We start from the raw sequence: 131,808 nt of genomic DNA on the forward strand, positions 1-131,808 counted from the left end.
GCACTTTCGGCTTCAATCTCTTTACCAATAAGGAGGACGTCTTCCTCAACATCCGCTTGATAACCACGGCACCAATTTTGGGTGGTAACCAATGCCTCAACATTCTTTGGCAAAAGTTTACCCCTATATTTGTTCAAAATACGACCACCCAAACTAAAAGAAGATTCAGAGGCCACCGATGTAATAGGAATGGCCAAAACATCCCTTGCCATATTAGCTAAAATAGGAAGAGAAGAAGCTTGAGATTCCCAATACTTGAGAACATCAAAATGTTCCCCTTGAATTAATCGCGAACGAGGTCCATTCAAATATGCCTCAAGATCAGCCAGAGGGCATCTAGTTGAATCATCACATTCGTCATCAACCTCACGCAACTGAAACAGATTTTTTATTATAAAAGTTAAATTATGACATTACAAATAAAAATAGAAGACTACCATTAATATTGAGTATATTGTATAACAAAAATACCGTGAAAATATTTTGAGATCTCAACGTGCGATTAGAATTTTCAGATTGAGCTGTGTTTGAAGAGGCAGGATTTCTGCAGCTTGTATTAGATGCAGTAGAATAAAATTTATAAAGGTCATAAAAAGCTTCCTTAATCATCATAATCTTTTCGTCGCATGCCTCATCATTATACAACGAGTTCAACATATGTCTCACTCGAAACAACTTATAACGAGGATCAAGAGCAATAGCAACTGAAAGTATCAAACTATAATCCTCCCAATAACTCTCAAACTTCTCAAGCATAACTGCTGCCATGGGTGCAAGTTAGGGTCTTTAAAGGCTTGAGTAATAGCGTACTCAAATTTTAAAACACTAACAAAATACAAATTAGAAGTGGGATATTCGGTACCAGAAAATAACACAGTTATATCATTAAATGGCTGAAGGAAATCACAAATTTTTTGAATGGTATCCCATTCATCAGCATCAAGTCTATAAGAAATACCCAAAAACCTACTAGTATATAGAATCAAGGCATCCTTAGCTTCTAAGGCTTTTCGGAGCATTGTATAAGTGGCATTCCAACGAGTCACAACATCAAGACATAACTTGCCATTAAAAACAGAGTCTAACTCAGACAAAGCATTCTCAAATTGAGTTAATCTAGAATCAGAAGCATCAATATATTTAACAACCTCACGCAATTTTTCAACACTTTCATGAACTTCTTTTAAACCTCTTTGAACAATAAGATTTAAAACATGAGCTGAACATCGAACATGAAAGAATTTCCCATTACAAGGAAGAGGAGAGCATTGCATTAATTCTTTTTTCAAATATTCAACCATAACATCCATAGAACGAGCATTATCAACGGTCATTGAAAAAGCCTTACCTTCAAGGTTCCACTCTTTAATCAGTTTAAACACAAACTTTCCAACCTCAACACCAGTATGGGGAGGGCCACAATATCTAAAATTTAAAATTTTAGACCTAAGAGACCAACTGTTATCAACATAATGAGCAGTCAAAGTGAGATAGCCTCGGTTAGTACATGCAGTCCACAAGTCACATGTAAAGCTAACTCTACCAGAAACATTAGCCAAAGACTCATGCAACAAGGATTTATATTTATCATGCTCAGCAATAACATACTTTAACATAGTTTTTCTACAAACATGCTGCACCTTAGGATTCAAATATGCATGAAGTTCCCTAAGATATTCATGCTCTACAATATTTAAAGGATATGCATGGCAGATTATAGCTTTAGCAAACTTTTGTAAATAAGTTTTTTAATCAAATTGTGATTCGTTACCGGACTGGACACCATGCTTTTCCAAACATGCATTAATATGAGCTCTACAAGTTGAAGTACCCGCTCTACCAGGTGCTTTATATTCTTTGCCACACAAATTACAACGAGCATAATCTACCTTTTCATTACCTATCGTCTTTTCAAAAAAAGTGTAATGCTTCCATATACCTGCGGTTCTTTGACGTTTATTAACAGAAGGATTGATAGTGCCGGTATTACTAGCATCATCAAGCGGGACAGAGGCAGCTTGAGAGCTAACAGTATCAAAATTTGATTGCCTCTCATAGTCAAATTCATCATACTCTCGAGACATGACTGAAACAAAAAAAAATAGCATTTATAAGTACCAAATTAAGTGACAGATTCTACTAATAGTGAGCAATTAAGCATGCATTGTCTCATGTGACTAACATATGAGTACATTTTAAGTACTAACTTTAAGCCCAACTAAAAGAATTCTTGACATAAACATTCCATTCTTATCAAAGCAGTCAAAAATGAATTCTTGACATAAACATTCCAGGCAAGCTCGGTGAAGTGAACAAGGAATGCATAAGTTAACTAGACTTTCTCGCACAGTTTGACTAGGTATCCAGTTACTGAAGATTCTATCATTCTTCACCAATCATATATCCACAAGATAGCCAAAATACAGACCATCAAAAGTCCACCCTTGCTTTCTGAAACTCAGATAAGAAACATGCAAGTGCTTTTAGACAACATCAGGACAGACCCCCACTGATCCAAGTAATTGTACAGATCAGCTGCTATAAGAAGATAGCTAGCTTGGAGTGTGAAAACAAACGGCTTAATGTCTCATTGCAAGCAAGATGCATGTTGCATACATGAAAATGCTGTACATTATTGGTTCTAGATACCTGCAGCTTATAACTGCTATTGACTCTCTACAAGAAAACAGAAAAAAGAAAGGTCTCAAACACTTTGGGACCTTAGACAATCAAATGAATTTGACACCACAGACAAGCAAATAAGAGAGGCAAACAATGGCTTTAGCTAGTTCTCATAGAAGATATAAAGCAAAGGAAATATGCAATCTCTATGAAGATTTATAAGAAGTAAACTCAAACATAGACTAGAACAACAACAACAATAATCAAATACAAAAACAGAAAAACTGTATTAAAAAAAACGAAAAGGAAAAAGTAATTACCTTTGAGTAGTCTTTGACGGCTTGAAGGAGATTTGAAGATGGAGAACTGCCTGAACTGGAGATCAAAAGAAAAAATCAAGAACTTGAAGTAAAAAAAAAACCGAAACGAAAACGAAAAAAATCGAAAAAATTAACAACAAAATTACCTTGAGGTTTGACGGCTTGAAGGAGAGGAAGAATTGAAAAAAAAAAACGAGAATGGAAAAGTCAGAAATAAGAAGTTTAGATCCAAAACAAAAATGAAACGAAAATAAAAACCCTAAATAAAAAAAAGTAAAAAATCGAAACGAAAACGAAAAAAATCAAAACGAAAACAACAAAAATTAACAAAAAATTACCTTGAGGTTTGACGGCTTGAAGGAGAGGAAGACAAAAACAAAAAAACGACAATGAAAAAGTCAGAAATTAGAACTTAGATCCAAAACAAAAATGAAACGAAAACAAAAACCCTAAATAAACAAACCGAAACAAAAACGAAAAAAATCAAAACGAAAACAACAAAAATTAACAAAAAATTACCTTGAGTTTTGAACTTTTGACGGCTTGAAGCCTTCAAATTGAAGGAGAGGAAGATTTGAAAAAACAAAAAAACGAGAATGTAAAGCGAGAAATCAGAAATGTAGATCCAAAACACAAATGAAACGAAAACAAAAACCCTAATTAGGATTTTTAAAAGTTGAGAAGTTGAGCTTGAGATTCTTGAGAATTTCAGAACGAATGAGTGAGATGAGAACTGAGAAACTGAGAAGTTAGAGAGAGAAACTGAGGGTGAGTAAAACGGCTGAATGGCTGATAGAGTGGGCTTGAGATTCTAGGTTTAGGTTTTACTTGTTCATTTGATCAACCGTCCATATTCAATCTCAAGGATTCTCAACATCTAACCGTTCATTTTTTTTTTTTTTTTTGTAGATTCCAGAATTTTCATCTAGATCTAACGGCCTAGATTTTTCTTTGTGCTTTTCTAGGTCTTTTTGACCGTTTTTTTTAATTATTTATTATTATTATTATTTTGAAAGATTATTATTATTATTATTGTTAGTATAATTATTTGTTAATATTATTATTATTACTAGTTTACTACTACAGTACTACTATTATAGTATTATTATAATATTATTATAATTATTATTATTATTACTATTATTATTATTATTATTAGTTTATTACTTATAAGTTATAAATTGTAAGAAACGCAAATGTTTCAAAATTGAAATTGATTCAATACGACATAGTTAATGACTTAATGAGTTAATGCACATCAATATCTGACATCTCTATATGTATATTATATATATCTGTGAGTCTGTGACTGTATATCAGTATATATAATAAACTAATAATAACTTAATAAGTAATAACTAATAAAGTAATGAAAATCTAACCATTGTTTTTCATGGGCATTCAATCTAACCGTTGTATATTTGACTATTCGTACATTAGTATTGCATAATGATTTCATCACCACTTTAATTAGTGATTTCGTGATTTCGTCCATTTAACTTATTAAGTTATTTGAGTTAGTAATCTAAATAAAGTAACAAACTAAATAACGAATCCATTTAATCTCGTGTAAGTTATAATTTATAAGAAATGCAATGTTTGGAAATGGAAATTGATTCAATACGATATTGTTAATGTATATGTAATTATAGATTAATTATTATGTATATCATATCGTACGAATGTACGGTTGGTATCATTATCATACTATCATAAGTATCATTGCCTCACTGAATTATTGGTATGTACTATAATCGATAAACATATTTACATATCTGATCATTATAACTTAAAAGTTTAAAACACTTGTTGATCAATCTAATTGAATACTTGTACATTCTTAATTATCGATTTATCGTATTATAAGTATCAACTCATTAAATCATGGTCATGATTTCGTGATTTCGTCCATTTAACTTATTAAGTTGTTTGAGTTAGTAATCTAAATAAAGTAACAAACTAAATAACGAATCCATTTAATCTCGTGTAAGTTATAATTTATAAGAAATGCAATGTTTGGAAATGGAAATTGATTCAATATAATATTGTTAATGTATATGTAATTATAGATTAATTATTATGTATATCATATCGTACGAATGTACGGTTGGTATCATTATCATACTATCATAAGTATCATTGCCTCATTGAATTATTGGTATGTACTACAATCGATAAACATATTTACATATCTGATTATTAAAACTTAAAAGTTTAAAACACTTGTTGATCAATCTAATTGAATACTTGTACATTCTTAATTATCGATTTATCGTATTATAAGTATCAACTCATTAAATCATGGTCATGACGCGATCTTTAAAACAATCATGAATTCATGACCCAAACCGCTTATAAACCGAACCGACATGATCCAAACCGTTCATAAACCGAACCAATTGAACTATGTAAACCCTCCACTAAACCGGCCAATTTCAAACTGAACCGACATGATTCGCACCGTTTATAAACCGAACCGATATTGACCCGGGTAAACCCGCCCCTAAACCGACCCATATCAAACCAAACCGACTTGATCCAAACCGTTTGTAAACCGAACTGACATTGACCCGGGTAAACCCGCCCCCTAAACCGACCCGTATCAAACCGAACCGACATAATCCGAATCGTTTATAAACCGACCCGCTTATGACCCAAACCGAATTTGAACCGCAAAGAAATAAACCGAAACCAAACCGAGCCGTGACTAACCCAAACCAAACCAAACCGACCCGCCAGCTAAACTAAACCGTTTCAATCCGAACCGCTCCAAACCGAAACCGACTCAAACCGAGGTCAAACCGAACCGCCAGACCGAAGTCCCACCCCTAGTTTGTAGTGTTCCCTAGAATATCAAAATGATGGTTGGTGATTTGAGGTGGGTTCGGCTTAAGGTGAATGGTGGTGGTGGGTGGGTTCGGTGGTTGGTGATTTGCGGTGGGTTCGGCTTAAGGTAGAGGTGGTGATGGGTGGGCTCGGTGGACGACTGGACGGTGGGGTCGGTGGGGTGGCGTGAGGATTTGTGACTGATTTGAGAAAGAAAGAGAGGAAGAGGGGGAAAGATGAGAGAGAAGGAAATGAAATAAACCCCATTCTCATTTAAAACAAGAGAAAAAAAGATTGGAAGAGGGGGAATGAGGAAAGAGAAGTAAATGAAAACATTGTAGGTTAGTTTTATTAGCCAACAAATAACGCATAACGCATATCAGTCATTAAAATGAACATATCAGCCAATTGATTTATGATATCAGTAAATATTAGGGACATATTAAACATTAATAAAAATGTATCAGCCAACAAAAGAAATATATCAGCCAACAAAAGATACATATTAGCCAACAAGAGGAATATATCTGCCAATAAAAGGTACTTATCAACCAAAAGAAGAAACATATCAACCACAAAATGAAGTATATCAGCTAACAAAAGAATGAAATCAACAAATAAAAGCAACAGGTAAGCCAACAAAGTAAACATACCAGTCAACAAAATGAAACATATAAGCCAACAATCAAAATATACATATCAACGAACAAAATAAAGATATCAGCTAAAACTAAAGAAACATATTAGCCAACTGATGTCTGTTAGCATCCAACAAAAGGAACATATCAAAAAAAAAATTATATTAGCAACAAAAGAAATATATTAGCCAACACAAAAATCATATCAGCCAACACATGAAACATATCAGTCAACACATGAAACATATTAGCCAACAAGTAAATGTATCAGCTAAGCCTGCTGCACGCAAATTTTCGTGCGTAGTCCGTACACAATACCTTCTCTAAATCTTTTAAATTATCTAATATAAAACTGAAATTATTTAAAATATCATTTCAGAGTAAAGCCTAAATCACACACTAGTTTAGGAGCTTAAATCAAGTACAGTATGAGAAGTACTTGAGAAAAAGCCTTGCTATCTTTTCGTTTAAAAAAAGATAATAAAATCTCTACTATCTTTTCTTCTTAAAAAAAATGAAAAGAAAAGGGTATGTGGTATTAAAATATTATCAACCAAAATCTTTGGCGGTCCTTCCACATTTTTGAACTTCCAGAGAGAAAATAACAGAGTAAAATGGAGGATGATGGCAGAAATAATTCAGACTTGACAGCGCCACATGCTGTGCCAAAGCTGCTCTGCTACTTCCTCCCTCCAAACTTGCATCTGAACTCCGAAGCCAGGTTTCTCCTTTTTCCTCTTTTTCTCTCTAATACAAAGTATCTGAAACAAGAACGAAAATGATTGATTTAGGAGATTACTATCATCATAAGATGGTCTTTAAAGGCCAATTGGGAAATATCAGACACCAAATGAATATATATGTGGTTTCTTTAGGATATCGCGATTGTTCTAAGATAACAAGTCCATCAATTGGCCAGTGGAGAGCACCACTAAAGCCTTCCATGTTTAGTGGAGAAACACATATAATAATAATACAATCATAACACAGTTTCTATGATAGAAATCTTTACTACTTTATCTGTTTTTTTAAGTTGTATCAATTGTAAAACATGGATTCTCAAGTGATTTTTGGAGATGAGGAAATAAAGAGTTAGAAATAAAAAACACGTGATGCGAAAATATAAAAAAGAAAGTGATGCATCTAATTTTAAACTTCCACTTTTCAAAAGTGATGTATCTGCAACTACAAAGAAACAGAAGAAGTAGATGTTATAATGCAGTTTTATTCACCAGGGTACATAATATTTTTTGACATACCATCATATGAACCATGAAATACGCAACTTCACCATAATACGGTTTTGTGATTCGAAAACTTCCCATGAGTGCAATATGATCTGACGACCACAAATTGGAGGGAAGCGCTATACCCATACTCTCAAAGTCAGGGAGGTCCAAGAGCCAGTCAACTTCCATACTATCTTCTGTAAGAACAAAATACGAGTATAGAATTAACTAAAACTATTTTTTAAAGCTGAAGTAAATGCAATCTGATGAATAAATCAGCCAGCAATGGCAATTAATTACAGTTTATATCATGGTGACTTAATTACAATAGGTAGGATAGCACATGGCACACCTCTGGTAGGGTGAGATTAATAACATATACTCCCTCTGTCCCAAAATCAAGTGCTCGTTTCTAAAATTTTGCGGTTTTTAAGGTAATTGAATAAAGCAAGTTATGATTCTTGAGGAAGATAACAATATGTACCATCAATCCATTGGATAAGGCTCGTGAACAGGAAGATTTGCAGGGTCTGGGAGTTTAGGAACCACGACACTACCTTACCCCTTCGAAGAATCAAGAAAAGATGACTTTGTAAATAGCAAGAAGGGGGACACAACAGAGAAATTACAGACCTTGAGTCCTTGACAAACAATACGACAAAGGCAGAATCTGAAAGAATACCTGTGTAAAAGATATAATCCAAAGTGGTAAGAGGCTCCACCCCTATTACAGAATAAGCACTTGCCTGCAATGAAGAAACTCACTGTAACAAAATATAATCATAGGTGAAAATATTTTGGGATAAAAGAGAAATGCAGCAGCTAATCAGTAGCATCAGACGCAACATAATTACAACAAGAATGCCGTACATACAAGAGTTGAAGTCATAAAAAATATAAGAATTTCAAATCTGAAGTTACCAATTGCATTGAATGGTGAAGTTTGAGATGCTGAAATATACGTAGTGGATCAGGAGCCTGTGCACGTGCAATATCCACTGCACGCTCTGTGAGCAGAACGTAAGGATCACTGCAACAACAGATCATTTGTAAGAAACAGATCATGAGAAGCTATATATTCATGACTGATATAAATAGATTTTAATGGATCTTTTTCTACTCAATTTGAAGTTGTAATAAGTGGAGAGCATGAGCTAATTACCTCAGTCAACAATAATTATCACTCCCATATTACAAAAGTAAACAGCAATTAGCCTGTCAAAATTTTGCTAAATACAGAGCAGTGACAATTCACAAACAGTCACTGTAACTAAGCTCTTTTTTCTTCTTTTGGACTTGAACCATCAGAATAAGTCATCGAGGTCTCGTCACAACTAACAACTAATTCTGCAAGTTAATTCATCAGTTAAGGACTGAAAGATAGGAGGAAGGGCAACTTTATAAGGCATGCAAGCAAGAAGTTCAATAGAATCCACTTCAAATTTGGAAGCAAGAAATACAGTAGAAACTCACTCATGCAACAGCAGCTCATTTTATCTAATAATAAGTTTTGAGTAGCAGATTAACAGTATCATACAAGCATTTTTCAAGAACAATGGAAATTAAGGTTTAGTGCAGAGGATCATTGAAAGCATGGATCAAATAAGCCGAGATCAGCATTAGCAAATGCTGGAATGGGCGCAATCAGATATATTTACAAGTACTGTCAGCTAATACTCATGTAAAAAAAAATGAAATCCCATTATTCACCATGAAATCCATGTCAGAAAAATTCAAAATCTCATCCTCATGCTGAATTTAGGTGTCTCACCTTCCAGGATGAGAGTTCATATCCCCACAGATAAAGAGTGGCATTCTTGGGTCAATAGTCTTCTCTATCTCATTGACAAGATTAGAAACCTTTGCATACAAAACATCCTCAAGTCAATGTTGGATGCCAACATCAAAATATAGAGATAATACCAAAATCCTAACATACCTGGAGTAACTTCACATCTGGGAATCCCCTACCAGCATATATGTGAGTATTAACCTGTGCATTAAGAAAGTAATTTGTTGAAAATGAAAAACACATGGTCATTAACCTTAAAATTGAGCATCTAATAAAAAAAAGTGTCAGAAATTCAGGCAGCACCACACAGAATTTTGAAGAAGATGCAGCACTCTGAGCAGAGTTGCCCACCACCTCCAATATGACAGCAAGAGCTACATTGTCCTGCATACGAAAGTTTCTGATTACCAGGAATCCAAAAATCCAATTCTACACCATTTCATGAACAAACAAAAGAAGATTATAGACCTTAACCAATCGAATTGTAGCCTGTTTCCTCAAGCTCGGTTCCAACTTTTCCATCAGTGACAATGCAGGCATCCCATACTCAAGCTATAACCAAGGGGAAAAAGATCATAAACATGATGTATCACCATCCTTATAAGTCCACCAAATCCCCTGGAAAGAGTTGATGTTACCTGATAAGATTCGACTTCATTAAATTTGTCATTGCGGTAAAACGTGGCACATCCATCAATGGTATAACCGCTACCTGTGTAAAACTGGGTAAATACAAAACAAAAGGCATGAGAATAGCCTAAGAGCCCCTGAACACTAACTCTTAAGAAGATAAGTCAAATTATATCCTAATGCAGCCAGCCAGAAGCAGAAAAGATCAGTCTTTAGCACAACAATAAGGAAAAGTGACAAATTTGGAAAAATACCATGTTATTCTTGCTCTTGTAGCAGAATAGCCAAAACTTTCTAGCTTTGGCTTGAAGAATTTCACAAAGTGATCAATCTGAACCTGCCAAAAACACAATATACGACATGTTGCAGATATGACTAACAGGTAAGTCAAGCTTAAACAAGTAGGATGGCAAATTCATGAAAAATCTGAGTCATTACCTCTTGAAGGCACAAAATATCGGCGTCATATTGTATCAATTCATGAAGCAGATTTTCCCCGCGGTATTTCCATTCTAGAAACTCTTTAGGACAGTGAGGATAGTTGTGCGGATAGACATAGATTTCGGACAACATATTATAAAAGTTAGAACAGTAATATTGCCAACCTCAGTAATATCAGTATTCAGTGAATCTGGAATCCAACAAAGAGAAGGAGACAGCAAGTTTTGGCTCTGAATGACAGGGTCTGTCACGAAGGTCTCATCTGCATACACTGCAGTTTCAAATTGTCGCTTAATAAACTCTTCTACAATTTTATCAGGCCTTAAAACCATATCAGCAGGTGACCAAAAATCAAATCTATTCAGAATTCCCCTTGCTTCAGCATCCTCGTTGCAAGAATTGCTAACAATTTCATTACGATGATCCAAACAATGGTTCTTCCATGCATCTTGGAAGCACTTGTTTGAGCAGTAGTAGCTGTTTTTGACAGGCAATCCGTTTTTCACACATTCTATACACTGCACAGTCGCTACATCATTGATGTGTATAGAACAATAACGTATGTCAGCATTATCAACACCTTGTTCTGGAAACCTGTGTAAACTTAATGGTATTGACAATAACAATCAGATATCAGAAAATTAATGATGTTATCGATGAAATTAATTTGAGTCTAACTATGTTATCGATTCACAGCAGTTCAAAAGTAGAAACAAAGATCATTTAAACTAACCGATGTAAGAAAATACAAGTAGCTTCTTTAGAACCATCAAAACCAGAAAAAATTGGTGTCGATTCACAGTGGATATTTTGTAAAGTTTGATGATGCATTTTGATGATTTTGTTTGCAAAAACAATAAAGACTTGGTGTTGTTTACTTGTTTGATCACTTAAAAACCTGTTTTTAGTAAAAAGTTGCAAATTGCAATTGTTTAATATTTGGCGGGGGGAAATGATGTCATGATAATGAATAGAATGCCCAGTTGACTACGAGATTGATTGTTGACTATTTTCTGTTTTTTATGTTAATTTATCAATAAATTTAATACAATGTTATTGACTTGGTTCGTTGCCTTCCATTGTTTAGAGATGATAATCCAATGATTTGGCAGGTCTGAATATATGTCTGATAACCAAATCCCCCTATATATTAAAACATACAGTACTATTTTTTATTTATTTTCTTATTTTTCTTAGCCTTCAAGGAAACACACCATTTCGTTATTAGTTCTTATATAGAACGCGCTCTCCCCTTTTTCTTTCATTTCCAATCATAAATTTTTGGGAAGTAATTAAACAAATTTCTTTCTTCAAAATAAATAAATAAATAAATAAATTTAAAAAATAAAAATAAAAATAAAAACAAAATCCTTGCAATTTTATGGTATCTCGTTTTGTATTTTTAATATTTTATTTAGCTACCGCTTGCTTTAACACAACCACATTATACATTTATGCTTACTTGCTTAGGTATTCAATTATTACCAGCGATTGTTGATTAAGAAGGTAAGAATAATGAGAGAGTATATTTATAAACAAAATCTAATGATCAACGTAGTAGTGTGTTAAAGGCATAAAATTTAAGAAAAAAAAGTCTGAAATTTTGGATTAATGAAGTATGACATCAATTTGCATTATTTATTATTAGTTGCACCCGATAAGCTAAGAGCAACAAAATGTGCACATCATAAAGTTATGTTGGAAATGGGAGACAAAACTATGTAAAATAAAAATTAGAAAACCTATGTAGATTCTTGAAATAAAAGGAATTATTACTTTAACAATCATCTCATTTACTCCATATACAAAATACGGAGTAATATATACTCCCTTCGTTTTTAAATACTTGCTCCATTTCTCCATGCACGGAGTTTTAGGAGAAATTAGAGAAAGTAATAAAATATGGAGGTAGTGGAGTTGGTGGAAGAATAAAAAATTATAGAAAACAAAAGTAGTAGAGAGAATTGGAGGAGAGGGAATATATGTCGGGACCATTAGATGAGAGAAATTGATTAAATAGTGTAAAAACTTTCCAAATAAGGAAATGGAGCAAGTATTTAAAAACGGCCGCAAATAAAAAGTGGAGCAAGTATTTAAAAACGGATGGAGTACTCTGTAAACTATAAAGTACTTTATTATTATTAGTTAAACTATAAAGTAGATAAGGAGTAAGTTGATTGAATTGAGCCAATTGACACCTCTAAAAACTGCAATCAGACTTTTTAAATTAAATTCAACAAAACTTTGAAGGAAGTTGCATCATAAGTTCATAACACAAACACAAAACGAAAATGTTTCACCAATCCGAAATTTCATACTCGCCTTCAACACCATTTCATTAATTAGCATTGTATAATAACGTGTGCTCTCCTCATTCTCGCCTTTCCCAATTAAATAAACTTACGCGGTCCTTCGAAAGATGATGGTGGAAGAAATTCAGACTCTCACAACACCATTCGCTGTGCCAAAGCTGCTATGGCTGCTATCTTGACACAAGTTTACTTCTTCTTCTCTTTCTCTTTCTCTTTCTCTCTCTAAACAGTCTCTGAAAATGATTAAGAGCTCTATCATCTTAGATATCTAGATTTCATGAGATGATCTTTAAAGAACCAATTGGGAAACATCAGACACCAGATGAATATGTAGTTACTTTAGGATATATACGCCGATGTTCTAAGATCATAAGTCCATCATTTGGCTAGCGGACAACACTACTAAAGCCTTCAATGTTCAATGTGAAACACATGTAATAAAAAAATACATTCATATGGAATCATAACACAACTTTCATAATGTATTTTTAACTAGATGTTTAAGTGCAACTTTACGAGCTACTAAACATACCATCATGTGCACCTTCCTATTTCACCCAAGAAATGGTCTTGTAATTCGAAAACTTCCCATGAGCGCAATATGGTCTGATGACCAAAAAGGGGAGGGAAGCGCTCTACCCACACTCTCAAATTCAGGGAGCTCCAAGAGGCCTTCGACTTCCAAGCTATCCACTGTAAGAACAAAATATAGAATTAACTAAAACTATTTTATAAAGCAGAAGTAAATGCAAGTTGATGAATATATCAGACAGCAGCAATTAATCAAAGTTTAATGCATGGTGACTTAATGTTATAAATGAAGTTAAAAAATAATGTAGGTTGGTTAGCACATGGCACATCTTTGGTAGAGTGAGTTTAGAAACCGATGAATAACTAGCGACAGACAGGTCAATAAAATCATTCAGCAGCAAATTCTTTGACTAGCAACGTACCAGTCAGTATTACTGCATAGCAACAACGTTCCTGATGTAAAAAATTATGATTATGTGCTCCCAAATGAAAACGTGTACAGTCTAAAGAAAGGTGATGTTTATCATAAAGTGGATTATGAGGTTGGGAAAAGTTATGACTCTTGAAGAAGATAACAATCTATACCATCAATCCATTGGATAAGGCTCCTGAAAAGAAGATGGCAGGGTCTGGAAGTTTAGGAATCACACAACCTTACCCCTTCCAAGAATCAAGAAAAGATGACTTCGTAAATAGCAGGAAGGGGAACAAAACAAATTTAGACCTTGGCAAACAATGAGACAAAGGTATAATATGAAAGAATACCTGTGTAAAAGATATAATCCAAGGTGCTACCATAAAAAGGTGTCAAACTGGTGAAAAGAGGCTCCCCTGTTTTAGAATGCTTCATTTTCATCCTTCTTCTTTTGATATCATTGAGAGGCTTGAGAAATGCTGACGCATATGCACTGGCCTGCAATGAAGTACTCACTGTAACAAAATATATTCATAGGTGAATTTTTTTTTGGGATAAAGAGAAATGCAGCAGCTAATCAGTACCATCAGGCACAACATAGGTACTACAAAAACGGCATACATACAAGAATTGAGGTATAGTGTCAAAAGTCATAAAAAGATACAAGAATATCAATCTGAAGTTACCAATTTCATTGAATGGTGAAGTTTGAGATGCTGAAATATACATAGTGGATCAGGTGCCTCTGCACATGCAATATCCACCTCATGCTTTGTGAGCAGAACATAAGGATCACTGCAACAACAGATCTTTTTCTAAGAAACAGATCATGAGAAACTATATATTCATGATTGATATAAATAGATTTTGAATGGATCTTTTTCTGATCAATTTAAAATAGTTGTAATAGGTGGAGAGCATGGTAAGTGGCTAATTTGCTAACAGCCTAACATCTGATGAGAACTCCAGTTCACAGATAATCTTTCTTTCGTTTTTTTTTTGGTCCACTTATGCAGTCTTTAAAAAGCTACCAACAAATCATCAAGGTACCATCACAACTTACAACTTCTGCAAGTTAAGTCATCAGTTGAAGACTGACAGATAGCAGGAAGGGCAACTTTATAGGTTTGCAAGCATAAAGTTCAATAACAATCCACTTCATAATTGGAAGCAAGTTGTTCAGTAAAAAGGCACTCATGCAACAGCAGCTCATTACTATCTCATAATCAGGTAGGGGTAGCAAACTAGTAGTATCATACAAGCATTTTACAAGCACAATGGAAATTAACTAATTAAGGTTTAGAACAGAAGATGTTTAGAGTTTTAGACCATTGAAAGGTATGAAAGCATGGATCAAATAATAAGTAGATCAGTATTAGCAACTGCTGGAATGGGCACAGTCAAATATATTAACAAGTACTGTCAGCTAAGACTTTTATACAAACAAGAAAGCCCATTATTCACCATGAAATCCATGTCAGTAAAATTCAATTCGTCCTCATGTTGAATGTAGTTGTCTCACCTTCCAGGAAAAGAGTTCATATCCCCACAGATAAAGAGAGGCATCTTTGAGTCAATAGTCTTTTCTATTTCATTGACAAGATCAGAAACCTTTGCGTACAAAAACATCCTCAAGTCAAGGTTCTGTAAGACAACATCGAATTATAGAGATAATACCAAAATCTAAACATACCTGGAGTAACTTCACATCTGGGAATCCCTTACCAGCATATATGTGAGTATTAACCTGCGTATTAAGAAAGAAATATCTTGGAAATGCAAAAAATATGGTCATTAACCTAAAATTGAGCATCTAATAATCAAACTGTATCCAACACAATCAATAAATAACAGAAATTTGAGCAGCACCACACAGAGTCTGGAAAAAGATGCAGCACTATCAGCAAAATTGCCCACCACCTCCAATATGACAGCAAGAGCTATGTTGTCCTGAAAACAAAAAATTCTAATTTTTAAGGAAAAAAAATCCAAATCAACACGATTTCACGAACAGACAAAATAAGAATATAGACCTTTATCAGTCGAACTCTAGCATAATCCCTCAAGCCTGGTTCCAGTTTTTCCATAAGTGACAATGCAGACTTACTGTACTCAAGCTATAACCAAGGGCGGAAAGATCATAAACATAGCATCCTTACAAGTCCACAAAATCCCCTAGAAAAGGTCAACATTACCTCATAGGACATGACCTCCTTAAATATGTCATTGCGGTAAAACGTGGCACATCCATCAATTGTATAACCATTACCTGTGTAAACCTGGGTAAAATAAATAAAATAAAAGACATAAGAATAGCCTAAGGGCCACTCAACACTAACTCTTAAAAAGATGTTATTGACCAGTAGATTCATTGATCATCCCCAGAGTCTAGACATATATTCTTATTCAAACTCAAGAATGCATTTTAGCACACAAGAGTCTAAGAGTAGTCCAATAATATCCTAATGCAGCCAGCCAGAAGCAGAAAAGATCAGTCTTTACCATAACAAGAAGTAAAAACAACGAAAAATACCTCTTTAGTCTTTTTCTTGTAGGCAACAGAATAGCCAAAACTTTCTAGCTCTGGCTTGAAGAAATTCTCAAAGTGATCACTCTGAACCTGCATAAGACACAATATATATGATAACAATTTTAACCCTTTCCAAGTACTGCATACAAGTAAAGATATTATTCACTTCATACAGTATGACAAATTTTGCAGACATGACTAACACTCTTATCAGTATCAAGCATAAACAAGTAGGATAGCAAATGTCCATGAAAATCTGAGTCATTACCTCTTGAAGGCACAAAATATCTGCATTATACTTAATCAATTCACGAAGCAGATTTTTTCGGCGGTATTCCCATGTTAGAGCCCATTCAGGACAGTAAGGATATTTGTCCACATAAACATAGATGTCAGACAATATATTATAAGTTAGAACATTGAAATTGCCAGCTTTAGAAACCTTTTTAGTCAGGTCATGCTTCTCAGTTTTCGGTGAATCTGGTAACCAAATAAGAGAACGAGACGACAAATTTAGCCTCTGAACGGTAGGGTCTGTCACAGCAAAGGTCTCATCTGCACACACTGCAGCTTCAGATTGGAGCTTAAAACTAAATCCAACACCATCAGCTGATGGTATTAAAGCATTTGAAGGGCCCAACTTATTAACCCACATCCTCCCTGTTGGTATAACCACTTCTATCTTTTCATCAAACCATGACACCATATCACCAGGTGGCCAAGAATTACATCTATTTAGAGTTCCCCGTGTTTCATTATCCTCGATACAAGCATTGCTAACATTTGCACTATGATGATGCAAAATATGGTTCTTCCATGCATCTCGAAAACACTTGTTTGAGCAGTGATAACTGTGTTTGACAGGCAATCCATTATTGACACATTCTATACACTGTACAGTTGCAACATCATTGCTGTGTATAGAACAATAACTTATGTCAGCGTGGTCAACGGAATCAGTACCTTGTTCTGGAAACCTGTGTATAGTTAATCGCAGCTTTAGTGACAGTAATAATTTAGCTTTCAAGAAATATACTATGTCCGTTTCATATTATTTGCAACGATCTGACATAAAGTAGAGAGGAAAAATGTCTGATCGTTGCAAATAATATGTAACGGAGGCAAAATTCTTTTCAAGTTTTGAGAAACTCTGTAGTTAGTAAACATCTGCTAACTGTGAAAAATACTTTGTACTACGTACAAAATCATAGGGTATTTGAATTGTAGTTGCTAATGTAGTAAATGAAAGTAATACATTGCTAATGTAATCACAGTACTTCATAAAACATAAATTTGAACTACAATTCAAATACCCTAATTCCCAATTTACAAATTAAAACTTTAGACTCAAATTCTGTAAGCATATACCACAAAATTTCATCCAATTTACAAAAAAAAAAAATTACATCATACAATAATAAACTGATCAAAATTGTTCAATAAAAAGGAAATGAAGATTATTTAAACTAACCGATGAAAGAAAAGAGCATTTCTGGGAGCATCAGAACCAGAAGAAATTGGAATCGATTCACAGCGGATCTCTTGTAAAGTTTGAAAATCCTCCATTTTGATGAAATTGGCAACATTAAAATCCAAGAAAAAAGTAGAAATTTTTTTGGCGAAATTAAAATTGTTGCAGAGAAATTTATAGTTGATAACAACATAGAAAGAATTAGGGGTTTTTGATCAAGAAACAAGTTTTGGTGGAAAGTTGCAAATTGCAATTGTTTATAGTTTGGCGGGGAAATGAGGATGAATAGAATGAGAAGTTGAGGACGAGACTGGATTGTTTATTGACAAAGTTGAATTAATCTCACTATTTTTTTATTTTTTTTGACTTAATCAAATAAATACAATTGATATTGACTTGGTTCGAAAACAATTGTTCAGAGTTTATAATCAATTTATTTACTAGTATTAGATTTGTAGAAATCATTAATGGGATTTGTTTGGGGTAAAAATACCCTAAACACGTGGCCCAATGGCCTAGTGACACGTGGCATCCAGCCGTTGGTCAGCAGGGCTCCAATCCTCTGCTGACACGTGTCCTCTAAACCCTAAAAGGGAAACCATCCCTTCCCCACTATAAATAGTGGAAGGACCCTCATTAATGGGGGGCTGGAACATTTGTTGTTCACATTGAATACTCCTCAAAAAGAAAAACACTTACCCCGAGCAACGTTAATTGCAGAATTCTCCCATTACGCGAGAAGTAACTTCTACATTACGTGCATTCTACCTCCCGTATCTTTACTAACTTGATCGTCGGAGGCGGAGCTCCTACCCCCAGGAGTCTTCGTGATTTTGCAGGCACAGGCGTCGAAGGGCATTCTTGGAATTGTAACTCTCCCGCAGGACACATCAAAAAACCCCGAAACAGGATTGGTTGTATGGACTTTGTTTTTAAGAAAGCGAATTGAACATATGCTAATTGGATGGATAAAACATACTTTTACTTATTGCTAGTAGTAAAATTATAATTGGTCTATATTAGATTTCAAAATTATCTATGTCCTCTTTTACATGTAGTTTTGATTTTGATTTTTGTTTGGTTCAATTGGCAGTGAGGAGAAATGAGGTCTTAATCGACAAAACTTAATTAATGATACCGAAAACAAGTCCATATTGAAGATTAGTAAACAAAAATAAACTCAAACAACAATCAAATCATAACATGAGATAAATAAAAACACAAACACATAAAATGAATCAAACAAGATCGTTTGAAATTAGCCAATTAATGAGAATACTTAAATAATAGCATAGAAATCAAAACCGCAAAAACAAAAGGACATAAATAATATAATCATTGTATAATTATTTGTCATTATACAAAGATCTACATATCTTGTATCTTATCTTTTTGGCTTGATAATAATCTTTAAAGATGGTTGAGAGTTATGTCAAGTTATTTCCCGTGTCAAGTGCACATGACTCAGAGCTAGCTAGACCTATACCACTAGCAACATGGTAACCCAACACAATCTAAGTCTACATATTATAAAAATGGTTAGCCAACACAATCTAAGGGCATGTTCCCATTGACTGAACTGAGTTGAACTGAACTGAACTTATTAGAGCTGAGCTAAACTGAACTGAACTTATTAGAGCTGAACTGAACTGAACTGAACTTATTAGAGCTAAACTGAACTGAGCTGAAAATAATCGTATGTGAAAATGCCCTATATCACAACACAAAAAAGTGTAAAGATTTTCATATACTCTGTACTATAGTTTGTTTCACGTAATTAAGTTAGTATCACAAGTTCCAAGTTTCCAAGAGTTTACAAGTTCCTAATTGTTCTTGAGTTTCTACGTACTAGAGTTTAATCTAATATTGAGTTGTGTAATTTATAAAAAGGTTGAATTATCTTTTGTTGAGACTTAGAAATGAGTCTTGAGTTTTCAAGCTTCGGGGTTGAAGCTGCAAAGAGCATTTGGGGTAGATTGAGGTTCTAATGGAACTTAAATTCTTGTTGAGTTCCAATAGGTTGTAATAGTACTGCCTATGTAGTGAAGTCGATTTAGAAAATCCCAAGTGGCCATAGTTTTCCTTCTTGTTGGTTGTTGGGCACAAGAAGTTTCACGTACAAATCTCTCTTGCACTTTTATTTGTTCCATAGCATTAAACGTTTTTAATTTCCACAAAACTTTGAAACTCTAGTTCCTACACAATTCACCCCCCTTTTGTCTGCTCCATCTAAATAACAATATATATGTGCAGATGTGATCATTTCAAATTAAAAGTTGAAAAATACTTTCAATTGTCCATTATCTTGATAACAATGACAAAGCTCATCTTACTTTAGAAAAAGAGAGGATAAAAGCATGTCTTCGGGATCTTTCCAAGGGTAGAGAAATTTTGATCTAAACTCTCAGACATGTGAAATAACACGTCTAAGAATTCAAGCACTCCATCTCCACTGCAAAGCAACCAAAACCGGAGTTAATTTTGACATATAATCTCATACACTATGAAATTTTGCAAAACAATACGATTTATCTATTCAAAAATGTAATTTTACATTAATAATCTTACACAAAATGCTTTCATTGAAAATTTTAAATAAATACTTCATCCGTTTCAAAATTAAATGCTTGTTACATTTGCTTTTTGTAGCGTTTTCAATGCACATTATTAATCGTAAATATCTTCCACTATACTCCATAAAAAAATTATACAAAGTTCATATTTAAAAACTATCGCTTTTAGACAAATCTAAGAAGATATTATATGAATATGTTTTGTTCTTGTGTATAATGAAGATTTTTCATGATTTAAGTTTATCTCCTTGCACCAAATATTCCAAACGTAACAAACATTTTGAAATGGAACAACTAGTAAACAATATTTCGGACTAGTACACCAGGTTGCACCGTGTGCAAGGTGTTAGGGATTTTGTATTTACAAGGGTCACAAAGAAAAGCAAACGAAAATAAACTTAAAAATTTTCGAGACGTGAACGGAATCACTTTCCCAAAAGTATAATTCCGACCCTATACTACAATCGGGTATCACGGAAATTTACTTAGGAGATACAACTAAGAACAATTGCAATCACAAGTAGGATGATTACAATACAATGTAGATAAGTGTATGTGATTTGTGATGATGATAATTGAATAACCTTTGCAAAACCAAGAGAATGAAAATGGAAGTTACTGTCACTTTGATACCCATTTATTCTCTTTCTTCCATCATATATACGAGTATATATATATATAGTGCATAATTATAGAGCAAAAACCACCGATAATAACCGTCAAGCATAGCAGCCCCAAACCAGAAAATGGTCGGGACCGATCGGGATAACAGCCGCCCAATCAGGCGAATATAATATACTGAAATCGCAAGCACTCGAACCCGATTGAGCGGCGACTGCCCAATCGAACCACAAGGCTGCCAATTTTCAGTTGAATTTCATCGCGTTGCGATAACGGCTGTATGATAGAAATCTTACGGAGTCCATCTTCTAATTTTTTTTTTTTAAACCCCTCTCAAAGGGAACTAGATTATAAGATCATCGGAAGCCAAAGAAAAAATATTATCCGGAACATCGTTTACCCATACTCTTTGACCAACTCCCAAGGTTGGAAGTGAGCTAAAGTATACGCTATCCGGTCACCACTACGCTTAACAAAATACCAAGAAAAAGACTCAAAACTAGAATATAAAACAAGAATATCTTCTAAAAGAAGATGAAAAGTGCTCTGCCTTCTTGAACCATCACGCATAAACCTGCTTACAACACTAACGGCATGCGCAATATCCGGCCTAGTACAGACCATAGCATACATCAAACAACCAACCGCATTTGCATATGGAACTCTAGACATATAAGACAACTCCTCCTCTGATTGAGGTGACATAGACAAAGACAACTTACAACTAACAGTAGTTGGCGTACTTATAGGCTTCGATTTTTCCATCCCAAAACGAGACAGAATCTTTTCAATGTAGCTTTTCTGAGTCAAGAAAAGCTTACCTCTAGCCCGATCCCTGTAGATCTCCATACCCAAAATCTTCCTAGCTGCACCCAAGTCTTTCATGTCAAACTCCGAGTTAAGCATCTCCTTTAATCTAGCAATATCAGATTTATTCTTTGTGGCAACCAACATGTCATCAACATATAACAAAAGATAAATCATGGAACCATTATCCAGCTTACTATGATACACACAGCAATCATATGAATTCCTGTCAAAACCTTGTGAAACCATAAAAGAATCAAACCTTTTGTACCACTGTCGGGGGGATTGCTTAAGTCCATACAATGACTTTAGCAATCTGCAGGCATAGTGTTCCCTTCCAGGAACTTCGAATCCTTCGGGCTGCTTCATCAGAATCTCCTCCTCCAAATCGCCATGAAGGAAAGCCGTTTTAACATCCAACTGCTCCAGCTCAAGATCAAAATGTGCTACAATTGACAATAACACACGGATAGAAGTATGTCGAACCACAGGTGAGAATATCTCAACAAAATCAACCCCTTCTACCTGACTGAACCCCTTAGCAACTAGCCTAGCCTTAAAACGTATTTGCTCAGTTTCCGACAACCCTTCTTTCTTCTTGTAAATCCATTTACAACCCACAAGCTTCCTCCCTTCCGGTACCTTTACCAGTTCCCACACTCTGTTCTTGTAAAGGGACTGCATCTCTTCACCCATTGCGGCAAGCCATTGCGCAGACTCACTACAACTAATTGCTTGTTTATATGTGGCAGGTTCAAATGACTCTACATCATCAGCTACACTCAATGCATAACCTGTCATCGCATCAACACAGCAATTTCTTCCCTCCATCTCTTCAATCAATCTAACAGGCTTCTTGATAACTCGTTTAGGCATCTCAAGAATGGTGTCAGGTTGACTAGATGACCCCTGATTAGATTGCTCCACCTCATCCCCAGAGTTAGAATGAGTAGGAGTAATCTCAGGTTCAGGAGTACCCGGCACTGGAATATCAGCATCATCATCAATATATTGTACCCGAGGTAAATCAGCAATGGTAGACTGATGTACCTCAAGTACCCCATCTGTCTGTAATAAATTGTCTCCTTCCCTTCTCAAATCTGAAATCTCTGCATTTTTAATTGAATACATGGTGTTTTCATCGAAAGTAACATCCCTACTAAGAATGACCCGACCCTCCGAAGGTGAAAAAATTCTAAACCCCTTCACACCATCCCCGTACCCAACAAAACACCCCTTCTTGGCTCGTGGATCCAGCTTACCCTCAATAACATGATAATAAGCAACACAACCAAAAATCTTCAAATTCGAAAAATTAGGCAACTTACCACTCCAGATCTCAAACGGAATTTTGGAATCAATTCCAGAATGAGGACCCCTATTAATGACATAACAAGCTGTTAACACAGCTTCACTCCAGTACCTCCTCCCAAGCCCTGCATTAGAGAGCATGCATCGGACTCTCTCTAGCAGTGTCTGATTAACCCGTTCTGCTACACCGTTCTGCTGTGGTGTCTTCCTGACAGTATGATGCCGACCTATACCCTCATCTGCACAGAACTGATTAAACTCGTCTTTGCAAAACTCTAGCCCATTGTCCGTTCGTAGCTTCTTGATCTTCCTTCCTTGTCGATTTTCCACCAAAGCTTTCCATTGCTTGAAAACTTTGAAGGCCTCATCCTTTGACTTAAGCAACCTAAGCCATGTGTATCGGGACTTGTCATCAACAAATGACACAAAATAGTGGTAACCTCCCATACCTTCAACTCTAGATGGACCCCAGCAATCTGAATGGATGTAATCGAGCACTGCATCAGTAATGTGAGCACCCTTGCTGAACTTTGACCTGTGTTTCTTACCAAACACACAATGCTCACAAAATTCAAGGTTGGCAACCTTGACCCCGGATAGAAGACCCCTCTTGGACAATAGCTGCATCCCCTTCTCCCCCATATGACCAAGCCTCATGTGCCAAATCTTAGTCATCTCCTGGTGAGATACAGATGCGCAAACCGCAGAACTAGGCAGTGTAACACCCTCAAAAACATAGAGGGTGTTCCTTTTGATACCCTTAAGTACCAACTCCGAACCTCTGAAAATACACAACTCCCCATCTGAAAACACACCATTGTACCCCAAGTCATCCAGGGTACCCAATGAAATCAGATTCTTTCCTAAAGCAGGAACATGCCGTACATTAGTCAAAGTTAACCTCCGCCCATCAACAGTCCTCAACCTCATGGAACCAATACCTGTGACCTTACATGGAGCATTGTTACCGACTATAACCATGCCCCCATTGCGAGGTTCATATGTATCAAACCAATCTCGACGTGGACACATATGGAACGAACACCCTGAATCTAGAACCCAGTTATCAGATAAATCATCAGACCTAGCAGAACTGACTAATGCTAAATCTTCCTCTGAATTATAGCTCTCATTCGGTTTCTCTTCAACTACAGCAGCCTGGGACTTGTTTTTCCTCACCGGACAATTATTCCTAAAGTGACCCGGTTCTTTACAGTAATAACATGTTTTAGTAGTAGTTTTACTAGATCCATCCTTGCCGTTTCCAGCACCCGACCCAGCATTGTTCCCCTTGTTAAACCCCTTATTCTTTTTAGACTTTCCGGACTTAACAAACAACCCACTACCATTATCCCCATTATCACTCGTAGCTTTCATTCTGAGTTCCCTAGTATGAAGTGCTGCCTTCACTTCTTCTAAGGTTATAGAATCCTTACCAACAACAAAAGACTCTACAAAATTCTCAAAGCTAGACGGTAGAGATACAAGTAAAATCAACGCAGCATCCTCATCATCAATTTTAACATCTAAATTACGTAAATCAAGCAAAATAGAGTTAAGTTTTTCTAGATGTTCCCGTAAGGAAGTACCTGACTGCATCCGGAGGCTAAACAACCGCTGTTTCAGTAATAATTTGTTGGTCAACGACTTAGTCATATACAATGACTCCAGCTTCAGCCACAATCCAGCCGCCGTTTCCTGATCAGCAACCTCCGTGATGATTTGATCATCAAGACTAAGTAATATGGTAGAGTGTGCCTTCTCTTCCATAACTTCTAACTGCGAGTCAGTCGGTCCGTCTCCTGACTCCGAAGTAGTACTCTTTGGAGCCAACGGACGCCATATCTGCTGTTGTTTTAACAGAGCCTTCATCTTAATTTGCCATAGCCCGAAACTATTTTTCCCGGTAAACTTCTCAATTCTTATTGTTGAATCTCCTGCCATTGTTATCTTCAAGAAACTCTCCAAGGATTGAACCTGGCTCTGATACCAATTGTTGTGCGACAGCGGAAGCAAAGGTCGTAAACAAACAAGAAAACAATAAAGAAATTCAATGCAAACAATAAGAACAACACCAAGAATTTACGTGGTTCACTATCGATGTGATAGCTACGTCCACGGGCACCGAGATCGAATGATTTCACTATAAACTGGCAAAGATTACAAAGATTACAATGAAGAACTTAATCACTCAAAGTATTCTCTCTCTTGTGTTTCTCTCTCCGTTACCCTAATAATGATAATAGGAAGTTTATATAGTAGTGATTCCTAATTAAGATATACTTAGGTTACAATATCACAATATGATAAATATTAAATTCGTAATCGCTGAAAAAACCCAGATCGCCCGGTCGGGCGAAGGCCCGCCCGATCGGGCGCGAGAACACGTCTTTTCCAACAACCGAAGTACTCCAAGAAACCCCTTCCGCCCGGTCAGACCGGGCAATGTCCGCCCGGTCGGGCGAAGGCTCGCCCGGTCGGGCGAAAGCTCGCCCGATCGGGCGCGCGAGAGCAGCTTCTTCAACGAATTTGCCAGGCACCTCTTCTTCTTCCGCCCGGTCAGACCGGGCAATGTCCGCCCGATCGGGCGGACAAAGCTACGAAGTACGAGTCACCTAATATACTTATCAACAGCTTGCACCAGCATCAAACAATCGCTCTGTATCCCATCTCAATTGCCCAGCTTAATCCCCATGAAAGAGCCTTTGCCTCTGCAATTTTCGCTTCTCATACTTCATTGCAATGATACGAAGCACAACCCAGCACCTGCCCATCACAATCACGCGCAATAACACCAAAGCCCGAGCCAATATCCCCCAACAGACCAGCATCCACGTTCAATTTGATGCTTCCCACCGCAGGCTTAGACCAGGACACGGGATGACAAGCAGTTTGTTGCCCAGTTTTGACCCAGCATCATTACCCTCCTCTCTCACTTTCCCACTGATCTTCAAGGCATAGCTGATTATGCTTGTAGGGTGCGGTTGCTCACCTTCCAATTGAATTTGGTTAAGTAATGTCCATATTTATCTTTTATTAAATCAGATTTAATCCTTTTAAAACCTTTGTTTTATTCCAAATAAAATCCTTTATCTTTTGAAAAATAAGATAATTAACAAATTAGGTAAAAGTTATCCGTAAAACTTTTTCGTGAATTAACAAATAAAAGTGAATGACAACAAGAAGAAAAAAAGAAAAAAAAGGTAGATGCAATAGTCGCGCACAAGCAAACACGATAGTTGACACTTCTTAATTGGTTAGATTGTCGTATCGTAACAAGGGGAAAAAAATGAAGTTTAGACTTCAAATGTCTCACTTGGTGAAAGGTCAAATTGGGAAGATTTTGAAAGCTAAGGAAAAACCAAAATTGGAGGGTTTGCTTTTAGTTGAACTTCTAGAAAATGATAGAAGACGTGAATGGGAGCAAGTTATCGGATTTTCAAATCTTGTGACTTTTGTCGTTGATGCATGTTGTCACGTGACATCCTGCGCATACGAGTTGCTGAGGCTTATTAAAGAGAAAAAAGATCAATTAGTGTTGTTTTTAACAAAATAGATCTTCTAGAACAATCAATAGATGTTACTTAGGTGTCTTACATGCATCTTTTTGCTCTGATAATTTTGTTGTAAATTTTTACTTTATTTATTTGAAAACTGAAATGCTTAGTTTTGTATTTTGTTACATAGCTAGACAGTTTAAGAAAGAAGGGTTGATTGAATCTTCAAAGATTGTAATTGTGAGCGCGGTCAGGGATGAGGTTTTACTTGTTGCTAAACTATGTAGTGATATAACTCTATTACCTAAAATAAAAACAAGCACTTGTACAATTGTATTATATAATAGTCTATATTCCATTATCTCCTATTTCTTTATTTGGTATAATGCATGATCTGTGCACGAGGGCGCACCATGCACATGGTGCACCCGCTTAAATAAAAAGACATACAGAACCTTCAATTGTTTGAAAAAGAACATGTTTATGTTTGACAAAAAAAACATGCATTACTAAAGAACATGAAGATATTACTAAAAGAATATGATAAAAACTTATTAAAATTTCATGAAAAATTACACATTAATGAAAAAATCTTTACCAAAGATAATATTTCTCCAAAAGTAGTTTTCTCTCTCCAAAAATTCAATTTTCCATAATAATTTTAGTTTTCTCTCTCTAAAATTATTTTCAACTAAAAATAATTGAAGATTTTATTTTCAAATTGAATTTCAAAATAACATATGTTAAATGAACATAAGTTATAATGTACATAATATATATAATTGGTAGAGGGAATAATCGGTCGTTGGACAATCACCCTAAAACCAAACAATAATTCTACCTAAACCCACCTAAGACAAGTCTAGGGTAAGTAGAGGATCGTATCCACAGGGAATGAGTAAGTACACCGAGAGTATGAAACGGTTGCAATCTAGTTCGGTCACAAATTGGTGGTTTTGATTAGGTAACTACTATGGAGACAAACACTAGGGGGAAATAGGGATCGACTCCAACCAAACCAACGGATCAAAACAATAGGCAAGCATGAACACAAATTGGGTGATAGAGAGGGCACTCAACATTGCCTTCTTTCGAAGCCACAACACTAAGCATTCCTAAACCAAACTCAATTAACAAGATAGGCCAATCAAGTCTTAACAATGAGAAGTAGACTACTAACTTGGGTTTGTCTTTCGATCGGTCCAAGAAAGCATGCATTAAGGCACAAGAAATTGGGATTTCTCACCTAATTGTTGCAACTAATACTACCACATCATTCAAACAAGGAACCATAATCAAGAGGAATTTAGCATAATCATATAAGAAAAGGCTCGCAACTAGACTCCATCTCTCAATGCAAGCATAAAAGTGAATACATGAGCAATAAGTGGCCATCCAATTACACATGCAATTAACCAATTCTTTAACAATCAGTCATCAACCCAAAATGAACATGCAAGCACAAACATCAATCAACCCATGGCTTGGTTGGGTCTTCACCCAACCCCTAGCTAATTAACTACTCACTAAACATGGTGAAGGACATCAAAACAACAAGTTCTAATTCAAACATTAAATTAACAAGTTGAGAGGAGTAGTAGGAATAAGGTAGATTGGACATGCAACAACAATTAAGCAAGATCGAGAGAGGAATTTAACAATTCAAAATAAATAAAAACTGAAATTAAAGAGTAAGAGATAGAGGAAAGAGATTACTTAAAATGCTTCAAAGTTGAGAAATTGTTGAATTCAAGAGAACAATCTTCAATTAATCTACTACAATGATTGAGTTTGAGAAGATCTAAGCTAATTAATGAGGGTTGAGAGAAACTAAGGGCCTAAGAAAACTAAAGGGAAAGAAGATTCCAAAATCTGAAGTCAAGCGTCCTATTTATATGCCCAAAATTACATCGTAAAATCCGTCAAAATCGGGCTTCAGAACAGGAGGAGCGCCCACTCCAGTAAGTAGGAGCGCCCGCTCCTGGGCTCTCTGCATGCCCTACCCTCTTGCAGCAATTTGGGGCAGAAAGTAGGAAAACAGGGAGGAGCGCCCGCTCCTATTTAGGTGCACGCCCGCTCCTCTATGTGCAGGGGGAGGCAGATTGTGGCAGTTCAGGTAGGAGCGCCCGCTCCTTATAGGCTGCACGCCCGCTCCTGCTTTCCATTGCTTCCAAAAGGTATTTCTTCATGCTTATGATATTTAACCCATTTTTTATTGCACCTACAAACATGAGCACACACATAAAAAGAAACGGGGAAGCCAAAAGATGCAAATTAGCACAAGAGGAGTTAGAAAAGGGGATTAAAGTAGGGAAAAGAGTACAAAATTGTGTTTAGAAAGCCATGATAAGTGGACAAATAAAACACTTATCAATAATTCATATCCAGAGAATACACGCACTCATCACATGGCATTCCAGCTTATAGGGGACTAGTCGGCCCCTCTTTTAGCCAGGTCACGAGGCAACGACACTTGGCATTTTAGCTTTTCGCCAATGCCAAGTGTCGCGCCACCTTGGATAGATTTAAATAGTTTTCATAAGATGAAAAAGTTAGTTAAAAATTCTTTCAAATTTGGATAGAATTTTAGAATAAGATGGTTAATTTATAGTTTTATTTTCGATAAAATACCAAATAATAAACTTATAATTAGGCCACAAGACAACATCGTATAGCATTTTAACTTTTCCCCAAGTGTCGTACCACATTGGATAAATATAGATAGACTTTGTAGCAAAAAATGTTAATTTAGAATTCTATTTTCAATCAATTAAAATGAATTATAATATAAATTTTATCTTATAATTCCATAAACAACCCATATGTATATGTATATATATATATATATATATATATATATGTATACGGGGAGGTTCCGCTAAAAACAGAGCTTATGGTGAAAACTAAAAACAAGCAATCTTAGCCATTGAATGTTCACTAGATAATCTGATGGTGTGAAACAACCCAGAGGTGACTATATACAAAAATAAGGTAATTATATCAATTTATAATAATTTTGATGACATTTACATCGAGATCACTATATATAGAAATAAGGTAATTATATCAATTTTTACAATATTTAGTTAGAGGTCACTATATACAAAAATAGGGTAATTATATCAATTTTGACCACATTTACATAAAGGTCACTATATACAAAAATAAGGTGACTATATCAATTTTGACCACATTTATACAAAGGTCACTATATATAAAAATAACGAAAGTCACTATATATAAAAATAAGGTAATTATATCAATTTTGACAACATTGACCACATTTATATGTATGCCTATCACTCAAGTAGCTCCACCTCCAGCCGCACAACCAGCTACTGTCGGACCACCCTATAACCAGCAGCTCGCCACCGTACCAAATCTCGTCCGCAGCACCGCTCACCAAACACCAATTCGAGCAGATGCAACTCCCGAACCACACCACGAGCAGCCGCCTAAGCAAACACCATCAATCGTAGCAACAAATAGCAAAAGAATATCAATTGCAAAACCAAGAAATCAAATCTGATGCATAAATAGCAAAATTATAACTATTTTAATGCAAATTAAGTGTTAGCACTACATACCAACAATGATATACAAATTTTAATGCAAGGAAAGCTATAATTTTTCAATAACTTATTTTGATGTCCTACGTAAAACAATAACTATTTTACACAACTCTACCAATTTATTTTGCCGTCTAGCAATGATCCAGCTGATCAATTTTGTAGTTTGAGCATCAATTGTATACCAAGCATCATTGAATAAAACTTTGAAAGAGTATTATGACAACATTGGACTTCAACACATTAGTTGTTCTTAGTTTCCTCATATAATCAGTAATACAATATCTAGCAACTAATCTCATCAGTAAAATTAGTCAACCCACACAAAAATAATTATAGGCTTAGTTTGTCTATTCATTACTGCCTAAAGTAACAGGGCATCATAATAGCTATGTTTTAACAGTACATAATCTACCAAACCTAGGTCTGTTAATCTCTCTCCTCCTATACTCTATGCAATATAAAGATTTCGAGGAATTTTTGGTGCTCTAATATCACTAATTAATAATACTATCCAATTTTACTCAAATCAAGCTAAAATCAAACAAAAATCAAGCTAAAATCACACATAAAAACCCAATTTACACAAATTAAGAAAAAAAATATACAAATGAATCTCAAATAATACCATACAAAAAAATTAAGTTGAATTTGAACATAATTTCCCAAACCTAGGCCTGCTAATCTCTCTCCTCCTCCTATACTCAACAGAACACAAAACCATATGCAAAATACTAGTGTTCACAAACACTTTGATACAACAGATAAATCCAATTATAAACATGATATCAATTCAAAACAAGCTAGAAACATAATCATATGAGAGAGAAAATCAGATTAACACTCGCACTTGAATTCGGAATCAGAATAAAATCGAGTAACATAAGCGGTTAACAACTAAAACCTGATAAATATTATCTTAAATCGATTAGAATTTTAAAAACCAGCAATTATCCAAGTTCTTAAATCAAAGATGCAAAATCAAGCTAAAAATCAAAACCCTAAGTGAGCGAAAATCAAAGTAACAATAATTAACTGCAGTTTACGAAAGCAAGAGAGAAAAATGCTCTAAAAAACATATTTTACAAGCTCGTATCAGCGTTCTTCAACAAAATCATCAGATTCGTACAAATTCTAAGATACAAAAATATACACAAATGTAGATCAAAGAATGCCATATAAAGAAATTAAGTCAAATTTTAACATAATTACACTCTTATGAAACGCGAATAAGCATGAAAAAGCTCAAATAAAGCGTAATTACTGCTACATACAACTCACAATTGAATTCGTGACAAAAGAAAATCGACCAAAAATTACACAAAAAAACCTAATCTACTAAAATCAAGCAAAATCACACAAATGCAGCTCACAACTACACCACAAAACTGATTCAAATCAAAACTCAAGAAAATCTAATCGAAAAATCAGTTTGATTTCCAAAAAAAAAAAACCATAGAATATACCAAATTAAACAAAATCATAAACTAAAAACTCACTTTTTTGAAGCTAACGACGAAATTGATGAAGATTGAAACAAATTCTAATGGCGATTTTGATGAAATTGAAGCAAATTCTTCTGTGTTTAGTAATTCACTTTTTTGGGAGAAGGAGAAAGAAAGAGTGAGATGGAGAACGTGAGAAGGAGGAGAGAGAAAAAAATAGAGTAAATAATAGAGGAGAGAGAAAGGATTATCAGATATCAAGAAACAAAACCCAGCTTAAGATTATCAGATATCACGCAGATATAATCTCATCCGTCGATTAAAATTCAATGGTCTAGATTATCTGTTTTTAGTTTTCACCTTTAGACTTGTTTTTACATGATCCATTCCCTATATGTATATATATATATATATGTATATATATATATATGTATATATATATATATATATATGTATATTGCGTACGGTTGGTTTCCGCAGCACACTTTCAGATCGTCTGTTTGTCCGTTGGCTGGTGGAGCCTTTTACTCCTCTAAACACTTGAATATCCTAGTGGTTTTGTTCGCTGTCCTTTGGGCAATTTGGCTCACGAAGAATAATTGTCGGTTCTGTCAGCATGATATGTCTCCTTCGGACATCTTGGGTCTTGCTTCTCATTAGGAGGCCAGATACCATTCGGCTCAAGACTTCCTTGTTTTCACCACTCGCATAGCCCCTCAGTGTTCTTCTGTTCCCCTTTAAATCCTCGCACTAGCTTATAGGGGACTCGTCGGCCCCTCTTGAGATTTGCTTGATCCTTGATGGTTCTTGGTCGACTAAAGATCGGATAATACGGCTGGTATAGGATGGTTTTTCCAGCCTCTAGATTCCCCCATTGTCTATGGGGGGGGGGGGGGCTTGTGCTTCCTCGGCCATTCATGCAGAATTATTGGCTTACTATTGGGGACTGCAAATTGCGACCAGAAGAGGTTACCGAAGGATTCTTCTTTACACGAACTGTGCTACCATATGTCTTCTGCTTGCAAAGGAATGTTGGGCAGATATCTCACTAATCTGGTTACTGCGGGATCTTCACTCCTTATTGGGTTCATTTGAGGCATGCAGGATTGAGAAGGTGCCTAGACTTTGGGTCTCTCCAACGCACTGGTTGGCTGGGAAGGCTAGGTGTCGTGAATTTCTTTGTTGGTCTTTCTAGTTTGTTTGTTTTTCTTGTTTATTAGTTCTCACTGTCAAAAAATAAATAAATAAATAAAAAATAATGAGAGTGAGGGATAAGTGGTTAGAGCTTCTTTCCCGGTTTTAGGATTCTGGGATCGATTTTCACCCCGCCCATGTGGGCTTGTGGCTTTCTAAACACCAAAAAAAAAAAAACTGTTAATTAAACAAGTTAATACAAACTTTTTTTTAGAGAGGACAATAGAGCATCAAATTATTTTTTAGGTCATTTCATGCAAACGCACCAAGATATTGATTCTTTTTTAGATAATAAATTTTCTTTTTTTTATAACTTCACACGGGTTGGGTTATAGTCTTTTTTATATCAATTCTCATGGGAATATGACAATAATAAACAAAAAACTAAGGGCTTGTTTGACATTATTTTTGGTTTTCAGTTTCCTAAAAACCAAAAACAGGAAACAAGAAAAAAGTTTTTCCACTTTTCTGTTGTCAGTTTTCAAAATTATTATGATTTTAATTAGTCTAAATAATTTTTGATTCATTATGTAACATATATAATATACTTTTAAAAAACAAAAAACCAAAAAATAGAAAACCACATCGATGCCAAATGAACCCTAAAATACCAACATATAAAACATATAACAATTTTTTTTAGGATTTTTTTGTGAAAAACTACTACCTTTTATATACAACTTTTTGTGAAAAACTACCTTTTAAAAAAATTATTGTTAATGACTACTTCTTCAAAAAAAATATTGTAAGGGACTACCACTTGCCGGAATTTGGCCGTTGACTCACTTTTCCGGCATTAACCACCACTACAATTGTTTTTAATTTATTTTTGAGTTAGCCTTGAAGAGTCAAGACATGAACACACCGTTTCGTTAATTAGCACTCTTATATAAACGTGCTCTCCCTTCATTTCCCCTTCTCAATGAAAACATTTGGCGGTCATTTACTTTTTCAAACTTTAAACAGAGAAGAGGAGAGAGAAAATAACATCAATGGAGAAGGAAGATGGCGGAACCAATTCAACCTCTCACAACGCCATTCGCTGCGCTAAAGCTGCTATGCTGCTCTCCTCACTCGGCAATCGCATCCAACACCAGGTTTCTTCTTCTTCTTCTTCTCCTTCTCTCTCTACTTTCTCTCTCTAAAACAGAGTATCTCAAACAAAAAATTGAAAACGATTGATTTAGGAAAAGGAGATGATGAAGCAAACGATCGAACAATTGAAGATGGAGGTTGTTCAAGAGCGTTTCAAGAGGAAGAAATTCAACTTCTGTAATCTTCTGGAGTTTACGGTTCAGATCGTCTTGCTGTTCTCTTTGCTCACTTTCTTTGTCTTGCGTGCCTTCGATTTCAGGATGAATTGAGCATCAGTGTTGGAGTTTAATTTCTCTTTTATGTCTTTCTTCAATTGAAGAAGAAAAAATCAATTGATCTTGTCGATCAGTTTGATTATGTTGAAATGAATGCTTGTTTTCAATTGTAATAAATTCTAGTTCAAATCTTCTTAATATCAAGTATTCAAGTAATCAAACAAATTTCTTGCAATTATATGGTATTGGTCTCGTTTTGTATTATGTTTTCAATTTATTATCTCTCGTGTCTTTTGCTTAACCACAATCACATTATGCTTATGTTAAAGTAAAGTCCAAAAATACAGTCCGAAATTTCGGATTAGTGGAGTATGTCATCTTGGAGCAGCAGTTTAGCACCTTGCTCTCATTCTTACTAGAAAAAATAATAAGATCTTAATAAACTACAGCAAAAAATAATACAGTAAGATCTTAATTCTACTGATACAAATGTTACGTATATATAGGACTATAACAGAATAGATTCACAGAATCACAGGTAATCCTTCATAGGATCATCATGGTGGATCTTCTTCATTCTGAAAGCTTCGATCTCTTCTGGTGTCACGTCGTTATCATATGTCATGTTATACTTCCGTTTCCTTTCTGTACACCAAGTAGGCAGCCTTTTCTCCTCAGTCAACTCCGGTTTTTCTTCTGAAGTCTCTTTGAGAGCAATGTTAGCTTTCATCAGCTCTCCCATTGCTTCTGCAGCCTCAATCCCGGCAGCACCTGTACAATAGCTGTTTCGAATTGCCTGCTTGCAGCATTTGTAGCCCCATTGGAAATCACTCCACCATGACCCCCAAACAGCTGTGTGATTATTAGTGTACACGACGTCTTCTTCATATTTACTCTTGGGGACAGCCATCTCCTGCCCCTTGATTATCCGGCCAGAGCGATCATATTCAACTTGTCTATCACTTTGGCCAAGTAGAAGTTCCCGTGGCATCTCCTCTTCTGCTGCAGCATTGCCATACTTCTCCATTATGGTATCCTTCACCTGAGTTTTCAACTTCTCTTTATTGACCTTAAAGTTCTTGTGAAGCAACTCGACTTGTGTAGGAGCTGCTTGCATATGCACATCCTGTCCCTTATCAAATGCCTCAAAAGCATGTAAATTGAGCAGCTTCAACTCCAAAGCTTGACCACTCAGTCGATTTTGATTGTCACCAGCATAAAACTTCTCATTCGGATCAGCATCAGGAAGAGGATCCTCACGCATGGACCGGGTTTTAGGATCATAGTAGGCCGAATCAACATCAAGGTTCAATAAGTATTTGGCTGTATCTTCTCGGATACGCAAGTTTCTTACAGTTCCAGTATTTCCTCCACCAGTTGTACGTACACGTTTTTCAACCTTTGCAAAATCCATTTGTTTACTCTCATCAACCTTCAAAGCATCTTCCTTGCCCTCACCTTCTTCACAGGTGTTACTTTTCTCCTCGAGCTTTTTCAACTGTTGTTCCTTCTTGTGTTTATCTATTGCTTCCTCCATTATCTCAAATTTATGAACAACATAGACATAACTTGCAGAATCAAAACCATTATATCTGTCATGTTTCCCATCGTAATCCAGCTTAATTTCCTCTATTATTTCATCAGGTGCAATGTTCTTCCCTGTTCACTTTGCTCCAACTCTTCGAGGTCTGTCCGTGCAAGACTTTGCATCATGGGTCTTAGCACCACAACTACAGAAAACACAATAAACTTTAATCACATGTTCAATGTTTAAGACACCAATGAAGATAATTATTCAAGAAAAAGCTCTTCATCTAAGAAATACAGTGAGCATGAAAGAAACTTTTAAGGGCTCCAAGAAATTGTAAGTGTACTCATCCCATAATTTGGAAAGCATGTTGGATAAAGCCATGGCCTCTAAGGCCCTGTTTGGTTTAATGTAAAACATTTTCAATGGAAAATTAGTTTTCATGGAAAACATATTTTCAAGGAAAAACACAATTGCAAATTAGTTTTCCTTTGTTTAGTTGCATACATGAAAAGTCCAAGAAAAATAAAAAATAAGAGTAGAAATGTAAGGATGAATGAGAGGGAAGTAAAAAAAGAGGTAAGGAGGAGAGAGGAAAATGTGGCTTCCCTTGTTTTTGGAAGGAAAATATTTTCCATCATTAAGAATGGAATTTTCTACCCTTAAAAAATTGTTTTCCACTCCTTAACAAACCAAACAAAGGAAAATGGGAAAAAAATGGAAAATTCATTTTCCATGAAAACCTTTTACATCAAACCAAACAGGGCCTAAATGTAAATAATTTTCTGAAAAAATTCTAACAAACACTCTACCCTCTGAACGATTTGAGATGGTTATAAAAAATTATGAGAAAAACCAAGTAGTTCACAGAGATTGTATAAAATATTGAATAATCCATTTAATTCCACACTTACACTTAATCATCCTCCTTAACTAATAGTGTCAAGTTCTAAGAGCACTCACAACCATGAGCAAAATATATGCTCATGGGCATTTCTTGTGAGCAAATATTTTGCTCATCACCCACAATGGTGAGCTAAACCAAAAATGCAAGAAAAAGCCCATGGGCAAAAATGAAAATGTCCATAGCATGGGCATTTCTTCTGATGAACAGTGATCTCGGTGGGGCCCACAAGCTGGAGGAAAGCTGGAAAAAAAATAATACGGGTACTGTTCATGCCAGGCTGCCAGCGAGTAGGAGCGCGACACGTGGCATGTTCAGGGTGTTGGCCAATGACAAAATTAGCCGTTTTACAACGGTTATAATCTTCCCATTGCATTTTCTGAAAAATATTTTCAGTAAAAAAAAAAAAAAAATTACCAACGGTCATAAAATTAAATTCTCTATAAATAGACATGCATTTTGATATATTTTGATATATTTTCGAAATCACTTAAAATCCTCCACTTTTTTATTTTCTTAAGCATTTTAAATTTGTTAAAGAGCATTTTTGTTGCAACACACCTATATTGAGGTAAATTTTTTTTTTTTTATTATTTAAATAAAGTTATGTAATAAAATTAATATATATGTGATTTTTTGAAAAAAAAAATATTATGTAATTGCATTATGTAATTGAAAAAAAAATATATGTTGTTTAATTGCATTATGTAATTGAAGAAAGTTGTTGATATGTTCTCCATACATTACTAAATTTGTAGTAAAAAAAGTGTTGCATTTATTGGTTACTTTTTTGTTTTTGTTGTAATATTAAGTTATGTATTAAAATTAGTATATGTGTGTTTTTTTGAAAAAAAAAATATTATATGCCATGTTTACTTAATTGAAAAACCCAATTGAAGAAATTTGTTGATATTTTCTCCATACATTACTAAATTTGTAGTAAAAAAAGTGTTGCATTTATTTGATATATTTGCTTTTTTTTCTAATATATAAATTTAGTTATGTATTAAAATTATTATATGTGTGTTTTTTTGAAGAAAAAAAAATATAAAACCATGTTGTTTAATTGCATTATGTAATTGAAGAAAGTTGTTGATATTTTCTCCATACATTACTAAATTTGTAGTTGCAAAAGTGTTGCATTTATTGGTTACTTTTTTTTTTCTAATATATAAATTTAGTTATGTATTAAAATTAGTATATGTGTGTTTTCTCCATACATTACTAAATTCAAACATTACTAAATTCGTAGTTAATAAAGTCTTCCAATTATTGGTTAATTTTTTTTTTAATATATAAATTTAGTTATGTATTAAAATTAGTATATATGTGATTATGTGAAAAAAAAAAATTATCTTTTGTAAAAAATTAGTAAATTTTAGTACAAATATTTATCTTTTGTTTTGTGATGCAGAATCTTTTAATGGATCCAAACAACCCAAATTTCCGCCAACAATTTTCTGGTTTTAGTGATGATTTGCTAACTAATCCCGAGTTTCAATTGTTCTTGCAAAGAATGGGCAATACGTCTTTGCAACCATCTCCACAGTATCAGACACCCACTCAGTTTCCCCTACGAAACCATGTTATTGAAGAATGTACACCTGAAACTGTACATGATAGCAACACACAATTCAATGAGAGCGAAGAGGACAGCGTACCAGAGACGCCGCAATATCCTCCACCAGTTCCCGAACTGAAATCCAACCAGGTTGTTGCACGAGCGACTCGAATTTGGTCAGTTGCGGAAGATGAAACTCTGATTGGGTTGTACTTGGAGATCAGTGAGAATGCTATTAAAGGCACGAGCCAGAAAGCAACTTCCCTTTGCAATAATACGAAAACCGTCGCTGGCGTACGATGAGGACATACTGCGGGACATAATGAAAACATGTATCATTATGCACAACATGATTGTTGAAGATGAGCGCCACAACTACACTCGAGCCGAAGTTCTAAGAGCCTTCTACGAAGAAGATCAACAAGAATCAACATCTACAACGCCACCGTTTGAATTCAACGTAGGCCGACCTACCAACTTTGATTTCAACGCATTTCTACAGCGAAAAGCTTCCCTCCGTGACAGAGAAATTCATCTATCTCTGAAACGTGATTTAGTCGAACATATTTGGCAACACTACGGGCCACGTAATTAGGGAGAAATTAGCACGACTTAAATAAAGCCAAGTACTATGGCGTAGCTACTTTTACTTGTTGTGTTTATTTTATTTCTAAGTTTAATTACGCATGACGTTGCAAATGTAATTGGTTTCTAGTATTGTACCGCTTTTAAAATAAATAAAAACATTTAAGAAATTTTGAGCTTTTTTAAAAAAAAATTTTATATAACGTACTTAATTTTACGACAAATTTTAACGATAAAAAGGACAAAAATAAAAAAAATAAGTTACACAAATTTTAACTAGTTTTTATTTATTTGGAGTAACATTGTTAAAATATAAATGAAATAAATAAATAAAGAAGTGTTGTGTAGGAGAGAGAAAGTAATGAAGGGGTATTGAAAAAGTAAGAGAGAGAGAGTGGTGGGTGGGCAATTTTTTTGCTCACCATTGGGAGAGAATATGTGAAAAAATTTGCCCATGAGCAAAACTTATTTCTTGAGAGAGAAAGTGGGTAGAGAGAGAGTGGGTGAGCATTTTTTTTGCTCACCATTGAGAGTGGTCTAAATTAAAACAAACGTTTGAATTTTAGCTTATTAAGTTTTGTCATATTGAGTTTTGAAAAATGCTAGAATAGTAGAATTTTGAACTTACTTAATGCAAGTTCCAAAACAAACATTTGAACTTTTAACTTATATTAAGTGTTGTCATCAATATCGAGTCTTGAAACACAATGGAATAGTAGAGTTTCCTTAGGTTCAATTACAAAATCATTAGCAAAAACATAGGGCAAATAACAAATGAAATTAACAAGTTAAACTTACTTTAGACAAGAACCCTTCCGAAACCTATCAGCCTGGAAACCCTTTTCACCTCTTCGATACCACGCCTTGGAGTGATTCAGCTCCGATTTCCACTTCATTTGATGCTTCAAACTCTGAAAAACAACCAATGTTGGTTCTTAAATCTTGTACAACACTACCTGTTTGGGTCCAATTTAGTCAAAATTGGGCCTGAGCACTAAATGATCCAATTAAAAGCCCAAGGTCAAGGTTCAACTCTCCAATTGCTCAAAAGTCAAAGGTCAGCCCACAAAGTAAGCCAATTGGGCTAAAGCCCAACCTCTCCATGTATGATGAGGTATAAAAGCCATCATATTGACACATTCACGAGGACATTGATATTCCAATTCATATGCTCATTCTTGCATTCAGAAATATTCCACAAGAGCCTCAAGCTACAAACTCTCTTGCATAGTGTCTTCCTTTTACACATTGTACTGACTTTAGCATCGGAGGGGCCTTCCTCGGAAACACCCCCGAGGCTAGTTTACGTGTGTTCACTGTGCAGGAAACCTTCGGCCCAACACAACTTGGATCGAATCCAGTCTTCTCCATTTCAGCGGACCTTCGGCAAGGTCCCATTGTTTTCAACCGAAACAATTTGGCGCCGTCTGTGGGGAAGACTTTCAAAAATCTTTAAGCCAAATTCCTAACCAAGATCATCTTGCAATTATCTTAGCAGCCATGGCTAAGAACCGCAAGAGCAAAAGCCTCCGTCAAGGAGCGGGCGAAAAGCCTAAAACCCCTACACCATCGCCCTCGCCGGACCGGAACTCTCCCAAGGGTGCCGGCTCGGGGGGAGGATCATACAAGGAGGATTCCCTATCTCCTATAATGCATGACTCTCAATATAGGCCGGACCACTCTCGGTCTAGCAGGGGTCAGTCTGATCATAGGACATATTCAGTGTCCCAAAGCCAACCATCGGCTGCACGGCCTCATTCCCACACTCGGCCGGGGACCCCTTTGACGGGGCCCAGTTCGGAAGAGGTGGCAAGAGCGCTGGCAGTACTCATGGAGGCAATGAGGGCACAGAATATGCCACCGCCTCGTGATCGAACTCCTCCGCATACCCGGCATCAGCGGAGGAAGTTAGACCATGACGGTGGGAAGCTTCCTTCCTTCCGGGAACTGGAAGAGTGGGAGGAGGATTCTTGGAAAAATGAAAAACAGAGGAAAAAGAACTCTCAATTATTTAAAGGATCCTCATCCTCAAGACCAGCAGCGCATAAGAGCAGCAGCTCAGCCTCTCGGCCAGAATCTACTCGCCGGGAACCTGAGACTGCTCGCAGAAGCGTCCTTGACCGACTCGGCGGCCAGGAACCGAGCGTGCGTAGTCGCCTCTCGTTCCCTGCAGCCGAGGCCCAGACTTCCCAGCCAGGGACGAAAACCACTCCTACCTCTCTAAGAGGGCGGAGCGCGGTCCCTTCGGCCAGGAACAAGGGCAAGGCCATTATGCTACCCGCTAGTTCACCATTCGAGCAATGGATACTGGAAGAGCGCGTACCCACGGTTAAAATACCGTCGCATATCACATATGACGGGACCACGGATCCGAAGGACCACGTGGCCTCGTATGAGACTCATATGCATCTTTGCCCCAGATCCGAGGCGACTTGGTGCAAATATTTCCCAACCACTCTCAAGGGGGTCGCGCAAGCGTGGATCTCCAAGGGAGTAAGGCAAGGCTCCATAACAGGTTGGGATGATCTGTCCTCCAAGTTCAGGAGCAAGTTTTCCACGGCAAACCGCCGAGAGAAGACTACCGCAGAGCTCATGAGTCTGCAACAGGGGGAAACCGAAAGCCTCCGAGACTACCTGACCCGTTTCAGTAACGAGTCATCAAGCGTCTCCCAGCTGGACCAGGGGCTAGCTGTTTTTGCAATGCAGAATGGCCTTCAGCCAGGAAAATTCCTAGACTTCATGGTCATGCATACCCCGCAGACCTTGGAGGAAGCTCTTAGTGCTTCGGATAAGTTCATCCGAGCCGAAGAATGGAATAAAGCAAAAACCCAACCTCAATCCGGGGGAGGGAAACAGAGGCAAATACCCTTGTCTGAAGGCCAAGGCCATAAGGCAAAGGGAAAATCAAAGGCTCCGGAGCCATCTCCGGCCAACAACCTAAAGAAGGACAGGTTTGCCTCATACACAGGCAGATACGAGTCCTACACTCCGCTCTCTCTTCCACGCGCCAAAATTTACAGTGTGACGAAGGAGGAGCAGAGTTACCGAAAGCCGAGACCACTCCCAGAGTGGTATCAGCGAAAAAATAAAAATCAGTGGTGTGAGTTCCACGAGTCTTCGGGCCACAACACTGAGGAGTGTATCCAGCTGAAGGACCAGATAGAGGACATGGTCCGGAAGGGATACTTGAAAAAATACATCGCGGATCACCGCGAGAAAAAAGAATCCGAGAGGCTAGCAAAGGACCCTCGGCAGGACCTTGATTTCCCCCGGAAAAACAGTAAAAAACCGGAGGGGAAATTCCCTCCGATCAATGTTATCTCGGGAGGAATATACTCTCGGAGGGAGCACAAGCGTCACCTTAGAGCTTTGACTCACCAGGTGAACAACGCTGACATTCAATCTCCCCAGTCGCCGGTGCCGAACATGACGTTCACAGCCGCCGACTGCAGGGGGATTACGTTCCCTCACGAGGATCCGTTGGTGATCATCGCCACGGTGGCCAACCACGACGTCAGTAAGGTCCTTGTTGACGGTGGCAGCGGAGCAAACATTCTGTTCCGAAAGGCCTACAACCAAATTAAGCTGAAGCCCAAGCACCTTACGCCGGTACCCTATCCGGTATCCGGGTTCAATGGGGCTTCAACTTATCCAGATGGGAAGGTGACACTTCCTGTCACCATCGGTTGCGATGAGGCAGCCCGGAACGTCATGATTGAGTTTTTGGTCATCGACGCTCCTTCAGTGTACAACGTGATTTTGGGGAGACCCATAATTCACGAGATCCAAGGGGTCGTCTCAACTTATCATCAGCTGATGATTTACGTCTCAGACGCCGGCTTCCCCGAAAGGATACAGGGCAACCAAAAGGACGCCCGAAGGTGCAACTACCTCAAGCCATCCAATAGTCGCCCAGATGACGACAAGGATGAGGAGGAGAAAGAAAAAGAAAGAGAGCCAAGCGCAAAAAAGCCGAAAGGCCTAAGTGCTTCGGCCCAAGGATCCGTGCCCAGAGAAAAAGGTCCCGAAAGGGAAAAGGTTGACTCTTCAGCTGAGCCGCAAGACTCAGAGAGCCAGCCGAAGAACACAAAGACTGGGACACCTGCTGACATTGGCAGCAGACCAGATTCTGAAGAGTCCAGTCCATCGGCAATGGACATGGACCAACAGACTGAAACAGTTGAGTTGGCCGAAGGAGATGCTGAGAAATGTGTAACAATCGGGATGGACCTTGATCCTAACACCCGTTGTGAACTTATTCAGCTCCTTCGGGATAACAGAGATGTGTTTGCTTTCTCGGCAGCTGATATGCCCGGGATAAGTTCAGACCTCATCTCCCATAAGCTTAATGTTGACCCAGCGTGTCGACCAGTTAAGCAAAAGAAGCGGAATTACTCCGCCAATAAGAACCGAGACATCGCAGCCGAAGTCAAAAAATTATTGGAGGCAGGGTTCATTGAACCTTGCCAATATCCGGAATGGCTGGCAAATGTGGTGATGGTTCAGAAGCCCAATGGTACCTGGAGGATGTGCGTTGACTTCACGGACCTAAATAAGGCTTGTCCAAAGGATTTCTATCCCTTGCCAAGAATCGATCAGCTAGTCGATTCGACAAGTGGCCATGCCTTGCTTAGTTCCATGGACGCATTCTCGGGGTATCATCAGATCTTTATGCACCCCGACGATCGAGCCAAGACAGCATTCGTCACGAACGCTGGGGTGTATAATTACAAAATGATGCCCTTCGGATTGAAAAATGCGGGGGCAACCTATCAAAGGCTGGTGGATCAAGTTTTCGCCGATCAAAAGGGCCGAAACATGGAAGTCTATGTTGACGATTCGATCGTCAAAAGCAGAAAACTAGAGGACCATGTAAAGGACCTGGCTGAAACTTTCGCCACCTTGAGAAAGCATCAAATGAAGCTGAATCCGAAGAAGTGTGTCTTCGGCGTGAAGTCAGGGAAATTCCTGGGTTTCATGGTCAGCAAAAGGGGGATTGATGTCAATCCCTCTAAAGTCAAAGCGGCGCTCGACCTTCCTGAGCCGAAAACGAAGCGGGATGTTCAGCGGCTCGCCGGAAGAATGGCAGCCCTCTCGAGGTTCATTTCCAGAGCTTCGGATAAGGGGTTACCCTTCTTCAAAGCCCTGAAACTCCCGAAAACAAAAGAGCTTGTTTGGGAGGAAGAGCAAAAAGACGCCTTTCAACAGCTTCAGGAGCATCTGGCTCAACTCCCAACGCTGGCTAGCCCAGTTGAAGGAGAAACTCTATACCTATATGTGGCCGTTAGCCCGGCCACCATCAGCGCAGTATTGCTGAGGGAAGAGAGTAAGAGTCAGCAACCGATTTATTTCGTCAGTCATACACTGACGGATGCCGAGACCCGCTATCCTCTACTCGAGAAAGTTGCTTTCGCGGTAGTAGTAGCTGCTCGGAAGCTGAGGCCCTATTTTGATTGCCATCAGATAGTGGTCTTAACTGATCAGCCGTTGGAAAAAGTTCTTGGCAAGGTTGAAAAATCCGGTAGGCTAGCCAAGTGGGCTTTTGAGCTCACCGAATTCAGCATCAGCTACCGACCGAGGGCTGCCATTAAGGCTCAAGCCCTGGCGGATTTCTTGGCCGAATGCTCATACCAAGAAGTGCTGGACAGTGAAAAGAAAGTCTGGACCGTGTTTACGGATGGGTCTTCCACCGAAAACGGTTCGGGGGCAGGAGTAGTGATAACTTCTCCCGAAGGCAAATCCTTTGAGTATGCACTAAAATTTTCTTTTAAGGCCTCGAACAATGAAGCCGAATATGAGGCAGCAATCGCCGGCCTACAATTATGCATCTCCTTGGAAGCCGATCATGTCTGCTTAAAAACAGACTCTCAGCTAGTTGCATATCAGATCAGTGGCAGCTATGAGGCCAAAGAGCCCTCCATGATAGCTTATCTTGCCAAGATCAAATCAGTCATTGCAGAGCTGAAAACTTTTGAGGTTCAGCTGATCCCAAGGGGTCAGAATACTCAGGCCAATGCACTCTCCAAACTTGCTAGTTCATCTTTTACCGAGCTGAACAGGTCTGTATATGTAGAAGTGCGTCGAGTAAGAAGTGTCGACGAAGCACCTGAAGTGTGCTGCGCTGACCCAGAGCCTAGTTGGATGGAACCCATTTTAGCTTTTAAGCTTCGGGGAGAAACTCCTGAGGACAAAGCTTTGGCCTCCAAAATGAAGAGAACCAGCTCTAGGTTCATTGTCTTCAGGGGGGAACTTCTGAAAAAGTCCTTCTCAGCCCCATTGCTGAAATGCGTGGGACCAACAGATGCAGATTATATCCTGCGGGAGATTCACCTCGGCATCTGTGGGAACCACATTGGGGGAAGAACCTTAGCCCACAAGGCATTGAGGGCCGGATATTACTGGCCCACCATGATCGCAGATGCTAAGGAGCTGGTTCGGAAATGCGAAAAATGTCAAAAATATGCTCCAGTTATCCATCAGCCAGCAAGGGATCTTCAGCCGATCCTTAATCCACTCCCGTTTGCCCAATGGGGACTGGATATACCGGGACCATTTCCAGAGGCTGTGTACCAGAAAAAATGGCTGATAGTTGGTGTCGACTACTTCAGTAAATGGATCGAGGCCGAAGCAGCCTCGAACATTACAGAGCAAACTGTCAGAAAATTTATCTGGCAGAATATCATCACTCGCTTTGGCATCCCGAGAGTATTTGTCTTCGATCATGGGAGGCAATTTGACAACTTACCGCTGAAGCGATATACAGATCAGTTCGGCATAAAACTGGCATTTTCAGCGGTATGCCACCCGCAGAGTAACGGACAAGCCGAAGCAGCAAATAAACAGATCTTAAGTGCCCTCAAGAAGAGGGTGGAAGATCAAAAGTCCAAATGGCTAGAGGAGCTCCCTGGAACCCTTTGGTCCCTTCGGACAACTGAAAAAGAGGCAACGGGCCACTCACCTTTTGAACTGGTGTATGGTGCCGAAGCCGTCCTTCCAGTGGAAATTGGCTCGGAGAGCCTTCGAGTGCACCATTTCTCGGCTGAGAATGAGCGACTGATGAGGGAATCTCTCGATTTCCTCGACGAAGTAAGAGACTCGGCTCGAGATAAAATGGCGGCCTATAAGCAGAGAGTCAGCAAATTTTATAACCGAAGGGTCCATGCAAGGCCTCTCAAAATTGGAGATCTTGTCCTTCGGAATGCTGCTGCAGTTCAGAAAGGCCGAATCCATGGGAAGCTCTCAGCTACATGGGAGGGACCTTATGAAATTTATGATGAGCTTCAGCCAGCGACATACCGACTTCGGCAATTGGATGGAACTGAGTTGAAAAATCACTGGAACGCTGATGTACTGAAAAAATATCATGTGTAAACCCTTCGGGGCAGAACAATCTTTGTAAGTACATTTTGAACTAATGAAAGGCCTTGGAGCCGCCATTTATATAAATATTTACAATTTATCCTTTCAAAATTTTCTTTGTTCTATCTACTCTTTAAGGGTTTTTTATTCAGCCTCGTCTGAAACCTTCGCCTTCGGGTAACTGGGCTTCAGATTGCTGACAAAACTCGTCTTTTTAAAGAACACCGGTCTTTCAGCTGAAGTCAAACTTCAGTAAGACTTGTTCTCCAAAGACATGAGTCCATGGACAAATCTGGGATATTGCCTTAACTGAGCCTTGTATCCCAGAGAGCCATTATCCGAAACATTGCCTTAAGTTGGCCCTGTGTTTCGGGTATCCATTTTTCAAAGATAGACAGAAAATCAAGGATAACAGCAACAGTTGAAAATTTTTAAATCAGCCTCGTCTGAAACCTTCGCCTTCGGGTAACTGGGTTTCAGATGGCTTACAAAACTCGTTTTTTTTAAAGAACACTGGTCTTTCAGCTGAAATCAAACTTCAGTAAGACCTGTTCTCCAAAGACATTAGTCCATGGACAATTCTGGGATATTGCCTTAACTGAGCCTTGTATCCCAGAAATCCATTATTCGAAACATTGCCTTCAGTTGGCCCTGTGTTTCGGATATGCGTCTTCTTTAAGAACGCTGGTCTTTCAGCTGAAGTCAAACTTCAGTAAGACTTGTTCTAAAGAGGTTAGTCCCAGAAAGCTAATATCCCAAGCATTGCCTTCAGTTGGCCCTGTGTTTCGGATATCCAACTTTCAGACAGTCAATCTTCAGTAAGACTTGTATCCCAGAAGCATTGCCTTCAGTTGGCCCTGTGTTTCGGATACCCATTTTGAAGAAGTTCAGAAATTGCTTATTCAACTGAAGTCATACTTCAATTTCTGTGGGGGCAAGAAGCACTCAGTGCAACTATGTTCGGCAGAGTTGAAGAAAAGAAACAGTAAAGCATTCAAAAATAAAGCAACTGAAGAAAAGAGCATTAGATTAATATTTCATGCTCAAAAATTGAGCTACAAGTTCAATAATTCAGTATCGGCAGCCGCCCACAAGCGGAAAATAACAGCTGCCGAAATACGTACATAAGCAAAAAAATAAAACTGCTGTACGACAAGGCAAGCTGAAGCAAAAAAAAAACAAGGCAAAAAACTCAGAAAGCGGCAAGTCTAAAGTTAAGCACATGATGAACCGCAAGATTCTGAAGACGACTGCCCGAGTTCCTATGCTTCAGCCGGAGGATCAGACTGATCAGCGTTGAGCCCCATGGTGGCCTCAGCCCCAGCAGCAGAAGAAGCGGGCTTTGCACTTTGCCGAGCCTCCCTTTCCCTCTGCTCAGCTTCCAACTCCAGTCTTTCAGCTTCCTCTTCGGCTTCCTCAGCCTTAAGAATTTCAGCTTCGGCTGGAGTGGCATACTTCATGTGAGGGTCTTCGGGATTCTGGACCCACTCAGCACATTTAGACCAGTCCAGTTTCGGCTCAGCATGAAGGCAGACTCTTCGGCATACTCGGAATCCGTTTCTGAAACCCATCTCATATTCCTCTTGGGTATAAACACGGACTTTGAGTAAAGCCTCAGCATCAGCCAGCTTCTTCTGGGTCTCCTCCAAGTCTTCCTTGGATTTCTTCAGCTCATCAGCGACTTGGGAGGAGGAACCTTTCAGCTCATTCAGCTCTTGCTGAATTTGGAAAGCCTTTGTCTGAGCCTGGGCCACTTCAACTTTCTGGATCAGCAATTGATCCTCAGCCTCTTGGAATTTAGCTCTTTGAGCTTCAGCAGCAGCAGCAGCCTCTGAGAGTTGGACGTCTTTGGCCAGGAGCAACTCTTCAGCAGCCATTCGGCTGGCTTCAAGAGCCTCTAGACGCTGCTGCACTTCAGCTTGTGCAGCAGTTCCTTCTTGAATTCGGCTCTCAACGGCAGCCTTGAATTTGGAGACGTCCACTCCCATATGCTCCTGGAGGAATTTTTCCCCTTCCATCAGTGGGGGAAAAACTTCCTTCTCCATAGCATCGCAGAAGGTTTTCAGGGCTTCGGCAGCTTTTTTCCCGTACTCCTCAACCTCCTGCTGCTTCTCTTCAGCTGCTGCTTGCTTCAGCTTAGCAAGCTTAACTTCCTCTTCAGCCACCTTCTTTTCGTGCACAGCAGCGTCTACCCTATCTTGTAGGGTATCTATCAGCTCTACAGTGAGAGTCTGATTGTGCACGAACTGAAAACAGGAAGACAAAAAAAAAAAAAAAAAAAAATATATATATATATATATAAAGAGCTGAATTTCGGAGGAAATGAAGGAAAATTACCTGCATCATCAGCAGTTGGTTAGACCTGGCTGGGTCAGGAACTGATTTGCTGGATTCGCCCATCCCAGCAGTGGCCTTCAGCGACCAGATCCTTGCCCTGTCTACTTCGGACATGCCAGCAAAATTGCCGAAGTAGGCTGCAGCTCCTTCTCGGTTTTGACCCCATATGAGGTCCCAGATGTGATCTGGGATTGGAATTCGGGGGGCCGAGAAACCCATTTCTCCAGAATGCAGAGTCTGGAAAGAAGGGAAGGATGACGATGGAGCTTGATTAGCTTTGGTTGTCTCAGCATCATCCTTCTCAGAGGAGTCAATTACTATGACCTCCTCTTCTTCAGGGGTGAGGACGAAAGCCTCAACCTCTCTTGCGATGTCTGCCGTGAAGCCCTCAGCGCTGGACATCACGGCATCCTTATTTTCGTGCTCATCAGCACTCTTCTTCATTTCTTCTTGGACCCCTCCCTTAGGTTCGGGAGTTCTCTGATCCACCTCCATCTCAGGAGGTGGCGGAGGGGTCTTTTGAGGAGATTGGGGTGTTGGCTGGGGAACCCTCGGCGATCCATTGCCTTCCTCAGGTTCCCTTATTGCGACGCCGATGGTCATCGGCCTCTGCTGAAAGTCATGAGGGCCGATGATGGCCATCCTTCGGCGCCTTTTCAGAAGGGGCTGCTCGTCCATATCTGAGTCTGAAGACTCTTGTATTTGGTCTTCGGGACGAACAGGAGCTTTGCCTTCTCTGTGTCTGTTACTCTCTTCAGACTGTAACAGACAGGGGGGAAGAAGAATGTGAGTAAAAAAAAAAAAAAAAAAAAAAAAAAAAAAAAAAAAAGAAAAGAAAAAAGTTGTCTGAAAGCTCACCGAGGTTTTCAGCAAAGCCTCGTCTTCTTCAGCTGCTCTAGCTGCAGCTTCGGCTTCAGCAGCTCTGGAGGACCCTTCTCCTCCTTCGCAAGCCTCAAGTACCCGTGCAACCTCTTCGGCTGTGCGGGCAGCTTCAGCTTCTTCGTTCAGCAGCTGAAACCAAGGGTCTCTCTTCTTCCACCAAGGCTTCTGCCTCTGATACAGAGCAACAGCCTCAATTTGGAAGTGGGAAGAATCCAGATGAACTTCCCTATGCCTCGGCTCAGTGATAGACGGGGCCCGTTCAGTTACAACTCGCTCTCGGTTAACACCAAGACGAGCGTAGTTAATACCAACGTTGGTCTCGTCCCGCTCTGAAAAAAGGAAAGGGAAAAAGTTTAGCTCAGATATGTCGGCACAGCATAAAAAAAGCAAAGCGAGAGAAGAAAAAGAGGTAGTTAAAAAGCCTCGGCCCCAGCCGAAGAAGCTTACCATCCTTAAACTTTCGGCTGAGGCCAACAGCTGCTAGCATGTTCTCTTGGAAAACGTAATGCGTATCGGGGAGCCAAGTCTCCGGGATATGCTGCATTCGACCACTTCCCCCCGGGTTCGGCAGCTTGCCGAAGATATGTTGCTGATCCAGGTTCGGATCCGCCCCGTTATCTGCGGGGGGACCTAGACTTCCCATTTCGGGATCAGGCTCAGCTAAGTACCGGGGAGCGCTGAAGACGCAAGGGTGGCCCGGATCTGTGGGTGCCCTAACCCAAATCCATTGACCTCTCCAGTCCTTGTCTGAAGAGTCATTTGGCCACATGGTCAAGTATTGGGGCCGAGACTCAATCCGATACCACCCAGAACCATGGCTTCCGTGCCCACTTTGAATATTTGGCACTAGCCGATGGAGCTTTCTGAAGCAGTGCAGGTTCGGCACGTACTTGAAGAACTTGCAGACCCATAAGTATGTCATCACCCTTCGGATGCTGGTGGGGGTTAGCTGACATAGGGAAATGTTGTAATGGATCAGCAAGTCTCGGACGAAAACGTCCAAAGGGAACCTCAGCCCATACTGAAGCTGTCTCGTGTACACCCCCACATACCCCGGGGGTGGACGATGGATTCTATCGGATGCTGAGGGCATTCGGCACCAATATCCATCAGCTTCAAAAATGCCGTAATGCAACTCAATTTGCTCGGCAAATCAATATTGATCGGCGTTCTCTACCCACCATGAGTAGGGGCGGTTCTTTATCATGGCCGAAACGACTTCGGCATTCTCCCACTCTGAAAACCCAGGGAGGATATCCCAAAGGACAGCGGGAACTTCATCATCCCGTCCAGAAGCGCTCGGCTCATCCGTTCTTTGAGGAAGAGCCGAGGAAAGGGGAGTCGCCCTAATCCCTTCAGCAGGGTCAGACTCCGGCCTTTGACCATTCCAGGTCCCAATCCTGTTCCTAGGATCGGGAATCGGCCTTGCTCTTCTTGGAGCACGGGCTCTACCTCTAACTCCTCTTGCCATGGATTATTTCGAAGAGAAAAGTCGAAAGAAAAGGGGAAGGAGTTCGAATTCGAAGAAAAATAAACTGAAATCAAAGGAATTTACCTTAATCTGAAGCGAAAGTTGCCGATTTACGAGTTCGTAGTGGCAAGTCTCAGTTTCTAAGCTCAATGCTCGGGGAATTTGCGAAGTTTTGATGCGGGTTCTTGGTTTCTCTCTCGAAGAATTCTGGGTTTGTGTTGGTGAATAAGTGAGGAGAATGACGCGCCTCTGTTTATATCTCCAGGTACGGGATACGAAGAGTCTGTGCTTTAATTTCTCTTAAATACCCACTAAGTAACCATTAAACGCATGATCTTGTGATTAAACTGCCCATTATCCGTCCAACTTCCGCAATCATTAACCGTTGTTATCTCATTAATTACGGTTTAAACTCAAATTTTTGGATCAATTAAATCATTTACTTCCCTCCTTTCCTGAATTAAATCAAACCCGACCCGTCATCCTTCCAAATCGGGTCTGGGGGGCAAGTTGTTTGGGTCCAATTTAGTCAAAATTGGGCCTGAGCACTAAATGATCCAATTAAAAGCCCAAGGTCAAGGTTCAACTCTCCAATTGCTCAAAAGTCAAAGGTCAGCCCACAAAGTAAGTCAATTGGGCTAAAGCCCAACCTCTCCATGTATGATGAGGTATAAAAGCCATCATATTGACACATTCACGAGGACATTGATATTCCAATTCATATGCTCATTCTTGCATTCAGAAATATTCCACAAGAGCCTCAAGCTACAAACTCTCTTGCATAGTGTCTTCCTTTTACACATTGTACTGACTTTAGCATCGGAGGGGCCTTCCTCGGAAACACCCCCGAGGCTAGTTTACGTGTGTTCACTGTGCAGGAAACCTTCGGCCCAACACAACTTGGATCGAATCCAGTCTTCTCCATTTCAGCGGACCTTCGGCAAGGTCCCATTGTTTTCAACCGAAACACTACCAATGAAATAAAAAATAAAAAAAAAAAATAAAAAACAAACAAACAAATAAAACATACTGGCTTATTTGAATTGAGATACCAAGGGGCAGAAGACATATAGTGTGGAATATGAGGATTAATTTCTTTTCCATCTTCATCAACTTCTGCTGGCACAAGTCCAGCTTTTCGAGCTTCCTCTAATTCTAACTGCTTCCTATGATCTTCCCTAGACTTAAACGCCCCTGCAAATATTTCCCCAATTTTAATACACATTTTAATCAACCATATACCATCAATTCAAAAACAGCACCAATTCAAAATAATCAAAATCCATAATAATCAGGAATTATCATGAATTAAAAACATTTTATCACGAATTATTAAATTAGAAAAAATATTATATAATCGAACCTAACCTAAACAAAAGAAATCAAACAGTAGAAAAAATTCAATTAATTTTCAAAAAAATACCTGGAGGAATCGCCATTGGGAGAGAAAAAAATTTGGTTTGAGAAGAAAAGGGGATTTGTTTGCAAGATTAAGAAAGCAGAATGATTCTTGGTTTTCTGGGAAATTGAGAATTTAGTGAATAACTTGAAGGATTCGAAAGAATTTGAAGAATGAACAGCAGTGATTAGTGAATAAGAAAGTTTCACAGAAAGAGAAAAAAAGAGTAGGGAGAAAGGGATTAAATAGAGTTTGGAAGGAGTGATATAAGACGCGGTAATACGGTAAGTTAGTGCAAATTACCGACCTAAAGCTTGGGGATTAAGTAATTCGTACATCTTATCTAATATTTATGTTATCCAATGTCCTAAATCTATCTCATCCGTTCTTTTAATACCGTACCGTAAATTTTACATTGATAGCAAAATAAAACTCCACAATTATATTTGAGAAAATACGAGTTCATCTTCATAATAATAAACAAAAAAAAAGTGTTTATGGCATTTTTTATTTTTGTAAATAAATCAACAATTTTAGTAAATACGAGTCTCACAAATATTAATTTATTTACGAAATTATGATGCTGACCAGGATATTTGTTGATTTATTTGGAAATGTCACTAGATAAATAATTTTTTATTATCTTGATGATAATTTGGGGCTCCCTCATTATATTTTGTTGAGAATGGCCCAGAAGCAGGCCACATCAGTAGAGTAAGAGGAAATTCCATTATAACAAACTTTGCCAACTCATCAGTTTGTTATAACTAATTAGTTGAAGTAATTAGTGCTATTTACTTGTATAAATACTCAGCTGTAATCATTTACTCTTTAATCTAAATATACACAAATTACTTCTCTCAAACACTTTCTCTCTGGTTTTTGCTAAAGCTTCAATGATGAAATTAACTTGATTCTGCCATAGTGCCATTGATGATTGTTTGAGCTCAGAACTTCAGTTTCTGACATATTTTGCGAGTATTTATTCTAGATCAACATTCGCATGAGTGACAAGGCTTATACATATGTTGAAGAACTAGTTAGCATCCATGCGATGTACGATTTCAGACAAATACATTTATGAATAAGAATTTTTTTATAACAGGATGTACGTGAATACATGACTAATTTCTAAAATACTATTAACGGGATATATCTGTTTGTGATGGGGATGGGCTTGGAGGGTCAAATCTAAGACAAAACAACTATGAATAAACAGACGAAAAAGTTGCAGTTACCAGTGCACCAGCTTTTGGGTTCCTAAATTAGTTGCAGTTGATAATATCGGACATTGGCAGAATTGAATGCTCACTTAAAGCTCAAGCACAAAAATGATCCACGACAAAGAATTAACAAGTCTTTAAGACAGCCTTAGCTGATTGTAAAAAGAAGCAGGTGGAACAATGAGTTTCAAAATTTGATTTGACACTAATGTCCATGACATCTAGCCAATATTTTTTTTACAAACATGGACATTATATTTCGACATTGTTCTAAATTCTCTATACGACCTGTACTATGCAAAAGAAACTTTACACTTGATCCTGAAGTTAAAAGCTGCACACCAGTATATAGCATATCCGCATTGGGTAAATCGGTCTGGCACTCTACAACCAGTTGAATCAATGTACATCTGTCAGCCTGTACAAGAAAGAAACTCTCTGCTGTCATCTGCAAAAATTGTTCAAAACTGGTTCAGTAAAGAAGATGCAGCAGTAATTTGCAGCCAATACACCACATGATGCCTAGTAGTTTAATATTGCAATCAAATTTCCTGTTTAAAATCATTTGACTCATGACACAAGTAAATTGTCAAGCCTTACAAAGAATTCGGACAAAATAAAAACACTCAGATGGAAGTTTTTCTCATTTTCCTTGCTTTGATGTATAATGAGAACTTGCCCAAGGAAATACTTAGATTATAGCTACTAAGCCAGAGTAAAACGAATCAGATAGCCTGATTTTATGTAGAAAGACACAAGGATATAATTGTCTACCTTTAATCGAATGCATAAGGATCATCTCCATCAGCGTATGGATTCAGAGACCCTTCAGAAAACAATTCACCGATATTGGTAGGCTGAGAGTAACCCACTGCCCTAACTCCCTGCATTAAGAGATTATGCCATCAACTATTTTTGTCCTGTAATTTATTGGTGACTTACAAAAGCAGGAACCAAGAAGATTAAACCAACAATCCAAACCACGAGTAAAAAAGCAATCAACAGCCTATAGGACAATTCTATGAACCCCGGCAAGAAAACAGAACTCATCTCTATTTATTCTGATTAAAAACTCAGCATATATGGCACAGACTACAGAAACAATCAGAACAAATGCAAATGATAGCTTTCATTACCTTGATAGAGCTTTTAGGAGTATTGACTTTAGGAGTAGCAACCTTCTTATGTTTTCTTGGATCCTAAGAAAACACAGGAATAAAAGTTTCAGATTTTTCAGTAGTCACATTTTCTCCTAAGTTCACCTGTTTCTATGGAATAATTCTCTCAAGTAAGGGTATACCGCAAGCATAGCAGTACTCCTAGTTTTCCTTCGTTTGGTGATGCCTCCTCCACTTGTTGTTTCCTCTTCGAATTCGCGGTTAGTTACCTGCGATTTTACTCAGTTAGCATCTAAGAAGACAAATAGATAAGCAACAAGTATTGTCAGAACTAACTCAAAATAAACACTCAATACACAATAGGCCAACTAATATAGATTCCTTTTGTCAGAGAACATCGAATAAACACTTCATATATGGAGGTAATCTCCAATTGAACAGTCAAGCAACAAAGTTTGGGGGAACTTTAAACAACTCACCTTCCTTCCATGCTTTGACATATTCATCACATTTCCTGCATTTTCTTTCCCTACTTTCCTAAGCAAGGTTGATACTGGAGATTGGACTGGAGATTGCACAGTAGCTTCATAACGTGATTCCTAAATGCAAACATTGTCAAATGTAATGACAACAATAGCATAGATCCATGATTTATTTTATGGAGGAAAAAGCTTTTTCACGACTCTTTTAGAGTCTTAGTTCACTCACTGGAGGAGGCATGCGTCTTTTAGTGCCATCTAGATCTCTCCTCCTGATTGATGAAACAGAGTATTCCTAAAGGAAGAAAGCAGAGATTGTGATTCAGCCGCTTTCTCCAAAATATAAGTAATTTATTATAAGGCATTCACATTTGCGATATTCATCATAGAGATGTGCTTATAAGTTATAACAAAATGAAAGTCAAATAGATACTTGCAAGTTTCTGGACCATACATATTATACTCATCCATGGAGAGAGAGGGGATGGGAGAGACTAGGAGAGTGAGTAGAGAGATATCAACATCAAACCTTCTTTGAGTTCGCTTCTTGATCCTCTTGGGGTATGTCGCTCATCACTTTCCACTGTAGCTGCAACAAAGCCCTTTGCCTTTCTTCCTGTAATATGATGAGATCCCAGTCAATTTTATCAGAATAAACCTATCTGCTGAATGTGAAGTATTGACACACACTTTAGATTTCTGAAGATCCAGCTCCTGCTGAAACTGTTTACATTCATCCTCATGCTGCAATCTTAAGGCTCTAATCTGGGATTCATGCTCATTCCTGAGTGTCATTGTTTTCTGGAAATTTCAAACTGGTTAGAAAGAGAAATTGACACGTCAATAAGAACTTGAATGCTCAAATGCCTAAATGTGAAGTTTCACAACCTCTCTGAGTTCGTTCTCAGCATGTAGTTGGATATTTTTCATTTCTTCAAGGTGCTCAGATTTGAGATTGGATTCTTTACTTTCATGCTCCTTCTTCATGCAATCAATCTAAGAACATGACAAAATAAAGCTTAGTCAGGAATATGATATTGAATGAGCGGACATTCATTTAATCACATCCAGACTAGAATAACCTGCCCCTTTAAGAAGATACAGAGATGCTTGCCAAATGTGTCTTTCTAAAGTGCAACTTATGCTGTTAAGCAAGTCCAGGTAGTTAAGAACAAAATGTTCTAACATCAAATCACTAGTCAAGATAATCTATTACTAACATTTAGTGTTTCTGTACCACATCCATCATCCTAATGATTCTAACACAACTCCTACCTACCTCAGATAAAGATTAGGGTCAGATGTACGCAGCCCTATGGCCCTATCTACACAATAACAAAGAGGCCTTTCTAGGACTAATTTATTAAAGCTGCTGTTCCTGATTGACCTTTGAATGGAAAGACAACCAATTGGAAAATTGGCATACTACTACACACAATCAATATTAAATAAGGGCATGTTTCATAATTGTTTGATTTAGTCTATCTTTATCCAAATTCAAACTTTAACGCATCAATGATTTAGCCAGCTTAGTTGTGAATGAATTGTATGCGTTTGCAATAAGCAGACATAAATTGCATCCATAACCAAGAAAATGAAAAGAAAAAAAAAATTACAGCATCTTGTCCGAAAGCAGATATTCAATTGCATTTTGACAAGACAGGAGAATCATTTAATCATTACTATATTGGTTCAACTATGAATTGGTGTATAATTTTAGCACATACCAAAGCGGTATGCTCTTCTTGGATGCGAGCTAAATTCTTCCTTGATTCTTCATTGCACTTGTCAAGTCTTTGCTCACAAGACCTTTCCATCTCTGCAACAGTCTTGTCTGCCTAAAGTAATAAACAAGCAACATCATTCTCTAGATCTATTCTATCTTCTAGATATTGAAACAAAATAATATAACAATTCCTCAATTATTCTCGAAAATAACCATGATGAATATTGACAATTGCCAACCTTCTCTTTCTCATGATTAATGATTTCTTGCTTTTCAACCTCATACTTCTTCCTGATGTCATTTATTGCCTGTATGACGGTAGCCAATGTCAATTTTGTCAACAGAAAATGCCACAAAAATTTCTGATGAAATAAAATGTATCTTGTAATATCCAGGGAAAGAAGATACTACCTGATCATTCCTCTGAGAGATCTCCTTTAAATGCCTTGACAGCTCCGACTGTTTAGACTCAAGCATAGCATCATATTGCTTCTTAGCTTCTCCAAGCTTGCCTTCTGCAGCTACTAACTGCCCCTGAATCTGTGAAAATCCTTATGCAATTTACATGCACATCCCAGGGTTCATAGTTATTCCATCCAAAATAATAATTAACAAGACAGTTTCAGAAACCTCTGCTTTTTGGTTGTTCAGTTCCTTCTCTTTGTCCATGTATTGCAAGATTAGCTGTTCCTTTTCCTCCAGAGTGGAAGAAATCTTGTTCACTTGCTCCTCTAAAGATTTCACCTCCTGATTGATCTTCAAAATCTCCTTCTGAAAACCATCAATTTCATCCTCCTTTTTATGTATATCTTCCTGTAGCTTCTCCATGTTCTCCTTCTTTTCCAACTCTAGCTCTGATAATTTTATCAACAAATCTTTCTGCAGATTTACAAATGGTCATTGAGATTATGACTTATGATGCTAGAGTAAAACATAGATCATCGTTATTAGCTAAAAAACCTTTTCATTCTCAGATGACCCTAAGCTCTCAGAAAGATTGCGAACTTGCTTCTCTAAGTCTGCAACTAACTTTTCTGCTTCAGTTTTCTTAGAAAGAAGAGCCTCTACTTCAGACTCTAATGTTCGTATCCTCTCTTCTGATAATCGACACTCTTCAGCATGCTGCACCATTGCAGATTCTTGTGCGCTCTGAAGCTCATCTACCTTATCCCTCAATCCCTGATTAACTGATTGAAGTTCATCCATTTCTGATTTTAACTGCATGTGCTGATGATGCAGAAGACCATACTGCCCTTGAGCACGCTTGGCAGTGAGATCCTTCTCCTGTTCAGCCAACTTAGAAGCTTTATCATACACAGAGCAGAGCTGAGAAATCTTGTCGGAAACAGCCACACTGTGCTCATCCAATTCAATCAATATTGAATCAAAAGCATTAACCACATCCTTAAGATTTTGAGTCTCCTGCACTGATGTTGCTAATCTTTTGGCAAACTCATCATTGTTGGATTGAAGATCAACTTTCTCCCTCTCCAAGTTTTCAAGAGTAATTCTCATCCGAGTAAGATCCTCTTCTTTCGATTTCAGTTCTATCCTCACATCATCAAATTTTGACTTCAAATTTTCACCAGTTAGTCTGCTTGTGGTAAGGTCAGATTCAAGGCATTTTATCAAAGAATCTGCATGCAATACAGTGCATGTAAATCCTCAGTAAGCAATATCTCATTTTGAAACAGTTCACTGAATCTCAAGTGTTTAAACCATTCAGGAATGGTAAAGATTTCCTCAAGACCACAATCCACACGTAACAATCATAGACTATTGCAATGCATTAAAAGATAAAGTAAAGCAAGTAAACAATAATAGAAAATCATGGACTGAACTTGTTTAAGTTCTGAATGTGAATCTGTTGATAACAAATAATCAGTTCTGTAAACTATTGATAAGGTACTTGCAATAAAATCCCAGTTTAAATTGACAAAACAAGCTTATAGCTTAGATAAAGTGACAATACAATATCCACATAAAATCAATTCTACAATGTTATAAAACCACTTCACTTCATAATTACTCAAAAATTGGAAATATGGGAGGATCACATAAATGTTGTATAGTTTTTGACTACCTTTTTCCTCCATAAGCTTGGTAGTTTTGGATCGTTCGTCTTCATAAAGCACCTCTTGTTCCTCTTTCTGCTCTTTAAGTTCCTTAAATGCCTGGTCACCTGGGTACGAAATTCAAACAAATTGACATTACACAAAAACAATCATTATCATAAACATAATGTTAATTCTAACAGGTTCAGAAGCTTACGTTCTCTTATGTTTTCCTCTGCTGAATCCAATTTAAGAGATAAACTCTTCATTTGATCATTCAATGTATCCAATGCAGCCGAATTCACAGTTAATTTTTCTCCAATTAACTGCTTATCCTTCTCCGCTGTTCAAACCAGCACACTTCTATTAAGAACTTGGAACAGAATCGAAACACAAGTTGCGAAACAGTCGAAAACGAAGGTATTCTTACCATCCTGAACTTGACAGGCCAAGAGCTGCAACGTCTCAGTGAGTTGATCACATAACGTTTTCGTCGAAGAGAACTTTGATTCGAGACCTTGCCAGAGCTTCTCATCTTCTTTCTGCTTCACTTTCAGCTTCGCATTCTCATTACAAGCTGCTTGTAGCTTCTCTTCAAGGACATGAATATGCTCCAAAGATTTCTTCAACTTCGAATTCTACAAAATTAATCAAAAATCAAGGTTGAAGCAAATTCTTCAGCATTTCACTAATCACAACTTCAGAATTGAACTACTCGTAAAATTGAGAGAATAATTACCGCTAAATCTAGGTCAGTTCTCACGGACGCTTGTTCCTTCACCAATTTCTCTAAAAATCATCACTATTAGATTGAATTCAACATCAAAAATCTGCGAAATTCTGAAATTAAGACTGAAAATTAGATGACAAACCAGCAGTGAGCTTCAAGCTCGCGAAACCTCCTGAAGTAATTGAATCGGAAGTTGTACGTGAAGAAATTGATAAGGTTTTCGCAGTTCCTGAAGCAGATCCTGTTAAGGATTTGAATTGATCTAAGCCTTTCATGCCGAAAAACCCTAATTTCTGCATTTTGAAGTGTCAGAAATATCGTTTGATTGAAGCTTTAGGCCACAATTAGGTTATGGCGACCTCGAATTTCTGTAACAATGGCGGACGACAAATCCAGAAACTTCGAGAATTTACAGTTTTTCTCTGTCTTTCGCTCTTTCTCTCAAAGTTCTCAGAGAGAAATGAGTGTTTGAAAAATGGAATTCGCGCCATGTTACAGTATTTATAGGTTTCGTTTCGCGGATAATCTTTCTTTGTGTTTGGCCTTTTGTGGGTTGGTTGGTTGGTTCAATCATCCAAATGAAATAAGAAGTGATTTGAGCATTGATTTATTTGTAATGAAATTAAAAATTAATTAATTATCAATAAGGGCATGTTCATATTTACTTAATTTCAGCTCCAATCAGTTCAGTTCAGCTTTTAATTTTCTTTTCTCATAAAATATTCATTTCAGCTTAGTTCATTTCAATTTAGCTCAGCTCCAATCTATTTAGTTCAGTTCAGCTTCAATCAATTCAGTTCAGCTCAGTTCAGTTCAGTTATGTAAACAGGCTTTAAGGCAACAAGAAACAAACTGATTAGAACATATGGTGAGGGAATTGTTATAGTTTAACTAAAGTTTTGGGTTTGAGATTTGGAAGCACCATAATATTTGTTGAGTCTTATAGGCTTTGGATCATATATATACTCCATAAGATTTTAGAATGATCCGCACGAACTACTGACTAAATACAACGAGTAAATAGGCCCTATGTTATCATTAATTGTCACTAACTTGAAAGTTTTTACTAAAATCTCTATATCAACTCCTTTCATATCAAAAACACGTTTCTTTCAATAATACAAAGTAGTTTTTATATCTCTACCGCATTTTTTTTTTTAATATGCTGACAAGGTGGGAAAAAAGAGCTTACCTCTACACTAAAGGTAATGCAATGAAGAAGTTTTATTCTCTTCACTGCCCTAGCACATGAAAATAAAGGGTAGTGACTAGTGATACATCTTCAAGTGCCATGGGAGTAAATCTAAATCCATTTATGTCTATTTAAACCTTAAATATGGAGTAAGAAAACAAAAGGCTAGAGAATTGTGTGAAGTTTATAGATACAGTATCATTGATGGCTCTATTTTTACCTGCCCCCTTTCCCATTAATTTAACCACAATTCTAATTTATTCCGATTTTGGTAAACATTTTTTTACCATCTTACCCCCCCCCCCCATTTTTTTTTCCAAAGTTTCTCTGCAAATGAGAAACGGTTCAATGTGAAAAATAAGAGTGCTCATCCTCCAGATGAATCAAGAAAGTTGAGATCCTTTGTTTTAAAAAAAATTGAGATACCAAAAATTCACTTGCTTCCCATTATTATGGAAAATTATTGATTATTATTTGCAAAATATTTCTATCTAGGTCACACTGAATGATACATCCACTCATCTTTTGGTGCAAAATGCAAAAATTACACACTCAACGTCACCTAAAGAGAGAAATAATCTCTTCTCATAACTGAGATTGAATCAAGCAGCAACACAATCATTCCGCTTTCTTCTCGTTAGGAACTATTTCTTTCAGCTTTTGCTCCAATTCACCAGTCTGCAGAGGAAGAGGGTGTCAAATCACAAATCAACTTATTAGCAATAGTAGGCTTGATGATGCGACGAGAATTTACCTGGTGCATGTTGAGAATGATATCTGACCCTCCAATGAATTCTCCCTTGATAAATATCTGCGGAAAAGTAGGCCAGTGGCTGCAGAGAAGAGCAAAGGTTCATCATACAGATAAATTAATATTTGAAACAACTATTTAATGTGAATAATATACAATGCGGATTTTCTAATGTGAAAAGTCTCGGTGATAGTATGATGGTTGACTACCTCCTGATTAAGATTAAGAATTAATGGCCCCAAATGCAGATTAACAATAGATGAAGCAATGACAAGTTAGTAAAAGAGGGATAATAAGACAACGAGCTCAAAAACAAAGCAACAACACCAAAAGAAGAAACCTAATAAAAATATATTGTTTCAGAAGATGATCTTAAACCCAAAGCCTTGATACACCCACTGATGCTCTTAGTTTGCATCATTGCCTATATGCAAGTATCCATGAGAACCATTATACAAGGCGTCCAACATTAATGGCACAAAAGTTCACCACATGTCAAACCCCAATGTTTATTGCTACACTCATACAAGGAGGTAGCCCAGGTAGGTGTGTAACTCAAACACTCACGTTCCAACTTATGCCCACATGGGGGGGAGGGGAGCTGGTTCTTACCTATGAAGTACAGAAACATTTAGTACCCTCCATTTCGACATTTCTCAAAGCATTTTCGCAAATGAAATATGCACCAACTTCGCAAGAGATCTTAGCATATTACCCTACCAAATTTGCCAGAGGTACTTTTCATCTACTCACACTCTAATTCTCTCAATCAAGTTGCTAAAATGCACCATCGCAGTGTGTTACAGATTGCTACCAAAAAGAAATTTGAGTTGGCTGATTGCATCAGAGCAAGAAGGGTTGTCTCTGGGGCAGGCTGGCAGAGGGGGGGTGGGGGGGAGGAAGGGGGGTGAGAAACTATAACATGAGAAAATAGCTGACCAACATGAGGCAATATCAGAATTCCAACATGCCCAGAGGTGAATGTGACACTGAGCACATGCAAAGGGTGAGACCTGGTTTGTTGAGGGTCCAATGTGGAGTTATATAGCGACCATGAAAGTGATGTTATGGCAAAAGTTGCCTGCTAGCAAGATTTCCCGGGAAGGACAATTTGCATGCATTGACGGTGTGGACTGTGGAGGTGCACGCTTAAAGGATGGGCTTGGAGCCAGTGCTTAAGCAATGGTATATGACTTGTTCACCCAAGGTGTTCCTTGTTATAAGTAATTCAGGAAACATGTGAACAGATTCAGCAGATAGTGTTTTGAGGGTTGGGTGATGGGGACCAGCAGGAAGCTTATCAGTGACAGTGATGTGAGGACATGCCATGGATGTGGAAGCTAGGAAGAAAACAGTATTCTAATTGTAGGATAAATGATATTAGAGGTCTTAGTGACAGTGGTATTGTCTTGTCATACTTGTAGCTCATGAAGTACAGCAGAACAGATTTAGAGAAACCTAGGGGCATTATTAGCCTATTAGGGGCACCTGTCAATGTTCGCTGGATAATTGTTGAGATTACATATACTATCCCTATCCAAGTTCCAACTATAAAAGTGTTCCTAAAGCCAATCTATTAAAGCTATAATGATTACATATACTTCGTATAAGCAATCAATTTGTCAGCAATAACAGGTGAGACAATTATGCAGCAAATAAAAGATTAATGATAGCGACACCAGACAAAAAGCTGATCCAAGAGAATTGAAGGAGCAAGAAGCCAGGATAGCTGCATCTTAAGAAAATAGTGATAAAACTGTTTTGGGAAAACTCAATTTACAATTCAGAAAGGAGGCAAGTGTCAAAGTAAACCCATAGCAAGCCAAGCCACCACAAGGATAACCAATACAGCGTGAATCATCAAATTGCTAGCATGTCAGTGAAATAGTTGAACATTTCAAAAGTAAATCAAGCTATATCATGAATCCTGATGAATTTTTGAGAAGTAACAACTCCAACTACAAAATTAATAGGCAACGCACCTGTAAGATTTAACAGCATCCTTCAGCTCCATGTCTTCCAAGATATTTCTTGAACCAAAAGGAACACCTACACAGCACACATTAATGAGCAAGATGAGGTAACCAGCTCGCCAGACAGATTTAAAGGTAATACGAAAAGTTACAGAAAATAACAGCTATATCCACGAAGAACACTACAAAGGAATAACTACACTGACAAAAATATCAGGATATATGTAAACCATACAACCTCGCTAGCCATCTCTTAATAGCATTCAATGGATCAGAGGAAGATGGAAATATGTTTTCACCTTCAGAATGCAACTTTATGAAATCTCTTTATTTACATGGATGAATATTAGACTAATTTTCTGACAAGGACAGATCAACAGCATAAATACATACCAATGAAGGTTTAACAATTAAATTTATAAGATGAGGAGCTTTTGCACTTGGCTGGTATGCCCTCACTACATTACGCACAATGCTACCACAGCTAGGGAAGTGTCAAATCAATGGCATGTCAGCAACAAAAGCTTAAGAAGAATTTAGGTATGAAGAAAAACAAACGACAAAAAAAAATAGGAAAACTATAGTTTAGATAAGAAAGAGAATCTAGAGCCATCATTCAATTTCCCAAATGTATTGACAGAAAAGGGGCCTACATAAAAAGCTTTATATGACCGTACATGTGATACAAGACTGAAATGTATCAAGAGAGATAACAACAGAAATCTACATATAAAGAACATTACAATAAGGGGTTCATAGACCAATCGGAACATATTCAAGAACAACATATTCCTTGACTTGATGACAAGGGGTTCATGCAAGCCAAGAATTTCATGAGATACTGAAACTCAGCCAATACTGAGCTTAGTCAGGGTAGCTTTATAACCAGTCTGTCCTCCCTAGTCCATCAAATGGGGAGTTTTTATCAAGGTCCATCCCATGTATAAAGTTAGCTCCAGCGATCATGTTCATAAGTTATATCAACACTTTAAAGGGCCTCAATATGTAAAATAATACATAACTGGTAATCTGGGGGTGCATGAAAGCAATGAAAGAACAGATGTGAAGAAATGTCAAATAATCAACCAAGAGTAGAAAACTTACGATATTCCTTCAATACCCTCACTGCGAGAGAGCTGAAACCACATCTAGGCATTTCAGGATTTCCCTTCATATAAATCATAACTGGATTCTCCTTCACATCCTGAAGATAACAAGAAAAAAGATGAATTCAACCTAGGATTATAACCTAAAAGATACAACCCCTGGCTAAAGATAAGTACATACTTCGTATTTAACAAAGTATTTGTATAAATAGTCACAGGAAGAGAAAAAAAATCACCTGATCAACAATATCTTTGACAGAAAGAGAACTCTCAACCTTACTAGTTGGCCTGAAATCTTCATGTGAGTCAGGATCGTTGGGCGAAGTAGTTGAGTACTTCATTGCATTTTGATATGACAGCCCAGATACCTAATATAAATGAACAGTCAGGAATAATCCTCAGACTCCACACATCCGAACTTGAGCTGAATAAAGTACCCCCCCCCCAAAGTAAAAGTAGAAGAATAGACATGTTTCTCATTTTTTATAATGCATCTAATCAGACTATGACATTCGCCAGCTTAAGCTTGCCTTGATGAGGGGAAGGCATTTCTAAACGTATTATAAAGGTCAATTTGTTCACCTTGGGTATGATCACCTTGGGTATGACAAAAGAGTCAAAACTCAAAATTCTATAACTAAACAGACAAGTGAACTGTGCAATTACCATTAGCAATAGGAACATTTTAGTACACCCCCTAGACAGAGCAATAATTCCTACCTCTGGTTCCAAATTCATTAGAATCACCAAATGACAAAGTCCTCACAACGAAACCAAGTTAATGTTAGACAATTATTTAATGACACAATCCAATACTTGAGAAATCAAACACTCTGTGGTTGGTGTTGAAGAACCACCCCTTTACCAAGAAATCCTAACTTAGGATAACGGAATGATTGTACTTTAAAATCCTTCATCTTTTATTTCGTGAAACTTCATTGAAGCAATAAGGCACATTAATAGTGTGCTATTGGAAAAGCAAAATGCAAGCAAAATGGCAACCTCGATCCATGACCAAAACTCTAATTAGCTAGCATTTGTGAGGTTGTTTACGAATCCAATCAGTTAACAAACAACATATCAAAAGTTCAATAATACTTTGTTATAATTCAATTCATCATCCCAAATTCCATCCTTTTACCGAGGAATCGGTGCAACAACCACGATCGGAACATCGCAAACCAATCAAACAAAAAGAAAGGGGCATTAAGATCCTTACTTGGGCGCTCATACGAGCAGCCGAGAAATTAGTCATGTTCCTCAACAACATACTAGATAATGACCTCGCCATGATCCCAAAACTCTGTATAAACCCTTCTGATAATCCTGATATGCTAAATTGCAATTTCTGAATCATACAAGAAATATAACAAGATATGAGCTGGTCAGCAACAATAATTCATTTTCCAATCAACATTCGAAAAATAAACCCCATTCTTAATGATTTGCAATCAAATAAATACAATTAAGTAATTCATGTAAGCTAAAAATTCGCTTGAACAATTGAAATTTCAAAAGGGAAAAAAAATCAAGGAAGATAACACGAATAAACATTTACTTGTAAAACAAAGAGTGAATTTAAGGTATAAATTTAGCAATTCGAGCAAATTGCAGAATTAAATTTAAGAAAGAGGAAGAACCCTAGTTTTATGAGTAATATAATGAAGATATTCTTCGGCCAAATGTGCTGATTTACAAATTAGGGCTTACCACGGAAGTCGTAGCTTTAACAGAAGTTTGCGGTGAATGTGTGGCGGTTGCAGCGGCGGTGCTGTGTGCGAGGGGATGGGAGTTTTGGTGGTGCCGGTGCGAAATGAGATAGGAGGGAAAATGAATAGTGTGGTGAACGACGCCGAAAAGAACTCCTTGAGTAAAAAGAAAAAAAAAAATGGTTCAAGTTATCCTACGTGGCTACGTGAGGACGTGACACGGGTGAGCAAAAATTCCGAATACACAAAAGGTCATAACCCTGATCGGAACTATGGAGTTTCCACTTTTCTACAATTAGTTTTCAAAATTATTATGATTTAATAAATGGATAATGATATATGCAGAAGTAGTTCCGCTAAAAGGGTCATTAGGGTAGGGTAATTTTGGATCGGGTCAATAGATATTTAGGTCGGGTTTAGGTCGAGTCGGGTCATTTGGGTTTAAGATCAACATTTTAGGTCGGGTCAGGTTCGGGTTGGGTCATTTTGGGTCGGATCAATTCAAGTTGGGTCACTCCGGGTAGAGTCGATTTTCGAGTCCATATATCAGGTCAACTTCGGGTCGAGTCAAGATCAGGTTAGGTCAATTCGGGTCAATAATTTGAGTCAAGTTTTACTAGTAAATTATTTTTATACAAAATAATAATCGGGTCAATCGCCATATCCAATCCAAATCCGATATGTTATCATTCCTGATTGTAGTTATTTTCTATTTGGGTCTGTTCTGGTTAAGTATTTGGCTTGAAATGTTTCACGTCATTTCAAGTATAAGATAATTTTAGATCGAGTCAATTCGGGTTTCGGGTCTGTTTGGGTCAATTAATTCAAGTTAAATTCAGGTCGGGTCACTTCAAGTAACGGGTCAATTTTAGGTCAAAGCCGAGTCAATTTCACTTCGGGTCGGGTATAGGTCGTGTCGAGTTGATTTTTGGTTTCAAGGCAATTTTGGATCACTATTTTCAGGTCGATTTAGGTCACTATTTTCGGGTTGGGTCATTGGGTTTGGGTTAGGATTGCTAGGTCTATGCAGAAATGCTGCATATAAGCAATTAAAATACCTTTTTTTTTAGTATTAAATTGGGAATTCACGAGTAAAACAGTGTAATAATTTTTTTTTTTGTTGTCAATTATTTTCAATTTTAGCTTCTTATATACAACTCTTATTTTCCATAATAAATTTGACTAATATTTAATCTTGAATTGGAAACCAATTGGAGGATACCTAGTTATTTGACAAATATTACGGAGTAATACACAGAAGTAAGGCATACGTATATGTGTCGAATGATGCAGTTGTCAAAATTGCTAACAAGAAGACGCTTGTCCGCAACATTATAATAGATCTAACATGTGGTTGAATATAAACCTTTGATTGAGTTGACAACCTTGAGATTGTCTCCTTTAATATGTATTATTTTAATAACTTTGTTAATTGTGTGATAAATAGGGGTGTACACCGGTCCAAAACCGGACCGGACCTGTTTGGACCGGGGACCTGAATTGGGTAATTATGAGGACCGGGGACCGGACCTGAATTAACAGGTCCGGTTCTGGGCCAGACCTGAAAAATCAGGTCCAGTCCGGGTTTGGACCTGAATGGACCTGTTTTGTGTCTTTTTCGTTTTTTTTTTTTTTAATACAAAACCTGTTGGACCTGCATATGGACCTGTTTTGTGATTTTTAGACCTGTTGCATAATTTAATAATTACATACAAACCAAAATTATCAATTACAAAACTACATAAAGTCTATAAAGTCCCGATTCTCAAACACCAAAAATACAAATGAGTCCACCGAAAATACAAATAAGTCCACGAAAACTCATAAAATTACATAAATTCTCTTAAGTCTCAACTCTCAAGTACTAGAAATACATAAATTCTCCAACGAGTTGTTTTCCCTTTGATCGCGTGATTCACACTAATGAGTCCACGAAAACAACTTCATCGTCTACATCGTTAGATTCACCACGTTGCACCTCTAAATAAAATACAATATAGAATATATTAATGATTGATAACAATGAAATAATAAATTTGGTGTAACAAAATTTCAAATACATAAAATTATTACTACCTTTCTCTATTTCCTCCAACTCTTTCAAATTTTCTTCCACATCAATAATTGGCACTTCCTTAGCTCTAAGCCAATCTTGTGTGCAAAGTAACGCTTGAACCATCTTCAATACAAAAATATTACACAAATATGTATAAACAAAGTCATATTAAGATATAAACAAACTTGATTTTATAAAATAAAAAGATAACGATGCATTACCTTAGGAGTTAAAGAACTCCGAAATGGATCTAGAGTACGACCTCCCGTACTAAAAGCAGATTCCGATGCAACGGTCGACAATGGGATGGCTAGTATGTCACGTTCCATGCGATTAAGAATCACATAACGCTGACTATTCTTACCCCACCATGTCAATGCATCTTGTTCTTCCTCCTCCGGCCCTAATTGATCATTTAAGTACCTATCCAACTCACTTATCGCATACCCACTTGTCGCCTTCAATCGTTTTGCTCTTTCTTTTAGTTTCCTTACATAATCGGAACCCACTCCTTTACTATTATCAATATCCATTGACATATTATCTCCACAATCTGGAATATTAGAAGTAGCATACATTTTTCTATATTCCTCAAATAAAGAGTAAGCGAACTCCTTCACATCATTAGCAAGTTTTGTACCCTTTTCCGGTCCATGCATATCCGTTAGTGTCAATTCAACAATGACCATCTTAGAGTGAGGGTCGAGAAGAAGAGCAACATAAATGAACTTATTCATCTTATCCACATCCCCCCAATACTTATCAAACTTTTTTTTCATTGCAATGGCCATAGCTTGAAAATTCAAGTCCTCACTTTGTTCCCAATTATTCAACATATCATACATAGAAGCAATTTCTCCTAAACCTTTATTAGCTGTCACATAATGGGAACCAGAAATTTGTTTATTTAACAGATAAAACCCCTCTAGAAACAAAACCAACCTCTCCACTTTTTCCCAATCTTCGGGTTCGGGAGGCCTTTCATTGTCATTCAAATCCTCTCCATCAGGAAGAGATAACCCACTAAAAACACGTCGAAACTTCAAAGCCGTTTCCAACATTATGTATGTGGAGTTCCAACGAGTTGGGACATCAAAGGATAAAGAAGATTTTGAATCTATGTTTGCTTTTTGCACAAGATCTTTGAATCTAAGTATTCTTGCAGGGGAATTCTTAACATATTTCACAGCATTTCTAACTCTATCAATGCACACACCATGTTCTCTAATACCATCCCACACAATTAAATTAATGATATGAGCAATGCATCTAACATGAAGATTTTTTCCATCATTTATACATCTTGTTCTTCTAACCATTCTACTCAAGTGTGCACAAGCAACATCATTTGAAGAAGCATTATCAACAGTGACAGTAAAAAGTTTATCATCAATACCCCAATACTCTAAACATGCCTCAACTGCTTTTCCAATAGCCTCTCCTTTATGACTAGAAATTGGACAAAAAATTATGATCTTTTTATTCAATTTCCAGTCATTATCAATGAAATGAGCTGTAAGACACATATAATTAATTCTTTGTATTGAAGTCCAAGTATCAGTGGTCACAGAAATTCTTTGACATGTCTTAAACATTTCTCTCAATTTCTCTTTTTCACTATAATACAACTTTAAACAATCACGAGCAATGGTAACACGAGATGGAATGTGAAATTGTGGACATGCAACTTGCACAAAGTGCCTAAAACCGGGTTTTTCCACATGCTTAAATGGTAACTCATCAACAATAATCATGTGAATCAATGCCTCTCTAACATCATTCAAGTTAATAATCCTACTCCCACACTTTAATTCACTACTCTCATGTTCTTGATCAAAATACAATTTAGTTTGCTTTTCTTTGCCCTTTTCTTTTTCTATATTAATAGGATTACCGAGACATGATTCTGCATGGTTTTTAACATTTTTTGAACCATTAAGATTAACATCAGCAGCAAAAGTTTTAGGACAGAACTTACATTCAGCTCGTAGTTTTCCATTCTCGACGTACTCTAAGTAATATTTCCAATACTCAGCTTTCCTCTTACTTTTTATGTTCCATATATATTCCCGCCCCGCTTTTAGCTTCTTATCAGGAGGCAAAGTAGATTGCAATTCTTCCATGTCCTTTTCAGAAAGTGGCTGTGACGTTTGTTCAGAAAAATAAGCAGACCGTTTGGGTTGAGAGCTCTCCATCTACAATATAATTATATACAATATAAGTAATTTTAAAGTAACAATTATATACACATACCATTTTATAAAAAAATTTAAGAGCAACTTACATTGCAAGAATAAGAATCCGTGGTTCCTTGACTTCCTTCACTCCCTGCAAGAATATGATACGGAGTATGAGTTAGTTTAATAAGTGCAAGTCCATTCATTATTCATTAGAAAACCAAACAATGATTAATATAATAAATCACTAGTTCACTACTCATCCAAAAAATTTCTCAACGATCAAAATTTATTACGAAGTAGTAAGTTACTAAGTTGTGCCGCATTATGTTGGATCAATTTGCAGGTTGGTATTATGTATTGGTATATATTCAACTATTCATAATACAATGTGAAATTGAATTGCCACTTATAACATTCAAACACAGAGACTAATAATGCATACAAATATACAATAGAGTACATACTTAGCAGTTTTCTGTATTATACAGAAATATTGATTGAGATAATGATGGATTTTTTTTTTGTATTTCTCATCATCAAGACAAATTCAAGTGGAGACATATATTACCTTGAATAACTTATACTTTAGGAATAAACACAAATTTTCGCACTAAATTAATCTTAATAATCATAATAAACACAAAATTTCGAACTAAATTTCGCACTTGAACCCTAAACCCTAAACTTCTTAATTCTTATGAACCCTAAACTCAAAAAAACCAAAAAAAAAAACAGAAATTCGAAAGAGATGAACTAAAAATAAGAAATTCAACATGCAAACATCAAACAAATAAACAATCATTAAAAGCAATTGAAAATTTGAAACAAGAATAAACATATAAATTCTCACACTTAAATTTATTATTTCGAATTAAAAATACCAAAATTATAAGCAAATACTTACCAGATATTATCGGTGTGCATCGCCTGAGAGAATGAGGGAGGTGTCGGCAGTGGGCGGTGGCCGGAGCGAGTTGGGACAACCGCGTTGAGAAGTTGAGATTGAGGGAGGCTGAGAGAATCAGTTTGGGCTTAGGGAGTTAGGGTTAGAACTTAAAAATATGAAAGAGAAGTTTTAACGTCAGTTTCAATTTTTCAGAGTTTGGTTTTCTTTTTTTTTTTTTTTAATTACGATTTTCCCGGCCCGGGTTTAGACCGGGTCCGGACCGGGACCGGGAACCTGGATTTTTAAGAACCGGGACCGGACCTGAATCAACAGGTCCGGGTCAGGTCCGGTCCAGTTCAGGTCGGTTCGGATCCGGTTTCAGATCCGGGCCAATTTTTGTACACCCCTAGTGATAAAGATTCCCTTTAAGAAAGTGAAAAGGTTAGCGCTTTTCTAAAAAGGCATAATTTCAATGTATGATTATGCATTAAATATGTCTGATTCACTTCATTTATGTACAGAGTATCTTACGGAGGAGGAAGTACTAACAGCTTTGTTATGTTTTTGCAAATACATAACAAATACGGAGTATAAAAATATTAAAAGGTATATGGAAGATTGAAAAAGGAGGATAGAGATAGGTAAGTGGAATTACTTTTAAATGTACTTCTGAAAGCTTACATAATACCGTTGTCTATCTAGTGATACTAGTTTACACGTAGTTAGTATTCCCTCCGTCTCTTTATTAGAGTCCTCTTTCTTTTTATTATATAAGTAATAAATGTTACGTAGTAGAAAGGGGACTCTAATAAAGAGACGGAGGGAGTACAACTTAATGCATACATAGTACCGCCACATGCATGCATTGCCTACCAAATGTTCAATGGTACTATTTGATAATTGAATGATACGTGTAATTACACTTTTGCCCCTTGTCTGCATTTCTCTATGCATAACGAAACTCCATTAGGACAAGCTCCTTCAGAATACCATATTATTTTTTTCAAAATTAGATTAGAAAAAAAAAAACTACTCCGTAAAAAGATTAGAAAAAATAAATCCAGGTTAGCTAATCTTTGAGTTTGGTTGGACTTTCAAAACATTCAAGTCATCGTATTCACCAACAATCGTACTCAATGCCTACATTCATTCCTCGACTCTACAATGCAACCCTTCTCACTCCCCGGCCGCCATATCTCTTCGCCGGCGGACACTTTCCCGACCCCATACCATGTTCTCCAAATCCTGCAATCTTTATATAATAATATAAGGGAAGAGAGCAACTTTGAAGGATTGTATTACTACCATTGGCGGATGCAAGCTTGGTCATGGTGGGTCACAGGACCTACCATTTTTTTTACAAAAAAAATATATTTTTGATTTTTTTTTTAAAAAATATTTAATCTAATACTACATAAGTAGATATGATCATCAATAATCATTAATCACTAAACTTGATTATTTAATCCAATTCAAATTGTTACTATGGAGTATAGAATCTATTAATATGATAAATTGGATTGTTCAATCCACGGTTACAAGGTTCGCGATACGTTGGCCCGAACCGCGACCTGGTTCGTTCGTACCGGAACACGTGCAAACGCGACTCAGGTCGCTGGAGGTCGCGATTCGGGTCGCCGGAGTCCACAAACCGATTTCATAGCTTTTTAAGGGAAAAAGAAAGGGAAAAAATGGAGAAACCTCCATTAAAATCGATAGAGTTCTTGAAATAGGAGAGAGAAACTAATTGTGCAGGTAAGAGATAATTAAAAATTCTACAATGTCATTTTTCAAAAAAGGCACCACAATATATTAACGTGGCGAAATCTAATTGGCCCATATTTAGTATTTTGATTTTAATTTTGAATTATTTTTAGTATGCATAATGTATTAAAATTGTATTTTGTATTTCGTATTGTTTTTAATACATGTGAATACATGTAATCATAAATTATAAAAATCCCTTTATGCCCATATGCCTTTTGACCGTTCCAAGCCACCAACATCAACTCCCAAACCAGACTACCAGCTGCCTGCAACGACGCAACCCAGCCAGCAACTCATCGCTGCACCACCTACCAGCAGAACAACCACCTCCAACCTTCGAAAATCACATCAGCCACCACTAGTCCACTAGTAGCCCTCTTGCTGCTCCAACCACAGCACCGCTACAACAACCCCCAACTTGTCGCATCCCACACTCGGCGATCAATCACCATTCCCCCGCCCCGCAATCAATCACCACCAACGTCCGGTTCAGCCCCGCAATCTATTACCAATTTACCACCGCCCTGCTCGCAAACCCATAACAACATTATTTTCTGTCACCAGCCCGCAACCACCACCACCTTCAGCCTCCATTCCACCATCAATCATTACAGCAATTGGCTACCCAATGACAACAATCCCGACCTCCAATCGCAGTAATAACCACCGCCTTCAATCCACGCTTCATCCACAACACCAAAACGTGACAACTAGAACCTCAAATCCACCATTAATTTACAGCAATTCACTACCCAATTACAACAATTCCGACCTCCAATCTCAACAACAAATTCGAATTGTGCTCCAATGAAGACTACGTAGGTTCATTCATGGAAGTAGTCAAGCAGATTCGATAAATTATAAAAAATAAAATATTATAATTTTGTATTCTCTAAAAAAAATACATGTAATTACAATAATACAGACATGTATAGTATAATTTGATTTTAAAAAATAAATGAAAAATTGACCAATTACAGCATACCACATCATCATATTATGGTGTCCTTTTTAAAAAAAATGACAAAGTAGAATCATCAGAGAGATAATGGGTTCTCAGCAGGGTGTTTTTTTTTTTTTTTTTTTTTTTTTTTTTTTTTTTTTTTTTTTTAAATAATCTTCTTTTGGGTAGGTGGGGATAGTGAGCGGGCCTAAACAATCCCACGTGTACTTTTCTAGACCTCTTGTCTTACCTTTTAATTTAGTATTTCGTATTATACAGTTGTGTAGTGTACTTTAATATTATTTTTTAGTGAAATTCGAATTTTATAGGACTGGATCACTGGAGGCTGTCAATTAGGCCAAAAAGCCTTAAATTTAATTAATAATTATAAAATAATTTTTTTTTAAAAATAAAATATTAAAATATATTTTGTTCTTATCCCTTATTGGTTAATAAAAAATTACTTAAAAATATAATATTAATTATTTATTTCGTACCCAATCGTTCTGGATTCACTAAAAGTAAAGTTTCACGTATCCGTTTCCGTACCACGTTTCGAATCGAATCCCGTACCATGTAACATTGGTTCAATCCACGGTTACAAGGTTCGCCGTACGTTGGCTCGAACCGCGACCTGGTTCGTTCGTACCGGAACACGGTACAAACGCGACTCAGGTCGCTGGAGGTCGCGATTCGGGTCGCCGGAGTCCACGAACCGGTTTCATAGCTTTTTAAGGGAAAAAGAAAGGGAAAAAAATGGAGAAACCTCCATTAAAATCGATAGAGTTCTTGAAATAGGAGAGAGAAACTAATTGTGTAGGTGAGAGATAATGGGTTCTCAGCTAGCAGGGTTTTTTTTTTTTTTTAAATAATCTTCTTTTGGGTAGTGGGGATAGTGAGTGGGCCTAAACAAGCCCACGTGTACTTTTCTAGACCTCTTGTCTTACCTTTTAATTTAGTACTCCGTATTATATAGCTGTGCAGTGTACTTTAATATTATTTTTTTAGTGAAATTCGAATTTTATAGGACTGGATCACTGGAGGCTGTCAATTAGGCCAAAAAGCCTTAAATTTAATTAATAATTATAATAAAAAATTTTAAAAAATAAAATCTTAAAATATATTTTGTTCTTATCCCTTATTGGTTAATAAAAAATTACTTAAAAATATAATATTAATTATTTATTTCGTACCCAATCGTTCCGGATTCACTAAAAGTAAAGTTTCACGTATTCGTTTCCATACCACGTTTCGAATCGAACCCCATACCATGTAACATTGGTTCAATCTATTAAATTGGTTGTAATACGTACATTTTTGGTTCCTTTTACGTTTTCGGTTTTGAGCATTTTTTATTTTACTATTCCTTTTATAATACTTTACATAATACTCCAACCTTACGAGAAAAACTTTCCCTAAAAAATGTCATTATTATTTTACATATTTTCATCTAGTTATATATCCCACACTTTACCTTGTCTTCATTTACTTAAGGTAATCATAAAAGTGGTACTTCGTATTTAGGGCATGTTCTCATTTATTGAGCTAAATTGAACTGAATTGGTTGGAGCTGAACTGAATATTTTATGAGATAAGGAAATTAGGAACTAAATTGAACTGAATTAAACTGAATGAACTGATTGGAGCTGAACTGAACTGATTGGAGCTGAACTAAATTGATTGGAGCCGAACCGAATTGAACTGAAATGAAAATTAAGCTAAAGAGAACAGACTCTTACTTACGAAGTATTTTATTTATTAATTAAAAAATAAAATTATCTTCGCTATAATTCTTTCTTAATCATCATGAATAATACCAAATGTAAATAACAAAAATAACAGAGGGAGTTGTTAGGAAATTAGGGTGTAATTGTGTTTGATTAATGCGGAACAAGTCAATGGAATTAAGAATTGAGAAAAACAATAAAGAAGATAAACAAAGAACACAAGGATTACGTGGTTCGGTCAAAATAGACCTACATCAACGAGTGGGGGATTCGAGAGATTCTTCACTATAATGGAGAAAGAAACAAGAGAATAATACAAGGAGTCTTAAATCTAATGGCTCAAAAAAAGGTATGATCTAAATGATCAACTACACAGTCCTTTTATAGCACAAGGAAACCCTAATAAAACCCTAAGATTGTTCCCCAAGTATACTCAAATAGCCGTCATAGAAAAGATATAATTTTAGGAAATATTCCATAAATTATCCTAGAATAACCTAACTACCGAGCTATAGCTCGGCAGCTAGCTCATGCCTGCCACAAGTCCTCATAGGGCCGAGCTATAGCTCACTCGCATAGAGCTATAGCTCGCAGCCTCGTTGCAAATTTCCAGCTTCGTCAGGTTTTTGTAAAACGGTCATAACTTTCTTGTTTCTTATTGGAATTTGGCATATGACCTATCGTTGGAAAGATCTTGAACCAAGATATCACCTCCAACTTGAATAACCTCAAAATTGCTTGTAGTTTGATAGATATATGCGTTCAAAGTCAATCCTACTAGATTTCGAGTCACAATTTAACAGGAGTAATATTTAATATGAAGTACTTTTAATTTTTTATTTTTGTAAACAATGCATTATTGATGATTGGTATGCTATCGAGCCACATTAGTGACCCACCACCCACAAAATCCTGGATCCGCCACTGATTACTACTTGTAATGGACTAATGGTGAAGCAATTGTGGGTATTAAGTAAGCAGTGGTGCCACCCTTCATTCATTTCACTGCTTTGGTCTGCAATATTGTTATTATTAATTGTTGTTTTCATGTTGATGATCAATCAATGCCTTTAATTTTTGGTTCTTGTTTTGTTGTTGATTCAAGTTTTGTGTTGGTTCATTTAGCAATTTTGGGTTTCTTCTTTTAAGCCAACTCATTGTGAACTTGGTGTATACTGTAATATTTTGTAGAACTGTTGTTAATTTTATCCATGACTTAAAATTCCAATATCATAGCCTGAAATTGAGGAGGAATTTAATCTTCAAATTGTTATGTAGTGAATTTGATATGTTGCATAATTGCAAATGGTGTGGTAATTGGCTGTATGTTGTGGCAATACAAGAGCTAGCATTGGATGTTATTATCATATCTTATGGTCTATAGGCCTCAAATGTGGATTGTTTCGGGCTAAGCATTTTCGATAGTTTGATACCAGTATTTGCAGCACAGGCCACAGCTAGTTCTTGTATCCTGATGATAAGGGGGTAACCGGGTATTGCTGTGTAAATTATTGATGTAAGGACTTAGGAGGTCCGGTATAGTGATTAATCCTTATTTTGTGATCCATATACATGGCTGTTGTAGAAAATTTGCGATCATTGCATCAATTATCAATTTGGAATTAGGACAGTGTTAAATTGCACAAGTCGCCTTCTGTGCACTAATAACACGTTTATATATGAGTGTGTTACGGTTCATTCTTCTTTAACCCTAGCCCCCTACAAAAAAGCTCATCTGTATTTTCATATGCTGAGTGCTTTTCTCATCTCTCATGTGCAGTTAATTATTTGAGACTATCTGCTGTACTTGGTCCTTTCTGTCTCACATCCCTTTTGGTGTTACAAATGGAAATGGTTCAGATTTTAAACTCCTAACCTGTGCCTTTCTTTGGGTCTAAATCTTGTTAACTTCATCAGTTTATGACTGATTTTTACTGTCTCAGAACTGTTGTTGCCCGGGAGACTGAAGCTAGAATCTGTAGTTTGTGGTGAGCAGAACAACATTTTGGAACTCATCAGGACAATTGTTGTTAATCAGTGGTAGATGGGATTTTGGAAGGGGGAACTTGCTTAATGTCTATGCACAGCTCTCTATATGGCACTTAATTTTAGTGCTTAAGGACTTCCTTCCATCCATTCTTAAATGAAGTTTTCTATGGGCCTATGGGGTGGATGATATACTTGAAACTCCCATCTAAATTCACTTGAAGGAAGGGAAAGATTAGAGAAAACTAAGTTCCAGGGGCAGGATATAATAGCCTTGAGTCTACCGGAATTGGGCGGTGTAAGAACCTTACTGTAAGGGGTTATACCTGGTGCTTGTGCTGAAAGTGTTACCTATCCATTTGTGGTGTCAGGAGACAGCTTCAAATGCAAGTTCATGGAGCAAGATTGATTGCTCTGGCAACTTATATTATGATAGTCAAGCAATGCAAGGAGGAATTTTGGCTCTCTATGCTGGACACCTTCCCAGCATACTTCAGGTAATCACTTCAGGACTCAGGTAATCAATACTTATATCTTTCTGTCTGAGCTTGCAATTGAAAAATGGAAATAAGCATTTGATTTCAGTTTTGAGCTAGAAAGTGAGAATGGAAATCATGGAACTTGATCATATTATTCTCTTCCTTTCTGGAACCAAATCTGATAATTATAATGGCTTCCACCTCTCTCCACCACCCAAATATCTGTGCTGAGTTGTTTACCTAAGTAGTATCGAAACACAAGGCAATACTTGTCAGAAATAGACTTTTAATAAATTTTCTGTAATGAATAAGCTCATATTTAGTGATTATGTAAGGACTCGACACTCGAGTTAAGGAAAAAAGCTAAAGTTTCAGAATTCTTGTGGCGTTAAGCTGCATTCTATCCAACTCCATACCCTTAGACCACGGGAACAGTTGTATGGACTGTTGAGTGAACATCATGTGTACAAGATAGCCAGCCTCCTGTCTTTGAGATAGTCTTTCCTGGCCCAATCTGTTACCAAGTTTGAAATCAATACTCGGGAAAAATGGATGGTTAGCCTGTTGTATTGCAATATCCAAGAATTTAAAGGCATTCATGATTACAAATTTACTAGTATAAGAGTAAGACAAAGTATTGGGAATTAGGTTTAGGAAATCAGCTTTAATATATCCAAACTCTTGCATCTATTCTGTAGTTTTTCATTCTTACTTCAGATAGGAGTCTCTTGTTCATGCTTGCTTGATCATTACCATCCTGCACTCTTAAGCTCAGTCATATGCTATATTACTAAGGATTGACAAGACCCAAAATTTATTATATCATCCAAAGACTTAAACCCCCAGCTATTCCATCTTCATTCAGATCACTGAATTGAGGTCCAGCTATTCCATCCAAAGACTTGGACCCCAGCTATTCCATCTTCATATGGACTCAAAATTCTCTTTGTTTATGATTTTTTTGAACTCTTCTTCATACTTCCTTTGAATTTGTTTGTGACTGTAAACCAAAACCTCAAGTTGGAGACCCTAGACTTAATAACCACATGAGAGATCCATCTCCTCAAGTTTCCGGCCAGTTCATGCTCTATGGTGCTGCATTAGGATAATAATACATCAATGACCAAATCTATCTTATTGAGCTCATTGTATTTAGGAGCCTGTTTAAGAGCTTAAGACCCCTTGTATTCTAAATGAGTAATTATTGTTAGGTGAAAAGGCGTGAAGCAATGAGTATTATATGCTTTAAAACTGGTAAGTACATTCATGAACTTTTGGGTGTGGTTTTATTTTGAAGAAAATCCAATGAGCGAAAGAAAGACGGATATATGATCAGAACAAGTGTCTTTGCTAGTCATTCTTATAGACTGTATTTTCCGAACTGTAATGTATAGTATGTACTCTCTGTGTATGGTATTTCTTCTGGTTTGATAGAATATGCCTCTGTCCAGTCACTCCAGTCTGTCGTTTGAATCAATTCTTCTTCTACCATGGCTATAATTAAAAATATATATATAATAATAATAATAAAAAAATGTTTGTGTTTTACCTATGAGGTTATTATGAGTAGATAAACTAATCGCTAGCTTTGGTTTACTGAGTATTATGGATTGTGTCAATTTGATTTGTTACACCTTTTACTGTACTATTTTGGATAAAAAGATGCAAGTGATGTTTCATGAAACATCTTCTGCTTTCCAATTCCTCTACCTTAGCTATATATGGAGTACTGTACATTTAAATAATGTTGATGTCTCCTTGTGACACAGCTTGTATGAGGTTTTTCTAATTCATTTTGTGTTGCCTTGAACATCTACAGGCACACCCATCAGTTGCAATAAGTTATTTTGTGTATGAGTTAATGGAGATAGTTCTGAAAGCTGAATGAAAGGAAGCGGCAGCGCATTGAAGCCAGTCGATGCTGGAGCCATGGACGAGCATGTCATGTATTGAAGCCACTGCATTCTGACAGCTTCTAGGAAATTCTCCAAAAATATGGTTAGCTGGTATTCAGTATTTCAGTCACCTACTGGGGGAGTATTTATGGTTATCCTCTTATCCCATACTATATTGAATTTGGTGCTCCGCTCTTGTCAATTCATGTGCATTGTCTGTATGCAGTAGCCGTATGGCCATTAATGCCCTAGCTTACTGCAAATTTGGGGGGAAATCGACAAATCTGTTGAAGTGCTAGATGTAGAAAGATACCTGAATTCCCTGTAGATCAAAGATTTTGGGCTAGAACCTTGATTTGGATGTGAACAAACTCGCGAATTCTAAAATAATTTTTCTGTCTTTTGTAAACCCTGAATTTATGACAGCAAGTCAGCAAATATATCAAATTGAGCCTTGCCTTTCCATTTTGACAGAGCTATTAGCAATTTGTGTATGTATTGTCAAGCTGGTTATTTAAGGCAACCTTGAAACAACCTGTTTCGGATGAAAACAATGGGGCCTTGCCGAAGGCCCGCTGAAGTGGTTGAAGACTGGTTCGGTCCAATTGATGTTGGGCCGAAGGTTTCCTGCACAACTAAAACACGTAAACTGGCCTCGGGGGTGGATCCGAGGAAGACCCCTCCGATGCCGAAGTCAAACAGTGTTTAGAGAGAGAAAGCTATGCAAGAGATTTAGTGCTTGAGGCTTTTGTGTGTCTATCTCATAAATGAATGAATTGAAGGCTTATATACCTTTGCATATGAGGAGAGGAGAGTAATTGGGCTCTTAAATAGTCATGGGCTGACCATGGCAATTCGGACCAAAGGACTCTTGGCTGACTTGGCTTGATTGGAGGCTCGGGCCTTGACCTTGGAATATTGAATCATTTAGTGACCAGACCCAATGAGATAATTGGACCCAAATAAATAACTAGGCCCAATTAGATAAATTGGACCCAAACAACTTGCCCCCCAGACCCGATTCGGAAGGATGACGGGTCGGGTTTGAATCCAATAAGAAATGGAGGGAAGTAAATGATTTAATTAAATCAAAAGATTTAAATTTTTAAACAGTTATTAATTAAATAACTGTAATTTGGATAATTAATAGGAAGTGGAGTGGATAATGGGCGGTTAATCAAGAGAGAGAGTGTTTAACGGTTAATTAAGGAGGCATTTAAGAGAAATTTGAACTTTTCGACCTTTGGGATTCTCCTTCCTGGAATTATAAGGTCTGATTTGCATTTTTGCCTCATTCCTTCACCAACTTACACTCGAATTCTCGCATAAACCCACCTTTGCTTCGAATTTCTAGCGCACCATTCTCGAATCCGAGTTCGATACTTAAATCCGTCGCTTCCACTAATTTGACCGGCGCATTCCGGCCAATTTGAAGGTAATTTTCTTCGAGTTTTTTCGATTTTCTTGCCTTTTTTAAGGAAATTCTTCTTCTCCCTTATTTCCTTCTTTGAATTTGATTATGGCTCGAGAAAGGAGGCATCAACCGGGTCGACGGGGTCAGGTTGGGGATCCCCGTGACCGCGCCGACGTTTGGAACGGGGAACAAGCCGGTGAAGACCCGGAAAGGGGGATTCCGGCAGTTCCTTTAAACGCCGCGCCGCCTCAGCAGGACGCCGAGGCCGGTGAGGCGAAGCAACCTGAGCAGAGAGAACGGGATGGCAGGCTGAAGATTTGCCCCCTGTGCTCTGGGACCTGCTTCCTGGGCATGCTGAATGGCAGGACGCCGAGGCCCAAGACGCCATGGTGAGAAATACCCCATACTCATGGTGGGTTCGGCATGCCGAAACCTACCGGTTCGCCGAGCAAATTGAGTTGCACTACGGCATTTTTGAAGAGGATGGGCACTAGTGCCGAATGCCCTCGCCGACTGACAGGATTCACCGTCCCCCTCCTGGGTATATAGGGGTGTACACTCGGCAATTACAATACGGGCTTCGGTTTCCTTTGGATCCCTTCGTCAGGGACATTTTAATAAAGTACAGGATCTCCTTGTGCCAATTAACACCCGTTAGCATTCGGCGGGTGATGACTGATCTCTGGGTGTGTCGGTTTTTTGCTGTTGAGCCGAATTTGCACTGCTTCCGAAAGATGCATCAGCTGGTGCAAAACCTTCAGAGCGTATACGGCCAACATGGGTCTTCAGGCTGGTGGCGAATAGAGAGTCGCCCCCAATATCTGACTATGTGGCCGAACGATTCCTCGGACAAGGATTGGAGAGGTCAATGGATCTGGTGAGAGTTCCCGCTGATCCCGAGCATCCCTATTTTTTCGGGGCTCCCCGATACCTCTCCAGGCCTGATCCGAACATGCAAGATTTTGGCCCTGAGGACCCTGATGCCGCTCGTCATCCCAGCTACGAGCAAATGAGCTTCTTCGGGAAGCAGAATAACCCTGGGGGAGTTGGCCGAATGAGATTTATCCCGGCCAGGTGGCTTCCAGATAACCATTACGTCTTCCAAGAGAAGATGTTGGCAGTTGTCGGCCTCAGCCGAAAGTATAGGGATGGTAAGTATGTTCGGCTGGGGCCGAGGACTTTGACTTGTTTAATTTTCCGCTTATCTTTGATGCTTATTCCCGTAGTCTAACCTTCGTCTGTTCTTTTCAGAGCTGAGCGAAGCTAATTCGGGGGTTGACTATAACCGGCTTGGGGTGAACGCTGAACGAGTCATTTTAGACCGGGCTCCAGCGATCACAGCTCCGAAGGACCGTCCGCTGCATCTGCACGAAACGGGCCTTCAGATCGAAGCTGCCGCCGAATACACCAAGCAGAAGCCTTGGTGGGAGAAGCGAGATCCCCTTCGGCCTTTATTACCTGAGGAAGCACAGGCTGCTTAGACAGCAGCTGACGTGTCCCGAGCAATTGACTCCTTGGAAGGAGGTGTTGAGACATCTGGTGCTGCTGAAAGGAATCTCCCTGCATCTGGAGCTCAGCCGAGGGTTCCAGTAAGTTCCTGACTTGGTTTTTTTTTTTTTTTTTACTCACACTTCGCTGCCCCCCCTTTCTGCAGTCTGAGGAAGGGAGCGAAAGAAGAGAAGGGAAAGCGCCTGCTCGTTCTGAGGATCCATATTCGTCAGAATCTGAAGAAATGGGCGAGCAGCCCTTAGCAAAGAGGAGGAAGAGGTTAGCCGTGTTGGGGCCTCGTTAGTTTCAGATGGGGATGAGGCCTACCGGGGGCATCCTCATATGGGAGCCTGATGAAGGTAGACGCTCGCCGAGGGCTCCCCCTCCGCCGGAAGCTCCGTGTCCTCAAACCCCCCCTCCACCTCCCGAAACTCAAGAGATAGAGGTGGACCAAAGAACCCCTGATCCGAAGAGGGGGGTTCAGGGACGCCTTGCTGAAGAACCTGAGAAGCTTGCTGAAGGCTTCTCAAATGATATTGATAGGGAGGTTGACGCTCTTCTTCGTCAACCTGATCTGGGGGATGAAGCAGAGGAGGTCGTCGTTGCTGACCCTGGTGGAGACCAGTTGGGCTCCGCCGAAGGGGAAGGTCATGCTGAGCCTGAGAAGGTTCAGGAGGTTCCATCTTCTTCCTTCCCGTCCTTCCAGACGCTGAACTCTGGAGATTTGGGTTTCTCGGCCCCCCGCATCATAGTCCCAGAACCTGTTTGGGAACGAATTTGGGGCCAGAACCGTGTAGGGGCTGCAGGTTACTTCGGAGACCTATCTAGCATGTCCGAAGTGGACCGAGCAAGGGTGTGGTCGCTGAAGGCCACGACTGGGATGGGAGAATCCATCCGAAGGGTCCCTGACCCTGCAAGAGACAACCAGCGTTTGCTGATGCAGGTACTTAACCTTTTAGTTGCTTTGCTTTGCTTTGCTTTCATTCAACTCTTCTCCTCCTTTCTGGCTCTTTCCTTTTTTATTACTTTATTTATTTTAACTGATGTGCCCCTGCAAACAGGTTGTGCACAATTAGACTCTTACTGTAGAGTTGATTGACACCCTCCAAGACAAGCTGGAGCACGCCTGGGAGGATGCAAAGATTGCCCGGGAGGAGGCGAAGCTTGCTAAGCTGAAACAGCAGGTTGCTAAAGAGAAGCAGCAGCAGAGCGAAGAGTATGCAAAGAGGGTTGCTGAAGCCATTCAAACCTTCTGCTCGGCTATGGAGAAGGAAGTTTTTCCCCCGCTGATGGAGGGGGAGAAATTCCTTCAGGAGCAAATGGGAGTGGACATCTCCAAATTTAAAGCTGCCATCGAGAGCCGAATTCAAGAAGGAGCTGCTGCACAAGCTGAAGTCCAGCAGAAGCTGGAAGCTCTTGAAGCCAGCAGGATGGCTGCTGAAGAGGCTCTACAGGCTAGGGATGATCACCTTTCTGCTGCCCAAGCTACTGCTGAGAGCCAAGACCAGAAGCTGAAGGAGTTGGAGGATCAGCTGGAAGTCAAGGGAGATGAGCTGACCCAGGCCAAAGCCGAAGCTTCCAACGTCCAGCTGAAGCTTAATGAGCAGAAGACTTCTTCCTCCAAACTCTCAGAAGAGTTAGGAAAATCTAAAAAGGATTTGGAGGAAAGTCAAAAGAGGTTGGCTGACGCTGAAGCCTTACTCCAAGTCCGCCTCTATACCCAAGAAGAGTACGAGATGGGCTACATAAATGGGTTTTAGGTGGCTCGGAGGTTGGCTCTCCATGCTGAGCCTTCGCTGGATTGGTCCAAGTGTGCGCTTTGGGCTCAGGACCCCGAGGATCCGCACATGCTGTATGCCACTCCTGCTGAGCATGAGATCCTTCAGGCTGAACAAGCCAAGGAGGAAGCTGAGCGGCAGGAGTTGGAGGCTGAACAGCGATCCACTGAAGCTCAGGCAAGGGCCCAACCTGCCTCCTCTGCTGCTGGAGCCGAGACTGCCCCGGGGCTAGACCCAGCTGACCGGCCTGATCCTTCGGCTGAAGCATAGGAAATCGGGCAGTCGTCTTCAGAGTCTTGCGGATCAACATGTGCTTAACTTCAGACTCGCCGCTTTCTGAATCTCTTTTTGCCTTATCTTTTTGCTTCAGCTTGCCTTGATGTACAAACAGTTTATTTTTGTTTCTGTACATATTTCGGCAGCTGTTATTTTCCGCTTGTGGGCGGCTGCCGATATAATCTTTTAGTTTATTTGAACTTTGTAGCTCTCTTTATGAGCATTACTTTCATTAATCTGATGCTTTTTCTTCGATTGCTTTGTCTTATTTTGAATGCTTTATTGTTTCTGAGCTTGAGAATTTTTCGCAAAAATTTGCTAAGCACAAAGCTTTCATCTTGAAGAATTCTGCTGAAGATAAACTTGCGCTGATAGTGCCTCTTGCCTCCCCAGAAATCTGAAGGCTCAAGTCTTTGGATTGTTGAGTTGGATTTTGTTTCTCTAACTTTCAGACGAAGCTGAATAAAAAATTTCTCTATCTTTTAAAAGTGGATATCCGAAACACAGGGCCAACTGAAAGAAATGCTTCGGATAATGGCTTTCTGGGATACAAGGCTCAGTTAAGGCAATATCACAGACTTGCCCATGGACTCTTGTCTTCAGAGAACAAGTCTTACTGAAGTTTGACTTCAGCTGAAAGACCAGAGTTCTTTAAAAAGACGAGTTTGTCAGCAATCTGAAACCCAGTTACCCGGAGGCGAAGGTTTCAGACGAGGATGAATAAAAAAATTCCAACAGTTGCTGTTGTCCTTGATTTTCTATCTATCTTTTAAAAATGGATATCCGAAACACAGGGCCAACTGAAGGCAATGCTTCGGATAATGGCTTTCTGGGATACAAGGCTCAGTTAAGGCAATATCCCAGACTTGTCCATGGACTCTTGTCTTTAGAGAACAAGTCTTACTGAAGTTTGACTTCAGCTGAAAGACCAGAGTTCTTTAAAAAGACGAGTTTGTCAGCAATCTGAAACCCAGTTACCCGGAGGCGAAGGTTTCAGACGAGGCTGAATAAAAACCCTTAAAGAGTAGATAGAATAAAGAAAACTTTGAAAGAATAAAAAGTCGCAAATACTTATAGAAATGGTGGCTCTGAGGCCTTTCATTAATGATTCAAAGTGTACTTACAAAGATTGTTCTGCCCCGAAAGGTTTACACATGATATTTTCTTAAGTACATCAGCATTCTAGTGATTTTTCAGCTCAGTTCCATCTAACTGACGAAGTCGGTATGTCCCTGGCTGAAGCTCATCACAGATTTCATAGGGTCCCTCCCATGCAGCTGAGAGTTTCCCATGGATTCGGCCTTTCCGAACTGCAGCAGCATTCCGAAGGAAAAGGTCTCTAATTTTGAGAGGTCTTGCATGGACCCTTCGGTTGTAAAATTTGCTGATTCTCTGCTTATAAGCAGCCATTCTGTCTCGGGCTGAGTCTCTTACTTTGTCGAGGAAATCGAGAGATTCCTTCATCAGTTGCTCATTCTCAGCCGAGAAGTGGTGCACTCGTAAACTCTCAGAGCCGATTTCCACTGGAAGAACGGCTTCGGCACCATACACCAACTCAAAAGGTGAATAGCCCGTTGCCTCTTTTTCAGTTGTCCGAAGGGACCAGAGGGTTCCTGGGAGCTACTCCAGCCACTTGGACTTTTGATCTTCCACCCTCTTTTTGAGGGCGTTCAGGATCTGTTTATTTGTAGCTTCGGCTTGTCCGTTACTTTGCGGGTGGCATACCGCTGAATATGCCAGTTTGATACCGAACTGATCGGTATACCGCTTCAGCGGCAAGTTATCGAACTGCCTCCCATGATTGAAGACAAATACTTTCGGGATGCCGAAACGAGTGATGATATTCTGCGAGATAAACTTTCTGACAGTTTGCTTTGTTGTGTTCGAGGCTTCTTTGGCCTCGATCCATTTACTGAAGTAGTCGACACCGACTATCAGCCATTTTTTCTGGTATGTAGCATCTGGAAATGGTCCCAGTATATCCAGTCCCCATTGGGCGAATGGGAGTGGATTGAGGATCGGCTGAAGGTCTCTAGCTGGTTGATGGATGACTGGCGCGAATTTTTGACATTTTTCACATTTCCGGACCAGTTCCTTAGCATCTGAGATCATGGTGGGCCAGTAGTAACCCGCCCTTAATGCTTTAAGGGCCAAGGTTCTTCCCCCGATGTGGTTCCCACAGATGCCGAGGTGAATCTCCCGAACGATGTAATCTGCATCTGTTGGTCCCACACATTTCAGCAATGGGGCTGAGAAGGACTTTCTCAGCAGCTCCCCGTTGAAGACAATGAACCTTGAGCTGGTTCTCTTCAGCTTGAAGGCCAAAATTCTGTCTTCGGGAATTTCTCCCCGAAGCTTGAAAGCTAGGATGGGATCCATCCAGCTGGGCTCTGGGTCAGCGCAGCACACTTCAGGTGCTTCGTCGACACTTCTTTCTCGACGCACTTCCACATATACAGATCTGTTCAGCTCAGTGAGAGTTGAACTGGCAAGTTTGGAGAGTGCATCGGCTTGAGTATTCTGACCCCTTGGGATCAGCTGAACCTCAAAAGTTCTCAGCTTTGCAATGACTGATTTGATCTTGGCAAGATAGGCTATCATGGAGGGCTCTTTGGCCTCGTAGCTGCCACTGATCTGATATGCAACTAGCTGAGAGTCTGTTTTCAGGCAGACATGCTCGGCTTCCAGAGAGATGCATAATTCTAAGCCAGCGATTGCTGCCTCATATTCAGCTTCGTTGTTCGAAGCCTTAAAAGAAAATTTTAGTGCATACTCAAAGGATTTTCCTTCGGGAGAGGTTATCACTACCCCTGCCCCCGAACCATTTACGGTGGAGGATCAATCCGTAAACACGGTCCAGACTTTCTTTTCACTGTCTAGCGTTTCTTGGTACGAGCATTCAGCCAAGTAGTCCGTTAGAGCCTGAGCCTTGATGGCTGCCCTCGGCTGGTAGCTGATGCTCAATTCGGTAAGCTCGAAAGCCCACTTGGCCATCCTACCAGATTTTTCAACTTTGCCGAGAACTTTTTCCAGCGGCTGATCAGTTAAGACCACTATCTGATGGCAATCAAAATAGGGCCTCAGCTTCCGAGCAGCTACCACTACTGCAAAGGTGACTTTCTCGAGTAGAGGGTAGCAAGTCTCGGCATCCGTCAAAGTGTGACTGACGAAGTAGATCGGTTGCTGAATTTTGTTTTCTTCCTTCAGCAGCACTGCACTGATGGTGGTTGGGCTAACAGCCACGTACAGATACAAAGTTTCTCCCTCTGCTGGGCTAGCCAGCGTTGGGAGTTGAGCCAGATGCTCCCGAAGCTGCTTGAAGGCTTCTTTTTGCTCTTCCTCCCAAACGAGCTCTTTTGTTTTCGGGAGTTTCAGGGCTTTGAAGAAAGGTAACCCCTTATCCGAAGCTCTGGAAATGAACCTCGAGAGGGCTTCCATTCTTCCTGTGAGCCGCTGAACATCCCGCTTTGTTTTCGGCTCAGGAAGGTCGAGCGCTGCTTTGACTTTGGAGGGATTGGCATCAATCCCCCTCTTGCTGACCATGAACCCAAGGAATTTCCTTGACTTCACGCCGAAGACACACTTCTTCGGATTCAGCTTCATTTGGTGCTTTCTTAAGGTGGTGAAGGTTTCAGCCAGGTCCTTAACATGGTCCTCGGATTTTTTGCTTTTGACGATTGAATCGTCCACATAGACTTCCATGTTTCGGCCTTTTTGATCGGCAAAAACTTGATTTACCAGCCTTTGATAGGTTGCCCCCGCATTTTTCAATCCGAAGGGCATCATTTTATAATTGTACACCCCGACGTTCGTGACGAATGTCGTCTTTGCTCGATCGTCGGGGTGCATGAAGATCTGATGATACCCCGAGAATGCGTCCATGAAACTAAGCAAGGCATGGCCACTCGTCGAGTCGACTAGCTGATCGATCCTCGGCAAGGGATAGAAATCCTTCGGACAAGCCTTATTTAGGTCCGTGAAGTCAACGCACATTCTCCAAGTACCATTGGCCTTTTGAACCATCACCACATTTGCCAGCCATTCTGGATATTGACAAGGCTCGATGAAGCCTGCCTCCATCAACTTTTTGACCTCGGCTGCGATGTCTCGGTTCTTATTTGCGGAGTAATTCCGCTTCTTTTGCTTAATTGGCCGACACGGTGGGTCAACGTTAAGCTTATGGGAGATGAGGTTTGGACTTATCCCGGGCATATCAGCTGCCGAGAAAGCAAACACATCTCTGTTGTCCCGAAGGAGTTGAATAAGTTCACAACGGGTGTTCGGATCAAGGTCCATCCCGATTGTTACACATTTCTCAGCGTCTCCTTCGGCCAACTCGACCGTTTCAGTCTGTTGGTCCATGTCCATTAATGATGGACTGGACTCTTCACAATCTGGTCTGCTGTCTATGTCAGCATGCGTCCCAGACTTTTTCTTCTTCGGCTGGCTCTCTGAGTCTTTCGGCTCAGATGAAAAGCCAGCCCTTTCTTTTTCTGGCCCTTTTTCTCTAGGCACAGAACCTTGGGCCGAAGCACTTAAACCTTTCGGCTTTTTTGTGCTTGACTCTTTTTCTTTTTCTTTCTCCTCCTCATCCTCATCGTCGTCATCTGGGCGACTAGTGGATGGCTTGAGGTAGTTGCACTTTCGGGCGTCCTTTTAGCTGCCCTGGATCCTTTCGGGGAAGCCGGCGTCTGAGACGTAAATCATCAGCTGATGATAGGTTGAGACGACCCCTTGGATCTCGTGAATTATGGGTCTCCCCAAAATCACATTGTACACTGAAGGAGCGTCAATGACCAAAAATTCAGTCATGACATTCCTGGCTGCCTCATCGCAGCCGATGGTGACAGGAAGCGTCACCTTCCCATCTGGATAAGTTGAAGCCCCGTTGAACCCGGATACCGGGTAGGGTACCGGCGTAAGGTTCTTGGGTTTCAGCTTAATTTGATTGTAGGCCTTTCGGAACAGAATGTTTGCTCCGCTGCCGCCATCAACAAGAACCTTGCTAACGTCGTGGTTGGCCACCGTGGCGATGATCACTAGCGGGTCCTCATGAGGGAATGTTACCCCCCGGCAGTCGGCGGCTGTGAACGTTATGTTCGGAACCGGCGACTGAGGAGGCTGAATATCAGCGTTGTTCACCTGGTGGGTCAGAGCCCTAAGGTGCCGCTTGTGTTCCCTCCTAGAGCATATTCCTCCCGAGATAACATTGATTGGAGAGAATTTTCCCTCCGCACTCTTGCTGTTTTTCCGGGGGAAGTCGAGGTCCTGCCGAGAGTCCTTTGTTGACTTTTCGACCTCTTTTTTCTCGCGGTGATCCACGATGTATTTTTTCAAGTATCCCTTCCGGACCATGTCCTCGATCTGGTCCTTCAGCTGGATACATTCCTCGGTGTTATGTCCCGGTGATTCATGGAACTCGCACCACTGGTTTTTATTTTTTCGCTGATACCACTCTGGGAGCGGTCTCGGCTTTCTGTAACTCTGCTCCTCCTTCGTCACACTGTAAATTTTGGCGCGTGAAAGAGAGAGTGGAGTGTAGGATTCATATCTGCCTGTGTATGGGGCAGATTTTTCCTTCTTCGGCTCGTTGGCCGAAGATTGTTCCGAGGCCTTCGCCTTTCCCTTTGTCTTCTGGCCTTGGCCTTCAGTCGAGGGTGTTTGTTTTTGCTTCCCTCCCCCAGATTGAGGTTGGGTTTTTGTTTTGTTCCACTCTTCAGCTCGGATGAACTTATCCGAAGCATTCAGCGCCTCCTCCAAGGTCTTGGGTGAATTCATGACCATGAAGTCGGAGATCTGCCCTGCTCTGAGGCCGTGCTGAAGGGCGAAAACTGCTAGCCCTTGGTCCAGCTGAGAAATGCTGGACGACTCGTTGCTGAAACGGGTCAGGTAGATCCACGCTTGCGCGACCCCCTTGAGAGTGGTGGGAAAATACTTGCACCAGGTCGCTTCGGACCTTGGGCAGAGATGCATGTGCTCCTCGTAGGAGGCGATATGGTCCTTTGGATCCGAAGTCCCATCATAAGTGATGTGCGACGGTATTTTAACCGTAGGCACATGCTCTTCCAGTATCCATTGCTCGAATGGGGAACTGGTGAGTAGCATAACGGCCTTGCCCTTGTTCCTGGCCGAAGGGACCGCGCTCCGCCCTCTTAGAGAGGTAGGATTGGTTTTCGTCCCTGGCTGGGAAGTTCGGGCCTTGGCTACAGGGAATGAGAGGCGGCTATTCACACTCGGCTCCCTGCCGCCGAGTCGGTCGAGCACGCTTCGGCGGACAGTCTCAGGTTGCTCTCGGCGGGCAGATTCTGGCCGAGAGGCTGAGCTGTTGCTCTTGTGCGTTTCTGGCCGAGAGGTTGAGGATCCTTTGAAAAATTGAGGGTTCTTTTTCCTCTCTCTTTCAGTTATCCAAGTATCCTCTTCCCACTTTTCCAGCTCCCGGAAGGAGGGAGGTTTCTCCCCCTCTCGGTCTAGCTTCCTCCGCTGATGTCGGGTATGTGGAGGAGTTCGATCGCGAGGTGGAGGCATATTTTGTGCCCTCATTGCCTCCATGAGCACTGTCAGCGCTCTCGCCACCTCCTCCGAGCTGGGCCCCGTCAAAGGGGTCCTCGGCTGAGTGTGGGAATGAGAGCGGATGGTCGAAGGTTGGCTATGGGGCACTGAATGAGTCCTACGATCGGGCTCACCTCTGCTAGACCGAGAGGGACTCGGCCTATGATGAGAGTTGTGAATTACGGGAGAAAGGGAATCCTCCCTGTATGATCCTCCCCCCGAACTGGCACCCTTGGGAGAGTTCCGGTCCGGTGAGGGTGATGGTGTAGGAGTTTTAGGCCTTTCGCTTGCTCCTTGACGAAGGCTTTTGCTCTTGCGGTTCTTAGCCATTGTCACTAAGATGATTGCAAGATGATTTTAATTAAATATTTTTGAAAGTCTTCCCCACAGACGGTGCCAAATTGTTTCGGATGAAAACAATGGGGCCTTGCCGAAGGCCCGCTGAAGTGGCTGAAGACTGGTTCGGTCCAATTGATGCTGGGCCGAAGGTTTCCTGCATAACTAAAACACGTAAACTGGCCTCGGGGGTGGATCCGAGGAAGACCCCTCCGATGCCGAAGTCAAACAGTGTTTAGAGAGAGAAAGCTATGCAAGAGATTTAGTGCTTGAGGCTTTTGTGTGTCTATCTCATAAATGAATGAATTGAAGACTTATATACCTTTGCATATGAGGAGAGGAGAGTAATTGGGCCCTTAAATAGTCATGGGCTGACCATGACAATTCGGACCAAAGGACTCTTGGCTGACTTGGCTTGATTGGAGGCTCGGGCCTTGACCTTGGAATATTGAATCATTTAGTGAACAGACCCAATGAGATAATTGGACCCAAATAAATGACTAGTCCCAATTAGATAAATTGGACCCAAACACAACCTACTTCTTCTATCAGTAATTGATAGTCACATATACAATTTTAGGATGTTTGAAAAGGTGTTACTGTTCTTCTGGTTTACTTTGGTACTGGCTGACCTGAGACATCCAAAAAAATTAGAAAATAAGCAATGCACTATGAGATTCAAATCATAATTACGCTACTCTGTATTATTTTTAATTTAATATTGCATCTGCTGTTACATCGATTTGTTCTGTTAATTTTACTGGCAACTGAACTTAGCAGCGATATCTCTGATACAAAATTCAAGATGAAACAGAAGACCATAATTAACAATCTGCACAAACAATTATACAAAACTCAATAACTGCATCAGAAACTGGCAGGACTGTCATCCAACTGCTTCTCATCTTCAATATCAACCTCCAGAATCTCAGGAATCCTCTGTTTCAAATAATTTTCAAGCCTAGCCACCACTGTACTCCTCTTATGCCAGAACTTCCCTCTTAATCTGATCTTCACAAATGGGCCATCCAGCTCTGCAAGTTCAACTTGACCTGTAATACCAACTTCTCTATCGAAAAGTTGAGCTAACTCGACCCGAGCATCATCCAAGACCTTTTCGATATTCTCCTCTGTCATGTCAAGTGGCTGCATTGCTGCAGAAACTGCCACCACTGGAGAGCACCTCTTAGCCTTTCGAACTCCATCGTTTCGAGTCGGGTGTAGACCGAAGCTTAAAGTTCTATGAGATGGTTGATGTTTTAGGAGTGATGGTGGTGTAAAAGTAGTGAGCTTTAGACAGTATTGATTAAAGAGTAACTTGGCAGCCATTGTTTTTGATGGATTTCACTCTATCAAAACAGCTGAAACTTGTATGGATGTGCTTTTGGTCCCTTATCAACAACTATTGGATATTTGGATATCACTCCACTTGTAACTTATCTTTTGCGCCCCATAGGCCCATATAATGAAAGTACTCAAAATTGTAAGTATTACTAGATGAAGCCCGTGCGATGCACGGTTTGTTTGAATTTTTAAAAATAATTTTTTTTTATACATATATTTATGTGCTAAAATTTGTTATATATTTAGATAAAATTCCTAATATGAAAAGATAATATTTTATATTTAATTAATTTAAATTGGAAAATCTCATTCGCCAATTTTACTTGCGTGGCATTTGAATTATTTAATTATAAAAGATTTTAATAATCTCCTATTTAATTGGCTACTACTAAAATTTATAATCCTACATGGTACACTATGAAAATTAGATCCTATGTGGCTCTCTAAAAACTCGGGAAAAAACTCCCCTTTATATATACTACTCTCTCGGTAATTTAATAAGTGTTACACTTATCAAATACGGCTGTGTTTTTTAATAAGTATTAAACATTTTTTTTTCTATTATTTTTAAATAATAATAGAAAAAAAATAGATTATTTTTTTTTATTATTGTTTTTAATAAATATAAATCTAATTTCCAACTGTTGTTGTCAATTTAAGTTTTTAATGTTGTCAATGTTGGCCAACTAAACCGATCATTTATAAATATACTTCCAAAGAGGTACATGAATGATGAATCAATTAAAAGAACTTGGCAACATGCTTCTACTGTTCTACAAGACTATAAGTACTACCGCCATCATTTCATTGCTGCACATTACTAAATTGGCTTGTATTGTCACTTCTGCTAATTAAGAAATTGAAAAACAAAAACGTGAAAAACCTTAGATGAGCTATTAAAAATGTGTATGAATTTCACTAATATAAGGGTCTGTTCTAATAGATTGAAATCAGTTGAACTGAACCGAGCTGAGTTGAACTGAACTGAAATGAATATTTTATAAGAGAAGGAAATTAAGAACTGGATTGAACTGAACTGAGTTGAACTGAACTGAAAATAAACGGATGAGAATAGACCATAAGTAACATACACGTACATCCAAAATGTTAATTAGTGTAATCAAATTAGGTTGGAGCAATAAAAATATTTTCAATGTTTAAATTGACAAGGGACAAAGAAAGGGTGGTTATGTTAAAATAGTTTAATAGGTTATAAACGTTTTCTCAATTAATAATTAAGATTTGAGAAAACTATGCACTGTTTCAGAGAGTTTATGGATGAAAAAAGAGGAAGTTTGGCATGTTTATAACCATTCCTATATATTTCTTATTTACTTCAATATAAATTAGAGATGATCATAGGGTTGGATGAAGTTAAAAATGCCCACTTCTTGGTCCGGCCTAACTTCGTGCCTAAACCCGCCCAAAATGGTTGGACCGTACGGACTTTTTGGACTGGGCCTAAAATCAACTAAATATACATAAAACGTATTCCCAAACCCGCCTAAAAAAATTAAGTTTTCGAGCTGGGTCAGAAAAAATTCTACCCAAAAATTGACCTTGTAAGTTGTAACATACCACCTATCTATACTATATACTAAAGTAAACACCAAAGGGGACACTTGGCATAATTTTGTAAATCTGTGCATTGCACGGGGCCAAAAACTAGTGTGTATATATATATTCACTTATTTAAAGTTCAATAAGTTTAGATAAATTTAGTTCAGTAAAATTAAGTTCAAATAAGGATGTTAAAGTTCAAATTACAACTCATAAATTTTAATAAGGTTTAATAAGTTCAGGTAAGTAAAAAAATCAAGTGAATAGATATACAACTGATATATCATCACTGGTTGGACATTTTGATTGTGCTCATTAAATTGTTAGGAAAATATCTCTTTTTCTCGTCATCTATGACTAACTCCCATACCCACTTATGACAAGCCATAAACTCCTAATGAATTCTAACACCTAAGACCCGACTTAAGGTCCTTTTACATTTATTGAACTGAGCTGAATTGAATTGAGTTAAACTGAATAGAGATGAAATGAATATTTTATAAGAGAAGGAAATGAGGTACTGAACTAAACTAAACTGATTGAAATTGAGTTGAACTGAACTGAAATTAAGCTAAAGTTAATAAACCCTTAGATATGTATTTTCTTTATCATAGGTCAAATCAATTTTCTTATAAAAATTATTTTATTTTTTCTCTCTCTTCTATAAATAATCACCAAAATAGACAATAGCCGGCCTAAATATCTGGAATCCTCGTAATTATCAACACCTAAAAATGTTTTCCAACCCCCCAAAATTTAATACAATAACATAACACGAAACCGTAGTTGTTGTTGTTAAATGTAAGAACCCACAACACGTTACCAAATCCATAGAATTAAACTTTGAAATTTCAATTCTAATTCTTTCCAATACACATTCCCCATTAATGAATTTATCTCCTTAACCTCGTAACTGCCATTAATTCGCCACCTGTTATTTCCACTCTCTCTCCTCCCTCACTCACTCACTCTTTTTTTCATCGCCGCCGATCATGCCGCCGCACGCCGACGGCACCACCTGCTTTTCCAACGCCGATGACCTAATTTCCGACCACGATGATTGTCCGCATTGCCAGGAATCCGATCAATCTCCGTCATCTTCCGAGACGAATTCCGATAAACTTCGCCGGATTATCTCCGCCGCCGTTAAAGGTTTCTCTATTGGTGCTGGATTGAAAGGCGGTGTCTCGATTTTCTCTCTCCTCGCTCGTTTGAGTCGCCGGAGATCCCCCAATTCTCTCAAGTTAGTTTCATTGCTTCGTTTTTGTTACTTACTATTTTTAGTAATTTTGAGCTGGGTTTTTAAGGGTTTGAAATTTGAATTGGTTGCATGTTTCAGGAAAGTGAGTAATGTTTCGAGTAGTGAGGAGATTTTATCGGTGATTAAGGAAACTTTGAGATATGGATTGTTTCTTGGTGTTTTCGCTGGTACTTTTTCTTCAGTTGATGAAATTGTTGCGACTTTGGGTGGACATCGTAGGTAACTTGTTTCTGAACTTAATTCTCGTCATTTGATTTGTATAATTTAGCTTAATTATAGCTTGATTAAAGTGTCTAGTTTAGTGCTGTAATTTTGTTTAGTTTGTATAGAATTACCATGAAATTGAAACTTTGTTGATTGTTGATTGGATAAGACATGTTTGAGCAAATTAGAGCTCACATTCATGTGTTATGCGTGGTTCTCCGGTCCGGAATTAGTTGTCACGTTGTCCCAATCTTATGGTAAGGGTATGGCATGATTTACTGAGAAATGTTTTACGGAGTATAATAGTTAGGTCATTTCCATGTGATTCTCATCACTTTATTTAAGTTGGGTTGCTCGGGAATTCTAATCATTAACTATTACTATTTCAAGTAAAGTGACAATTTTTTTCAGATGCATTCTGATCATGTTTCCATTTGGAGTCGGAAGGGCTATCAGTTGTATTGGTTTTGTGTGTCTAATGAACAAGAAATAAAAATATTGTTAAAGCCTTCAATACGAACCTATCCGTGTGGCTCCTTGCCACTATTAAATGATTGGCTTTGCTAGATCCTTCGTAAAAAATGCGCAGTTTGATTGCATTTTTTCCAGTTTAACAGTAGCTAAGATGAGTGATTATACTTGTAGTCTATATGATATCAAAATGCAGTGAATTCTCAAGTTATTTGTGAAGATACGGAGGGTTGTTACTAATTTGTGTTTGCTATACTTATTGAAACAGGAGTTATAGTTCTGACTTTTTATCCCCTAAGTTAAACTCCTCCAATGCCTGTACTTGTCTAGTTGTATTGATTTTTTAAGTCAGTTTCATGTGTGATTCAGGACTGCGAAATGGAGGGCATTACTGGCAGGTGGTATTGCTGGGCCTTCTATGCTATTAACTGGGTTAAATACACAACATAATAGCTTGGCTATTTATATCCTCATGCGAGCAGCTGTTTTGGCATCTCGCTGTGGAATTAAGAGCAAACGATTTGGTCGCATCTGCAAACCATTGACTTGGGCTCATGGGGACATCTTCCTCATGTGTCTTTCATCCTCTCAAATTTTGTGAGCATACTACTAAACTTTTAAATGAATTTTTTTCACATAATTTGCGCAGGCATCTCAAATAAGTATATTTTGTGAAAAGGGCATTAACTTATGAAATACTAGTTCTCCAGCTATATTGTTAGCTGAGTTAGTGAATGACATAGGCTAGTGGATTGTAGTTCATGCATCCCAATTTTGGCATCAGGTTCTTCATTTCATCTAAAATTAATATCTTGTGCTCTAGTGTTACGAGGTCAGTTTTGCTTTTATACAGAATGCAGAGTCACATTAGTTAAAGTATATATCTGTCTGTCAGCAGTCTCTACGGTGTCTCTCTTTTCCTGCGCTAGATTTACTATTTCATTGCCTCAATTGACTAATTGGTAATTTGGTATATAAGAAAGCTAGCTTTTTCAGCAGTCCTGCTTTTGCTGATATAGGCATACAACATTTTCCAAGTACATAAGCTATGTAATTAAATTGGGACCTGCCTTTTCAGGTCTGCTTACATATTGAAGCAAGAATCTCTGCCTTCATCATACAAGTTGTTCCTCAATAAACATGGAGCAAAGGATTTGTCTATCCTGCAGGGTGTGAAAGAGATCGCTTGTGGCATGCCTTTTTCTAATCTGGGGGCAATAGAGAATTATTATAAATCAACGGGTATAGACATCAAATTAGACCCAGAAATGAAAGTTCCTTGCTCGGTATGAATATTTCTCTACCACTGTTATCATATTTATTTCCTTACATAGTTGAGAAAATTTTCTGTTAATTTGAAGGTTACATTTGCCTCCACAAGTAAATACTATTTTGCTGAAAATTTTAGCTGGTGATAGATTTTATGATCACAACTTGTGAATAAAGTGTCTATATAATCATGCTTGTATGTGATTTCTCTTCATGGCCGTATGTGTTAGGGATCTTACACAGTGCGCTTTGGTAGAGTAAAGGGACAACATGTAATAATGCTAGCAGCGTCTAATTGTTGATCTCAATGGATAATGCAGATTGTTCATGGGAATCAATCATGTGCGGCTCATGTCTTCACGTTTCTTATTCAAGCGTATAAAAGAGCACTTCCAGTGTATCTTCCAGTATATTTGGTTCCTGCACTAATAGTTCATCGTAAAGACCTATTGAAAAGGTAAGATCTTTACTAGCCAGTCTGTCATTATGCTGCAAATGGCCCCTAGCAGAGGTGGTTTTGTTATATCTCGTTCAAATTATATGCCTTGTACCTTTGTTACAACCTTTTGCTTTAATTATAATATATAGAAGGCTGATAGGATTTTGAATGTGTCCTCAAATCATCTGCTTCTGCATCAATAGATGTTGTACACAACAGTCTACTCCTCAAGTACCATGAGGGAAAGGTGAAAAAAACCCTATCTAGGGAGTGCTGAATGACCTAAGTAGTACCTGGCTGATGTTTCTGTATGACTGTATCTCACTACCCACCTTGTTTCCCACGCTTTGTGAGGCTTATTATCATAGACATTGCATTATGATGTGACCAAATTTATCCTTCAGTTCTTATCTTTGTTTAATTAAGAGTAACACATGTATTAAAGCAGGACAAACTTTAATTTGTCAATGCAGTAGGATATAACATGTGTGCTTCTTAGTTCTTAGTAGAGCCCAACCCAATAGGAGTATAACATGTGTGCTTCTTGTATTCTTGAAAATTAGGCTATGGGATTTAAATCCTTGTAATCCTTGCTAATCACTATGTTTATCTAACAATGTTTTTGTCTTTTGTTGTGCAGACCGTACCCAATATTGGGGAAGAGTGTTATCGGTATTGCACGGTCAAGCTTGTTCTTGTCTTCGTATTGTGCTTCTGCCTGGTAGGTATTCTTTTGTCCATTACATTCAACGGTAATTGGCTCAACAGGTATTTGTATCTCTTGGGTTAACAACTGGAAAGTGCTGTTATTGCTACATGTTCACTTATACTTCTGGCAGAAAACTATCTTATAACATATTGACTATTGAGGGATAAACTGTGAGACACAGAGGCTAATGTTCGAATTGTACGTGTCTGAAAACTTTGGCAGTTCTGTCAAAAACACACACACACACTTTGGCATTTGGAGGTTGCTCCTGTGTTCTCTTTTTAAGATTGTTTGCTGTATAACTTAAAATTTTCTGTGATGGAGCTCCTCTCTTTATTCTAAACTATGGACTGCGCATGATACGTTCTGAAGCCTTTAGTATGCATTAAATGGGTTAAACTGGAACTAAGCCCACCGAGTTTAAGAATCTCTCATACTTTGTAGTTTTATTACTTTTAAACAGGATCCTTAGTGGAATTGTAGTGAATCTTGCATTTATACAACTGAAGTTACAGTACAACTTACCCATTGTTTCAGGATGTGGACATGCATTCTTTTTAGGATTTTCAAGAAATGCAACATTCCAATGGTGGCAATGGGGACGGTACTTTTTCTTCTCCTAGTTTTTCCTTTTCTATTGACACTTCCCCTCCTTTCTTCCATCCAAAGAAAGAAAAAAACAAATCAGGTTTTGCTCTGTGTTTCCTAATGGTAAATCTGGCTGTTAAACAGACCCCAGCTGGCCTTGCACTAGCCATTGAAAAGAAAAGCAGACGAATCGAAATATCATTGTATTGCCTAGCTCGTGCAATCGAGAGCTTCTTCACATGTATGGCTGACATTGGATATCTCCCTCAATCACTAGTAAACATCAAGAGAGCCGATGTGGTTGTATTTAGCTTTTCAACAGCCATTATTATGCACTGCTATTCACAAGAACGAGAGGTCTTCAGATCTAAGTACCTAAATGTTCTCGATTGGGTATTTGGTGTGCCACCACCACCCTGCTACACTCCTCGCTATAGAAACAAACAGAAGAGCGAAGAATGAACTTCAAGCATCTAGGATCATCATTTTTCCTCCCCATCAAGTTTTTCTTTAACCCATGTTTCACTAGGGAGCCATATGTACAAGTGTACAACAATTAGTTACTACGAGTAGTCACATTATTAACGATAGGTCTATACTCTGTCTATAGTGTTTTTGTAAGTTGTAACCCTCATTCAATGTATGGTAATTTATGTAAACTTTCATTTTTGCAGTAGTTTCATTCGCGTTGTTATGTAATACTTGTATACGGTAATCAATTGATTGATTTAGCTCTAACTGTTTCGTAAATTTCATTTGAGTAATTCATGAAAACCAAACGCACACAACAATGTCAATACTCAACTTGCATCATAGCATCAAAATAACACGTTTTTCTTCATTGAGACATTTCATCAAACACTTAATATGCATCCATTATAAATTACAAATTACAATCGTAACTGTTTCAAGTAATAAAAAGAATCAAAATCAAACTTCATCTTCATGAAGAAGCATATTAGGAATACCCTTATTAACAGGGAACTTACGCCCAGTTTCAGGGCAAACAAGGGCACCTTCTTCAAGATGAATCTCAAGCAGAGCATGATGAAACTTGGTAAGAAATTCCTGAGAAACAAGCAAAGATTGATCAACATCTTCAGGTAATTCGGAAAATCCCAAGGTTTTAGCAGCATCAACAAATGGCTTCCATTCGATTTTGCTGAAGATGTTGTTGAGAAAATCGGAATTCATATCGACTTGTTTCTCCACCACTTTGGCTGCTTCGATTTTTAGAGGAAAGCCATTGATAACACCTTTGATGTTGGAAGATAGCATGTTGTGTGTTAACAGCCTCATCGTCAAATTTTCTCTCTCCTCTCTCGAACAACTCCGGCGGCGAGAGTGTTGATTGTTTTGTTCTGGTTATTTTGTAGTGCTACACTTAATTAGGTGATTTGGAGTGATAACTTGATTTTACTTTCACCGTTGGATTGGACTTTGGGATGGGAGTTGGGTTGGCATTGGGCCGTGTCGAGACAATCATTTAGAACGGCTTGTATAGCATCTACCCACCCAAAAAAAAAAAAAAAAAAAAAAAAAAAAAAAAAAAAATCAATAGACCAACAAAGTGTTGGTTCGTTTGGTAAGTTTCTCTCAATGTTAGAAGTTAGATGTTTGAGGTTCGAATTATGCTAAGGGAGGGTGTTTGGGTGTCGGGATTTCCTTACCCTTCCCTTTACTTTTAAGTGCGGAAGTGTCTGACCTGCAAATACTAGATTGGAAAAAAAAAACACTTAAGGTTGAGGTAAAGATGGCACCGGGCTGGAGTGGCCTGAGGCCCAGCACGAAAAAACACGACACAAGCACAATGTCGGCCCTGCCTAACACGTTACCGTGTGTGTGTAGACTGTGGACTGCTTTTATTTGGGAGAAGCATGATACGACACGGCCGAGCCCGGTACAACAAAACATGTTAAATTCAATGCAATTTTGCTTAGGCACGAGCCAACCTTTTGAAAACTTCGGCCCGACACGATACAACACGTAACTCATAGACCAAGCCATGGGTCGGGCCTAACTAAGCCTAAAGCACGTGGGCTTGGCACAGGGCACGACCCAAAGCCATCTTTAATTGATTGGGGTTCAATCATGTACTTTAAGGGTGGAGAACTAGTGATCTCTTACCTTTTCCCTTCAGTTTCAAAATGTCTGACTCATAAATAATAGACCAAATAAACCGTGAGGGTTGAGATCTGGTCACGATCCAACTATTATACTTCTTGTAAGCTACAGAGTATTGACTAAACCAAATCATCCTAAGACTAAGGTGTTGTTTGTTGGTTGCCTTTTTTTTTTTTTTTTTAGTTGGTTGCCTTTAACTTCTATAGGCACTCCAATTTCTCATAAATTTCCTTTTGGCTATATTAGTTGGTTGATATGAAGGGCCTATTCACTTCAACTTAATTTCAGTTCAGTTCAGTTTAGCTCCAATCAATTTAATTCGGTTCAGTTCATCTCCTAGTTTCCTTCTCTCATAAAATATTCATTTAAACTCTATTTAGTTTAGTTCAGTTCAGCTCTAATCTGTTCAGTTCATTTCAGTAAATGTAAACTAGCCTTAAAAAGCAAAAATGAAGGAAATCACAATTTATGGGAATTTCAACCACAAAACATGGAAAATTATTCATCGTCCTCACTCTTGGTCATTCACAATTCCTACGATTTACAAATTCCCACATTTAATTTGTGTAATTCCTTGAAAATTTATAAAGGAGTCAATTTCTATAAATATTGGGAATTTATTTTCTACGTCAACCAAACAAGGCCTAAAACTGAGCTAACTATAGTATTGAAGCATAACTTCGTCATACCCCCTTCTTCAAATTTTTATAGTATTGAAGGCTTGAAGCACGCCTCTTTAATTTTGTGATGCACATTCCTCACCACCTTCAATTTTCATTTTCTAATGCACGTCTCTCACCAACCTCTAATATTTGGATTTTGGAACACTTCTCTTCACAGTGTACTTCTTGTCTCAAAAGCAATATAAACTTTCTTTCACAACCATTTTTGTCATTGAGTCAGGCTCAATTTGCTCATTGTTTTGGATTCTACAATTCTTTGCCAAATTCCCAAAATTTTGACATTTGAAGCATTGTGGCTTACCTTAGCCAACAATCTATATTTTTTCTTTCATATTGCTGTGATTTACCTCATTTCCCAACAATAGGGTTTATCAATTTGTTGTATCTACGAATTTTTTTTCATATGACGTTTCATCTAATTGTAATTTATGGATTAATTTTTTTTTTGAGGCCGTATAAATTCTTACCCATAAGATAACTTGTACTATAATAAACTCAAAAAACTAAATTTGAACAAAGCTCACCATAAGGGCACTTAGGACCTGTTCTGTTCAGCTTAATCTCAGTTCCGTTCAGCTCAGTTCAGCTCAGCTCGATTCACTTCCTAATTTTCTTCTCTCATAAACAATTTATTTCAGCTCTGTTCAATTTAGCCCCCAATCAGTTCACTTCAGCTCCAATCAGTTTAATTGTTTTCAGTAAATCGGAACAGACCCTTACTATGCAAAGAATGTAATTTTATTAAATCTAATAATAAAACAAGAATAAATTAAATAGAAAGTGCTGGAATACTTAAAAATATCCGTGAAGAAATTTGACTACTTCAGGCCTATAAACACACAAATTTTATGAACGGTAGAAAGAAAATAGGGAGAGAAAGGAGAAGGCCGGGAAGGCTAGGATTTTTCGAAGTTAGCTGATAGATTTAATTGTACTAGCTAGTGGCGTAAACTTGTTATCTTGCATATATTTTCTAAATGGACCTTCGGTGGGATAAGATGAAGTTATGGGTCCATAGTCCATACTCCATCTGATGGACGTTTTAGGAAACTAAGCTTCCCGAAGAAAATAATTACAAATTTGGTTGCGTGGCAAAAGTATTTACAAAAATAAGCTTCTGGGGTAAACCGCTGCCTCGGGCAGCGTTTTACCCTCTATTTTTTTTTAAAAAAAATTCTGCTACAAAAACGCTGCCCCAGGCAGCGTTTTTATAGTTTGACTTTTTTTTTCCCTCGTTTATTTTTTTTTAAAATTAATTAAAAAAAAAGGCAACAGCATAAAACGCTGCCCCAGGCAGCGTCTTATGCTTAAACATAAGACGCTGCCCCAGGCAGCGTCTTATCTTGTTAATGAAACGCTGCCCCAGGCAGCGTTTCTGTCTGGTTGTAAAACCAGAAACTCGAGCTTCGTTTTCAATCACGTTTGCTCTTCATTCCTTCGCCTCCTTCGCAATCCTCTTCCTTCCCTTCCCAAATTTCCTCTTCAATCCTCTTCAACCCAATTTCGTATTACATCCAATTCAAGGTATGGTTAAATATTAGTTGAGTATTTACAAATTGTTCGTTATGTTTGTTGAATTCTTGAATTGTTGGTTAGTGTTGTTGAATTATTGAATTGTTGGATATTGTTGTTGAATTGTTGGTTAGTGTTGTTGAATTCATGAATTGTTGGTTAGTGTTGTTGAATTGTTGGTTAGTGTTGTTGAATTATTGGTTATTGTTGAATTTCTTGAATTGTTGAATTTCTAGGGTTTATGTTGAATTTTGGGGGGTTTTTGTTGAATTTAGGGGTTTAGGGTTGAGTTGATGAATTGTGATTGTTAAATATTAATTTGGATAATGTAGAATTGTTGGTGTTGAAATATTGAAGATGTTAAGTATTTGAATTTATAGAATTATTGCTTGTTAATGGTGACCTAGTGATGCTTAGTTGTTCCAAAGTGGTTAGTTGGATGTGATTTAGAGATGGATTAGTGTGTTTTAGTGTAATGTGTTTTGGTTGTTGTGTAGAATATGGCCGCAAAGAATGTAGTTTTGTTGTGCCGGTGGGGAGGTGAATTTTTGTTTGACGGACCTCGTGTCGAGTATAATGGTGGAAATATGGAACCACTGACACTTGAACCGAACATGACCTTAGTGATTTCATGAACGAGGTTCATAGTAGCGTTAGTTCAAACCTGGGGAGTGTTGAACTAAACATTAAAATGAGGTTTGAGACCGGGAATGGGGTTCAAGTGTTACTTGTGTCCCCCGCCGCCTCTAGACCCATTCACCACCATTACTCATTACAGGCGGCGGCGTGTCAGACAGAGGGCCGAGCAACCTGACCTAGATCAATTGCCCCGGATAGATGAATCGGGATAGTGTTAGCTTAGTTATTTCATGTAGTAAAATTTTTGTATAGATTAGGTATATAACATTTACATTTCTAATATAATAAATGTTTTTCGGTCAACATTTGTGTGTTATGTTCTTTGTTTCCCAATATGTTTTGATTTATGTATATATTGACTTGTCAAAGGTGGTGGTGGAAGGTAGTGGTGTGAGGTGGAAGGTTGTTGGAGGTGGTGGTGGACGGTTGTTGGAAGGTGGTTGTGGTGGTGGGAGGTCGGGGTGGAAGGTGGTGGACGGCGGTGGAGGAAGGTGGTGGAAGCCGGTGGAAGGCGGTGGTGGAAGGTGATGGTTGGAGGTGGTGGTGGAAGGTGGTGGAGGTGATGGTTGGAGGTGGTGGAGGGCGGTGGTGGAAAGGGTTGGAGGTGGTGGAAGGTGGTGGTGGTGGTGGAAGGCGGTGGTGGTGGAGGGCGGTAGTGGAAAGGGGTTGGAGGTGGTGAAAGGAGGTTGGGGGTGGTGTTGGAAGGATGTTGAGGGTTGGGGCAAGAAACTGGTTTGGTGCTGCCAACCAGGTAAAACGCTGCCCCAGGCAGCGTCTTATGTTCAAGCATAAGACGCTGCCTGGGGCAGCGTTTTATGCTGTTGCCTTTTTTTTAATTAATTTTTAAAAAAAATAAACGAGGGAAAAAAAAAAAGTCAAACTATAAAAACGCTGCCTGGGGCAGCGTTTTTGTAGCAGATTTTTTTTTTTTTAAAAAATAGAGGGTAAAACGCTGCCCGAGGCAGCGGTTTACCCCAGAAGCTTATTTTTGTAAATACTTTTGCCACGCAACCAAATTTGTAATTATTTTCTTCGGGAAGCTTAGTTTCCTAAAACGTCCCCATCTGATAGCAACAACACATCATGACTTACAAATTCTACTAGCTAGGCTACATATCTTGTTATAAAGTTAAGGTTATGCATAATAAATTCTACGTACACATCATGTACATACTGCAAAATAAATTCTCATTCTCAAACACTCTTATTGCCAATTTGTCACCGTAAATGTAGGTCATGTTTGGCAAATGACTTTTTGGTTAACTTATGGCTTTTTTATGTGGTCAAACAGTCAAAAATAGTGTTTGATAATTGGCTTTTGAGTTGGGGAAAAGCTGGCTTTTAAGCTAAAATGAAACAGCTGCTATGAGTAGTTTTTTTTTTTTGTTGGCTTTTAGCTAGTTGACCAACAAAAAGTTGTTATGAATACTTAATAAACAGCCAACAACTAAGTTTACCTAACACCTTTATAAATAGCCAATTTCAAAAGCCATTATAAACAACCAAATATTCCAACTGGTCAAACAAGCCAAGTGAACCAGCTAACCGCCAACAATCATTTGCTAAACAAGTCCATAGTCTACAATTCTACATTGCCATATATAGTTTATATGAGGAAAAACATAAAGTTTCCCATCCTTTATTATGGTTCATGACCCACACCACCCACTATTCTAATTAACCCCTTTACTACACTACACCACACCATTGCATTTAATTAACGAGTTAGCAGACAGTTGAGAATTGAAAGATTTTCATTAAATTTGTACAACAACACAAGAAAATAAACTTACCTTACAAAAATAAAAATAAAAATAAATCAAACTACTACTATTACCAATACAAATGACATTACTAGTACTAGTCCACTTCTACTACAATTTCAACCTCATGCCCTCTTCATGCCTTACTAGTGTTAAGTGTTACTACTCACAAATATTTAACAAGTTATTGTTGTCTTAATTTCGCCCTCGTAAATTAAAACTTCTTGTGTACCTTTCCTTATTAAAAAAATACGAAGTGTATTTCGCTCTTGTAAATTAGGTGGTGGCCGGTGGACTAGATGGCGGACGATGCGGCGTTACGGCGGTGTTTGATGTGGTTAGCGGTGGTGGTAATGGTGGTGGGATTTTACACACATTCATTTAAGAAAATGATGGTAACATATTTTATCGGACTTGGTGGTATTGCTGGTATACTTTTGCCTGATTGGGAGTTCTTTGATAGAGAAATCTCTAAGTGGACTCAACCTGTTTGTGTTGATGATATTAATCGCTCTGATGTTCTTAGGCCTGGATCCTCAAGGTTAGTATAATTTTACCGTTTTGTTCTTCGTAATTTGGTTTTAGTTTTAATGTGTTCGGAATGAGTTGTCGCATTACTGGTTTAAATTATAGCATTCACCGACTTTTTTAGTTGGACTAGTGGTTGAGAATGAAATTTTTTAACCACCATTTCATTTGATCAGATATTGGTATATTCGCCTTTATTAAATTATACTATCAATGTGACAATTAATTTTGGATGGGAGCGTAATTTTGGTTTAGACTATGGTTGATTTTATGTTCATGTACTTGTAAACTTGTTCTTATGTTGATGCACTTGAGAACTTCATATCAATGTGATGATTAATTTCGATCAATGACATTTTTTTGTAGTAGTTTTTGGTGGTTTTCAGTAGATTACTTGGCCCATTTATTCGATTTACAGAATTAAAAATTAGATAACATATATATGAGGAGCAAATTTTCAAAACAAAATTGCAAATAAATCAACATGTGTTTCAATTGAAGAAGAGGTAGCTATAATGGTAGCACACATAGAAATCAAAGGTTTCGTGTTGGGTTCGAATCTTCGTGTTAACAATGGGAGGGAAGGGGCAGGGGAGACAAAAATTGATGTTAGAATTAGGCCTTTGGTTTAAGGTGGCCTAAATTAAAGGAATTTGTGTACCTAAATAAGATAGTTTAAACTTGCCTTACAAACTATTGGGGTTTGTTGCTTTCATCCTCTTTGTGTGGAACTCTTTTTGACTAGGTACATTGCTTCTTTAAGCATGAGATCATTTTTGTTACTACTGCTACCACCACTACTACTACTAGTTCGAGTTCATGAGTTCTTCATGTCTTACTAGTGCATTAAACGTTTTATCACGAAAAAAAATCAACTCCTTAGAAGTATATGAGGTGTGCTATGTTGTGTGGCTAATTTGTGCATATATATAGCATGTTTTTTTTACCATTTTTGCTGGCTGAAATTTTGCTGAGCAAGTATACCTTGAATTTGATGGTGAGATGCTAAATTTATCTCATCAACATAAGAACTCAATCTAGAGTAATATTCACAAATATGTTCTTTAAAAATTATGTTCATTTATCTCAACCTGCATACCCAGGCCAGGCCATGACATGGTTTCTTACTAGCCTGACTTAGCAATCGAGGTGTGTTTCTACCCCCATTGAATTGAAATAGAGTGTGGAGTGTACCATTTTCGATAGTAGTTTGTAAAGGGAATGAACAACTACAAAATTTTGGTTGTTTAGGGATAGCTTTGAATACATGGCTATTGGCTTAAAGCGAATTCAATAGCTAATGATGATGAGCTTGTTTATCTAGCTAGTGAAATCTTTTTGAGACAGAATTCTGTGTAAAATTGTATTAAGCTCTGATACATTCAATGAGGTGACCAAAATGTGTTTAATTTGGCCTAAACACCAATTTACATAATAGAAATAAAGTCTTATTATTACCTGTAATTGTGCATATATATTACACATTTTTGTAGGTTTCTCTGTTTTGCCTTAGTAATACTCATAACACACTGTGGTATGTACATACATGCAGGTTTCGGTTCTATCCGGTCAGAACAGTAATATACGTCCTAGTTTACAGCTTCGGGTTGTACAAGTGGTGGACGTATGTAAGGCAATGAACTTAATTATGATGATATCTTACACTACATCATATTTACATTGTCAATTAGTTGATGATAAATATCAGTTCAACTTGCAGATTGCAATGAACTTGTAGTGTAAGAACGAATGTAAAGAACCAATTCAGCTTGGCACTAATAGATATTTGGCAGAGGGATTATGTATTTCAACTTTGAACAAGCTTTTATTGAGTATGAAGTGATTAGATTTACATTAATAGGGGCATCAATTTTTTCCTCTTTATTTTATTTTAATTATCACATTCTAGGATCTTAATTACATGCTTCATGTATCACATTATTTTATTCAATAAAACTCCTTTTTTTTTTTTTCTTCTTTTTTCCCATTTTTTTCAAGTATAATGAGATACATAAAGTAAAAAGATGTTAACAAGTTTAATTTCAAATAATTTTAAGATACCTTTCGGTAATCAAGGACTACCATTAGCCAAATTCACTTTCTAAAATACGGAGTATCTTTTATTGGTAATTGAAGAATACCATTAATGGTTTTAGATAGGGATTATAATTACTACAGTAGCAATTTTAAAAATTCATGTCTACTATAGCTTGACCATTAAAGCTAAAACTGAAATTAATTTGGTCAAGCAAATTAGCTTCAATAAGCTCATTTGCTAATTTACTCAAGAAAAACTTGCCAAAAACAAAAAAAAAAAAAAAAAAGGATATATTTCGTAGTATAAATTACGGAGTAAGGGTCTGTTCTCATATGTTGAAATTCAGTTCAGTTCAGTTCAGCTCAACTCAGTACAATTTAGTTCAGCTGAGTTCAATTCAGCTGAGTTCAGTCAATCAGAACAGACCCTTATAGAAAGTTAATAGCTACTCCATAATAAGCTATTGTTTTGTACAAAGTACTCTAATGATACAAATTACAAAGTATACAATGAGATCACGTATCTGTCATTTCTTTCTCAATCCATTCCTCCTACTACTTCATGATCAAATTGGCATACTTTCTTTCTCTTCGTCTTTCTTTCTCTCTCTTATTTTCCTTCTAACTTTCTCTCTCCATTCCAAATAGACTAACAAACTAACAACGTCGCTTCAAAAAATAATAGTCATGGGAAACTACCATTGTACCCCTGGTATGGCAATCTATATAAACTCATATCATAAAATCATCGTCTTGACTTTGCTTTTGCACCAAATCAGAAAATCTGACAAATCAGAGAGAAGTTAGAGAATAGAATGGCTTGTTTATTATTCATCAATAAGTGAGTATTTATACAAAACCTACGAACATAAAATAGGAAACAATATTTCTAAAAGATATACCATATAACCGAATGATATATTCTCTAAATAATATCTTAACATAAGATAATACTAAATATATTATTATCATAACAATATCTATACGGAAAATATATCACATATATTTTCTGATATATCATATCTCTAACACCCTCCCGCAATCGTTACGACAGTAACACGAACGTTGCGATTGGAAATTCTTCAATTTGTTGAAGTCGAGATGCTTGTGATGTCGCCTTCAATTTTATTTTTTTTCTTTTCATTCTTCAATGATGAGAACCTTCATCTTTTTCGAACTCATCAGTCATCAATCAAACAGAAACCTCATTCTTTTCGAACCTGCAAAATTTTGGTTTTTCCAGAGAAAAACCGAGCTCCAATCAAATATTGGTTTGTCAGAGTAAACCACACTCAAATTTCTTATTGGTCTTTCAAAGTAAACCACACTCAAATTTCTTATTGGTCTTTCAGAGTAAACCACACTCAAATTTCTTATTGATCTTTCAGAATAAACCACACTCAAATCCAAAGAAGCAAAATTATGCTCGAATCAACTCACAAACCTCGTCTCACGGCACAAGGAGAACCAAATATATCTTGTCTCACGACACAAGAGAGCCGATTTTTTTTTTCCATCTTTGAGAGTCAAAGACACACCAACAATTTTATTTTGATCTCAATGCTTAGAAAAGCCACGCATGATGTAATGTATACATCAAGTCATCAACTCAAACTCTGCACCAACACTAACTTGCACAGCGGAATAAACTAAAAAAAAAAAATTGGTAATTTTTGCTAAAGGATCATCCCACCGGTGGGTTTAATTTTTAACCCACCGGTAGGGGGGAAATTTTTTATGAATGGTCCCAAGATTTAACCTGCTCTTGATACCATGATAAATTTTGAAACAATATGAAATGGGTGGTCTGGGCAACCCGAACAAGGAGGAGAAGAGTTTGGTCCACAAACAAGGCTTTGGAGCTTCCATACTAAAACCAATTGGCCATAGTAGGAGTAACTCCTCTACCTTATAAAGTGGAACCAACTCTCCTCTTTCTCCAATGTGGGACACTCACAAGTGGGCTACAATGGGTTTCAACACTCCCCCTCACTTGTGAGTGTCTTTAGAACTTAGAGCACACCAGAAGGTAAAATATAAATCCTCTTTGGGAATGAACATCCAATAGAGGCCCCTTAACCATTGGCTTGACAAATGTCCAGTTATAAACGGCCCAACAAACCTGGGCTCTGATACCATGACAAATTAGAGAGGAGCTAGAGAATAGAATGGCTTGTTTATTATTCATCAATAGGTGAGTATTTATACAAAACCTACGAACATAAAATAGGAAACAATATTCCTAAAAGATATACCATATAACCTAATGATATATTCTCTAAATAATATCTTAACATAAGATAATACTAAATATATTATTATCATAACAATATCTATACGGAAAATATATCACATATATTTTCCGATATATCATATCTCTAACAAAATCACCTATCCAAATTTTATGTTTTTTCTGAAGAATTTCAAGTATATAAGCTTGCCCCTTAAACCATCTCTCTTTTAATCAGGTATATTTTCTTTTTGCCATTCTTAATTATGCTATTTTATTCGATTGTAACATTAAAGATTTGTTTTATTCAACTTATTTTGACTTATTTTAATCAACTTGAGTTTAGACCACATAAGCTTTCATAAAGCGTCCGAAATATCGGAGGGACGAGGTGTTGCCGGATCAATAGGATCAAGGACATTATATGCACAAACATGATTTTCAAAAAATTCCATCCAATAAGAATATTGGACCTTTTTTTTATAATCTAGAGTTAACAGCATTGAATTCTTGATATTAGTATTCGTGAGTGCCGGGTGGAACTCGGTGGAGGGTGGAGGAGGAGGTGGTAGAGCGAGGAGGCGGGTTGTCACCGTCCTTCGTCATAGGCTCATAGCTAAGGCCTAAGGGGCGGTGATGTGTTCGGAATTGAAAGCGGAAACAAAATAATTAAACATAAAGAATGAGGATCGAAAATCTAAAGTTGTGATACGATAAAGATACAAAATATACATAAAATCTATCATAATTTGCGACAAATATTATCATGAATATAATATCTATCATATGTTTCTCAAAATTAAGCTTTTCAATTCTGTTATTCTATTCTACTATGCCACTAATTTTATGTTTGATATAAATACAGTCAAATTAGGTAATATGTATGTTTCAAAAAAAAAAATAAAAAAAAATAATATGTACTAGTATTATTTTAAGGTGAAAAGAATGAGCCTTAAGCTTTTTTCAATTTTTCTTTCAAAAAAAAAAAAAAAAAAGCTTTGTTCAATTTTATTGTTTATAAGTATGTACTAATTAATTAAGTATTATGTTTGATGTATAATACGTAGTAATATCTAATATCTAAAATCTAAATTAAGCCTTTCAATGTTGTTTTTTTGCTAGATTTTAACCTCAAAAAACATGGGATCTACTTCAAAGAAGCATGATGCAAGAGATAGGTTGAGTGAATTGCCTGATGAAATTCTGGTGCACATTCTTTCATTTCTGCCAATTTTAGATGCTGTTAGAACTTTGTCAATTCGCAGATTTGGTAATCTTTGGACTATGATTTCTTCCCTTGATTTTAAAGACTATGAATTTTTCAAAGCAGGGAATTGGCCTAATTTCATAATAGATTTTGATAAACAAATTCATTGCTTTACTAGTTTTGTTCGCAATGTACCCATGCTTCACAAAGGGATCCCGGTTGATAAATTCGTGCTTCATTTCAATGACATATATATGTATGACGATGATGATAAATCACTTATCACATACGTAAACTCATTGATGAGATTCGCAATAGATAGACAAGTCAAAGAAGTAGAAATTCAAATTGATGATACTAAGGAAGTTTATGATTCTAATTTACCTCAATGTATTTTTACTAGTCAGTATCTTGTTATGCTGAAATTTGCTCACTGTGAAATCAAGTGCCTAAGTAGAGTCCAAATGGGATCGCTAAGAAAATTATCACTTACCAATGTTAATGTGAGTAATGAGATGTTCGAGAAGATCATATCTGGATGCCCTACTTTACAAGAGTTGGTTATGAGGCATGTACATGTATTGGACGAGCTGCGAATTACTGCTCCAAACATTGAGAAGTTAGATCTTGAATACTGCAGTCGATGTGTGCTCGATTGCCCTAACCTGAAATTTCTAAATATTCATCTCATTAGTAGCAGAGAGTCAATTCTTCAAGTGGTTAATATTCCATCTGTTTGCCAAGTTTATATCCAATCTACTTTTCAAATTGATGAAATCGTGAGCAAGATTTGTACAGTTGAGGTTGTTAAATTTTCAGATGGGGCTTTTCAGGTGAGTTTCTCTGTTTCCACTAGAGCCTTACACTTCAATTGACATGATTTTAGAAGAAAGTAGAAATTAGATTATTGATGACATACTTCTCATTCTCATTCAGCAATCAAATTTCAAGGAGTTGGATATTCCACAAACTAGATGGAAGCGTTTACATATCGAGTCACAGCTTGATGAAGATCAGTTCATAGGTATTTTTAGAGTCTTGAATAGGTCACCTCACTTGGAAGAACTCATAGTAGGCTCATATTCACATCAGAATTTGTGGCGATATTTTGTAAGTGTATATATGATGCTTATTCAAAATCTATTATTGGCCTGACTTTCATGTAATATATAGTCTTTTTATTTAATAATGTACAGGGTAAAAGGCGTAAAACACATGAGCATCACGTACTTTCCGAAGAGCTCTCCTCCCCTTGTGTGATTCCACTGCTCAAATCTGTGACCATTCATGGCCACAAGGTACCTTGTCAGGGTCTGCTTCAACTAGCAGAATTTTTGCTTAAAAGTTGTGTTAACTTGGAAAAGATGGTAATTTTACCCACTACTTATAATTTGGGAGCAGTTGAAGAGATTAAGTTTGTGGGTCGGAGATATACTTAGGGGTGAGCAAAAATTCCGAGTACCCCGAAATTAAATTGGAACCGGTTAGGAACCGGTGGGTCCAGAGCTAGAATTGGACCTAGTGGTTCCAATGCCGGGTAATAAATTAATGAACCGGTTGCAACTGGTTCCAATTCCAATTCTTGATTTTTTGGACCCAGAACCGGTTGGGTACCCGGTTAACTAACATATGCTACACTAAATAAGTTTTTTTTTAAAATAAAATATTTATGTTAAATCTATTTAGTTACTCCGTAGTAAAATAAAAAAACTATTTTTAATACCTAACATAACTAAAATATCTTAATGTCGCATTAAATACAAGTGTTAAACGCTAAAAATGAAAATAAATTTAAATAAGTATTATAATTTATATTATATTTTAATAATTATTTACATAAATAGGTACCTGGAACCGGTACTCGGTGGTTCCAATTCCAAGTCCTAAATTTTAAGACCATGTTGAACCAATTCCAATTCCGGTTCCAAATTTTAGGACCCGGTTCCAACAAATTCCGAATTTGGGTCCTAAAATTCAAACCGGGTACCCGGTTTGATCACCCCTAGATATACTAGTTGCAGCTGCACCTTTATGCCTCAAGTCTTGATTTCGGCATTCATGTCAATGATGGTGGTTATTCTAGTGTTGCTAGACGATGCAGCCCGACGGTGGTGTTTGATGTGCCTATCGGTGGTGAGGATTTTACACATTCATTTAAAAATAAATGATGGTCACATAAAGTGGGACTAGGTGAAATTGCTGGTGTACTCTGGCCTGATTGGCATTTCTTTGATAGATAAGTGATAAATTTTTAAGTTTATAGCTGATCATATTAAGATTGTTAACTGTACTGATATTCTTAGGGCTGGATCCACGAGGTTATTAATACAGTTCCTTTGCTCTGAGGTTTTATTTTGTATCATGTTCGAAATTAGTTGTTGCATTACTGGTTCAAATTACACTATCAACCGGCTTTTTTTGATGGACTAGTGGCTGAGTGATGGTTGATTGATAGAAACCTTTTGAGCAATGTTGGGATCAAGTATAAAGTAGATAACATATGAAGAGCTATTTCTCAAAACTTCTTAGCAATTGAATCCATGTAGCAACAATGCAAAGATATCAACATTTGTTTGAATTGAGGGAGAGGTGTAGTTATAATAATAGTAGCACACCCTGGAATCAGAGGTCCAACTTGGGTTTGAATCTTTGTTGTAACAAAGGGAGGAGGTGGTAGGGGAGACAAATATTGATGTTTGAGTTGGGCCTTTTGTTTGGGGTGATAGTTATGTTGTGTGCATATGACAAATTTTAAGATGCACCATGGTGCACCTAGAAATAGGTGCACCACGCCTATACTTTTGAACAATTAGTAAAAAAAATTTGAACAATTGCAAATTTTGAACATGTAGTAGAAATATCTGAACATCGCAAGTTTTGAACATTTAGTTAAAAAATCTGAACAATTGCAATGCATCATGCCTATACTTTTGAACATTTAGTAAAAAGATCTAAACAATCGAGAATTTTGAACATTTAGTTAAAAAATCTGAACATCGCCATTTTTGAACATTTAGTAAAAAAAATCTGAACAATTGCAATGCAACACGCCTATAATTTTGAACTTTTAGTAAGAAAAAATGAACAATAACAAATTTTGAACATATAGGAAAAAAATCTGAACAATCGCAAATTTTGAATTATTACGAGTCAGACAAATTTTGAACTAAATCGAAATAATTCAATAGTTTTGTAATATAAACTGAACATTTAATGTATACAAAATGAACATTTCTCAATAAAATATGAACATAAAAATTGCATGTTTATGTTCAATTACTGTGACGTGTTCATATTTTTTTTACTAAATATTCATTTTTTGCAAAATGTTCAAAAGTATATTCGTGGTGCACCTATTTCTAGGTACACTATGGTGCACATAATACTAATTGGTGTGCATATAGCATGTTTTCTTACCATGTATCCGGGCTGAAGTTTTACAGAGCAAGTAGACCTTAAACTTGATGCGAAGAATCTAAGATGCTGAAATAATCTCACCAACATACGAACACACTCTAGGGGATCATGAACAACAACTAGTATAAAAAAGAGAGTGTATTTGGGAACTGGATGATTTAATAGCACGAGTTCTAAATAAAGAAGAAATAAACCAGAGGGACTACATATATATGGACAGAGATTTAACTTAATTTATACCATGCATAGAGTATACCCGATTATACATACCTGTGGTTGAGGTTAGTTTTAAAATACTAAAAATTTAAAAAAACAAATGTTTGAAGATTGAGCTCCATTATTTAAAAAGATTGATTTTCTAATTAAATACTCGTAAATTTACACATTACTCGTAATTTATTCATGCTCATAGCTTTCTAAAAAAAAAAAGTATTCATGCTCATAATTTATTATCACCTACCAAACGGGTTATTAATTAACCGTAAGCTGCAAGATTTAAAAGTCGTACCTAAATAACGAATAAATAAGGCAAAGGCTACGGGGGAAACTATATAACTAATCCAACTTAATTTTCGCTCTCCTTCAAAAACTAGCCTGAAATCCCTTCACTTGGTTTTTGCAGAAAAATCCAAATTTCACGTTTTTCTGATGAAATTCAAGTTTAAACCTTGGCTTCTAATTCCTTCTCTTTCATCTGGTAAATCGTCTTTTCTACGTTCTGAATTTGATATTTTTGTTTTCAATTTATTCTGTAATTTTGACCTAATTCTATTTTTGATGTATTATTCTCTGAATTTAGCTTCTTTTTTTTTTTTTTTTTTTTTTTTACAATAAAAATAAATAAAGTATTTAGCTATTCAATTATGCTATTCTATCATTTCAGGTTAATTTCGATGAGTTCATACAAAATAAGTTTTCAATTTTGTTATATTCCTCAATTATATCGCTTTCTTTGACTTAATTATATGTTTGATGTAAACACTCTCTTAATCTCTCATTTTGTTATTAACAGATGTAAACACTTAATTTCATCAATTTCCCTTTTAATTTTGTTATCCTACTCAATTACTTTGTATATCACTAATTTTGACCTAACTTTATATGTGATGTAATACTCTCTGAATTAAACCTTTTAATATTGTTATTCTATTCAATTAATTGATTTTATGTTTGATACTCTGAATTAAACCTTTTAATATTGTTATTCTATTCAATTAACTGATTTTGTTTGATGATAAAACTCTGATATTAACCTTTATGTTGTTTTCTAGATTATGACCTCAGAAAACATGGGATCGACTTCAAATACAAGTATTGCTTTTATGAAAAATGATGTAAGAGATAGGTTGAGTGAATTGCCTGATGATATACTGGTGCACATTCTTTCATTTCTGCCAATTGTAGATGCTGTTAGAACCGTCTCGATTCGCAGATTTGGTAATCTTTGGACTTTGGTTTCCTCCCTTGATTTTAAAGACACTGATTTTTTTAGAGCAAAAAATTGGCCTAATGCAGAAAGATGTTTTCGCTTTACCAATTTTTTGTGCAATGTGCTAAGGCTTCACAAAAAGAATCCCATTGATAAATTGCTGCTCCGTTTCTGTGAGACGAATGTGTGTGATATTTATGATACATTATTAATCACGGATTTGATTCATTGGATGAGATTAACAATGCAGAGACAAGTCAAGGAATTAGATGTTCGACTTGAATATGATGTTTATAATGAAGTTATACCTCACTGTGTCTTCAGAAATCCTTTTCTTGTTAAGCTGAAACTTTATCGCTGTCAAATTCAAGGGCCAAGTAGAGTCCAAATGGGATGACTAAGAAAATTATCACTTAACTATGTTAAGGTGAGTAATGAGATGTTCAAGCAAGTCGTATTTGGATGCCCTTCTTTACAAGAGTTGGTTCTGCATTATGCCTTTGACTTGGACGTGGTGCGATTTACTGCTCCAAACATTGAAAATTTACATGTTGAATCCGATCATATCAGTGTGCTTGATTGCCCCAACCTGAAGATTCTAAATGTTCACCTTTGTTGTAGAACAAGGTCAAATCTTCGAGTGGTTAATATTCCATCTGTTCGTGAAGTTCATATCCGATCTACTAACCAGTTTGATAAAATTGTGAACAATATTTGTAAAGCTGAGGTTGTCAAATTTTCAGAGGAAGCTTTTCGGGTGAGTTTCCCTGTTTTCACTAGACCTTACATGTTGGTTCGTTGATATTTAACTATGCAATCTCTTGTAGTAAAAAAATTTCCAATATTGTTGTCATGATGGTAGTCGATGCAACCATGAGTGAATCCTGTACAAAATCAATCTTGAATAGTATTTTAGAAATCTTGCCTTCTACTAATTATTGAATATTGATCATTACGTTATTGGTGTTGAGTTTATTTAATCATTCACTGGTTTTTATTGTGTACTAGTTAACTTGCTATGATCTTTCCTCAAATCCAAATTACATTGAGTTTAGAGATCCAATCAAGGATTTTTCTTTTCTTTTTCTTTTTGGCAATTAACACGATTCTGGTGCTTTATTGTTGAATGTGATCACATAATGCATTGGTCAACTTATTGGACAAAGTTAGATTACTGATAGCATACTTGTCATTCTCATTCAGCAATCAAATTTGAAGGAGTTAGATATTCCACAAACTAGATGGAAGCGTTTACATATTGAGTCACGACTTAATGAAGATCAGCTCATAGGTATATTGAGAGTCTTGAGAAGTTCAACTCAGTTGGAAGAACTCATAGTATTCTCAACTTCACGGAGGAATATGCAACGAGTTTCAGTATGTGTATTTTGTGCATCATGTTTATTTGAAATCTATTATTGGCAAGAGTTTCATTTAATAAAGTCTTTTAATTCAATAATGTACAGGGGAAAACACATGACCATCATTTGTTCTTCGAAGAGCTCTCTTCTCTTCGTGTGATTCCACAACTCAAATCTGTCACCCTGCACGGCCACAAGGTACTTTCTCAGGGTCTGCATCGACTAGCAGAATTTTTGCTTAAGAGTTGTGTCAACTTGGAAAAGATGGTAATGGTAGGAGTTGAGGAGCATAAGTTTGTGGAGCAAGTATGTAGCTTTCCAAGGGCCTCCGCAAATGCAAGGGTAATCTGTGAGTAGGAAGTATACAAGTAGCAGCTGCACCTTTGCACCTCAGTTTTTATTTTGGCATTCATATTAAAAATGGCGGTTATATTAGTTGAAGGCAGAAGTTGCGGCCTTAATAGCGCTGTTTGGTGTTGCTAGCAGTGATTATAATGATGGGTCACATTATCTTGTAGGACTTGTTGGTATAGCTGGTGTACTCTTGCCTGATTAGGATTTCTTTGGTAGAGGGATCTCTAAGTGGACTCAACCCTGAAACTTTGATGATTTTATTGATGTTTTAAGTTCTAGGTTCAAAGCTATGTGTTGTTTATTTTTCTTGCATACTACAGTCTCACAAAAAATAGGTTATGTGCTTCATGAAAAACAGGAGTGCCTTGATTGATTCAATTGCATGGTTATGCATTTATTGAATTCAAATTATTTTATAGATGTTGTGTGCCTTTTTATTACGGATTAATGAACTCTACTCAATTTCCATTTTAGGTTGTTTTTTGACATATTCATTTTACTTGTTCTCGAATAATACACTTGATTTTTTTTTCCTCAACTTTGACTATTTTTTATTGCTATTATATAAAATAAAATGCTAATAAATAATCTAACATACGAAGTATATCTTATCATTAATAAATAAAGCCAAATTTCATAGCCAGAGATATACTTCTAAAATTTCATATACACAAAATTATAAATTCTTATATGTGGTTGGCCACAGCCAGTCATCATAGGAGTTACTTCGTTGTGTAATAGGGATTACTTTATCAGTGTTAAAGGAGTTATTCCGTCAATGTTATATGGGCTATTTGTCAGTTTAATCAAGGTTATTTTGTTCTTTTATAAGTGGTCATACGGTGTGGTCAGCCACACGCAGGACAGAGGTGAGAATCAATAATATGATTTTTGATTGAATTTGGCTTTTGATCCTAGTTAGATATTTTTTTTAAGTGAGTTATTAATAATATGCTTCAAAGTTCAAATTATACTCCGTTAAAAGTGGTTGATCATATTGTATCAGAGTATCAGTAGTGCATAATCGACCTATATAATTTTGCATTGATATCTAAGTGTTTTCGTTTCTCCGATCCCTTTCCAATAGATATGTGTTTGAAATTTCTTCGTACTATCTTTTTAGGGTCTAAAGATTAATCTTTGGTTATTGATCATCATTTTCTTTGATTATGTTCTCTTTAAAGATATAGTTGAAACAAACCCGAAAGATTTTACATTATAATGTAAATACAGAGTTATATACTGCATCTTGTGATTATAGTTTCTTGATGTACTTAGGTGGTATTATTATCTAATGAGTGATATAATTTCTTTGATATTACGAGTAGCACTCATGCTGTTGTACACGAGTTGAAATTTATGAATTATGATGTTATGTTACGGGTTAAATTTTACATTATAATGTAAATGCAGAGTTATAAACTGCATCAATCTTGTGATTATAGTTTCTGAGTGGTTGGCGTAGTTAGGTGGTACTCTGTATTATTATATGAGTGATATAATTTCTTGGATGTTACGAGTAGTACTCGTGTTGTTGTACATGGGTTGATAATTATAAATTATGATGTTATGTTCCGGGTTAAATTTTATGTTTCCGGCCTGTATGTGTTTGTTACTTTGTTTCTTATTTGGTCTTCATGCTAATTTTTGTTCTTTATATTTGTAAGAACTTTGTATCAACTGTCAACATGGGCTGCACTTTGGATCTTGAAGCTATTGCATCGGAAGCTCATAATGCAGAGTATAATCAAATGGTAGATTCTTAGAGTTTGTTAATGAATATCTTAATTTTTTTCTTAATGCCTTAAAATACTTATGATTAATTGTTTCCTATTCTGCTGTTCTGTAGCGTTATGCAGCTGTCATTATGAGGATAAGGGGGCCAAAGACGAAAGCCCTAATATTTGCTTCTGGAAAGATGGTGAGCTTGTACCTTAGCTCTTCTTATATATAAAAATTTGTTAAAACGGGTTTTCTCTTTAAGATTTAGGGAAATTACCGTGTTAATTGATTTTGTGTTCACTTATACCGGCCGCCTGAATAAGTTGTCAGTTTGTCACTTGTCATGCTTGTTAAACCCAAGTATGATTCCATTTGATAGATATTGATTGTTTCGGATGAAAACAATGGGACCTTACCGAAGGTCCAGTGAAGTGGATGAAGACTTGTTCGGTCCAATAGATGCTGGGCCGAAGGTTTCCTGCACAGCAAAACACACGTAAACTGGCCTCGGGGGTGGATCCGAGGAAGACCCCTCGATGCCGAAGTCAAACAGTGTATTTAGAGAGAAAGCTATGCAAGAGATTTAGTGCTTGAGGCTTTTGTGTGTATATCATGAATGAATGAATTGAAGGCTTTTATACCTTGGCATGACAAAAGGAGGAGAATGACTGGGCCGGATTGAGTCATGGGCTGACCATGACAATTTGGACCAATTGACACATAGTTGACTTGGCTTGATTGGAGGCTTGGGCCTTGACCTAGGAGCATTGAATCATTTAATGACTAGGCCCAATTAGATAAATTGGACCCAAACAACTTGCCCCCCAGACCTGATTTGGAAGGATGACGGGTCGGGTTTGAATCCAATAAAAATGGAGGGAAGTAAATGATTTAATTAAATCAAAAGATTTAAATTTTTGAACAGTTATTAATTAAATAACTGTAATTTGGATAATTAATGGGAAATGGAGTGGATAGTGGGCGGTTAACCAAGTGAGAAAGTGTTTAACGGTTAATTAAGGAGGCATTTAAGAGAAGTTTAAACTTTTCGACCTTTGAGATTCTCCTTCCTGGAATTATAAGGTCTGATTCGCATTTTCGCCTCACTTCTTCACCAACTTACACTCGAATTCTCACATAAACCCACTTTTGCTTTGAATTTTTAGCGCAATATCCCCGAATCTGAGTTCGACACTCAAATCCGTCACTTCCGCTGACTTGACCGGCGTATTTTGGCCTATTTGAAGGTAAATTTCTTCGAGCTCTTTTGATTTTCTTGCCTTTTTTAGAGAATTCCTCTGTTTCCCACCTTTCTTCTTCGAATTTGGTTATGGCTCGAGGAAGAGGGCATCAACCAGGTCGACGGGGACAGGCTGGAGATCCCCGTGACCGCGCCGATGTTTGGAACGGGGAACGAGTCGGGGAAGACCCGGAGAGGGGAATTCCGGCCGTTCCTTTGAATGCCACGCCGCCTCAGCAGGACGCCGGGGCCGGCGAGGCGGAGCAGCCTGAACATAGAGAACGAGCTGGGCAGGCCGAAGATTTTCCCCCTGTGCTCTGGGACCTGCTCCCTGGGCATGCTGAATGGCAAGATGCCGAGGCTCTAGACGCCATGGTGAGAAATACTCCTTACTCTTGGTGGGTTCGGCACGCCGAAACCTACCGATTCGCCGAGCAAATTGAGTTGCACTACGACATTTTCGAAGAGGATGGGCATTGGTGCTGAATGCCCTCGCCGACTGACAGGATTCACCGTCCCCCTCCTGGATATATAGCGGTGTACACTCGGCAATTATAGTATGGGCTTCGGTTCCCCCTGGATCCCTTCGTCAGGGATATTTTAATAAAGTACAGGATTTCCCTGTGCCAATTAACACCCGTTAGTATTCGGCGGGTGATGACTTATCTTTGGGTGTGCCGGTTTTTTGCCGTTGAGCCGAATTTGCACTGCTTCCAAAGGATGCATCAACTAGTGCAGAACATCCAGAGCGTGTACGGCCAACACGGGTCTTCAGGCTGGTGGCGAATAGAGAGCCGCCCCCAATATCTGACTATGTGGCCGAACGATTCTTCGGATAAGGATTGGAGAGGTCAATGGGTCGTGGTGAGAGTTCCCGCTGATCCGGAGCACCCTTATTTTTTCGGAGCTCCCCGATACCTCTCCAGGCCCGATCCGAACATGCAGGATCTGGGCCCTGAAGACCCTGATGTCGCTCGTCACCACAGCTACGAGCAAATGAGCTTCTTCGGGAAGCAGAATAACCCTGGGGGAGTTGGCCGAATGAGATTTATCCCGGCCAGATGGCTTCCAGATAACCATTACGTCTTCCAAGAGAAGATGTTGGCGGTTGTCGGCCTCAGCCGAAAGTACAGGAATGGTAAGTATGTTCGGCTGGGGTCGAGGACATTATCTTGAAGCTACCTCGGGTATTGACTATAATCGGCTTGGGGTGAACGTCGAACAAGTCATTCTAGATCGGGCTCCGGCGATCACGGCTCCGAAGAACCGTCCATTGCATCTGCACGAAACGGGCCTTCAGATCGAGGTTGCCGCCGATTACACCAAGCAGAAGCCTTGTTGGGAAAAGTGGGATCCTTTGAGGCCTTTGCTCGCCGAGGAAATACTCGCCGCTCAGGCTGCCTGCCGGAGAGGTGACTAGGGCCATCAACTCCCTAGAGAGTGGTGAGGGTACCTCTAGGGCTGCCGAGGCCCAGCCGAAGACATTGGTAAGTCTTTCAGCAATTAAACTTGATAATTTAATTATTATTATTTTTTTTTTATTATTATTAATTTTTTTTTTTTTACTGATCCCTTCTTGCTCCCCCACTTCTACAGTCTGAGGGAGAGGGCAGAAGGAGAGAAGGAAAGAGTCCGGCATCGTCAGACGACCTTTTAGAGTTAGAAACTTCAGAATCTGACGATATGGACGATCAACCTCTGGAACAGAGGAAGAGGAGAAGGACGGGCCCAGCTGTTATGGGTCCGGGAGAGTTTACGCTGGGGCCGAGGCCCGGCATAGTAATAAGGGAACCGACTGCTGGACTGGGCAGGGTTCCGAGAAGTACAGGGGGTCCTCCGCCTCCGGTTCAGCCACCGCCGCCGATCCCGTCGCCGCCGAAGACTCCTCCAGCTGCTGACATGGAGGTGGACCAGCGGACTCCTGATCCGAAGGCGGGGGTTCCTGAAGGGGTTTCCAACAGGGGGAGCGCTGCTGAGCTCCCTGAGATTGAGATTGTTGAAGTAGCCGAGGAGGCGGCTACTGCTAAAGCCGAGGCCCCTAGGGGCTTCACTAAAGAGATCCAGCGGGAGGTTGACGCCTTGATTAGTCAACCTCTCGGCGGGGCTGAAGGGGTCCAGGTCGGAGGGGACCAGACTGAAGGAGGGGAAACGACTGAGCCCGAGAAAGCTGATGAAGTTCCGTCAACTTCGTTCCCCTCTTTCAAATCCTTGCAATCTGGGGACATGGGGTTCTCAGCCAAGAAGTGCTCTATCCCTGCTGGCGTTAGGGCCGAGATTTGGGGTAAGCACAAGAAAAGCGCTGAGGCTTATTTCGGCGGGTGCTCCGACTTATCTGAAATAGAGCAAGTCCGAGAATGATCTGTTCGGGCCACTGCTGGAATAGCCGAACCTGGTCCCTCAGTACCAGATCCTGCCCGAGACAACCAGAGGCTGCTGATGCAGGTATGCAACTTGCAACTAAATTCTGCACTTTCAGCGTCCCTAATTTATTCCATGTCACTTTTATTTGACTTAGATTTAATTTTGGTGCTGCAGGTTGTCTACAACCACACCATGACCTGTGAGATGATTGACACGCTCCAGGAAAGGGTGGACATTGCTGAAACAGAGGCAAAGCTTGCCCAATTGAAGCAAGAGAAAGCCGAGCACAGGGCTCAAGTTGTGATTGACTCCTTTGACACCTTCTGCGCTGAAATGGAGCGGGACATTCTGCCTCAAATAGATGAAGGTGAGGCCCTGCTCAATGCCTTCGGCGCGTTTGATGTTCCCAGCCTCAAGGCCAAGATCCAGCAAAAAATTGACACTGAGGTCAAATCTCAAGTGCTGGCCCGAGACGAGATATCTCGGGAGAAGATCAACATCACCTTGAGGCCTGCAAAGTGAGGGAGAAGGAACTGGTTGAGGCTGGGATTCAGCTGGAGTCTCAACGGCAGAGCATTACCGGTCTAGAGGTTCAGCTGAAGAGTCAGGAAGAGCGCTTCTCCCAGGCCCAAGCCCAGACTGAGCAGACTGAGCAGCGGCTTGTTGATGCCGAGGCCCAGTTGGAGAGACAACGAGAGTCTTCCCAGAAAGCCATGGAGGAAGTGCAGAAGAAGCTGGCCGATGCTGAGGCCCAGCTAGCCCTCAGGGTTTACACCCGGGAAGAGTACTTGACTGCCTACCTCAACGGTTATGGGGTAGCTCGGAGACTGGCTCTTCATGCTGCGCCTGGCTTGGTTTGGTATCAGTGTGAAGTCTGGGCTGAAGATCCCGCGGATCCTCATATGCAGCAAGCCAGTCAGGCTAAAGTTGACTTGTTGGCTCGCCTCCAGGCCGAGGATGCTGAGATGAGGGAAGCTGAGCTGAAAGAGGCTGAGGTGAAGGAAGCTGAAGTCCAGGCTTCAGTTCGACCTGCTTCCTCTGCAGCTGGGGCTGATGCCGCGCTGGATTCCACCCCCATAGGGATGCCAGACCCTCCAGCTGAAGCCTAGGGATTCGGGCAGTCGTCTTCAGAATCTTGCGGATCAACGTGCTCTTAGAATGAAAGATGCCGCTTTCTGACTGTTTTTTGCCTGTTTTTGCTTCAGCTTGCCTCAGTGTACAAACTATTTCTTTTTGCCTTGTACGCATTTCGGCAGCTGTTATTTTCCGCTTGTGGGCAGCTGCCGATATAATCTTTTAGTTTATTTGAACACTTAAACTTTGTGGCTCGTTACAAGAGCGTGATTTCATCAATCTGATACTTTTTCTTCAATTGCTTTGTCTTATCTTGAATGCTTTACTGTTTCTGAACTTGAGAAATTTCGCAAAAATTTGCTAAGTACGCAGCTTTCGGCTTGAAGAAATTTGCTAAGTACACAGCTTTCGGCTTGAAGAATTCTGCAGAAGATAAACCTGCACTGATAGTGCCTCTTGCTCCCCCAGAAATCTGAAGACTCAAGTCTTTGGATTGCTGAGTTGGGTATTGTTTCTTTAACTTTCAGAAAGAGCTGAATAAAAAATTTCTAACAGCTGCTGTTATCCTTGATTTTCTGTCTATCTTTTGAAATGGATATCCGAAACACAAGGCCAACTGAAGGCAATGTTTCGGATAATGGCTTTCTGGGGTACAAGGCTCAGTTAAGGCAATATCCCAGATTTGTCCATGGACTCATGTCTTTAGAGAACAAGTCTTACTGAAGTTTGACTTCAGTTGAAAGACCAGAGTTCTTAAAAAAGACGAGTTTGTCAGCAATCTGAAACCCAGTTACCCAAAGGCGAAGGTTTCAGACGAGGCTGAATAAAAACCCTTAAAGAGTAGATAGAATAAAGAAAACTTGAAAGAATAAAAAGTTGCAAATAATTATAGAAATGGTGGCTATGAGGCCTCTCACTAATGATTCAAAATGTACTTACAAAGATTGTTCTGCCCCGAAGGGTTTACACATGATATTTCTTAAGTACATCAGCATTCCAGTGATTTTTCAGCTCAGTTCCATCTAACTGACGAAGTCGGTATGTCCCTGGCTGAAGCTCATCATAGATTTCATAGGGTCCCTCCCATGCATCTAAAAGTTTCCCATGGATTCGGCCTTTCTGAACTGCAGCAGCATTCCGAAGGACAAGGTCTCCAATTTTGAGAGGCCTTGCCTGGACCCTTCGGTTGTAAAATTTGTTGATTCTCTACTTATAAGCAGTCATTCTGTCTCGGGCTGAGTCCCTTACTTCATCGAGGAAATCGAGAGATTCCTTCATAAGTTGCTCATTCTCAGCCGAGAAGTGGTGCACTCGTAAACTTTCAGAGCCGATTTCCACTGGATGAACGGCTTCGGCGCCATACACCAGCTCAAAAGGTGAATAGCCCGTTGCCTCTTTTTCAGTCGTCCGAAGCGACCAGAGGGTTCCTGGGAGCTCCTCTATCCACTTGGACTTTTGATCTTCAACCCTTTTCTTCAAAGCATTGAGGATTTGTTTATTTGCAGCTTCAGCTTGGCCATTACTTTGTGGATGACACACTGCTGAATATGCCAATTTGATGCCGAATTGATCTGTGTACCGCCTCAGCGGTAGATTATCAAATTGCCTCCCATGATCGAAGACAAAGACCTTCGGATTACCGAAGCGGGTAATAATGTTCTGCCAGATAAATTTCCTGACAGTTTGTTCTGTGATATTCGAAGCTGCTTCAGCCTCAATCCATTTGCTGAAATAGTCGATGCCGACTATTAACCATCTTTTTTGGTAAGGTGCATCTGGAAAGGGTCCCAAAATATCCAGCCCCCATTGGGCAAATGGGAGTGGATTAAGGATCGGCTGAAGGTTTCTAGCTGGCTGATGGATGAGTGGTGCAAATTTTTGACATTTTTCACATTTTCAGAGCAGCTTCTTAGCATCTGAGATCATGGTGGGTCAGTAATATCCGGCCCTCAATGCCTTGTGGGCTAAGGTCCTTCCCCCGATGTGGTTCCCACAGATGTCGAGGTGAATCTCCCGAAGGATGTAATCTGCATCTGTTGGTCCCACGCATTTCAGCAATGGGGCTGAGAAGGACTTTTTCAGAAGCTCCCCTCTGAAGACGATGAACCTTGAGCTGGTTCTCTTCAGTTTGGAGGCCAAAATTCTATCTTCGGGAATTTCTCCCCGAAGCTTAAAAGTTAGGATGGGATCCATCCAGTTGGGCTCTGGGTCAGCGCAGCACACTTCAGGTGCTTCGTCGATACTTCTTTCTCGGCGCACTTCTACATATACAGATCTGTTCAGCTCAGTGAGAGTTGAACTGGCAAGTTTGGAGAGTGCATCGGCTTTAGCATTCTGACCCCTTGGGATCAGTTGAACTTCAAAAGTTCTCAGCTTTGCAATGACTGATTTGATCTTGGCAAGATAGGCTATCATGGAGGGCTCTTTAGCCTCGTAGCTGCCACCGATCTGATAGGAAACTAGCTGAGAGTCTGTCTTTAGGCAGACATGTTCGGCTTCCAGGGAGATGCACAATTCTAGGCCAGCGATTGCTGCCTCATATTCAGCTTCGTTGTTCGAAGCCTTGAAAGAAAATTTTAGTGCATACTCAAAGGATTTGCCTTCGGGAGAGGTTATCACTACCCCTGCCCCCGAACCATTTACGGTGAAGGATCCATCCGTAAACACGGTCCAGATTTTCTTTTCATCGTCTAGCGTCTCTTGGTACGAGAATTCGGCCAAGAAGTCCGCTAGAGCTTGAGCCTTGATGGCTGCTCTCGGCTGGTAGCTGATGCTGAATTCGGTGAGCTCGAAAGCCCACTTGGCCAGCCTACCAGATTTTTCAACTTTGCCGAGAACTTTTTCCAGCGGCTGATCAGTTAAGACCACTATCTGATGGCAATCAAAATAGGGCCTCAGCTTCCGATCAGCTACCACTACTGCAAAGGCGACTTTCTCGAGTAGAGGGTAGCGAGTCTCGACATCCGTCAGAGTGTGACTGACGAAGTAGATCGGTTGCTGAATTTTATTTTCTTCCCTCAGCAGCACTGCACTAATGGTGGCTGGGCTGACAGCCACGTACAGATACAAAGTTTCTCCCTCTGCTGGGCTAGCCAGTGTTGGGAGTTGAGTCAAATGCTCCCGAAGCAGCTTGAAGGCTTCTTTTTGCTCTTCTTCCTAAACGAGCTCTTTTGTTTTTGGGAGTTTCAGGGCTTTGAAGAAAGGTAACCCTTTGTCCGAAGCTCTGGAAATGAACCTCGAGAGGGCTGCCATTCTTCCGGTGAGCCGCTGAACATTCCTCTTTGTTTTCGGCTCAGGAAGATCGAGCGCTGCTTTGACTTTGGAGGGATTGGCATCAATCCCCCTCTTGTTGACCATGAACCCAAGGAATTTCCCTGACTTCACGCCGAAGACACACTTCTTCGTATTCAGCTTCATTTGATGTTTTCTTAAGGTGGCAAAGACTTCAGCCAGGTCCTCAACATGGTCTTCAAATTTTTTGCTTTTGACGATTGAATCGTCGGCCTTTTTGATCGGCAAAAACTTGATCCATTAGCCTTTGATAAGTTGCCCCCGCATTTTTCAATCCGAAGGGCATCATTTTATAATTGTACACCCCGGCGTTCGTGACGAATGTCGTCTTTGCTCGGTCGTCGGGGTGCATGAAGATCTGATGATACCCCGAGAATGCGTCCATGAAACTAAGCAAGGCATGGCCACTTGTCGAGTCGACTAGCTGATCGATACTCGGCAAGGGATAGAAATCTTCCGGACAAGCCTTGTTTAGGTCCGTGAAGTCAACGCACATTCTCCAGGTACCATTGGCCTTCTGAACCACCACCACATTTGCCAGCCATTCTGGATATTGACAAGGCTCGATGAAGCCTGCATCCAGCAGCTTTTTGACCTCGGCTGCGATGTCTCGGTTCTTATTTGCGGAATAATTCCGCTTCTTTTGCTTAACTGGCCGACACGTTGGGTCGACGTTAAGCTTATGGGAGATGAGGTCTGGACTTATCCCAGGCATGTCAGCTGCCGAGAAAGCAAACACATCTCTGTTGTCCCGAAGGAGTTGAATAAGTTCACCACGGGTGCTCGGATCAAGGTCCATCCCGATTGTTACACATTTCTCAGCGTCTCCTTCGGTCAACTCAACCGTTTCAGTCTGCTGGTCCATTGTTGATGGGCTGGACTCTTCATAATCTGGCCTGCTGTCTATGTCAGCAGGCGTCCCAGACTTTTTCTTTTTCGGCTGGCTCCCTGAGTCTTTCGGCTCAGATGAAGAGCCAACCCTTTCTTTTTCTGGCCCTTTTTCTCTGGGCACAGAACCTTGGGCCGAAGCACTTAAACCTTTCGGCTTTTTTGTACTCGACTCTCTTTCTTTTTCTTTCTCCTCATCTCCATCGTCGTCATCTGGGCGACTAGTGGATGGCTTGAGGTAGTTGCACCTTCGGGCGTCCTTTTGGCTGTCCTGGATCCTTTCGGGGAAGCCGGCGTCTGAAACATAGATCATCAGCTGATGATATGTTGAGACGACCCCTTGGATCTCGTGAATTATAGGTCTCCCCAAGATCACGTTGTACACTGAAGGAGCGTCGATGACCAAAAATTCGGTCATGACGTTCCTAGCTGCTTCATCGCAGCCGATGGTGACAGGAAGCAGAACCTTCCCATCAGGATAAGTTGAAGCCCCATTGAATCCAGATACTGGGTAGGATACCGGCGTGAGGTGCTTAGGCTTCAGCTTGATTTGATTATAGGCCTTTCGGAACAAAATATTTGCTCCGCTACCACCGTCAATTAGAACTTTGCTGACGTCGTGGTTGGCCACCGTGGCGATGATCACCAACGGGTCCTCATGAGGGAATGTTACCCCCCGGCAGTCAGCGGCTGTGAACGTCATCTTCGGCGCCGGGGACTGAGGAGGCTGCATGCTAGCGTTGTTCACCTGGTGGGTCAGAGCCCTAAGGTGCCGCTTGTGTTCCCTCCGAGAACATATTCCTCCCGAGATAACATTGATTGGAGGGAATTTTCCCTCCGCATTTTTACTATTCTTCCGGGGGAAGTCAAGGTCCTGCCGAGAGTCTTTTTCAGACTTCTCGGCCTCTTTTTTCTCGCGGTGATCCGCGATGTATTTTTTCAAGTATCCCTTCCGGACCATGTCTTCGATCTGGTCCTTCAGCTGGATACACTCTTCAGTGTTATGTCCCGGGGATTCGTGGAACTCACACCACTGATTTTTGTTTTTGCGCTGATACCACTCGGGGAGTGGTCTCGGCTTCCTATAACTCTGCTCTTCCTTCGTCACGCTGTAGATCTTAGTGCGTGGAAGGGCTAGTGGAGTATAAGACTCGTATCTGCCTGCGTACGGGGCAGATTTTTCCTTCTTCGGCTCGTTGGCCGAAGACTGCTCCGAGGCTTTCGCCTTTCCTTTCGTCTTCTGGCCTTGGCCTTCAGACGGTTGCTTTTGCTTCCCATTCCCAGCTTGGAGTTGGGATTTTGTTTTGTTCCACTCTTCGGCTCGGATGAATTTATCCGAGGCATTCAGAGCCTCCTCCAAGGTCTGCGGGGTGTGCATGACCATGAAGTCTAAGAACTTTCCGGGCTGAAGGCCGTTCTGCATTGCAAAAACTGCCATCCCTTGGTCCAGCTGAGACACGCTGGATGACTCGTTGCTGAAACGGGTCAGGTAGTCCCGGAGACTCTCGGTCTCCCCTTGCTGCAGGCCCATGAGCTCAGCAGTGGTCTTCTCTCGGCGGTTTGCCATGGAGAATTTGCTTTTAAACTTGTTGGAAAGGTCGTCCCACCCCGTTATAGAGCCTTACTTTACTCCCTTGGAGATCCACGCTTGCGCGATCCCCTTGAGAGTGGTGGGAAAATATTTGCACCAGGTCGCTTCGGACCTTGGGCAGAGATGCATGTGCCCCTCGTAGGAGGCAATATGGTCCTTCGGATCTGAAGTCCCATCATATGTAATGTGTGACGGTATTTTAACCGTCGGCACGTGCTCTTTCAGAATCCATTGCTCGAATGGGGAACTGGTAGGTAGCATAACGGCGTTACCTTTGTTCCGGGCCGAAGGGACCGCGCTCTACCCTTTTAGAGAGGTAGGAGTGGGTTTCGTCCCTGGCTGGGAAGTTTGGGCCTCGGCTACAGGGAACGAGAGGCGGCTGTGCACGCTCGGCTCCCTGCCGCCGAGTCGGTCGAGTACGCTTCGGCGAACAGTCTCAGGTCGCTCTCGGTGGGCAGATTCCGGCCGAGAGGCTGAGTTGCTGCTCTTGTGCGTTTCTGGCCGAGAGGTTGAGGATCCTTTGAAAAATTGAGGGTTCTTTTTCCTCTCTCTTTCAGTTCTCCAAGTATCCTTTTCCCACT

The 131,808-nt window shown here is 38.8% G+C and overlaps 8 protein-coding genes and 2 pseudogenes across 11 annotated transcripts; 3 read left to right on the forward strand and 7 right to left on the reverse strand.

The window, feature by feature from the left end:
- Positions 1 to 5,762: 5,762 nt before the first annotated feature.
- LOC110706577 lies at positions 5,763 to 13,000 on the reverse strand (annotated as a pseudogene).
- On the reverse strand, positions 12,392 to 18,292 carry LOC110706576 (carbon catabolite repressor protein 4 homolog 1-like). Of its 3 annotated transcripts, XM_021884503.1 has the most exons (12): positions 17,758 to 18,292; positions 16,555 to 17,263; positions 16,290 to 16,376; positions 15,952 to 16,035; positions 15,790 to 15,873; positions 15,626 to 15,706; positions 15,450 to 15,503; positions 15,279 to 15,367; positions 14,443 to 14,551; positions 14,107 to 14,254; positions 13,343 to 13,503; positions 12,392 to 13,043 (listed from the first exon to the last, which is right to left on the reverse strand). In XM_021884503.1, the coding sequence occupies exons 1-11, from the start codon at positions 17,850 to 17,852 to the stop codon at positions 13,364 to 13,366; spliced, it is 1,680 nt and encodes a 559-aa protein (XP_021740195.1). In that variant the 5' UTR covers positions 17,853 to 18,292; the 3' UTR covers positions 12,392 to 13,043; positions 13,343 to 13,363. The 3 variants fall into 3 exon arrangements, with proteins under 3 accessions (XP_021740195.1, XP_021740196.1, XP_021740197.1); XM_021884504.1 differs by lacking the exon at positions 12,392 to 13,043 and having other exon boundaries at positions 13,136 to 13,503; XM_021884505.1 differs by lacking the exons at positions 12,392 to 13,043; positions 13,343 to 13,503 and having other exon boundaries at positions 14,124 to 14,271.
- A 16,101-nt stretch (positions 18,293 to 34,393) lies between these two features.
- LOC110706578 lies at positions 34,394 to 52,335 on the reverse strand (annotated as a pseudogene).
- A 986-nt stretch (positions 52,336 to 53,321) lies between these two features.
- Positions 53,322 to 59,977, reverse strand: LOC110706579 (synaptonemal complex protein 1-like). Its single transcript, XM_021884507.1, has 19 exons — positions 59,583 to 59,977; positions 59,450 to 59,499; positions 59,141 to 59,348; positions 58,928 to 59,053; positions 58,740 to 58,838; positions 57,617 to 58,293; positions 57,287 to 57,535; positions 57,068 to 57,196; positions 56,896 to 56,964; positions 56,658 to 56,768; positions 55,819 to 55,926; positions 55,621 to 55,731; positions 55,460 to 55,546; positions 55,160 to 55,225; positions 54,931 to 55,050; positions 54,634 to 54,720; positions 54,470 to 54,532; positions 54,108 to 54,217; positions 53,322 to 53,781 (listed from the first exon to the last, which is right to left on the reverse strand). Exons 1-18 carry the CDS (start codon positions 59,737 to 59,739, stop codon positions 54,110 to 54,112), a joined length of 2,625 nt encoding a protein of 874 aa, XP_021740199.1. The 5' UTR covers positions 59,740 to 59,977; the 3' UTR covers positions 53,322 to 53,781; positions 54,108 to 54,109.
- A 1,056-nt stretch (positions 59,978 to 61,033) lies between these two features.
- LOC110706580 (monothiol glutaredoxin-S15, mitochondrial-like) lies at positions 61,034 to 66,332 on the reverse strand. The gene is made up of 7 exons (XM_021884508.1): positions 66,173 to 66,332; positions 65,682 to 65,810; positions 64,699 to 64,830; positions 64,461 to 64,560; positions 63,366 to 63,432; positions 61,387 to 61,465; positions 61,034 to 61,310 (listed from the first exon to the last, which is right to left on the reverse strand). The coding sequence occupies exons 2-7, from the start codon at positions 65,751 to 65,753 to the stop codon at positions 61,251 to 61,253; spliced, it is 510 nt and encodes a 169-aa protein (XP_021740200.1). The 5' UTR covers positions 65,754 to 65,810; positions 66,173 to 66,332; the 3' UTR covers positions 61,034 to 61,250.
- A 26,276-nt stretch (positions 66,333 to 92,608) lies between these two features.
- On the reverse strand, positions 92,609 to 93,353 carry LOC110706486. The gene has a single exon (XM_021884409.1). The coding sequence runs from the start codon at positions 93,258 to 93,260 to the stop codon at positions 92,799 to 92,801; it is 462 nt and encodes a 153-aa protein (XP_021740101.1). The 5' UTR covers positions 93,261 to 93,353; the 3' UTR covers positions 92,609 to 92,798.
- Positions 93,354 to 95,531: 2,178 nt separating this feature from the next.
- Positions 95,532 to 100,514, forward strand: LOC110706581. Of its 2 annotated transcripts, XM_021884509.1 has the most exons (8): positions 95,532 to 96,078; positions 96,175 to 96,315; positions 97,141 to 97,368; positions 97,850 to 98,057; positions 98,361 to 98,497; positions 99,120 to 99,200; positions 99,726 to 99,792; positions 99,921 to 100,514. In XM_021884509.1, exons 1-8 carry the CDS (start codon positions 95,828 to 95,830, stop codon positions 100,236 to 100,238), a joined length of 1,431 nt encoding a protein of 476 aa, XP_021740201.1. In that variant the 5' UTR covers positions 95,532 to 95,827; the 3' UTR covers positions 100,239 to 100,514. The 2 variants fall into 2 exon arrangements, with proteins under 2 accessions (XP_021740201.1, XP_021740202.1); XM_021884510.1 differs by lacking the exon at positions 95,532 to 96,078 and having other exon boundaries at positions 96,226 to 96,315; positions 97,124 to 97,368.
- Positions 100,515 to 100,569: 55 nt separating this feature from the next.
- LOC110706582 (multifunctional methyltransferase subunit TRM112-like protein At1g22270) lies at positions 100,570 to 101,273 on the reverse strand. Its single transcript, XM_021884511.1, has one exon. It carries the CDS (start codon positions 101,073 to 101,075, stop codon positions 100,707 to 100,709), a length of 369 nt encoding a protein of 122 aa, XP_021740203.1. The 5' UTR covers positions 101,076 to 101,273; the 3' UTR covers positions 100,570 to 100,706.
- A 4,877-nt stretch (positions 101,274 to 106,150) lies between these two features.
- On the forward strand, positions 106,151 to 109,330 carry LOC110706583 (signal peptidase complex-like protein DTM1). Its single transcript, XM_021884512.1, has 2 exons — positions 106,151 to 107,038; positions 108,578 to 109,330. The coding sequence occupies exons 1-2, from the start codon at positions 106,797 to 106,799 to the stop codon at positions 108,663 to 108,665; spliced, it is 330 nt and encodes a 109-aa protein (XP_021740204.1). The 5' UTR covers positions 106,151 to 106,796; the 3' UTR covers positions 108,666 to 109,330.
- A 6,680-nt stretch (positions 109,331 to 116,010) lies between these two features.
- On the forward strand, positions 116,011 to 119,478 carry LOC110706584. The gene is made up of 4 exons (XM_021884513.1): positions 116,011 to 116,613; positions 117,188 to 118,102; positions 118,549 to 118,722; positions 118,812 to 119,478. Exons 2-4 carry the CDS (start codon positions 117,785 to 117,787, stop codon positions 119,061 to 119,063), a joined length of 744 nt encoding a protein of 247 aa, XP_021740205.1. The 5' UTR covers positions 116,011 to 116,613; positions 117,188 to 117,784; the 3' UTR covers positions 119,064 to 119,478.
- The last annotated feature ends 12,330 nt before the right edge of the window (positions 119,479 to 131,808 follow it).

Source organism: Chenopodium quinoa, unplaced genomic scaffold (assembly GCF_001683475.1).
Source record: "Chenopodium quinoa cultivar QQ74 unplaced genomic scaffold, ASM168347v1, whole genome shotgun sequence".
NCBI lineage: Eukaryota > Viridiplantae > Streptophyta > Magnoliopsida > Caryophyllales > Amaranthaceae > Chenopodium > Chenopodium quinoa.

Coding starts and splice junctions, on each gene's coding strand:
- LOC110706581 (XM_021884509.1), top strand. CDS start 95,828: ATGCCGCCGCACGCCGACGGCACCACCTGCTTTTCCAACGCCGATGAC. Junction 98,058..98,360: donor AAATGAAAGTTCCTTGCTCG/GTATGAATATTT, acceptor TGGATAATGCAG/ATTGTTCATGGGAATCAATC. Junction 98,498..99,119: donor CGTAAAGACCTATTGAAAAG/GTAAGATCTTTA, acceptor TTTGTTGTGCAG/ACCGTACCCAATATTGGGGA.
- LOC110706584 (XM_021884513.1), top strand. CDS start 117,785: ATGTTCAAGCAAGTCGTATTTGGATGCCCTTCTTTACAAGAGTTGGTT. Junction 118,103..118,548: donor TTTCAGAGGAAGCTTTTCGG/GTGAGTTTCCCT, acceptor ATTCTCATTCAG/CAATCAAATTTGAAGGAGTT. Junction 118,723..118,811: donor GGAATATGCAACGAGTTTCA/GTATGTGTATTT, acceptor AATAATGTACAG/GGGAAAACACATGACCATCA.
- LOC110706579 (XM_021884507.1), bottom strand. CDS start 59,739: ATGCAGAAATTAGGGTTTTTCGGCATGAAAGGCTTAGATCAATTCAAA. Junction 59,054..59,140: donor GGCCTGTCAAGTTCAGGATG/GTAAGAATACCT, acceptor TGGTTTGAACAG/CGGAGAAGGATAAGCAGTTA. Junction 54,721..54,930: donor TGTCAAAGCATGGAAGGAAG/GTGAGTTGTTTA, acceptor GTAAAATCGCAG/GTAACTAACCGCGAATTCGA.
- LOC110706580 (XM_021884508.1), bottom strand. CDS start 65,753: ATGGCGAGGTCATTATCTAGTATGTTGTTGAGGAACATGACTAATTTC. Junction 63,433..64,460: donor GAGGGTATTGAAGGAATATC/GTAAGTTTTCTA, acceptor TGTGCTGTGTAG/GTGTTCCTTTTGGTTCAAGA. Junction 61,311..61,386: donor TCATTCTCAACATGCACCAG/GTAAATTCTCGT, acceptor CTTCCTCTGCAG/ACTGGTGAATTGGAGCAAAA.
- LOC110706576 (XM_021884503.1), bottom strand. CDS start 17,852: ATGGAGGATTTTCAAACTTTACAAGAGATCCGCTGTGAATCGATTCCA. Junction 14,552..15,278: donor ATGAACTCTTTTCCTGGAAG/GTGAGACAACTA, acceptor CTGTTGTTGCAG/TGATCCTTATGTTCTGCTCA. Junction 13,504..14,106: donor GGATTATATCTTTTACACAG/GTATTCTTTCAT, acceptor TTGTTCTTACAG/TGGATAGCTTGGAAGTCGAA.
- LOC110706583 (XM_021884512.1), top strand. CDS start 106,797: ATGGCGGACGATGCGGCGTTACGGCGGTGTTTGATGTGGTTAGCGGTG. Junction 107,039..108,577: donor CTTAGGCCTGGATCCTCAAG/GTTAGTATAATT, acceptor ACATACATGCAG/GTTTCGGTTCTATCCGGTCA.
- LOC110706486 (XM_021884409.1), bottom strand. CDS start 93,260: ATGGCTGCCAAGTTACTCTTTAATCAATACTGTCTAAAGCTCACTACT.
- LOC110706582 (XM_021884511.1), bottom strand. CDS start 101,075: ATGAGGCTGTTAACACACAACATGCTATCTTCCAACATCAAAGGTGTT.